Source organism: Saimiri boliviensis, chromosome 20 (genome assembly GCF_048565385.1).
Source record: "Saimiri boliviensis isolate mSaiBol1 chromosome 20, mSaiBol1.pri, whole genome shotgun sequence".
NCBI lineage: Eukaryota > Metazoa > Chordata > Mammalia > Primates > Cebidae > Saimiri > Saimiri boliviensis.
The window spans coordinates 22,142,501-22,244,586 of record NC_133468.1 but is presented as its reverse complement, the minus strand read 5'-3'; the positions used below and the strand labels follow the sequence as shown (position 1 = coordinate 22,244,586).

The 102,086-nt window shown below is 43.1% G+C and overlaps 3 protein-coding genes and 1 non-coding gene across 15 annotated transcripts; 1 reads left to right on the top strand and 3 right to left on the bottom strand.

Moving 5' to 3' along the window:
- Nucleotides 1-735: 735 nt before the first annotated feature.
- Nucleotides 736-60,475, bottom strand: LOC101047282 (C1q and TNF related 2). 10 transcript variants are annotated; one of them, XM_074390550.1, is made up of 4 exons: nucleotides 36,757-41,819; nucleotides 17,847-18,099; nucleotides 11,321-11,928; nucleotides 736-807 (listed from the first exon to the last, which is right to left on the bottom strand). In XM_074390550.1, the coding sequence occupies exons 1-4, from the start codon at nucleotides 37,132-37,134 to the stop codon at nucleotides 802-804; spliced, it is 1,245 nt and encodes a 414-aa protein (XP_074246651.1). In that variant the 5' UTR covers nucleotides 37,135-41,819; the 3' UTR covers nucleotides 736-801. The 10 variants fall into 10 exon arrangements, 9 of the variants coding, with proteins under 9 accessions (XP_074246651.1, XP_074246652.1, XP_074246654.1 ...); XM_074390551.1 differs by lacking the exons at nucleotides 736-807; nucleotides 36,757-41,819 and adding exons at nucleotides 46,385-46,501; nucleotides 59,999-60,475 and having other exon boundaries at nucleotides 9,920-11,928; XM_074390553.1 differs by lacking the exon at nucleotides 736-807 and adding an exon at nucleotides 36,357-36,454 and having other exon boundaries at nucleotides 9,920-11,928; nucleotides 36,757-36,834.
- LOC120360443 (small nucleolar RNA SNORA76) lies at nucleotides 41,702-41,835 on the bottom strand. The gene has a single exon (XR_005576940.1). It is a non-coding gene; the product is annotated as a small nucleolar RNA SNORA76 (small nucleolar RNA).
- A 570-nt stretch (nucleotides 60,476-61,045) lies between the features above and the next one.
- Nucleotides 61,046-75,314, bottom strand: SLU7 (SLU7 homolog, splicing factor). Of its 2 annotated transcripts, XM_074390706.1 has the most exons (18): nucleotides 75,224-75,311; nucleotides 74,510-74,640; nucleotides 73,567-73,806; nucleotides 72,574-72,759; nucleotides 71,778-71,931; nucleotides 71,348-71,428; nucleotides 70,898-71,062; nucleotides 70,237-70,305; nucleotides 69,578-69,625; nucleotides 69,267-69,398; nucleotides 68,918-69,015; nucleotides 68,694-68,761; nucleotides 68,421-68,560; nucleotides 67,412-67,573; nucleotides 65,348-65,452; nucleotides 65,125-65,196; nucleotides 64,772-64,888; nucleotides 61,046-63,795 (listed from the first exon to the last, which is right to left on the bottom strand). In XM_074390706.1, the coding sequence occupies exons 4-18, from the start codon at nucleotides 72,741-72,743 to the stop codon at nucleotides 63,616-63,618; spliced, it is 1,761 nt and encodes a 586-aa protein (XP_074246807.1). In that variant the 5' UTR covers nucleotides 72,744-72,759; nucleotides 73,567-73,806; nucleotides 74,510-74,640; nucleotides 75,224-75,311; the 3' UTR covers nucleotides 61,046-63,615. The 2 variants fall into 2 exon arrangements, with proteins under 2 accessions (XP_074246807.1, XP_010343630.2); XM_010345328.3 differs by lacking the exon at nucleotides 74,510-74,640 and having other exon boundaries at nucleotides 75,224-75,314.
- Nucleotides 75,315-78,536: 3,222 nt separating this feature from the next.
- On the top strand, nucleotides 78,537-86,697 carry PTTG1 (PTTG1 regulator of sister chromatid separation, securin). Of its 2 annotated transcripts, none has more exons than XM_074390338.1 (6): nucleotides 78,537-78,626; nucleotides 78,993-79,094; nucleotides 79,725-79,906; nucleotides 81,505-81,598; nucleotides 85,664-85,822; nucleotides 86,559-86,697. In XM_074390338.1, exons 2-6 carry the CDS (start codon nucleotides 79,004-79,006, stop codon nucleotides 86,636-86,638), a joined length of 606 nt encoding a protein of 201 aa, XP_074246439.1. In that variant the 5' UTR covers nucleotides 78,537-78,626; nucleotides 78,993-79,003; the 3' UTR covers nucleotides 86,639-86,697. The 2 variants fall into 2 exon arrangements, with proteins under 2 accessions (XP_074246439.1, XP_074246438.1); XM_074390337.1 differs by having other exon boundaries at nucleotides 79,722-79,906.
- The last annotated feature ends 15,389 nt before the right edge of the window (nucleotides 86,698-102,086 follow it).

Below are 102,086 nucleotides of genomic sequence, written 5' to 3'. Positions count from 1 at the left end.
GCCCATTTTCCTCAAGCTTCAATATTATTCAAAGATTTGGCTAAGAAAAACGTTTTATTTTTATGTTCATACAAATAGAGATGTTAATAAGGAGAATGTCAAAATCACATGTATTCGAAAGATTAAAACACATCAGCAAAATTCACGAGCTGAGCCATGGATCAAGAAATCAACAGATGGGAGTTATGGTAGGAGGCGCCATCTGCCAATTCAAGGTCCCGCTAATTCAGGACTAACACAAACCCTCTGTGTAGAGGGAATTATTTCTACATTTTTGAGCCAAGCACCTGGGTGGATGGAGTTGCCAGTTATTAAAATGAGGGAGTTGGGGCTGGATGAAACAGTTTCAGGTTCAAGCCCCTGACGGTTTACTTCCAACTGCAGGAGTCTCAATTTCATTATCTACGAAATAGATGTCCATTCCACATTTCCTCAATTGTATTACTGATTTTTGTTTTGCCATTTCTGCTACTGAGAATGTGTCTTAATTAATTAATTAATCGATCAATCTGAAGGAGTAGTGCTTGTCTTTTAACAGATAAATTTTAAAATTGAAAACATTTCTTTTACATGGTGTTGATTTAAAACATAACAAAGATGATAGGCCCCTGCTCGTGAGGTTGCTTTGGGGATTACATTCCTTAAAGTGTGATGTTGTTTGTAAAGCATTTAGGGAGCCATGACACGCGGGAGTCCTGCAGCGTCCACATGAGCATTTCCACAGGAAGATGAGCGCGGGAGGCTTGCCGATTGTGTGTGAAGGGTATTCCTGGTGCTGAATAAAGGTATTCCATGTTGCTGTCATGGCTAAAAAAAAAAAAAAAAAAAAAAAAAGCATTTAGGAGTGTCTGGACCCCTGGGCAGATGAGGGGAGGTGAGATGGGCTGCAGCCAAGTGAGGACATCCCAGTTCCCAGTGCTGTATGCCACTAAGATCTCCACCGTCACCTTGCCGCAGAACAAGGCGAGGAAAAGCATCTCCGCCCTGCTCTGGGGGAATTATTTCTTATCTATAATTTGTTCAGGGTTATGCGTTTTTCTCTTGAGCTCTTTCCTACCCTGCTCCCCTTTTCTTGTTACTCACTATGAAATCTACCTCAGGACCATGTCAGATTCTGGCCCACACAATCAGCATCTCTGCAGGGGGATCTTGAGTTCACATGTGTTTCCTGTTTACCTATGAGTCCTTTATTGTTCAAAATACCCGGAGGACTGGGCGAGGTGGCTCATGCCCTGTAATCCCAGCACTTTGGGAGGCTGAAGTGGGTGGATCACTTGAGGTCAGGAGTTCAAGACCAGCCTGGGCAATTTGGCAAAACCCCATCTCTACCAAAAAGACAAAAATTATCTGGGTATGGTGGCGGGCACCTGTAATCCCAGCTACTGAGGCAGGAGAATTGCTTGTACCCGGGAGGCGGAGGTTGCAGTGAGCCAAGATCACTGGACTCCAGCCTGGGTGACAGAGCGAGACTCCATCTAAGAACAACGACAACAACAAGACTTCAGGGGCCACCGCCATAAATGCCATCCATGATCTCTCTGACCAAAAACTCTAGCTAAGGTGGCCTCTTGGCTATTCCTTCAACCCACCAGGCTTGTTCTTGTTTCAGGTTCCAGTCTGAAATGCTCCCTGCTGCCCTCCACCCCTACCCTCAGATATTCTCATCTCACTCTCTAAAAGGTCTGTATTCAAACGTAACGTTTGCAGTAACAGCTTCCCTGACCACCCCCACAAAGCTGTAATCCACCCTTAACCAGCACCCCACTTTTCTCCCCTACTTTATTTTCTCTCCATGGCACTTAGACCATCTGACCCCATTTTATGTTTACTTGGTTTATTGCCAGGCTCTGTATTAAAATGTAAGTTCCACAAAGGCAGAAATCTTTCTCTTTCTTGTTCACTGCTTTATCCACAGTTCCCAGAACAGAGCCTGGCATATAAAGGTCCTCAGTGAGTGCTGTTAAACAAAACGTGTAGGAGGCCATTGGTTTAGACTGAGCTTCTGTGCTGGGCCCCACGGAATAAACCAAAATGGGGTCAGGCATGCCGAAGTTCCATGTCACTCAGCCAAAACTAAGTTGTTTATCTGACCTTCCCAGAAATCAGGGGCGACAACAGCCAGATTTCTAGATAAGCTAGTTTTAGCTTGTATAATAAGGAAGTCCCCTCTTCTTTAACCTTCACAAAGAAAGTGAGTTTGAAGCAACCCATCCGCTTTTTGCCTTCTGTTTCTGCTTTCCTCAGCCCTTTTCGGTCTGCAAAACCAACCTTCTCTGCTCTGATTATAGGAACACTCATTCCGTTTTGTAGAATATGAGGTATTGCCTGATTCCAGAATTGCAAATAAAAGCCAATTAAGATCTTTTAATTTGTCCTTTGATAGCATTTACTTAAATAACTAGTCTTTTATGTATTTAGCATTTCCCTTCTTCAAGTTGGGATTTGGGGCCAAAAGGGATGAATACTTTTTTTTTTTTGAGACGGAGTTTCGCTCTTGTTACCCAGGCTGGAGTGCAATGGCACGATCTCGGCTCACCGCATCCTCCACCTCCTAGGTTCAGGCAATTCTCCTGCCTCAGCCTCCTGAGTAGCTGGGATTACACGCACGCGCCACCATGCCCAGCTTATTTTTTGTATTTTTAGTAGAGACGGGGTTTCACCATGTTGACCAGGATGGTCTCTATCTCTTGACCTCGTGATTCACCCGCCTCGGCCTCCCAAAGTGCTGGGATTACAGGCGTGAGCCACCGTGCCTGGCTTTTTTTTCTTTTTTTTTGAGACGGAGTTCGCTCTTGTTACCCAGGCTGGAGTGCAATGGCGCGATCTCGGCTCACTGCAACCTCCGCCTCCTGGGTTCAGGCAATTCCCCTGCCTCAGCCTCCTGAGTAGCTGGGATTACAGGCACGCACCACCACACCCAGCTGATTTTTTGTATTTTTAGTAGAGACGGGGTTTCACCATGTTGACCAGGATGGTCTCGATCTCTTGACCTCGTGATCCACCCGCCTCGGCCTCCCAAAGTGCTGGGATTACAGGCTTGAGCCACCGCGCCCGGCCAGGGATGAATACTTTTTACGGTTTTTCATCTAGGTTGTTTGAGTGATCAATAGTTTGTTTCTTTTTATTGCTCAGTAATAGTCATGGTATGGATGTATCACAGTTTGTTCAACCAGCAAATGCAAAGGCCTGGAGTGGGGAATGAGCTTGTCACTCCTTCAAGTGACAGGAGACCAGGTGGCTAAAGAGAAAGAGGTGATCACACTAGGCTCTGAGCAGCAGAGCCCCAAGAAGCCAGGGAGCCATAGAGGGCAGGGGAAGAATGTTCCTTCAGGATTTTTTCACCACTCAGCTCTCAAGCTCAGGCTCATCTGATCTCCATGGGAACTCGGCTTTGGGAGGAATCCACCCCCACCCCTGTCCACCTTCCACAGTTTCTGTCTGACACGCTCAAAGGAGCGGATAAGATTCTGGCCAACAGCCAGCAGCATCCGGTCCTCGCAGTGCTGACTGTGGGTCGGCTGACTTCACTTTTTCTTCTCCTCTCACTGGTCTGCAGGCTTGGTCTGGGTCAGAGCGAAGGTGGTTGGCAGGGCACGGAGACGCAGCCTTGAGGAGTCTGCTCTCCCTGATCGGCCATTAGAGCTGACACAGTATTACCAAGGTCCCTCAGCCTCCATCTGTCAGTTCTAGAAATTCAGTCACCTTGGGGGAAAGGCTTCTGGCAGCAGGACTGGCGAATCATAAAATCAAGAAAATATCCAAGCTAGAAGGGAACTCGGAGATCACTGAGTCCAGCCAGAGAGATGGCTCTTTCCTGCAACAGCTCTCTTAAGTGTTTTACGAGCTGTAGGCCTATGGGTCTCAACCTGGCTGCACCACAGACTCAGCTGGGGATCTTCCAAAAATTCCATTGTCCAGGCTGTACTCCAGATTAATTGCATTAGAGTCATTTAGCGGGTGGGAGACAGGATTAGAAGTTATTTTTATTTTTTATTTATTTATTTTATTATTATTATTTTTGAGACGGAGTTTCGCTCTTGTTACCCAGGCTGGAGTGCAATGGCACGATCTCGGCTCACTGCAACCTCCGCCTCTTGGGTTCAGGCAATTCTCCTGCCTCAGCCTCCTGAGTAGCTGGGATTACAGGCACGCGCCACCATGCCCAGCTAATTTTTTGTATTTTTAGTAGAGACGGGGTTTCACCATGTTGACCAGGATGGTCTTGATCTCTTGACATCGTGATCCACCCGCCTTGGCCTCCCAAAGTGCTGGGATTACAGGCTTGAGCCACCGCGCCCGGCAGGATTAGAAGTTTTAACTCTCTACCCAGGTGCAATCATGGTTAGAACCAGAGCTGTGGTCCCTTGCAGCCTGGCTGTCAGGGTGTTGCAGTCATTTTGAGCTTGACCTCTGAGGTCTGATGGACTTGGATTTGAGCTCCTGCTCAGCAACTTCTCCAACTGGGTAACCACAGTCAACTTTCTGCACGTCTTGTAGCCTCTATTTCTTCATCTGTGAAAAGTGGATCACCGTAATACACCTGCGTTAAATGTTGTTCTTAAGGCCAAATGTATTAATTCATGAAAAGCACACAGTGTTTCATTCCTAGTAAGAACCCAGTAAATGTTAGCTTTCATTGTTATTACTTTTTCAAGGTCTAGCATTCTATTAGAAAGCTCTTCTGGGCCTGGTGCAGTGGCTCATACCTGTAATCCCAGCCCTGTGGGAGGCTCAGGTGGGTGGATCACGTGAAGTCAGGAGTTTGAGACCAGTCTGGCCAACATAGTGAAACTCTGTTTCTGCTATAAATACAAAAATTTGCCAGGCGTGGTGGTGGATGCCTGTAATCCCAGCTACTTGGGAGGCTGAGACAGGAGAATCGCTTGAACCTGGGAGGCAGAGGTTGCAGTAAGCTGAGATGGCACCACTGTACTCCAGCATGGGTGACAGAGCAAGACTCCATCTCAAAAACAAACAAACAAACAAACAAAAAACAATGAGAGCTCTTCTATAGGGCGAGTTGAAATGTTTCTCCTATAGCTGCAAGAAGGGTCTTCTCAAAACCTAAGTCTACTTATGTCACTTGCCCACTTAAAATCATTCTGTGGTTTCCTGTTATTTTCATGGTCGAGATAGACATCTTTAGTTTGACCTATCGGCCTTCAAGGTCTGGGCTCTGCCGCCTCATCTTCTCCCCTTGCACCCTTTACCCTCATGACCTGGGGCTTCTTTGATCCCCGCCTTGGCCATGCTCTGCCCTACCGTGGGGCCTTTGCCTGCCATGCCTCTCCTGGAAAGCCTTTTCCACCCAGCTGCCCTTGACCTTCAGACCTGCTGTTACTCTACCAGTGCTCCTCCCTGACATTCTCACCAGGACAAATCCTCACCTTGCCATTCTCATGGCATCATGCCACAGCTAACATCTTACATATATTAGTGTGGTCATTTTTGCAATGTCTGTCACCTATGTTCGACTCTAAGCTCCAGGAGAAGAGAGATCCTATCTGTTTTGCTGATTGCATGATCCCTCTGTATCTAACTCACTGCTTGGCACACAGCTGAGGTTCAATAAATAGGTGTTGCATAAACAAACTGGCACCAATTAGCTTATTGATAAAGTCCATCAGTAGCTTAAGTTCTGCCCTCTGCAGCTCTTCAAAGCAGTCAGCGCCTTCTACCCCAAGACCACCTTTCAGGGGTGGGCAGGACCTTCAGGACTCCCAGTTTTCTCCAGGCTGAACAGCCACCACTCCTTCTGCAGGTGGCACTTGCAGACCCTCTGCACCCCCGTTGGGTTCAGGTTGTAGGATGCCTAGAACCAGGCTCAACGCTAGCGAATAAGGAGATGTTCCAAGTGATTTGCCCATAGAGTTCTGCCAAGTGACCGGGAGCTGTGATGTGGTTCAGAATTACCGCCCCGTTAGCCTTCCACCTCTGAGGTCCTCGATCTCCATGTCATGAAGGTCACACATTAAATGTGTTTTATGGGATAAGTGAGCCCCAAATAGAATATGGACGTTTCACACGAGAAAGTCATTTCGGATGGCTGTTAGCATCAGCTTGAAAACCACTGGGGAGGAGATAAATGAGCGTTGGAAGTTTGCAAGGGCATCAGCAAAAATAAATGACCAGTGATGAAGTTGAACTCTTCATTCTTGTTTTTAACTCAGGGCCAATCTGAGGCAAAAATATAAAGTAGATGGAGAATGTCTAAAAACAACAACAAAAGCCACCATTTTTTGGAGCCATCTTTGGGCACTTTCTGAGATATATATATATATATATATATATATATATATATATATATTTTTTTTTTTTTTGAAACAGTCTCACTCTGTTGCCCAGGCTGGAGTGCAGTGGCAAGATCTCGGCTCACCTTAAACTCTGCCTCCCAGGTTCAAGTGATTCTCATGTATTAGCCTCTTGAGTAGCTGGGATTACAGGAACCTGCCATCACGAACCTGGCTAATCTTTTTTTTGTGTGTGTGTGTATTTTTAGTAGAGACGAGGTTTTACCATGTTACCGAGGCTGGTCTTGAACTCCTGACCTCAAGTGATCCGCCCTCCTTGGCCTCCCAAAGTACTGGGATAATAGGCATGAACCACCACGCCCAGCCTCTTTCTGAGAAATTCTTTTTGGGTCTCCGTCTCTGGAGCAGGGAGAGAGGAGTGTTGGAGAAGCCACAGAGGTGGTTGGGAGCACCCCCAGATGCTGTGGTTGAGGAGCTGGGCTTGTGAGGTGACCTTCAAACCCACACTCAGCTCCATGCTCAATGCCACCCTGGCCTGAGGACAGCCGTGGAAGTGACACCAGGACAGGGGAGGCACACACAATGTCCTCCTTTGAAGGGCAGAACTGGAGTCTTTCCTGTGTTAGTTTTCTCCTCAGCCCGGCCCAGGGCTTGGCAAAGCTGGCTGTGGGTTAGAATCAGCTGAGGCGCTTTTATAAAAGCGGATGGCAGGAGGTTCTGCTGCTGCGTGAAGTTGTGCCAAATAGATCTAACTCCCCACCTGGCTTGGGAACCCCAGGTGCCTTCTCCAGCCTTGCCTCAGTGACTACTCAGATCACCTCTGCTGAATTGAAATAGACCAGGGGACTGGACAAGAACCTGCTTTGTGGGAGGGAATCTAGAAAACAGCCTAAGAGGCCAGGGTGGATCTCCCAGCCTCCACGCGGCAGGCCTGGAGGTTTGTGTATTAGACGTTCTCCCTCTAGTGGCAAAAGTGAAGATGACAGGCAGGAGGGAAAAAAAGCTTTTCCACCTGCAAGGCCTGGCTGCCGAGGGCTCCCGGATGGACACCAGGATCCGGCTGCTCTTGCATGACTCGCCCTCCCTCACCTCACCCTGATCCCAGCCCTGTCATATCTCATCTTCACTTAACATTTTGATTTTTTTTATCATAGAGTTTTTTGGGTTAATTCTGATTTATTAAAATATTGTTTTAAAATATTATTTCTGGCCAGGGGCAGTGGCTCACGCCTATAATCCCAAAACTTTGGGAGGTCAGGCAGGCGGATCATTTGAGGTCAGGAGTTCGAGACCAGCATGGCCAACATGGTGAAAATCCGTCTCTACTAAATATACAAAAAAAAAAAAAAAAAAAAAAAAAATTAGCCGGATGTGGTAGTGGATGCCTGTAATCCCAGCCACACGGGAGGCTGAGCACAAGATTCGTTTGAACCAGGGAGGGGGAGGTTGCAGTCAATTGAGATTGTGCCACTGCACTTCAGCCTGGGTGACAGAGCAAGACTCCGTCTTAAAAAAGTTGTTTCTGCCAGGTGTGCTAGCTCGTACCTGTGATCCCAGCACTTGGGGAGGCTGAGGTGGGAGGATCACCGGAGGCCAGGAGTTAGAGAGCGGTCTTGGCAACATAGCAAGACTCCTGTTTCTACAAATAATTTAAAAATTAGTCACGTGTGGTGGCACAGGCCTGTAGTTCCAGCTTCTCAGGTGGCTGAGGTGGGAGGATTGTTTGAGCCCAGGAGGTGGAGGCTGCAGTGAGCCATGATCGTGCCACTGCAATCCAGCCTCAGTGACAGAACAAGACCCTGTTTCAAAAAAAAAAATTATATTGATTACTGAGGTTTCTGCCACCCTCTTACATTTTGTGCATGAGGTGAGTGCCTCAATTGCCCTTCCCCCACCCTCATCATAGTCCTGATGCAGAAGTCAGCCCACGAAGCCCCACTAGATATATGGAGTGGAGCCCCCATCATTTGTCAGGTGAACCCTGAGGTTCCACCCAGGGTGGGGCTGGCCTGGTAGGCCTTGTGAGTCTAGTGCTCTTTGCGCTGTCATAATGGGAGCTCTTTGCACTGCATATTTCACCAGAAGGGGAATGGCTGCCTTTCAAAGTGTATCCTGAATAAGAAAAGACCTCTGAATCAAGGGTGATTTGTGTGCATGAAGATGCACTGGGTTCTGTGGTGCTTACAAACATGGAGACCTACAGGTAGGCCCTGGTTGCTGAAGCGCATGAATCAGCCCCAGTGAGGAAGAAGGGCCGGGGCCCCATGGCATCTGGGAAGGCCACTGCCTTGGAGCCCCTTCCTCATCCAGGCCACCTTCCTGCATCGTCAGCCTGAGACCTCCAAGTGGCTCACCAAGGAGGCAGCCATCTTTCAAGTGTCAGGGGATAAAGGAGCACTCATCCTTGACATCACTAGTCACTAGAGACCCCCCTCAACGGCATCACCCACCTGCCACAAACCCACCATCTGCAGCAACCCTAGACCACATCCAAGGAAGACAAGACCCCAGCCCTGAGCCCTGGAAGGTCTCTGCCAACATCTGCCCCACCCTCTCTCTATAAAAGAGTGCCGAGTTTTCCCCCACCATTCCCGCACTCTCCCTGAAGAGTCTCTGGTATATGCCAAGGGGACATGGGTTCAATATGGGCCAAAAAGTGGCAACCACAGAGCTCTGGGGTCCAGCCCATCTTGCTGAGTTTCAGTTTATTGCCTGGGCTACAAAGGGTTAAGTCAAATGCCTTCAATGCCTATATCCTTGGGAGAAGGAAGAGGAAGTAGCTAAAGGCATTCCTAAAATTTATTTATTTTTATTTTTATTTTTATTTTTTATTTTTATTTTATTTTTTTTTACAAACCCTTGTGTCGAGGGCTGACTTTCAATAGATCGCAGCGAGGGAGCTGCTCTGCTACGTAGGAAACCCCGACCCAGAAGCAGGTCGTCTACCAACGGTTTAGCACCAGGTTCCCCACGAACGTGCGTTGCGTGACGGGCAAGGGGGCGGCCGCCTTTCCGGCCGCACCCCGTTTCCCAGGACGAGGGGCACTCCGCACCGGACCCCGGTCCCAGCGCGCGGCGGGACATGCCCCCCGCGGGGCGGAGCGGCCCGCCGGCTGGGACGGTGGGGGACCGGCTATCCAAGGCCAACCGAGGCACCGCGGTGCTGCCGTATCGTTCCGCCTGGGCGGGATTCTGACTTAGAGGCATTCAGTCATAATCCCACAGATGGTAGCTTCGCCCCATTGGCTCCTCAGCCAAGCACATACACCAAAAAAATTTATTTTTGTAAAAAAAAAAAAAAAGAAAAAAAATTGTTCACTGACCAAAGCTGACCCCTTCCCACAGGGGTGCCGCAGGGGACCCCAACCCACACATCGATCTGATTGGGCCACAAGGTCCTTCCTGAATTTTTCAGACCCACCCCAATCCCAAACCATTTATGACCCAGAGAGAGTGGAGTTATTTTAAATAAATCCCATTTTATTTCTGGAGATGACCACTCCTTCCAGGACCATCCTGTGCAATATTACCTGTCCCTCAGGATCTCACTAGATGAGTAGCCAGAGAAAGCTGCTAGGGAGCTGCAGCTCCAACTGCAAATTTTCTCCAGCAATCTTTCCTTGGGGCTCTCTGAGTAACTGCCTCTTTTTTTTTTTTTTTTCTCTTGAGACAGAGCCTTACTCTGTCATCCAGGCTGGAGTGCAGTGGCACTATCTCAGCTAACTGCAACCTCCGCCTCCCGCGTTCAAGCGGTTCTCCTGCCTCAGCCTCTCCAGTAGCTGGGATTACAGGCATGCGCCACTACACTTGGCTAATTTTTGTATTTTTTTTTTTAGTAGAGATGAGGTTTTGTCATGTTGGCCAGGCTGGTCTCGAATTTCTGACCTCAAATGATTGGCCCGCCTCAGCCTCCCCAGGTGCTAGGATTACAGGCGTGAGCCACTACGCCCGGCCAGCACCTGCCACTTTTACTGTGGCTTCTTAAGTCTTCAGATCCCTGCATACTGGAAACACCTGGGCTTGGGGTGAGATTCATTTGGGTGGAATCCATTCCTGCCATCTTAGAGCAGCAGTTCCCAGGCACATGTGCATATCCTGGTGTATCTCATTCGTTGAGAAGAGAGCCTGCAAAAGATTAACTAATAATAAAGTACTCAAATCCGAGGCCGACTTGACTCAAGCATTGAGCAGATTCAAGATGATCTGCTTATCAGGGTTACGCTCACTTTGCATTTTGCTAAGCCTTTGTAAGCAGAGTGAGCTCTGCCAAGTCTGGGAGGTTCTGTATTACCTTCCAGCCTCACGCCTCATTCCTCCCTTCTCAGTTTTGACCTTGGCCTCTCCCTCTTCCCTGTCAAGGTCTTTGCACTTACAGAACCTTTTGCTGGGAGATCTCTTTTCCAACACCTTTGCATACTCTACCTTTTTCTTTTGAATTCAGCTCAAAAACGGAACTTTGCCAGGTACTGACTTAGAGGGGTCTTAAGAGACTCTTCGGGGATGGGAGGTGAGAGGCTGGAAATAGTTTGTTCCTTGATCTACATGGAGGTTCAAAGATGTGCATGTAAGTAAAAATTATTCACTGAGCTGTCAACTTAAAATTTGGAGAGTCACTGTGTGTAAGTAAACCTAAAAAGTCAAAATCTGAAAAAAACAAAAACAAAAACAAAAAACCCACAAATGTCCACCTCTTCCCTGTCTCCTGTTATTCCTGTTACTCTCAACCATGGCATGTTCATGTCTGTGCTGGCATAATATTATCTGCTCATTTATTTGTAAATCGTGTCTCCGCTAGAATGTAAGCCCCATGAGGACAGATACTCTGTCTTGTCCACTGCTATGTCTTTCAGAGAATCACATAGTGCCTGTTATGCAGTAGATACTTTAAAAAGAAGTGAATAAGTAGATGGTTGGATGAGTAAAAAGGTTTGGATTTAATGATGGGGAATAAAAGAGGGAGAGGAGGTCAGCTTGAGGCTAGAACCGCTCACTCGACACCCCGCCCCTAGCCTACAGCTGAGAGGTCTTGCTTGTTCCCTGCCTGGAGGATGGCCCTGGTGTGTCTATACCTCATTGGGGTCATCCTGGTCAGCATAGATGAGGAAGCCTGTGAAGAGGCTGTCTGTCCAGTAAGGGTCGTAGAAGAGCCCATTCTGCTCTGAGTAGAAGATCTGTAGCCAGACTTCGTCACCCTGCTTGAGAGCCAGGATGGTGGAGCCCGAGGCCACATCGTGGTTGCCGGTGTTGGCATCAAAGGTCCGGATGCGGTACTGACCATTGTGCACCAGGCCGATGGCCAGGTGCTTGTTGGCCAGCGTGATGTCGTAGGTGAAGTAGTAGATCCCGGGCACGCTGCAGACAAACTTGCCACTGGAAGCATTGTAGTGGCCACCCTCGTTCATCAGAATCTTGTCAAACTTGATGGGCAGCCGCTCCCGAGGGTAGCTCTTGGTCACCGCCACCGAGAAAGCCGACTTGGTGTGGCCACTGCGGCAGCTGCATGGGCCTGGGAGGCCTGGCTCCCCCTTCTTGCCCTTGGGCCCCTTCTTGCCTGGCGTGCCATGCTTCCCGGGGGTACCACTGACCCCCTTGGGGCCACGAGGGCCAGCCCGCCCAATGGCCCCAGCTTTGCCCTTTGGTCCCGGCTTTCCCCGGTTACCTGTCCGGCCAGGAGGACCTGGAAGACAGAGCAACTGGTGTTATGGAGGATCATCACAGACCTAGGCAGAGGCATGCGCCTTGGTTTCCCATCCTTGGAGAAGGAGTGCTTGGGTAATGGAAAGAACAAGACAGCTTTGGAGACACATAGAAGTGGGTATAAATCCTAATGCTAGCTATGAGGAAAATGGAAATCATGATACTAACCTTCAAGGATCACTGTGTATCAGGGCAAAAAGAATCACTTGTGACATTCACACCCTTTCCTTCTCCTGTTTTCTAAGAGTCTGGTCTGTCTGCCAGATCAATCCTTCCATGGGCTGTGCTGGTAATGGGTTGAGAACTGGAAAAAGCCTCTTGACTTCAACACGCTGACCTTAGTAAAATCCCTGCCTAGTGCAAGCAAGCCCTGCCCACTAACATAAGGATTTTATTGAGGCATTGCTTATAATAGCAAAAAATAGGAACAACTAAATGCCTATCCAAAGGGAAATAATTTTTAAAAATTATGGGTCATCCATACTGTGAATTTCTATGCAGGACTTAAAAAAAAAAGGAGAGTTGGCTGGGCGCGGTGGCTCATGCCTGTAATCCCAGCACTTTGGGAGGCTGAGGGGGGTGGATCATGAGGTCGAGAGATCGAGACTATCCTGGTCAACATGGTGAAACCCCATTTCTACTAGAAATACAAAAAATTAGCTGGGCATGGTGGCGCGTGCCTGTAATCCCAGCTACTCAGGGGGCTGAGGCAGGAGAATTGCCTGAACCCAGGAGGCAGAGGTTGTGGTGAGCCGAGATCGGGCCATTGCACTCCAACCTGGGTAACAAGAGCCTCGGAAAAAAAAAAAAAAAAGGAGAGTAACGTGTGCTCTATGAAACCTTCTCTAACATACACTAAGAGGAAAGAGCAGGTGGCCAAACCTTTTATGTTAAAAGGCAGCCAGGCTGAGCATGGTGGCTCATGTCTGTAATTCCAGCATTTTGGAAAGCTGGGGCTGGAGGATCGCTTGAGGCCAGGAGTTTGAGACTAGGAAATGTTGTGTGACATTTTCTCTACAAAAAATACCAAAATTAGACAGGCATGGTGGCGTGTGGCTGTAGCCCTATCTACCTGGGAGGCTGAGGTGAGAGGATCCCTTGAGTCCATGAGTTCCAGGTTACCGTGAGCTATGATTGTGTCACTGTATTCCAGCCAGGGCAACAGAGTGAGACCTTGTCTCTAAAAAATAAGAATTAGAATACAAAAGGAATCCACAATGCTAAATATTTCTACACCCATTTAAATGTCTGGCCTATAGCAAACGTTCCCTAAATTCTGGCTGGCATTCCCTGCAGAACAATTCCCCCAGTTGGGTTTTCCTTTAGAAGACTTTTTGGTGTTTCATACTCATATTTCATGAAATATACATTTCTTTCAAAACAACATTTTTGGCTATTGACTGTATAAAATCAATTTAATTTATGTCCCCTTAACTCAATACAACAATTTTTTTTTTTTTTTTTTTGAGACGGAGTTTCGCTCTTGTTACCCAGGCTGGAGTGCAATGGCGCGATCTCGGTTCAGGCAATTCTCCTGCCTCAGCCTCCTGAGTAGCTGGGATTACAGGCACGCACCATCACGCCCAGCTAATTTTTTGTATTTTTAGTAGAGACGGGGTTTCACCGTGTTGACCAGGATGGTCTCGATCTCTTGACCTCATGATCCACCCGCCTCGGCCTCCCAAAGTGCTGGGATTACAGGCTTGAGCCACCGTGCCCGGCCTCAATACAACATTTTAAACAAAACCTATATGGATGACAATTTGAGTTCACTTGACACAAGGTTGTTACAACCATATGAACTGGGTGATCAAGGAAGAATGTTTTAGGCATTTTACATCCTAACAAGGTACTTTGTTTCTTATATGTATGTATGTAGGCATTTCACTGTGTTTTAGACTTTTGAGTTAATCTGTAATGCATCTAAATTTTTCCTATTTTACACAATTCAGAAATGGGTTTCCAAATTGCGTTTTCTTTTTTTTCTTTCTTTTTTTTTTTTTTTTTTGAGACAGAGTTTCGCTCTTGTTACCCAGGCTGGAGTGCAATGGCGCGATCTCGGCTCACTGCAACCTCCGCCTCCTGGGTTCAGGCAATTCTCCTGCCTCAGCCTCCTGAGTAGCTGGGATTACAGGCACGCATCACCATGCCCAGCCAATTTTTTGTATTTTTAGTTAGAGACGGGGTTTCACCATGTTGGCCAGGATGGTCTCAATCTCTTGACCTCGTGATCCACCTGCCTCGGCCTCCCAAAGTGCTGGGATTACAGGCTTGAGGCACCACGCCCGGCCCTCCAAATTGCATTTTCTTACAGAACACTTATTTTTAGGAACAGATTGCTTATGTTAGGCGCCTGACAATGTCTGGTATTATTAAACATACATAAAAACGCCAGGAAAGATACACACCTAACCAATTAATAGTGGTTACATCTGGAGGGTGAGGGAGGAGAAGAAGGGGTAGTAATTAAGGAGGACTTTTGTTTTATGTGCATTGTTTGAATATATTACAATGACACTGTATTTGTATATTACTCATATAATTAAAAATAAACAAAAAGAATGGGAAAAAATAAAACTAGGAAAAGTCGCAAAGCTATTCCTTGAAAAAATGAAAATAAACAAAAGGTGGGAAAAACGGCCAAGAGAAGAGGAGAGACAGAATCCTTTTTTTTTTTTTTTTTTTTTAGAGACAGAGTCTCACACTGTTGCCCAGGCTGGAGTGCACAGTGGCCCGGTCCTAGCTTACGGTAACCTCAAACTCTTGGGCTTGAGTGATCTTCCTGCCTCAGCCTCCTGAGTAGCTGAGACTACAGGTGCACCCCAGCACGCTTGGTTAATTTTAAAAGTTTTGTAGAGGCATGGATCTCCCTATGTTGCCCAGGCTAGTTTCGAACTCCTGGCCTCCCAATCCTCCTGCCTCAGCCTCCCAAAGTGCTGAAATTACAGGTGTGAGCCACCACACAGCCCCCCAAGTCATTCTGAATTGGGGTTTTTGGTGGGAGACAAATAGATAAGAAAGCTTACCAGGAAGCTCTACCATGTATTATATAATGTGCTTCCCTCTTCATTATCTTTTTTTGAGAAACTTCAGGAAAAGCTGCCTTTACTCTTGAAGACATTTCTGGAGGTGGATTTGTGTGTGTGGTGATGTGTGGGTGGTTGGATATTATCCTGAATTGGCTCCAGGGTGACCAACTTTGTCTGGGTTATATGTGCTGGGACTCTCCCAACACTACCTTCCTTGGTGTGGTGGTTTCTTTCTCTGCAGAGACTCAACACATCACAGAAGAGATGACCAAAGGCAGCCCCAATGCACGCCAGAACTTCCTGGTAAGCTTTATCTATTTGGGGAAAAGTCAACAGCAGAGACTCTGTCCCTTAGGACCCATAGGCAAATTTCAGGGAAAACTCTAGCTGGCCTGCTTGGAGCACATGTCCAGAACTGACTCTACCGTTGTGGTCAGGAAACTGGATTCTGTGACGCCAGTGCCCAGCACGCTGGATGACCTCCCCCAGTCAAAGGTATGATCGTTACTTTTTTTTTTTTTTTTTTTTTGAGACAGAGTGTCACTCTGTTGCCCAGGCTGGAGTACAGAGGTACAATCTCAGCTCACTGCAATCTCCGCCTCCTGGGTTCAAGCACTTCTTCTGCCTCAGCCGCTCAAGCCTCTGGGACTGTAGGCGTGTGCCACCATGCTCAGCTAATTTTTATAATTTTAGTAAAGACGGGGTTTCACCATATTGGCCAGGCTAGTCTGGAACTCCTGACCTCGTGATCCACCTGCCTTAGCCTCCCAAAGTGTTGGAATTACAGGCATGTGCCACTGTGCCTGGCATGATCGTTACTTTTATACTAATCTCCTGGGGAGGTGGTACTTTTGAAGGAAATAGTTTGGTGTGGTAGGAAAAGGACAGGATTTGGAGTCTGCCGTCTGCCGGTTATGGGAGCTCAACAAGTCAATTACAGGGTGACTAACATTTATTGCATGTCTGCACTGAGACTGGTGCTTCACACATTGTTTTATTTCATCTTTACAACCCTGTGAGACAGGTGCTATTATTATTCATATTTTAGAGATAAGGAAACTACGGGTGGAGAAAGCTTAAGTAGTTTGCCAAAATGAGCATCCAGGTTTGTTTCCAAAGTTCATATTCTTGTGGTGATGACATTTTGCTCTCAACTGAGTCCCTCTGACTCTCAGTATCCTCATCTGTAACATGGGGAAAATAAGAATCCCTCTGGCACAAAGTATGGATGGTCAGATGGGCAACATACTCAAAAGTGCTTTATCAATATTAAAATGCCATGCAAATAAAAATTATTAAATTTCTCTACTGCTTAAAATGTAGACTTAGGTCGGGATGCTGCTGACACTGAAAAGTGCTTGGTTGCTGGGGTGAAAGTTTGGAGACATAAGGAATGTCACGACAGAAAGGTCTGTAGAGTACACCCATTCTGTTTGCCATCTGCCTGGCATCCCTTCCTTTGGGGAGCTGCCCGTCACCATTTCATTTCATATGGTCCTAGTGGGGCTGTCAGTCACAATGACTGACTGCCCTCACCACCCACTCACACACATGCAGGGGTGGGCACATGAGCCTGTCCTGCAGATGGCAGCACCTCACCTCCTTGGTCAAGGGAGTTGGTCCAGGATACACATGCGGCCAAGAAGACTTGGCTGTTCTGAGATTTGCTCTGTGGATGAAGCCAGGAAGATGTGGGCCTGTACCCAGCAGTTGCTATTTCAGAATTTCCAGCCTTTGTGAGGATGCAACAATCACACAGAGAAGCAGAGCTCTGACAATGATATTTGAGCTCCTAGACTCAGCTATTCCTGGAGCTCTGCTCTTGGACATCTCAGTTTTGTTTTTTGAGTTTTTTTTTGAAACAGGGCCCTGCTCTGTCACCCAGGCTGGAGTGCGGCAGCGTGATCTCAGCTCACTCCAACCTCTGTCTCTCGGGTTCAAGCTATTTTCCTGCCTCAGCCTCCACAGTACTGGGTATTACAGGCACACGTCAGCACACTGGGCTAATTTTTTGTATTTTTAGTAGAGATGGAGTTTTGCCATGTTGACCAGGTTGGTCCTGAATGCCTGGCCTCAAGGGATCTACCCACCTCGGCCTCCCAAAGTGCTGGGATTATAGGTGTGAGACGCCGAGCCTGGCCTGGTGTCTCAGTTTTATGAGCTAATACATTCCATTTGGGACTATAAATTGGGTTTCTGTCACTTGCAGTCATCAAGACTTCTGAGTAATATTTTGGGAGACTTTTCCAAAGTCACTTAGCAACCCAAAGGTGCACCCGGGGCAGGAGCACAAGATTTAATACCCATTGTTCCTTTCAGAAGATACTGCTCTGAGGCCAGGCGCCGTGGCCCATGCCTGTAACCCCAGCACAATGGAAGGCCAAGGCAAAAACCAAAACGGAGACGTCCAATAGCCGAGCTCCAGGAATAGCTGAGTACAGGAGCTAAATATCGTCAGGGCTTCGCTTCTCCTGAGGTCAGGAGGTTGAGACCAGCCTGGCCGATGTGGTGAAACCCCATCTCTACTGAAAAAAAAAAAAGAAATACAAAAATTAGCCAGGTGTGGTGGGGTACACCTGTAGTCCTAGGTACTCAGGAGAATTGCTTGAACCTGGGGTTGGGGAGGAGAAAGGTTGCAGTGAGCTGAGATCACACAACTGCACTCCAACCTGGGTGACAGGTTTTTTTCTCAAGAAAAAAAAAAAAAAAAAAAATATATATATATATATATATAGCTGTTTATAAGGAAACAGTAATTTGATTTGTAATGAAGAGGATTAATACTAGTTTTATTAACCTTACAACCCCCCACCAATGCCAGATGCTGTCAGCCAGGTGGGAACAAGAGGGGCAGGTATAAGCCTCTTACCTTCCTCTCCGCTGTCCCCTCGGTCACCATCTTGGCCGTCTTGGCCATCTTTGCCAGGAAAGCCCATTCGGCCCATCATTCCTGAGGGTCCTGGGGCTCCTGGGGGGCCGGGTGGGCCCTGGGGGCCAGGCAGGCTGCAGACCAGTTGAGGGGAGCCTTTCCGGAAGTCCCTGCGAGCAAAGGCGCCAAGCAGTGGGTCAGCAGCACAGGGGAGGGCACAGGCCAAGAGCACCCAGGGGATCATGGTGGTCACCTGTGGGAGGCAAGAGAGCTGTGACAGATGAGTGTGGCCGCCAAGCTGACCTGCGGCTGGTCAGAGGGGATGCAGAGGAGGAGGCATGGAGATACACTCAATCGGATTTCTGTCTCTTGCTCTTTTCTGCATCACATACAAGCAGATGCGATGTGGACAGAGTCGTCATATCTTGAGGACATATTTGGGTGAGTGGAGTCATTACCCAGAATATACTTTGAAGGGGTCTCGGGGGTGAGGCACTCATCATGAGACCATCATCCTCCAGAGTGGCTGAAATGGATGCAGGATTATGACCCAGAGACTGACGACTGGGAGGAGCTGTGAATGGAGAGAAATGATCCATGGTTTCATCCAAACATATGGCATGAATAGAATGTTAGAGTCTTACAGGGGTAGAAATGCTTGAATTGTAGACAACTTTGCAACTAATCTGCTTCTCACGGGAGACTCAGGGTTGCACATGAGGAGAGCTGGAGGATTCAGTTACCGAGTGGAGGTCAACCATCACCTGAGCAACCCTGGCAGGCCATAGCAGCAGCTCCTCCCCCAGCGCTTCCTGTGTGCCAGGCATGTGCTAAGCACTTTCCACTCATTACCTGATCTGCACAATGCCCTTACAGAATAGATACAGGGGAGGAAATGGAGGCTCAGAGAAGTGGAACAATGTGTCTATGTCACGCTTGTCCAACCCGGGGCCTGTGGGCCACATACGCTCCAGAACAGTTTTGAATGCAGCCCAACACAAATTTTATAAACTTTCTTAAAACATCATGAGATTTTTTTTTTTTTTTTTTAGCTCATCACCCATTGCTAGTGTTAGTGTATTTTATGTGTGGCCCAAGACAATTCTTCTTCCAATGTGGCACAAGGAAGGCAAAAGACTGGATGCTCCTGGTCAATATCACGTGATTAATAGATGGCAGGGTTAAGGTTTGACCAGGCTGTCCAGATCCAGGGTCTGTGCCCTCCCGTCCCAGGCTAGACCGTGTCCTTAAGGCTGATGGTAGCAATGGCACAATCCTACTGGAGAACAGTGTGCTATGCACCCGGAGGTATCTATTTACTCCCTGCCCTCACTGTGCATACGCAGAAACTAAGACCCAGAGCAGAAATAAGCAACTTGCCCAAGACCTCTCAACAAATCAGTTCCATTGCTTTGTAATCAATAGCCTCTCTCTCGAGAATGAAACCAGGAGGGGAAACATTCCAGGCATGACTTCCTGCCATGGCCATGAACTATGAAATGGCAACTTGCTTTGTGACCTTAGTCAAATCCTTTTCCCTCTTCGGGCCTCAGTTTCCTCACCTGAACAACAGGGGCTGGACCGGAGCAGTGGTTCCTAAACTTCAGTGTGCATCACACTCACCTTCAGGGCTTGTTAACACACAGGTTGTTGGGCTTTACCCCCAGAGTTTCTGATTTATTAGTTCTGGGGTGAAGCTGGGCAATTTGCATTTTCTTTCTTCCTTTTTTTTTTTTTTTTTTTTGAGATGGAGTCTCACTCTTGTTGCCCAGGCTGGAGTGCAGTGGCGCGATCTGGACTCACTGCAACCTTCGCCCTCTGGGTTCAAGCGATTCTCCTGCCTCAGCCTCCCAAGCAGCTGGGATTACATGCCCCCCACCATGTCCAGATAATATTTTTGTATTTTTAGAGATGGGGTTTCACCATGCCCAGCAAATATTTTTGTATTTTAGAGATGGAGTTTCACCATGTTGGCCATGCCGGTCTGGAACTCGCGACTTCAGGTGATCCACCCGTCTCAGCCTCCCAGTGCTGGGATTACAGGCATAAGCCACCATGCCTGGCTGGCAATTTGTATTCTGAATAAGTTTCCCAGTGATGCTGCTGATGGTGGTCCAGAGACCTTGTTTTGGGAACCACTAGAATAGGGTCCCTTCCAGCTCTGACGCTGAGCCTTTCAGACTTCAATCTGTTCTCTTTCCAGATACAAAGCACTATTGGCTTCATAGTTCTCACTCAGTCTGTGGCTAGCCAGTCAGAGCCTTTGAGTATTAGGGGATCCTCGGCAGCTATGGTCCTGGTTGCACGGCAGGGGCATTGCTCAGGCATTGACCTCTGGAACTCGTTTTTCCTTCAGGCCTTCGGTCTCCTTTCCCTTCAGACTCTGCTTGGCGCCTGGCTCTTGGAGCCTGCCCAGGCTTCTGGGTTGCCTCTGGCTGCTCCCCTCAGAAAAAGGCTAACCATCTCTCTCCTCCTGCCCACTCCAGGATCTTTAACCCTGGAAACAGATGCTGAAGGGAAGGCCTGGACTTGCAGAGAAAGGAAAATGTTCATTGCCCATATCGCAGCAGTGTTACAATCACAGGGCCCAATATGGTCACTCCCAAAGAGCCTGCAAAAGGCCCCCGTGGAAAAGACAGCTTTAAATGTCTGCCAGGCACAGAGACGCAGAGCAATCTAGCCCCTGCTTGGTCATGAAACATATAGAAATCCTCCTCCCGTCCCTGTACCTCCCCTCCCTTCAACCTGGAAAGAGGTGAGCAGACAAGGGGAGCAGACGGCCTTGCCTGTTTCACACCTTCGCTGAGGCAGCAGGAAGAAACCTCACTTTCTCATGGAAATCGAGGTATGGGTTGCCCGGGAGTGGAGACTGCAACCAGCGGGAGGGGGAGCTCCCCTCACTGACTAAATTATAAGTCGGGAGGGCTAGGCAGAAACAAGGATGCAGTTTGATTGTATTTCTGATGTCACACTTGCTCAACTTAGGTTGCATAAATAACAGTAGAGATGGTGGGCAGATATGGCAAACATCACGGAAATGTTGCTTGAATGACAAGTGCTTTTGGAAGACTATGGCCTAGACACTCCCCAGGCCCTGTGAGTCGCCATCTCTTTCCCTTGTCTACTTGATGAGAGTCTTGGAACACTGGTTGGCCCTATTTGTGAGCTGCAGCACATCTGGGACCCCCAGAATAGAAACTGAATTTTTAAAACAAGTTTGAAATGATTTGGAAAGTTTCAGTCTACAAACATTTTGCAGTAGGGAGAGAGGGAGGAAGGAAGTGGAAGCGAGTCTTTGAAGCAGATGAGAATCCTGCAAACAGCTAGCTGAAGACAGGCAGAAAACAGAGCCAGACGAGAGAGAGGGAGAGAAAGGGAACCATCTGTCACAGTTGACAACTTCCCTCTCTCTTCTGACCTCTGTGCCCAGCCACACAGGCTCCACCAGCGGAGGGGGATTTGCTCTCTTGCCCGTAAAGGTCTTGCACCAGCTTTTCTGGACAAAGAGGGAATTCCTCTCTGTGAAAGCTGGTTCGAGGTAGTCCCCAGTGTCTGGGTGGAGGGGTGTGTGTCTGGGAGGAAGGATTTTCTGAGCTGGAGCCTGAAGGCTCCTGCAACCCCAGAGGAGTCCTGGCAGCTAGAGCCAGGAACTGTTTTGGAAATAAAGGCGGGGAGACTAGATTCTAGTTCCAAACCTAGAGGGAGGGAGGGAGAGGAGAGTCTCCTTGCCTCCACAGCACCTCCAAGAAAAACAAGGCTCCAAATAGCTCTGGTCCCAGGCTGTGCCTCGCCCCACCCTCACCTCAGTCTCTGCACCATGGTGTTGAGAAAGCCTGGGGGCAGGGTGCTTAGAGGGGCACTAAGGCCCCAAGGAACCCTGGCAGGTTAACTCTTCCCAGGCCTTTCTTTAAATTAAATGTTTTTCTTTTTGGGGATGGGGGTCTTGCTCTGTGGCCCAGGCTGGAGTGCAATGGTGCAAGAGCTCACTGTAGCCTTGAACTCCTGGGTTCAAGTGATCCTCTTGCCTCAGCCTCCTGTCCCAAGTAGCTGGACCTAGAGGAGTGTGCTACCACTCTCAGCAAGGACCTTTTAAATCCATTTAGAATCACGAACTTGGGGAGGGCCTCAGGGAACCATCTAATCCAACCTCTTCAGTTACAGGTGGGGAAACCAAGGCAGAAGCAAACTGACCTTATTACACACCTACGATGTTTCAGGCACCGTGTGAGGCCCTATAGCTGCATTACTTATTTCTTCTTCTTCTTACTTTGTTGCCCAGGCTGGAGTGCAGTGGTGTTATCTCGGCTTACTGCAACCTCCACCTCCAGGGCTCAAGTGTTCCTCCCTCCTCAGCCTCCGGAGTAGCTGGGACTACAGGAGCATGCCGCCATGCCCAGCTAATTTTTGTATTTTTTGTAGAGATGGGATCTAGCCATGTCACCCGCCAGTCTTGAATTCCTGGACTCCAATGATCCGCCCATCTTGGCGTCCCAAAGTGCTGGGATTATAGGCATGAGCCACCGCACCCAGCCCACTGCATAGTTTTATTTGAAGCTTACCTAAGCCCTATGAATGCAGTACACTTACGGTCCCATTTGTTTCAGAGGAAGAAACAGATACTCCAAGAAGTGAAGTTATTTACCCTGAGTCACACAATCAGGGATTAATAGAGATGGTGTCCAAACCCATGTCTGCATGTCTCTGAAGACGATGCTTAATCCACGCCACCTTGCTTCCTGCCCCTGCCATTCTCCCCCATTTTATAGAAGACACTGAAACTCGGAGATGCTAATTTACTGATGTTTACACAACTAGTTAGTGAGAGAAGTTATATTTGAACTTTGGTTTGGCTGACCCTAGTACCCAAATGCTTTCCATTATGTCAGCATTTCTTAGATTTTTCCTCTTAAATATCCCACATTACAGAAAAGACCTTGAAGCATATGCCAAAACCACACACAGCAATAGAGAACTCTCTTTGATGCCCTGTGTTTTATTTTACAATTTGTATGCAAACACACTACGAGACTTCGAACATGTACAAGTAGCCGGGCTCAGTGGCTGACGCCTATAATCCTAGCACTTTGGGAAGCTGAGTTGAGCAGATCACCTGAGGTCAGGAGTGACCCCTACCAAAAATATAAAGTTAGCCAGGTGTGGTGAGGCATGCCTGTAATCCCAGCTACTCGGGAGGCTGAGGCAAGAATTGCTTGAACCTGAGAGGTTGTGGTGAGCCGAGGTTGCAGTGAGCCGAGATCACGCCATTGCACCCCAGCCTGGGCAACGAGTGCAAAACTCCTCAAAAAAGAAAGAAAGAAAGAAAATGTACAAGTGATGCTTTTTCCCTCTCCGGGTGCTGGAGTAAATCAATGTTTGAGGAAAACTTCCCGTCCTTTGAGAGGCCCACACTTACATTAGACAAGGTGATGAGAGGCGTGGAGGGGACAGCCTCCTGGGCCTTGGGTTCCCACCATAAGCGCCTTTGTTGTGTTAATGGTGGGTGTTTCCAAGGCCTGAGCCAAAAGATCAGGGTGTATTTCCCAAGACCCTCCAGTAGATGCTGGCTTAAACAGCAAACATCAGAACCCCTGCCATGGCTTACAAGGCCCCAAATGACCTGGCTCCAGCCTCTGCCCCAACTTCAGCTCCTCCCTGGCTCCCTTGGTTCCTCTGGCTCAGCATCCCCGACTCCCACCCCGCCTACCTTTTCCAGGCCAAGCTCCATTCAGCCCCAAGGTGCCAACCACTCCACCAGTAACCTCACGGTTCCACCCTCTTGGTTTGCTGGCTCTCCATCTGCTGAATTTCAGTTTAAATATCACTTCCTCCAGGCATTCCCTGGCATGCCCTCTCAGTGAGCGTCCACTTCCTGCAAGCTCCCTTTTCCCAACTCTTCGTTTCTTTTCCAGCACTGGAAACCACTCACTCATATTCACGATGTTTGGTTGTCTCCCCCGTATGTCTTCACTAAAATGTAAGCTCCATGAGAACAGGGACCCCAGCTGGAACCTGGCTTCAAACTTCCTCACACACAGTGGGTGTTGAAGAAATACTTGCTTAATTAGTAAGTGTTGGAGACTCGGACTCTGCCCTCAGGAAAATTCACAGCGAATAGAAAACCAGTGGCTGAAATCCAGAAGAGACAGCACTGACACCCCTTGATACAAATCAGTTCTTTCACCCTCTCCTTTTCTTACCCAGATCAGATCAAATCCCTCCTTCCTTTTGACCCCTGGCAGTACAGGGGCTAAGTCCTTCACTCTCTGGCCCATAGGGTGGGCTGGCCTTGCAGAACGCCTTACATATAGCAGGTGCTCCATAGATAGCTGTCCAATTAACCAGAGGAGAGATATTAGTCTTTTCTCACCTTTAGAAAAACAGTCTAAGTTCTTAAGTTCTCCTTTCTAGGGGTGGGAAGCAGCTGGGACTACAGGCACCCACCACCATGCCCAGCTAATGTTTTGTATTTGTAGTAGAGACGGGGTTTCAGCATGCTGGCCAGGCTGGTCTTGAACTCCTGACCTCATGATCCGCCCATCTCTGCCTCCCAAAGTGCTGGCATTACAGGTGTGAGCCACTGCACCCGACTGAATTTGGATGAGTTCTTAAGTCTGGTTTTCATCTGCCCAGTCCCTGGGCTTCTCACCTCTCTGTTAAGTAGCTAATGATTCATCAACACATATGTTATAGAAAAGCACTAGGAGGTAAAGTGCCCCAGGTTGGCTGTACTGTCAGGAAAGTCTTCCTCCTGGCCCCCCCAGCATGGCCCCCTGGTTTATTCCCAAGGGCTCTCTGCCCAGACTGTGATGTGAGAAGGGCCAGAAGTAGGGACATGGGCTGCTCACTGATCCTTCTTCAATGTGTCTGCCAGTAGAAGCGCCAGTAATACTTGTCTGGGCCTTAAGCAAGCCTGCTAGGCCTGGGGACCGAACAATCTCCCCCTGCAGATTGGAAGATGTGGATCATGCTCAAATAAATCCGACCTGTTGGTTATCAGGTTTTGACACACTGACAGGTAGTAGTGGTATTTAACTCCATGGTTAAGAGCCACGGAACACCCAGCCACTTGCTTCCCTCAACTACAATGAAAGTAATAGTTTACCTGCCTCAGGGAGTTAGTGTGAGAAATGAGCGAAGGAATGCATTCAAAGATTCTATCTAGCCCAGCATTTGACCCTTTGGAGGAGAAAGCGGTTGGCTGAAGCTCCGCGATTGGAAAGAACTGTGCCTAAAATGCCTCCAATCCTTAACCTCCTCCGGGAAGCCCTCGGGTAGCTGCCAGTCTCCTTCAAGTCTCAGTCCTATCATCTCTGCAGAGGGGCTTGCCCTGATCATGTGATCCGAAGCATTCCACTCACCCTGCGTGTGCTCTTATACCATCCTGTTCTTTCAAGGCCTTGGCCCAATTTGTGATTATGTATTTGTTTACTTCTTGGCTTGTTAACTCTCTGGCTCCTTCCCCGGAATGGAAGGTCTAGGAAAGTATGGGGCCTGCATGTCGCTCTCTGTTGTGCTGCCAGAGCCTAGCGCAGCGCATGAATAGAGTAAGCGCTCAGCGCACAGCTGCTGAACAACCTGGAATGAACTGGCCACTCTTACTGAGACAGGAATAAGCCAGGGTGATCATAGGAGAATAAAAATTCCAGGCAGAAGTTTGACATGACTAGAGGCTACAGGCCAATAAGACTCTGAAAAATAGGGTGTGGACCAAGCTGGCGAAGACCCACTGGGCCCAACATGGTGACGGATTTGACCTAGGTTTCACCTAGGTCCTCTGTATACCCTCATCAGTGTATTCAATCACACATTCACCAGTGCCACGGCAGCTCCGAGAACACCCATATTTGGTGTAGAAATGGGTGGTACTACAGTTCTGGGAAATCCCCACCTTTTTCCAGGAATTTTCATGAATATTTCACCCCTTGGTTAAAGAAACCCATAAAGACAGAAACCTCAAACCCCTCTACCCAACTCTTTCTTGAGTATGCTCACACCTCCCTTTCCTGAGTGTGTACTTTTTTCCCTTGCACTAAATCTCCACACTTGCACAACTTTCTGACTCGTCCGTGAATTCCTTCTTGAGATGGTGTTAAGAGCCTGCATACTGGCTGGGGTGGAGGTCCCACTGGCATTTGAGGACCTCCCCAGCCCACCAGTATTATTATAATTTATAAAACAAGGGATCACAAGGGTCTTAATAAACATGTGGATGACAAAGCCTCACTTGGCTACTGAGGAAAATCCAGTGCAACGATTGGGCTTGGATTCTAAAGAGCGGGGTGCCAGTCCTAGTTTTGTAACTTACTAATCACATAACTGTGAAAAAGTCATTTAATCTTATCTGGGCCTTCATTTCCTCACCTTTAAATGGAGAAATTAACATTTGTCCAATCTGCCTTACAGGGTTATTCAGAGAATCAAATAAGATAGTGGATTTGAAAACGAAACATGATACAAGTTAGAGCTGTATTTAAAACTGTAATTGTCGGCCGGGCGCGGTGGCTCAAGCCTGTAATCCCAGCACTTTGAGAGGCCGAGACGGGTGGATCACAAGGTCAAGAGATCGAGACCATCCTGGTCAACATGGTGAAACTCCGGCTCTACTAAAAAATCCAAAAAAACTAGCTGGGCATGGTGGCACGTGCCTGTAATCCCAGCTACTCAGGAGGCTGAGGCAGGAGAATTGCCTGAACCTGGGAGGCGGAGGTTGTGGTGAGCCGAGATTGTGCCATTGCACTCCAGCCTGGGTAACAACAGCGAAACTCCGTCTCAAAAAAAAAAAAAGAAAAAAAAAAAAAACTGTAATTGTCACCAATTGCAACTGAACTAAGGGATCACAGTCCTGAACTCCCAGTGGGAGCCCCCAGAGTGTTTCAGGGAAGGCCTCATCCTAGGTGGAGGAGGACACCCAAATCTCACCCTGCAGGGCAATTCTCCCTGTGTTTGGCATTAAAAGGGACAGGCTTGCTTGCAGATGAAGCTCATGGAAAGTTCGCTTTGATGGGAGAATAGAATACTATAATAAAAAATACTCCATGCCCTCTCTGAATTCCAGGAAGTAAATTGGAAACAGTCCTCTCCAGCTTCTCTGAAAAGCTAAAGAGATCCTTTGGAGGAGAAAGCGGCTGGCTGCCGCTCCTCATGCAGCGCTCACGAAATGTCCCCTCTCTCCAGATCTCAACATCAGCGCCCATTTGGAAATTATCCAGAATCCAGAGCCTAATTACAGAGGCTTAAAAGTTGTGGGGCCCACTTGCCAGGATGCCTCAGAAAATATTTGATCTCTTTTCTCTCTTTTCTCTCTCCCCATTTCTGGCTTAGAAACAGGGATCCAAGGACACACCATGATCTAAAAAGGTCTCAGAAGACAGGGCTTTGTCTGAGTGAGAATTCCTGAAAGCACACAGGAAATCAGCCTGTGTGTTCAAGCTGAAGAATTGTATCTTCCAATATGTACACGCCCAGCCTTTACAAAACGACAAACGTGGTATATAACGTGGTGGGCACTGGAGCCCGCCCCTCTGGGCCCTGGCCTACTGCACCTCTGAGCCTCAGCTGCCTCCCCTGCACAATGAGGGCAAGAGTCAGGCTAGGGGGGTGGCTGAAGACAAAGCTATCAAGCTTTGGCACTGTCTGCAGCTGTTTTCTGCCACGTGGAGACCAAGGACTGCTGCGGGAGAGAAGAATGCAGCAGCTGTGCGAGATGTGAGATGTGAGGGGGAGAGACGGCGGCTGAGGGTGTTTACATCCCTGTATGGCATCCCCAGGGCCAGTCTCCACGTGCCCGACCACAGCGGTGGGGGAGTGGGTGTGAGCAGCATGGCCCAGTAGGAAAATGATGCAAGTCACACGTGTCAGTTTAAGTTGTCTGGTAGTCATATTAAAAAAGTAAAAAAGAAGCAGGTGAAATTAACTTCAATGCTATTTAGCCCATGATTTCCCAAATATCACCATTTCAGCAAGTAATCACCATAAAAATTATTAACGAGACATTTTACATTCTGAAGTTAGTACTAAGTCTTTGAAGCCCGGTGATGTATTTCACACTTGCAGCCTATCTCAATTCAGACTGGCGCATTTCAAGTGTTCAACAGCCGCATGGTGGCTTCTATAATAGCCCCAGCATAGCTGCGTGAGTTCAGATGCCATGAACTAGCTACAGCACCTTCACACATTATTTAATCTCTCCTCTTCCGGCTCCTCCTCTCCAGCATGAACACGATCATAATAGAACCTACCTTAGACAGTTGTTATGAGGATTTAATGTTTCCAGAATGAGGCCTGGCATATGGCAGGAGGCATAAAAACATTACCTTCTATTATTTTGTTATTTCTCGCCCTTCCAAAAATCAAACAAGATAATGGATGTTGAATGTAATGATACAAGTTTTAAGACCTTGTTTAGAATTGTAATTGCCACTAACCGCAGTTGAACTACCAAACCAGTCCTGATCTCCTACCCTGAGTCCTGCAGCATTTCAGGTAGGGACTCCTATATCTTCTCATAAATTCCCATTCTCATTTAAGTTAGCTTGAGTTATGGTTCTGTCAGGTATTACAAAAACAAAACAAAACAAAACAAAACAAAACCCTAGAGAGGCTGGGCCTTTGTTCCTGCCCTGCTGTTTCTGCTCTGAGGGAAGGATGGTGTGTCCATGACTTTGAGCCACCTGGCATGTCCATGCTCCATAATACAAAGACCAGGGAATAAGTGGGATGGTGCTTATCTCACCAAGTGACAGGGCCAAATGGGGTATCGGGTGTGCATATGTGCATATGTGCATGATACTGTGGCTTGGCACATGGATACCCAATAAATAGTATGGTTTATTTTTTTTTCTTTTTTTTAAATTATTTTTTATTTTTAGAAAGAAAAAAAGAATAATAAGAAAAAGAATAAAGAAGAGGAAGAAAGAGAAAGAGGAAGAGGGAGAGAGGATGGGGGTATTGCTTTGTTGCCCGGGCTAGAATGCAGTCTAAATATGGGTATGCCTATAATTGTCCTTAATAATGGAGACATGAAAGAAAATGAGGGAAGAGAATAACAAACAAGGAGCCAACCAACATTTCGTTTAAACTTCTCAGTTGATATGATGTGGTACTGATAAGAGTGTATATTTTGTGTAAAGTGGAGAGTTCTATAAATGTTAATTACGTTTACTTGTTCCAGATCTGAGTTCAAGTCCTGAATATCGTTGTTAATTTTCTGTCTCATTGACCTGTCTAATATTAATGTTGAAGTCTCCCACTATTATTGTGTGGGAGTCTAAGTCTCTTTATTAGTGTTGCATGTCTGGGTATTCCTGTATTGGGTGCGTATATATTTAGGATCTTTAATTCTTCTTGTTGTTGCATTGATTCTTTTATCATTATATAATGTCCTTCTTTGCTTCTTTTGATCTTTGTTGCTTTAAAGACTATTTTATCAGAGGCAAAAATTGTAACTTCTGCTTTTTATTTATTTATTTTTGCTCTCTGTTTGGTTGGTAAATCTTTCTCCATCCCTTGTTTTGAGTCTTTGTATATCCTTGAATGTGAGATGGGTCTGGATGCAGCATACCAATGGGTTTTAGTTTTTTGTCCAAATTGCCTGTCTGTCTTTGAATTGGGGAATTTAGTCAATTTAAATTTAGAATTAATAATGATATATGTGAGTTTAATACTGCCATTTAATATTAGCTGGCTATTTTGCCCTTTAGTTGATGTAAATTCTTCATTATATTGATGTTCTTTACTTTTTGGTATTTTTTAGAAAGGCTGATACTGTTTGTTCCTTTCTATGTGTAGTGGTTCTTTCAGAAGCTCTTGTAAAGCAGGCCTGGTGGTGATGAAATCTCTGAGTGCTTGCTTGTTCACAAAAAACTTTATTTTTCCTTCACTTATGAAGCTTAGTTTGGCTGGATGTGAAATTCTTGGTTGAAAGTTCTTTTCTTTAAGGACGTTGAATATTGGTCCCCACTCTCTTCTGGCTTGTAGGGTTTCTGCTGAGAGATCTGCTGTGAGTCTGATAGGCTTCCCTTTGTGGGTAACCTGACCTTTCTCTCTGGCTGCCCTTAGTATTTTCTCCTTCATTTCAACCCTGGTGAATCTGACGATTATGTGTCTTGGAGTTGCTCTTCTTGAGGAATATCTTTGTGGTGTTCTCTGTATTACCTGGAGTTGAATATTATCCTGCCTTACTAAGTTGGGAAAATTTTCCTGAATAATATCCTGAAGCGTATTTTCCAGCTTGGATTCATTCTCTTCGTCACATTCAGGTACACCTATCAAGCGTAGATTAGGTCTTTTCACATAGTCCCATATTTCTTGGAGACTTTGCTCGTTCCTTTTTATCCTTTTTTCTCTAATCTTGTCTTCTAGTTTTATTTCATTGAGTTAGTCTTTGACCTCTGATATCCTTTCTTCTGCTTGATCAATTCGGCTGTTAAAACTTGTGCATACTTCACGTAGTTCTCGTATTGTGTTTCTCGGCTCCATCAATTCACTTATTTTCCTCTCTAAATTGTGTATTCTTGTTAACATTTTGTCAAACCTTTTTTCAAAATGCTTAGTTTCTTTGGATTGGGTTAGAGCAAGTTCTTTTAATTCACAGAAATTTCTTATTATCCACATTTTGAAGCCTGCTTCTGTAATTGGAACACACTCGTTCTCCATCAAGCCTTGTTTCGTTGCTGATGAGGAACTGTGATCCCCTGCTGAGGGGGAGGCGTTCTGATCTTGGGTATTCTCAGCCTTTTTTTGGCTGTTTTCTTCCCTTCGTTGTAGATTTATCCATCTGTGGTCTTTATAATTACTGTCTTTGTAATTGGGTTTCTGAGTGAACGTCCAACTTACTGATTCTCAGCGCCGAAATCTGAGCAACCCACTGCGCCAATTAAATCAGCGGCGTTAAGATTGATGGTGCTTTTCTGACTCTGCACCAAGAACTGACGCTCCGAGGCGCCAGCAAAACTGCCTCGCCGGTCACTAGAGTCGCGCTGGCGACCTGTGGGGCTCCTCCGCTGGGAATCTCCTGGTGTGTGAGCAACAAGAATTCATGTGAAGGTGTGGCGTCCTCTCGTTCTTTGTGTTTTCACTGGGAGCTACAATCCCGAGCTGCTAGTGATTAGCCATCTTGGATCTCTCTCCCAGTATGGTTTATTATTACTGCCTTTGGGGCCAGACACTGGAGATTTGGAGGTGAAAAGATGTAGATGCTGTTCCTGTAGGGCCCCTGTGAGCCCTAGAACTACTGGGCAGATTTTAACTATCTGCTTATCCTGAGCATCCAGCTGCACACCTGTGTGACCAGGAAAGAAAACCAAGCCTCACTCTGCTTTTCCTTTGTAATAGTGCTCCAACAGCGTCTAGATGTAACAGCATCCAAGACCAGGCAGGTGGCAGGGAAAGAAATTTTGGGGTTAGACAATGATCCCTGGGAATGACATAGAAGGGACCATACTTCAAGATCTAAGAACTGAACGGAGAGAAATGAATACTGAACTTTGAAGGGGTCAGGGAGAAAAAGCTGTTTTCCTTGACTTTTCTGGGTGAATCCAAGAACTTCCATGGAGTCATTTCTGGTCAGGCCTTGATGGGCATCCAGAGTAACCCTAAATATCTGATATAGGGCCAGGCACAGTGTCTTATATCTATAATCCCAGCACTTTGGGAGGTTTAGGTTGGGGGATCACTTGAAGACAGGAGTTCGAGACCAGCCTGGGCAACAAAGTGAGATGCACCCCCGACCCCCACCCCGCCATCTCTACAAAGAAAAATAAAAATCAGATACAGGCCCTTAGAGAAGCACAGAGCTTGTCTGGTGGTTAATTCATTTTCTAGCTGTTTGATCTTGGATATGTTATTTAATCTCTCTAGGCTTCAGTTTCTTTGTCTGTAAAATGAGAAAAATAATACTGTATGGTCTTATTTTAATTCGAATATTTATTGTTTCACTTTATGTGTGAAATCTAAATAACCCCAACTTCCCAAATTAAAGGTTGTCAAGAATCTTGCAAGGTTGTGGATTGTAAATTGTAAACTCTGGCCAGGTGCGGTGGCTCACGCCTGTAATCCTAGCACTTTGGGAGGCTAAGGTGGGTGGATCACCTGAGGTCAGGAGTTCAAGACTAGCCTGGTCATCATGGTGAAACCCCATCTTTTTTTTTTTTTTAATTGTAAACTGTGTTTATGCTATAGCCACATGATAGCACTGTCCTAACAGGTACTCAGAAATATCTGCCATTCTTCAACAGGTGAGGTATTTTTTTAAAAAAATTTATTTGCATAGGTTATTGGGGAACAGGTGGTGTTTGGTTACATGAGTAAGTTCTTTAGTGGTGATTTATGAGGTTGTGGTGCACCCATCACCTGAGCAGTATACACTGCACCCCACTTGTAGTTTTTATCCCTCACCCCTTTTTCACCCTTTCCCCCGAGTCCCCAATGTCCATTGTGGCATTCTTTTTTTTTTTTTTTGTATTTTTAGTAGAGACGGGGTTTCACCATGTTGATCAGGATGGTCTCGATCCCTTGACCTCGTGATCCACCCGCCTCAGCCTCCCAAAGTGCTGGGATTACAGGCTTGAGCCACCGCGCCCGGCCATTGTGGCATTCTTATGCCTTTGTATCCTCATAGCTTAGCTCCCACTTACGAGTGAGAACATACAATGTTTCATTTTCCATTCAGCAGGTGAGCTTTTAATGACACCAGTTTTGAATTACTTGAGGTCTTTACGAATGCCTCCCTTGAGTAATTTGACTGTTCACACCTCCCTTATAGAGTAGTTGTGAATATTTAATGAAATAATGCAGCAACCGGCCCACAGTAAGCACTCAGTAACAGTAGTGTTTTTTTGATACAATAATCATCCCTGAGAACAAAGAGAGAGAGAATGCAATGGGAGAAGGTTATTATATTCATGAGAATAAATCAGCAGACCTAGGTCTGCTGTTACCTCATCTGTAAATTGGCCGTACCAGTGACCCTGTGAGGAGCTGAACATTTGCAAACTTTGGCATCAATGGCAAAGTTGAAGATGAAGGCAGTTACAATGGCTGATGCAATTCTATAGCTCGGCGTGAATGCTATAAATGCCCGTTTTTCTATGGGTGTGCCCCACTTTAAACAAGATTGGAAAATTCAGATTTAATCATTCAATGACTAGCTTGTAACTTTTTGTTAGTATTACAATGTGCAGGCTGAGTATGGTGGCTCACACCTGTAATCCCAGCACTTTGGGAGGCCAAAGCAGGTGGATAGCTTGAGCCCAGGAGTTCGAGACCAGCCTGGACAACCTGGCAAAACCTCATCTCTGCAGAAACTATGAGAATTAGCTGGATGTGGTGATGCATGCCTGTAGTTCCAGTTACTTGGGAGGCTGAGGAGGGAGAATCGCTTGAACCCAGGAGGCAGAGGCTGCAGTGAGCAGAGATAGTGCCACTGCACTCCAACTTGGGCGACAGAGCAAGATGTTGTCAAAAACAATAAAATAAAATAAAAAATGTGCAAAGACTGTCTGGGAAGGATTAAAAAGCTATGAAACATGCCCTTACCACTGAGGAAATCATAGCCCAGACAAGCAGGGATCAGTCTGGCTTATTGGCGGCCTCACGTGGATCACAGACTACTCTACTCTGTACTCCATACTTTTGGTTTTGGGTTTTTAATTTTAAATTGTTGCCAATGTTAAACTTGAGAGATTTCATGTTTAACATTGGTGTTTGCTGCTTCTCTTGAGCAGCAGAAGGCTCTGGCAGCACCGAGTCTGCATTTGGGCAGGTCACCAGCTGGCTGCCCCTTGAGACAAGATAATACGAGCTGACTTGTGTCTCCCGAGAATTCACACATTGAAGTCCTAACTCTCAGATTCTCAGAATGGGACTATTTAGAGACAGGACCATAAAAAGGGTAATCAAGGTAAAATGAGTCATATGGGTGGGCCCTAATCCAGTATGACTGGTGTCATTATAAGAAGGGGACATCAGGACACAGACACAGAGTGACAACCATGTGAAGACACAGCAGATGGCCACCTGCAAGCCACAGAGAGAGGCCTCAGAAGAAACCGACACTGTGGACACCTTGATGATGGGCTTCCAGCCTCTAGGATCATGAGAAATACATGTCTATTGCTGTAGCTCCCCAGTCTCTGTATTGTTATGGTGTCCCACGCTGACTAGGACAAAGAGCCTGAGTTGTCAGGGTCCACAGTCCTCACCGCTCCCAAATGTCATGCATCCCACTCCTGTACACATTGTTCACAGCCTCTGTCAGTATCTGGGTTTGCAACCCCTGATCCAGAGGAAAAGAGTAATGATGCTCCATGTATGTTGTGTGTTCTTATTTCAAAGTTCTGATGTTCATATCTTCTTTAATTCTCCCCACACTTCTAAGAGGCTGATACTGTCATCTTCACTTGGCAGAAGAGAAAACAGAGCTTGGAAAAGGGAAAAATGATTTTTCCTAGGTCAGAGCTGGGGTGTAACTCAGGCCTGCTGGCTCGGGGCCCAGAGCTCATGTTCCTTTACCATGGCCCCTCAGCTAACAGGGGAGTTACTAACAAGGCAGTGATGTGTATGTGCATGTGTATGCGCATGTGTATGTCTGTTATAGAAGTAAGCTATTTATAGAAATGAACAAATCCAGGGGAAGGTTATTTGCTGGAAAAAATATTTGGCACAGAATTCCTTTCAAAAGAAAAGCTAGAATGGAATATAATTAATAGAAGTTTGATTTATGCAAGAGTTCAGCTCATGGAGGCAAAGTAAGGTGGGCAGGCCTTTGACCTGGAAGGAGTGGGTGTGAAGCTGTGGGTGTGGAGAGGACTCTCTTACCCCACAAAGAACATTCAGGAGTAGAAAGCGTCAGTGATTGAGACTGCAGGAGAGACTCTCCGATCAGCAGGGTCAGGATAAGAAAAGGAATAGCGAGACAGGGGAGAAGAACAGGGAGATGTGCAGAGAAAAAAGTGACATCTTGGATGAATATTGGATAGAGACAGAGTGGCTTCAAAGGTGACTCCAGCCTTGTGAAAAGTAGTCTCAGTTCATCCATACAATGACACAGTATGACACCATTAGAAGGACAAAGTAGGCCTGTATATGCAGATATGAACATGGAGAAGATACACTATTAAGTTAAAAAAGCAAGTTGTGCCATGGAACGTAAAGTATGATTCTCTTTGAGTTTAAAAAAAAAAAATGGCCAGGTGAGGTGGCTCATGCCTGTAATCCCAGCACTTTGGCAGGCTGAGGTGGGTGGATCACAAGATCAGGAAATTGAGACCATGCTAGCTAATACGGTGAAACCCTGTCTCTACTAAAAATACAAAAAATACAAAAAATTAGCTGGGTGTGGTGGCACACACCTGTAGTCCCAGCTACTTGGGAGGTTGAGGCAGGAGAATAGCTTGCCCCTGGGAGGCGGAGGTTGCAGTGAGCCAAGATCTCACCATTGTACTCCAGCTTAGGTGACAGAGCAAAACTCTGTCTCAAAACCAAAACAAACAAAACCCAGCACAAATATAGAGTGTATATGTGTGTGTGTGTGTGTGTGTGTGTGTGTGTGTGTGTGTAGGGGTTGAAGAAATAATTTCTGAAAAGAAACAAAATCTTGTTAAAGGGATTACACCTTTCAGGAGAGAGTGTGTGGGTTTTTACTTTTCACTTTCTACCTTTTTGAACTGTACGAATTTCTTATGATGAGTATCGTTACTTTTATAACATTTAAAACAAAAGGTAACCCTAAGGTTTAAGGATTGGAAGACAGGTAAGTGTGGTATCCCTCCTGCTAGGAGGTGGAGAGAAGTCAGACATTTGGCAGGAAACAAATTCTGCAGTGAATCTGATGTGTCAGAATGAAGGGCTGTAGTGATGGTGGAAACGTGTGGAGTCTGAGGAGTGGGCAGCTGAGAACAGGAGTAGTTGATATAATTACTCCAGATGACAGAATAAAGTAGAGAATGGTGCAGAGGGAGGGCAAAAATAAGGATGTGAGAGGACAGATTTTTAACAATGCTAACAGCACCAGCCCTGGGTTGACCTACGTAGGACATTGGCTATTATTATTACTGGTTCAGCATGATGGAAACACAGGGTCTCTGAGAGATGGTCAGTCTAAGGAAGGGACCCCTGAAGGGTTCCAAGCATGGCAATTTTGTGGTCAAGGAGCAGGAAGGATCACAGTGAGGTTGTGCAAGGGACTTATGGTGTCAGAGGAGAGACCTGGGCTGGGAGACTATTAGGGGCCATTGCAATTGTTTAGCTGAAAAGTGAGGTCCTAGAAGGGGGCAGCAGCAGTGGGGTTGGAGAAATAAGAACAAAGCATATTAAGACAAGTAGTTCAGGGGAGGAAAAAGAGTGAAGAATCATGAGGCACTGGGTACAAATCTCTGCCTGACGTTCAACACCTTTTGAGCTCAGTTTGACAGTCTGTATCACATATTTAAATAAATGTGACTATTAAATGAAATAATGCATTCAGTAAATGTTAACTGTGATTGTTAGCTCAGGTACCGGACTCAAACGTACCAGACTTAAGTCCCTTTTTCATCAGTTACGAGCTGTGCAACCCTGTTGAAGTCATTAACGTCTCTGAGCCCAGTTCCTCTTTTGTAGACAGGGATAATCTGTTGTCATGAAAATGAAAGAGCGCAAGTCAAGTGCGGGCAGGACTTGGCACAAAGTAGGCGCTCAATATGGTAAACCACTGGGCACGGAGCCTGGCATACAGTCAGGACTCCAAAGATGTTAATTTGTGTTATAACACAGAAGGCAGAAGCAAGAGGCAGGAGTGCGGGAGCTGCCCAGCCCGCAATGAGGGCGCGCTGGCAGCTCTCCCGCCTTCGCACCCGCCCCGCCCTCAGCAGTGCGATCCTCCTTCTCCCGCGCGCACTTGCCGCCCCTCCCGACCGCGGTGCGGGACACTCACCCTCGCGGCTGCCCGCCACGTCCAGGGGCGTCCGGAGCAAAGAAGCTCTCGGCGGCGCTCCACGTCCCTGCTTTTCTCCGCGGCAGCAGCCAGGCCGAGCGCCGGCCCCAGGCATAGTTTTCCCATCCCGTCATGGGCGGGAGAGCCTTCCTCCCGGTCACGTGGGCTGGCCCGCAGCGCAGCACTCTTTTTAGCAGCTGTTTGGAAAAAAACTTGCAGCGCTGATGACAACTCGGGTGTGTCGCTGCATCTCTGCGTGTGTAGAACTTGTGAGTGTATAATCAGACTGATTGATTCCCACGTGTTTATAAAGGTGTGAATGTACTTGTGATGATAAATCATATATATGTGTTTAGTTATGTGTGTGCATACGTGCATTTATCAACATTTTCATCAGGGCTGTTCGGTGTATCCACACATGCACGCGCATGTCGAAGACGGCAGCTCGGTGTGTTAACTGGAGCGCTCATCAGCGGCTGGATGTACACAGCAGTGGCTAGACATCTGTATGCGGGGTGCATGTTTAAATGTGTGTATGACTGTGCAGTGGCTCATTCTCTGTGTGTGTTGATTTGTATGCATGCCTTTGTGTGGATTTTGTCTGGAGTGTGCACATATGCAATAGTGTGAGTGAGTGCCCCTGTGTCCCAGCCCTCATTTCTCCCCTCCCCAGCAAGTGAGGCTTCACTGGTCTCACTCACTCTCTGGCCCAGCCTCAAGTCATTGAGAGAGGTATGAGGGTCTCAGCTCCCAGGACAGGCAAAGCAATCTTGTTAAGAAACCAAGCAGGCACTGGAGGAAAGAGAATCCCTCCAAGGCCTGGCTTTTGCTTCTCCCTGTTCCTTCCACTGCTCTCTTCCACTAGCTACCCATATTTTACTCTATGGCCAGAGCATCTGGTTAACAGCTGGTAAATGACACAAAATTTACAGTCAGAAATTTAATACAGATATGCATTCAAATTCTAATGTTGGATCCACTGCCTTAATCAAGTCAAATAACCTCATAGATGGTGATTTATTTTCTGAAAAATTGGGAGAATAATATTACCTGCACTGTCTTTACCCCAAAGTTGGGACACTCACTCATAAAGATATTTGGTAAGCCATTGAACTATGTAGGGAATTATTACTAATATTACATAAATACTGTTTAAGAATGTAAGTTTGTAGGCTCAACAAATATTCATTCAACAAATATTTAATAAGCATCCATTATGTGTCAGTCCCCAAGCAAGGTGCTGGGGATAGAGAGGGAAACAAATAGGCTTGATGCCTACCCTCATGAAACTTAGAGCCGTCCAGCTGGGGGTGATACATGTGGTTACAAGTAAAATGAGTGTTACAGAAAAGAAAAACTTAAAAGTATAAACTGGGCGGTAAGGGGAAGGCCTGTGAAAGTGATGTTTCAGGTGAACCCTGAGAGACGACTGAGACCTGTCTCAATGTAGGCGAACTGTGAGCTCTAAATATGAATGAGTGATAACATGTGAAGCAGAGTTCAGGGTGTTGATATACATATGTCTGGAAAGGAAACTTTCATCCACTGCCCCTTGTGTCAGATGTGTCAGAAATCCGAAAGGTGAGGAAACTGCTTAGGATGCCTGGAGGCCATTCAGAATCTAAAGGGTTCAGGAAAGCCCCTCTCCTAGGGTACAGTGGGAATATCTGTGTGTTACCCATGTGCCTTCATTATGACAGAGGCTGAAATCACTGGCTTGCTCTTGTTGGTTTAAAAAAAAAACGGTTAATGAAAAGTTTAAGAAAGGAAGTGATGCTATACTTCGCAATGTGAAACATTTACTGACTGAATGAATGGGGACAAATGTTTTCTCAACTTTTGAAGATACCTGGAACCTAGGTTTCCTGAAGCCTAGTAGAGTTCCTGGGTCCTTGTCTTATGGGTCCTTGCAGTGGTGATAGCTTCATGTAGCAGGCAATCCAAAACACTTGTTAAGCAGCAGTTCCACAAGCTCCAAGAACTGTGTCAAGCTAGACTGGGGCTTAGGACTTTCTCTCCCTAGTTTCTCTTTGTCTTGAACTCAGTCTACGAACATTTGTTTGCTTGAGACAGGGTCTCGTTCTGTCGTCTGGGCTGGAGTGTAGTGGTGCAATCTCAGCTCACTGCAATCTCCGCCTCCCCGGTTCAAATGATTCTCCTGTCGCAGCCTCCCAAGTAGTTGGGACCACAGGCATGTACCACCACACCCAGCTAATTTTTGTATTTTTAGTAGAGATGGGGTTTCACTGTGTTGCCCATGCTGGTCTTGAACTCCTGGCATCAGGTCATCTACCCGCCTTGGCCTCCCAAAGTGCTGGGATTACAGGCGTTAGCCACCACACCTGGTCACAGTCTATAAATATTTATCAACTATTTTGGGTATGGGGACAAAGAGGTGAACTTCTGAATGAGAACACAAATTACACTAGGAGGCAAAATAGAGTAAGTGCCATAGGAAAGGTGCAAAGTGTGAACATGAAAGAGGAGGATTTTTCCCTTCCATCAACTCATTTCACATCCATTCATGTCTAAAGAACATGCTAGTATCCATCTAGAGAAGATGAATGACATTATGACATTGATGGCTACAGAGTGGGGCAGCTATGAGCCAGATGTGGCAGACTGGTTTGTTCCACAATTGTTCAAACTTTTCTTGGTGTGCCTTCCTACGTAAAAGAGACTAGAAAGCTAAAAATCAATTTCCCAGACTCCTTGCTGTTGGGGCTCCCATTATAATTTAGGTTTAGCTAGTCCTGTGCAACTGGGCAAGACCTGAATTCAAAAGTGTGTTCAGAAAAAAAACTCAAAAAACAAAACCTGAGCCGGGCGCGGTGGCTCACGCCTGTAATCCCAGCACTTTGGGAGGCTGAGGCAGGTGGATCACGAGGTCAAGAGATCGAGACCATCCTGGTCAACATGGTTAAACCCCGTCTCTACTAAAAATACAAAAATTAGCTGGGCATGGTGGTGCACGCCTGTAGTCCCAGCTACTAGGGAGGCTGAGGCAGGAGAATTGCTTGAGCCCAGGAGGCGGAGGTTGCGGTGAGCCGAGATCGTGCCATTGCACTCCAGCCTGGGTAACAAAAGCGAAACTCCGTCTCAAAAAAAAAAAAAAACCAAAAAAACAAAACCTGAGTTTTGTGAAGAGGAGGGGGCAGCCTGGAAGGAATCTACTTTGCTGTTGCTGACTTGGAAGGTACAATGTGACTCTGGAGTTCTGCCAGTTCCTGATTCCCATATTACACCTAAGATGTTGTGTTCCTGTAGTCAACTGGGCCAGTCACTGGCCTCCTGATTGTGGCAGAAGTAACTGTTCCCTTGGGGTGGTGGGGTTAGTATGGTGACTGGTTTTGAGACTCATTTCTGCAAGCCCAAGTCAGAACTTGTTCTGCAATGGTTCTGAGTTTGATTCTTTTTATTAAATTCATGTCTGCTTAAAATCCTAACTGACATATCATGTTATGAATTATAGGTGTTGTGAAAGTCAGGGAAGGGAGATGAGTGTGGATCAGAACAAGCAGGGAAGAAAGGACTGCCTTCTTTACTCTTTCTGTCCACCTCCTATGCTCAACCCCATTTCAATCCTTCAACCTTCAATCCTTCAATCCATCAACCTTCAGATTGATCAGTTGATTAAATATAAGCAACTACAATGCACCAGGCACTCTGCTTGACGTTGGGGTCACAGTAATGAACAAATAAGGAAGGTCTCTGCTTCCACAGGGCTTATGAGACAGATGCGAAACCAGCAACCAAGTAAATATATGATTCAAAACTGTGGTACGTTATGAAGGAAACTAAGAGGGAAACATGGGAAAAAATACTGATATGAAGTTTGTGAGATAACCTATTTTGATTGAGAAGTCTAGATGATCTCTTCAGTAGGTGATATTTAAGCTGAGCCCCAAAGGATAAAAAAGGGCTTGTCATACAAAGGTGGCCAAGGTGAGGGGAGGTGCCAGGCAGAAGGAATGGAGTATGTACAAGCTACCTTACTCTTTCTAATGCCTCCCTGTTTAACATTAGCCTAAACATAGCCTTTTTTGTTGAGGGGGCTGTCCTGTGCATTGTAGGATTAGCAGGATCTCTGGCCTCTGCCCACTAGATACTACCTACTAGTAGCAGCCCCTCTCAACCCCAGCTGGGACAACCAAAAATGTCTTCAGACATTGCCAAATGTTTCTAGAAGGGCAAAATTGTCCTCTGTTGCAAACCACTGTCTTATGGGTAGCTCTCTCTGCTTTAGTCAGGGTGCTTTTCTCACTGACTCCCAAATGCACCATCAATGTTTACATTTCTGCACCTATAATATGCTGTTTCCTCTAATTAACCTCTCTTCTTCTGCCGCTCCACAAAGCCTTACCCATATTTTTACTACAAATTCATGGCTTTTTCCATTAGGGAGGCTCTGTTTGGATGACTCTCATGTGTTTTGGTTGGTAAGGGAAGAGAGGTCCATCCTAGTGCTGTTTGCCCTCTGGCTACAGCGGCAAGGGAGTGTGAATTACATACCCTTTCCTTTTCTGCCCAGTTAGGAGCTGAATTGGTGGGCATGAGACCAGAGTGAGCCAGTCTTTCCATGTGATCTCCATAAGATTGCCTTGCTTTTCTTTTGAATGGTTGACTGCAAAGAGGTAGCCCTGGGCTGCCACTAGCTGTATTTTCCTGCCACTTGGAGAGACCCTGCTTATGGCAGGAGACAACACACAAATAGAAGCAGATTCAAGAAGAACTGAAAGGTGGAGCAAGTGCCATGACTACATTATTAAAGCCCTTTTTCAGATACTTGTGCTAAAACAGCCTCATTCTTATATTTTCTTTCTTTAAGCTACTTTGAATTGTTTCTGTCAGTTAGCATGGAATGTCCTAATCAATATCCTTCAATGCCTAGTTCAAATATTTCCTCTTTTTATTTTTTATTTATTTTATTTTATTTTATTTTATTTATTGTAGCTCGCGGTTAAAAGGGCCGCCGGCGGGGGGGCCACGCGGCCCCAGTTATGCGCAAGCATGTGCTCTGGCGCTGCAGATTGACCCCCGGCGCTACTCGGAGGCGCGGCGGGGGCTCAAAGACAGCGCGTAATATTTCCTCTTTTATCAAGTCCTCTCAGCATAGAACAGTAGGAAGGAAATGCCTTCTTTGCATTCTTAGCTGGTTTGCTGAATCCCAGCAGCCACTTCTGTGCATCTCTTCCCAGCTCTGAGTTTAGTGATGTAATGCTGGTCATGTGAAAGTAATCACAATATGGAAATCAACAAATTCTACAAATCAGAGCACTTTTCTCTTTACCCCAGCCCCCAGCCTGTTTGCCAGCACATCACTGTCTAAATCCCTTCCCAATTGTATTAGCCATTTGGGTAGTAATCATGTAGCGATTTGACACTTCTTGCGTTTTGAAAATGGTGAGATCGGGAGGACAAGTACCTTGTATTCTGCATCTGAATCTTCAGAATCTCAAAGGAGGAAAGGTCCTGAGAAATGATTTGGTCCATGATCTTCATTTTATACACGAAGACAAAGAAGTACAGAGACCTTCTGTGACTTGATGGTTGTGCCAAGAAGAAAGTCTTCTGACTTACATTCATTATTTTAATGCAGGCTTCCCCTCCCATTTTCAGCCTTTCATTTTCTCCAATTTTGGTATAAAATAACATTTTGAAACTATTGTTGAATCATTCTTAACAGCTGATGGCCAAGACCCAAGTTCTCAGATCCTTACTTTTAATAAGGGGCTGTGAGGTTCTCCAGAATGAGATAATTCCAGATGGTGCTCACCAATGTGGCAGTACCGGGGAGACAGCTGTTCATAGAGAGGACCTGCTGCCATTCCACAGACTTCTAAGCCCTCAAGCCTGGAGAACTGTACTCACTATTGTAATGTCATATGAGGGAAAAGATTAAAATCACCCAGGTTTAAAAAACCATGATGCTGAAGTGAATGTTGCCTGCTCTGTGTATTATGTCACTTAGAATGAAACAAGGTCAACCCGAACAAAAGCTTGCCGATTAACAAAAAATTAAAAATACCCAATTTATTTTTTTATGTACCCATTCTGTTTCCAGGAACTTATTGTGGAAATGTGCATATGGATATTCATTGCAACCTTGTTTAATAAAGGATTAAAAGCCATCTAAATGCCCAGTAATAGGGAGCTGATTAAATAAATCACTCTATGTACCTACAGAGGCAGAATTCTGTCTTACACGGAATTATCTCTGATATATACTGTTGAGTAAGAAAAATAAGGAGCAGAACAATGTATACAGTTCGCTACTATATATGTTAATAAAGGAAAGGAAAGGAAAACACACAAACACACACGGGACTAAAAACAATTATTTCTGGAAGGATATACAAGAAATTGTAACCCATGAAGTTGTCTCTGGAGAGGGGAACTGGCAAACAGTTACGAGAGGGAGTCTTATTATTCACTGCTTTTCTTTTGGAATGATTTGATTTTTAAAACCATGGGAATATGTTACTTATTCAGCATCCCTCCCTCCAATAAAATAGAAAATAAGTAAATGCTGTATTGTAGTTTTTGGAAATTCTTATTTTCCTCTGTGGATGAGAAGGATCTGAGGATGTGCCAGTGAGTTTGGATAATAGTAATCCTTCTACAGTAATATACTTTCTTAAAAAAATTTTAAAATAGCATTTTGTTCCATCTTTCAAAAAATTTGGGACAAGTATTTCCCACGACACACCTGAAGGAACCGAGGCACAGAGGCAAGCCATCTTCCCAAGATTACACACTGAATGAGAGTTAGAGTTGGGATAATCCAAATCTTGCACCTAGCCATAAGTTTCTTCTACTAGACTATATTTAGCTGGACAGAAGGCTTCAACAAGTAGACTAGTTTTCAAGAGAACGAAAAGAAGAACCAGAGAGTTCTCAGAGGCTCTTCTTGCTTTACGTTTTAAGAAAGTTAAAGCTCTGAGACAGAGTCCTAGTGCAGATGAAATCAGACCAAAATAGATGTCACTTACATTCAACAATAATTGACCCACAAAAGCTCCAATTGGTTTCCAGATGTATCTTGAAGGGCCTCAGCTGGAAAGACTTCATTTTGGAATCTTATGCAAAAAGCTCTTGATGAGGTTTCTGAACTCAGTGTGTGGATCAGAAATGAACTAAAGTTTGATTTGAGAAAATGCCCTGCTAAGAAGTTCTAGAGGTTTCTGCTTTGCAGAATCAGGTTCTGAGGAAAGTAACCTATGAATGAGTCCAGAAACAGGCTTTGCCACATTTTGCCGGGGTGATTTTGGGAGGGAATATAAGAAATAAAGGATCTATCTTTGCCTTTTGGCTGGGAAGAAAAGTAGAAATCCCACATTAATGAGACATGATTAAATGGCGTAAATGAGATATTGGTAGTGGCTGGAAAGGGGTATTTTATCCGTTAGCTGTTCTGAAGTAAAAGGAGACTAATTTCTCTAAATCTTGTATTTCAAAAGACTTCTTTTTTTTTTTTTTTTTTGAGACGGAGTTTCGCTCTTGTTACCCAGGCTGGAGTGCAATGGCGCGATCTCGGCTCACCGCAACCTCCGCCTCCTGGGTTCAGGCAATTCTCCTGCCTCAGCCTCTTGAGTAGCTGGGATTACAGGCACGCGCCACCATGCCCAGCTAATTTTTTGTATTTTTAGTAGAGACGGGGTTTCACCTTGTTGACCAGGTTGGTCTCGATCTCTCGACCTTGTGATCCACCGCCTCGGCCTCCCAAAGTGCTGGGATTACAGGCTTGAGCCACCGCGCCCGGCCAAACTTCTACAGATTTCCTTTAAATAACACTCAGAAGACTATGCCTCATCCACTTAATTTACATCCAGTAAGTTTATTTTATTGTAAATTAAAAGTCTTGAAGTATTCAAGAGTGTTAGTGTGCTACTACTTGTGAAGACACACACACACACACACACACACACACAAGGTACCCATGCACATACTTGTTTATTCATAACCATCTCTTTAAAGATACGTATCTAGTAACAGTAGCTGCCTCTGGGGAGAATTCTGGAGCTGGGGGATGGGACGGGAGTCACAGCTTTCACTGTACTGTTGCAATTTACCATATGCCTATATTACATATTAAAAATAAAACACTAAAAAAAGTTCAAAGAGAAAAACATAGATTTGGTGGCTATTCTGTAACCAATTAAGAAAATTTAGCATTACCAAGGATGTAACAATTTGGCGTTATATACCTATTAGCCTGAATCAAATTATACTAACCTAAATTGAATAAAGCCTTTTGACCTAATCTCTGATTAGCAGAAAACCTAGAATAATTAGTTAAATAGCATACAAGAAGACAATCAAATCAAGTAACTGGGATATTCTTCAAAATTTTAATGTCATGAAAAAATAAAAAGGTGGTTCAGAAATAAAAGATAATAAAATTAGAAATAAAAGATATCGGGGGGGACTTTGAATATGGTCTGAGTATTAGGTAATATTAAAGAATTATTATTAATTTTTCTCAGGTGTGAAGAATGGTTTTGTACTTACATAGCATAATGTCAGCCAGGAGCTGTGGCTCACGCCTGTAATCCCAGCACTTTGGGAGACCGAGGTGGGCGGGTCACCTGAGATCAGGACTTTCAGACCAGCCTGGCCAACATGGTGAAACCCTATCTCTACTAAAAATACAAAAATTAGCTGGGTGTGGTGGTGTGCACCTGCATTCCCAGCAACTCAGGAGGTCGAGGCATGAGAATCACTTGAACCCGGGAGGCAGAGGTGGCAGTGAGCTGAGATTGCGCCATTGCACTCCAGCCTGGGCAGAAAGAGTGAAACTCTGTCTCAAAAAAAAAAAAAAAAAAAAGAATAAAGTCCTTATTTTTAGGATATGCATGCTGAAGTATGTAGGGGTGAAGACACATGATGAACTCACTTTAAAATGGTTCAGAATGTATGCACGCACATACAGACACACACTACTGGTTATTAAGCTATATATAGTCTCTCAGTTCCAAACTCAGCTATGATGCCAGGGCTGGGACTTTGCAAATCACATTTCTTTGCCAGCCAGCCTTGTCAGCCTGCAAATAGGGAACGCTAGAAGATCGTGAGTCTAGAAGAATGGCAAGTAACTTGGTCTTTTCTGTTTTGTTCCTGTTACTGTCATTGTCACTAAGCAACAGTTCCTTACCCTGGCAATGACTGTTATTTCCCATAGGAGCAGCTGGTTCAAGTTTGCATCCGTCCCCGCCGCCCCCATCTCAGTCTCATTATGCTTCTTCAGACAACCAGTATCAGAGGGCAGATGCTTTCTCAGTCCCAGCTCTGTGGGGCCCTCCATTAAAGCTTCTCCATTTTAATAATCCCCAAGTATTCTCCATATCCTCCCACTGCTAGAGCTGGTAGCCGCTTTGTGCATTTACTGTAGTATTCCTTTTGCCCTTTCAGTTATCCAACATCTGGTTAACACTTCTTTACATTAAATTCTCCCTGTGAAAGCAACTGGTATAGGCCGGGCATGGTGGCTCACGCCTGTAATCCCAGCACTTTGGGAGGCCAAGGTGGGCAGATCACAAGGTCAAGAGATCGAGACCATCCTGGCCAACATGCTGAAACCCTGTCTCTATTAAAAATATAGAAATTAGCTGGGGGTGGTGGCACGTACCTGTGGTCCCAGCTACTCGGGAGGCTAAGGCAGAAGAATGGCTTGAACCCAGGAGGTGGAGGTTGCAGTGAGCCAAGATTGCGCCACTGTACTCCAGCCCGGCAACAGAGCAAGATTCTGTCTCAAAAAAAAAGAGAAAGTAACGGGTATAGTTTGTGTATCCTGACTGAATCCTGATTGATTCAAAAGTTGAGATCAGGAGTCCCAGGAAACAGACTCTCAAAGATGAAATTTTTGAAGTGTTTGGGTTTGTCTTTAGACCTGAATGAAATGTTGAGCTCTTTTTCATGAAATGGAATGCTGGTAATCCATGAGATGGAGTGGCACTGATATTCAAATTACTTATTGTAATAAAGAACCCCCTGAAGCAGGTGCCTTGGGGGCCACGTGACTGCTTGGAATGAAGATGACTATAAATATCATGAGGTGGGATGCCTGCTTCTGAGTGCATGGAGTGCTTACAGGAAGAAAATGTGACACTCAGCACTTTCAAATCTTAGCTCAAGTCTTTATCAGAGAACTAGAGAGCATCTGTGGCAGTCCTAAACGTATCTAAATGAGATTTGGATACATCTCATAGCCTACATTTCAACATGAATTTGGCAGGGGTTGGGGGTTGGGGGTGGAGGTGGGGACATTCAGTCCATAACAAAATATGGCAATAGACTGATGCCCATGGAATTTATGGGTTTTGTCTGGGTGATGTACTTCATCACCCAGAAGCATCTGGTTTGTTTGAATGATGGAATGATTTACTTAAGACTCAGTTACTTGCAACTGAGAGGAAAATAACCTAAAAGGATTATGTTCTATTTCACAGGAATCATTTTGTGCTTTGAATTGATAATCAAAGACATATAACCCTGACTTCCAAGGTCAAAATATGAGTCCAGAAATCAAGAAGTAAAAGTGGAAGTGGCTCACTTTACTATTGCACCTATTAATCCAGTCAAAGAAGGTGTGCTTCCCACTGCTGCATCTGTGAACTCTGTTATTTTGGCAGTCTTGTTTCCCAAGAGAGGAATGCTTCCACTAGGTGACCTAACAGTGGTTCCACTAAATTGTGAGTTGAGATTGCCACTGATCATTTTGGCTTGTGTTATGAGGATGAATTCCAGTGGGCCTGAAATTGGCCTCAGTTGTCTGCACAGCACCAAATCTTGGTCAAGGCATAATACATCCTGATTAATAACATTGTTTTGCAACCTTATGTATGAGGAGTTTCCGGGTAGTTTGTACCAGTTTGTCAACACTGATTACTGTAATAGTGAGATGAATGATTTATACCTAAATACTTCTGCCCCTCCCCCTGTTCTCCTTCTTCTAGGAACACAAAAACTTGGTTGTTGGAGCTGCTTGTTATGTGGCAAAAATATGTCTGTGTGAACAACAGAGTATAAGAAACTCCAGCTGAGACTCCATTTTGAGCCCTCTGGTTCTGAGGTGTTTCATGCTCATACTGTTGATGCCTGACCCAAGAGAGTGTGTCCCTACTGCCCTGTATTAGTTTCCTATTGCTGCTCTAATACTTTACCACAAAATCAGTAGCTTAAACAACATAAATTTATTATCTTACATTCCATAGGTCATAAGTCCAAAATCAGTCTTATAAACTAAGGTCAAGTTGTTGGTCAGCAGGCTTATTCCTTCCGGCAATTCAAGTGGACAACCTGTCTTTACCTTTTCCAAATTCTAGAGGCTGCCTGAATTCCTTGGCTGGTGGCCCCTTCCTCCATCTTCAAAGCTGGCAGAGTAGCATCTTCAAAACTCTGACTCCCTGACCTTTGCTTTTATCTTCACATCTCCTTCTCTGACTCTTCTGCCTCTTTATGAGAGGGACCCTTGTTACTACAATAGGCCCCTTGTATAATCCAGGATAATCTTCCTATCTCAAGATATTTCACTTAACCAAATTTGCAAAGTCCTTTTTTGCCATATAAAGTAACACACACACAGGTTTCAGGGATAAGTATGCTGACATCTCTGAAGGACCATTTTTCTGCCTAAAACAGGCCCTAACACTTAGTGCTCAAAACTGTCCTTTCAACCTCTTTGTATGAGGCAGCCTTTAGCTATGATGCATATCTGTATTTCAATGCTGATGCTATATATTATGTCCTTTTCCTGTTATAAATTATAGATCTGTCATTTTGGGTCCTATTATCTGGCAATTGAATGCTGTCCATCACCCTTAGTGCTGGGCTCATGTCAATGAACCAACAGGTAGAGAATGGAAACACTTTACTGGCTAGGGCAGTCAATTATGATTACCAAGGAGAAACTGGGTTGCTGCTACACAATGGTAGCAAGAAAGACTATGTCTGGGACACCAGTGGGTGCTCTGAGTATACCTCTTAGAGCTTCTATATCCAATAACAAATGGTAATAAAAAGTGATTCTTTTTTTTGCCTAATTGCCCTGCCTAGAACCTCCAAGTACAGTGTTAAATACAAGTGGTGGCTGGGAGCAGTGGCTCACACCTCTAATAATAGCACTCTGGGAGGCTGAGACAGGCAGAATGCTCGAGCTCAGAGTTTGAGACTAGACTGGGCAACATGGGAAAATCCCACCTCTACTAACAATACAAAAAATTAACCTACCATGGTGGCGTGTGCCTGTGGCTGCAGCTACTCAGGAGGCTGAAGGATCATTTGAGCCTGGGAGGTGAAGGCTGCAGTAAGCCATGATTGTGCCACTGGACTCCAGCCTGAGCAACAGAGTGAGACCTTGTCTCAAAAGAACAAACAAGTGGTGAGAGTAGACAGTACTGTCTTTTCCTGATCTTGTGGGAAAGGCTCTTTTTCGCCACTAAGTATATTAGCTGTGGGTTTTTTATAAAGGCTTATCAAGCTGGGGAAGAGTCCTTCTATTTCTAGTTTTTTTGTTTTGTTTTGTTTTTTTTAATTAAAGGATATCGTATTTGTCAAGTGTTTTTTTCTATGTCTGTTGAAATGATCATGTGGTTTCTTTTATTCTATTAGTTTGATGTATTGTACTGGTTGGCTTTCACATTGAACCAACCTTGCATTATTGGAATAAATCTCACTTTGTCATAATGTATAATTGTTTTTATATGTTGTTGGATTGAGTTTGAGTATTTTATTGAGATTTTTATAAGCATATTCATAAGGAATACTAGTCTGTCGTTTTCTTGTGATGTTATTTGTTTGGTTTAACATTACAGAATGTTAAATGTAAAGTGTCGCTTCCTTTTCAATTTTCATAAGGAATACTGGTGTGTAGTTTTCTTGTGATGTTACTTGTTTGGTTTGATATTACGGAATTAAGTAAGTGTTCCTCCCTTTTCAATTTTTTGGAAGAATTTGTGAAGGACTGGTGTTCTTTTAATATTTGGTAGAATTCATCAGATGACAACAAAACCATCTGGTCCTAAGACTTTCCCTAATTCCTTGGATTTTTTTGGATTACTGACTCAATCTTTTTACTTTTTTTTTGAGTTGGAGTTTCGCTCTTGTTACCCAGGCTGGAGTGCAATGGCGCGATCTCGGCTCACTGCAACCTCCGCCTCCTGGGTTCAGGCAATTCTCCTGCCTCAGCCTCCTGAGTAGCTGGGATTACAGAACGTGCCACCATGCCCAGATAATTTTTAGTGTTTTAGTAGAGACGGGGTTTCACCATGTTGACCAGGATGGTCTCCATCTCTTCACCTTGTGATCCACCCGCCTCAGCCTCCCAAAGTGCTGGGATTACAGGCTTGAGCCACCGCGCCTGGCAATCTTTTTACTTTTTATAGGTCTATTCAGAGTTTCTATTTTTTCTTGAGTCAGTTTTGGGAGGTTGTGCCTTTTGAATTTTTCCATTTCATCTAGGTTATCTAATTTGTTGGTATACAATTGTTCAAAATATTTCCTTCGATTCTGTAAGGTTGGTAGTAACGTCCCCTCTTTCATTCCTATTTTTCCCAGGTCAGTCTAACTTAAGGTTTCTGAATTATGTTAATATTTTCAAAGGACCAACTGTTAATTTCTATTATTTTCTCTATTGTCAGTTTTATTTATTTCCCTCTAATCTTTATTATTTCCTTCTTTCTACTTGCTTTGAGTTTAGTTTGCTCTTACTTTTCTAGTTTCTTTAGGTGGAAGTTTAGGTTATTGACTTTTCTTTTCCTTTTTTTTTTTGAGACAGAGTCTTACCCTGCTGCCCAGGCTGGAGTGCAATGTTGCAATCTTGGCTCACTGCAACCTCCGCCTCCTGGGTTCAAACGATTCTCGTCTCAGCCTCCTGAGTAGCTGGGATTACAGGTGCCTGCCACAACGCTCAGTTAATTTTTGTATTTTTAGTAGAGATAAGGTTTCACCATGTTGGTCATGCTGGTCTTGAACTCCTGACCTCAGGTGGTCCAACTGCCTTGGCCTCCCGAAGTGTTGGGATTATAGGCATGAGCCACTGCACCCAGGTGACTTTTCTTTTTAATGTAAGCATTTACAGCTTACATTTGCTCTTTGCTAGAACAAAGCAGTCAGAAGGTAGAATAGCTTTTGCATGCTGTGTCTCTTCGCTTCCTTCTTTTTCCCATGCTGGATGCTTCCTCCTGCTCCTCCTGCCCCTCGTGCCCTTGGACATCAGACTGCAGGTTATTTGGCCTTTAGACTCTTGGATTTACACCAGCGGATTGCCAGGGGCTCTAGGGCCTTTGGCCACAGACTTAAGGCTGCACTGTCAGCTTCCCCAGTTTTGAGGCTTTCAGATTGAATCCCTACCAGCTTCTCTCATCCCCAGCTTGCATATGGCCTATTGTGGGACTTTGCCTTGTGATCAGGTGAGCCAGTTCTTTCTAATAAAATCCCTTTTACATGTACATACATCCTATTTGTTCTGAATCTCTGAAGAACCCTAATACAGGTAGCAAAACCGACCACTGGAAGTCCAGACATATCCTATTAGTTTAGCACGTATAGCATCTTCCCCATTAATTCCAGCAAAGGTACTAGAGCTAACCAGCCAGGAGGGGGTCATATGGGCTGATAGTGAGGGGGAAATAGTTCCTCAAGAAAAATCAGGGTGTTATTATTAAAAGAAGCAAGTTAATGAATGAATGTTAAGCAGGTCAAAACAAGACGATCAGACTGTCATATCCCAATTCCTATATGCCAAGAACTACAAAGTTTATACAGTTAGTAAGTAGTGAAATAGGACTCAAATCCATTGCTGAATTATAGTAAGATTTATGGCAAATTTGTAAAACAAAAGTAAAATAACCTGAGGACTCTCTTTTTTCTTAGAAGTACAAATTACAATAGGCAATAATAACCTTATACTGCCCTTTAAATTAAGGTAGACTTTGAAAGCTTCAAATTCGATGTTTCTAAATGCCTGGCAGATATTAAAGCCATGCCCATAGTATCTAATATAATTTAGTGCTTAAAAAAATTTTAAAAAAAATCTGTATACTATAAATATCTAGAGTTTTTTTTTTTTTTTTTTTTTTTTTTTTTTTTTTAACATAGGGTCTCACTCTGCTGCCTGGGCTGGAGTGCAGTGGCATATTCACAGCTCACTGCAGCTTCCACCTCCTGGTCTCAAGTGATCCTCCTATTTCAGCCTTCTAAGTAGCTAGGACTATGGGTGTATGCCACCATACCAGGCTAATTTTTGTAGACAGGGTGTCACTTTGTTGGCCAGGCTGGTCTCAAGCTCCTGGGCTCAAGTGATCCTCCTGCCACAGTTTCCCAAAGTGCTGGAATTATAGCTGTGAGCCACTGTGATCAGCCTTTTTTTTTTTTTTTTTTTTTTTCAGTGTCTCACTCTGTCACCTAGGCTAGAGTACTGTGGGACAATCATGGCCAATTTCAGCCTCAATCTTTTGGACTCAAGCAATCCCCTGCCTCAGTCTCTCCAGTAGCTGGACTATAGACATGTGCTACAATGCTAAGCTACTTTTATTTTTTGTAGAGACAGGGTCTTGGTATGTTGCTCAGGCTGGTTTTGAACTCCGGGCCTCAACAGTCTTCTTCCCTCAGTGTCCCAAAGTGCTGGGATTACAGGTGTGAGCCACTGTACCTGGCCTCAGAGCCTATTTTTAAAAATTGAGGCTGGGCTTGATAGCTCATACCTATAATCCCAGCACTTTGGGAATGGATCGCCTGAGGTCAGGAGTTCAAGACCAGCCTGGGCAACATGATGAAACCCTGTCTCTACTAAAAATACAAAAATTTGCCAGATGCAGTGGTGGGCGCCTGTAATCCCAGCTACTCAGAAGGCTGAGGCAGGACAATCTCTTGAACCCAGGAGTGGAGATTGCAGTGAGTTAAGATCACACCACTGCTCTCCAGCCTGGGCGACAGAGTGAGATTCTGTCCCAAAAAATAAAATAAAAAAAAAATAGAGATATAATTCAAGTATCATCAAGTTCACTATTTAAAAGTATAAGTTTATTTGGTTTTGATTCCCATTTGTTCATGCCCAAAAATGCTGACCTATTAGTCACTAACTTTAAGCAGCTTTTGGTTACTTAGACAAACAGTGAGGATGCCCAAAATCCACATGCTTGTCAGCATTACAGAAAAAGTCACTTATATTTTCTCTCTCACCTGTGTTGCTCAGTGATTTCTTGTAGTCTGGAGGTTACTGGCTCCACCAGAGTTCTGTCTGCCAGTTTTGGGTCCACAGAGGCTCAGGTGGGGCATTTTAAATATGAGCCACTCGTATCTTTTCTAGGGATGTTTCAAATCGGGTATTTGGCAAAATCTGTAATGAGAGTAAAGTGGCTTTCATTCAAAGCCACACAGAGAGTGACATCTGCTGGCCATGAAGATTATGTCTTTATTCTATTTATATTCCTTTTCAAAATTTATCAATGACCTTAAAATAAAATATAAGAAAAGTCATTATCTGAGATAGAGTCTCAAAAAAAAAAAAAAAAAAAAAAAAGATGGCGTCTCCCTCTGTCACCCAGGCTGGGGTGCAGTGGCACGATCTTGGCTCACTACAACCTCTGCCTCCTGGGTTCAAGCGATTCTCCTGCCTCAGCCTCCTGAGTAGCTGGGATTACAGGTGTGCGTGCGCGCCACCACGCCCGGCTTATTTTTGTATTTTTAGTAAGGATGGGGTTTCTCCGTGTTAGCCAGGCTGGTCTCAGATGCCTGACCTCATGATCTGCCCACCTTGGCCTCTCAAAGTGCTGGGATTACAGGCATGAGCCACCTTACCTGGCCTACATAGATTTCTATGTAGGAAATCTAGTTACGAAAGCTGGTTACAAATGAGGATCCTTGACCTTATCACAGACCTGCTAATCAGAATCTCTATGGTAAGGCTCAGGAATCTCCTTTTCAGCAGTCTTGATAACTTAGAGTTCTGAAGTAATTTAAAGATGACAAACAGTGACTAATATATTAGGCTATTTATTAATATTCATAACATAGGAACTATAGGAATGGACATTGTGAGACTAACTCCGAAGAGTATATTTAAAAAAACTCTTATATAAGCCAGATCATTCCCTTTCCCATTATATTTCATAATTCTCTTCTGATTTCATTAGCTTCTTCATAACAAAGATGCGTGAACTCAATCTGTCATTTTGCCTTTTTGACTTCTGGGAAGTCTTCTCTTTTCTCTTGGTTCAATTCCTGGCCTATTGTACCATTTAACTGGATATTCTAGTGCTTAGGTATCTTTTTTACATATCTCATAAACAGGTTAAACAGAAATTCAGAATTAGAAAAATCTCATGATAGCAACTAGGCAGTAGTACTTAATCTTTTCTGCTGTTTGTGTTTTTATTCTCAAAACACACTTTCACATGCCTCATTCAAGGTTAAAGTCATTAAATTTTTTCAAACATAGAATTCAGTATATCATAAATATGAATGGAAACAGAATTACAGCTTAATTTTATGATACGAAGATTAAAATTACACATTAAAAAAGTGTATCAGCTTACAGTGACTTCTGCTGCAGCTGCTGCTTTTGTTCGATGATGTCTGAAAAACGAGGAACTTTTTTTGAAATAGCCACACGGATATCATCACTCAGATTAAGGCAGCTTCTGGACTTCGTTCTGAAATGTAAAAGTGATGAAAATCCCAACTCACAAAGGTATGTAGTTGCAAACGGCATAAGGATTTCTAGAGCTGTCTTTGCCAGGTTGGGAAACACTGTGAATTGAGCACACCAGAAATCCTCAAGCTTCATTGTCTCAAATTCCATTAGGATTTGGCCACTAGCTCGTAATTCAGCAAGATCATTTTTCATTAAATAACTATCATCAACAAAATCAATATTAAAAAGAAATGGATCCAGTATCCATTTACTTGCTTCATCAAGGTCTCCAATGGAAAAATAGCCATGAAAGAAGTTGCTCAATTGTTGCAGATGCAGTGTTATTTCGGCTGCAATGAATATTCCTTCATTATCTGAAACAATTATTTCTTCAAGAAAAGGAAAATTGGTAAAATTTCTTTTCTCAATTCGTTTTTGCCAAAATGGAAACTTTCTAACAAAAGCAGATAACTTCTCTCTAGCTGATACTGTGTTCATCCCAGTCCTTTGCATAGAGGCACTGAGTTCATTTAAGTGTTTGAATAAATCTGCAAGGTATGCTAGGTGAATTTTAAACTCTTTATTTTCAAAGCCATCAACCAAATTACTGCTTTTGTGGTGAAGAAACTGATTTATTTCTTCATACATTTCGAAAATATGAGTAAGTATCTGGCCTCGGGAAAGCCACCTCATTTCAGTATGGAAAAGGAGGATACTATATTCTATGCCAATTTCTTCAAAGAAAGCCTGAAACAGGCGATGATTTGGAGCTCTCCCTTTGATGAAATTTATTACCCTCACCACAGTAAACAGAGCATCCCTCAGTTTTGTAGGCAATGTCTTTATGACAAGTGCATGAGGGTTCAATAAACAATGTGTGATCACAATATGAGGTAACTCTTTTTTCACATAGGCAACAAACTCAGAATTTTCTCCTAGCATAGAGGAGGCACCATCAGTACAAACAGAGCCACATACATCAAGTGCTATCTTATGCTTCAGAAAGAAGTCTCTGAAGAGATTGAACACGTCTATTCCTTTCATGGATAGCTGCAATGGTTCACAGAAGAGAAATTCTTCTATGATCTCTCTTTCTTTTATATATCGCACAAATGCCATTAGCTGACTGCAGTCCTCCATGTCAGTTGTCTCAGCAAGCTGAATGCCCACTTTAAGAGGACTGGCTTTGATATCTTCTAGAACTTGCTGTAAGATATCTTGGCTCATTTCATCAATTCTAGAATGAATCACATCATCTGATAAGGGTACCTGCTGAAGCTTCTTTTGTGCATCTGGTCCCAAAACTATTTGTGCTATTTCCAATGCACAAGGTTTCACTAACTTTTCGGCTATTGTATGAGGATTCTTCTCCTTGGCACATAAATATGCAAATTGATATGATGCTTGTAATAAAGTATCCTCATGAGATGCAACTCCAAATGCTTTCAAGGTTTCACTCTGATCAGACGGTGTGGGCATATGCTTCAAGCTATTGACATCATGCCCAGCTATACCGCCATGCTGTCTGTTAAAATGGTCTGACAGTTTTGATGGTCTGAGATCAGCATTTGAAAATACTGAGTTACACAACACACACTGTGGGCGCTGAGTTCCATCAACTTCTGTTGTACAGGTGAACCAGTAGCGAACATAGTCATCATCCCATTTGCGTTTCTTCGACATGGCACACAAAAATTCTCAGGTAGTATTCCAGAGATGCCACAGAATTTTGCTTTGGGAGTAAAATACAACCCACACATTAAAAACTACTGGATAACTGAATTAAAATAAAGCCACATCACATGCTATTTTGTCATCACATGCTATTTTGTACATGCCAAGATATAGCCTGCAGCATGCCAATTCGAAGTAAGCCAAGACAGGATATCGTTCAACTTAAAGCTTGCAACTCATAGCTAAAGGCTTGGAATAAATGATTTGCTAGTAAGTTATATGCGGGAAATTTGAGCTTAGACAAGTTATTTATTGGTGAATTACAGGTATAGCCTAACTTGTTTTCAATAACATATGCTATAAACAAATCTAGCGCATTTTGTATCCCTGGAAAGGGCATCTCACTACCACTACCTCCTTCCATTCAGCTCCAAATATGTATGCATACCCTCAGTTAAGAATCACTGAATAGGCTAGGAGCAGTGGCTCACGCCTATAATCACAGCACTTTGGGAGGCAGAGGGGGGCGGACTGCCTGAGCTCAGGAGTTCGAGACCAGCCCGGGCAACATGGTGAAACCCTGTCTCTCCTAAAAATACAAAAAATTAGCTGGGCATGGTGGCATACACCTGTAATCCCAACTACTGAGCCAAGATTGTGCCACTGCTCTCCAGCCTACACAACAGAGTAAGTCTCTGTCAAAAAAGAAAAAAAGAAAACAACTTACTTGCTTAGGAGAAACACAACTATTTTTGCTACTAAGATTTCAGAAAAATCCCTCTTATATGAGAACATCCTTAAGTACAATAAGGAATTTCATAATGCTTTTCCATCTAAATACCTCTCAGTAAAAGCAGTTAAGAAAGAACACATACGAACACACATTAAAAATAAGCAGCATTCCTAAGGTTTTGTTTAACCCAACGATAGGATATAGAAGGTCCTATCTGAATAGAGATTCTGATTCTCTAGTTATGGAGTGGGGGCGTAGAATCTGTATTCTAAATTAAGTATTTTAGATAATTCTTATAAATAGTAACTAGAACAGTGATCTGTGGTGACAAGAGATACCATATCATCACAATCACTGGGAACCCCTTTAAAAGTATACATGTCTCTGCACTACCTTAGAACTAATAAATCATCTTCTCCAGAAGCAGAACAAAACAATATGAAATGATGTTATCCAGGCGATCCTGAAACACCTCCTGGTTAAGTAGTTAGATTTAGGGGAATAAAAACATCCTTCCAACCAATCCCTAGCTAACAAATATTCTAGGTTCCCAAGTGAATAGTCCAAATGTTTTAATAGATACTTAATTTTTCTACATTTTCTGAGTTGATGACAGCCTCTTATGAAAGTTAATACCTAAAAATGAAAGCCATGTCTTTTCTCTTTCTCTTTAGAAATGAGTAAAGGCATAATCCACAGGTAGGCTCAAATATACCTTAGAAAACATTCTATGTCCAAGATAAATAAGTGATCCCAAAATTTCCAAAGTTCTGGGCCAGAGAATGTGGCTGAAATAAAGTAATAGATACACATTTAAATCTGAATGCCTACTTTGGCCATTAAAAGAAAAATCACAAGTAAGCCAAAAGTACCTACTTAAAGCATTAGCTTTCGAGTGGATTTACCAAGATGAACTAGTTGTAAAATGTACTCCAATAAAACTATTAAGCTGACCTGTTACATGGTTGTTATGAGCCTGTTAAATTGGAGGTTGTCTGTCAACCAAAAAAAGGCAACCTGAAGTTTAAAGAGCTGATCTTAAGCCTTCTTTTGTCAAGTAATGAGACTACATGGCTACTTTTGCTTAGAACCACTTCTAATTAATAAAATTACAACATTACCATAAAATGCTTATTTTTCTGTATTCTATTAATGCATACTTATCATGTATATTTGGGGAGGCAGAGGGAATAAAGGAAAATGTTTTTAGTCACATTAGAAATCATTACAAGAGGCAGGCGTGGTGGCTCATGCCTGTGATCCAAGCACTTTGGTGGCCAAGGCGGGTGGATCACCTGAGGTCGGGAATTCAAGACCAGCCTGACCAACATGGTAAAACCCCATCTTTAAAAAAAAAAAAAAAAAAAAAAAGAAAAAAAAGAAATCATTACAAGAGGGACCCTGAGTGGTGGGGAGGCACTCTGGGAGGACGAGGTAGGCGGATCATTTGAGGTCAGGAGATACAGACCAGAATGGCCAACATAGTGAAACCCCATCTCTACTAAAAATACAAAAATTTGCCGGGCGTGGTGGCTCACGCCTGTAATCCAAGCACTTTGGAGGCCAAAGCAGGCGGATCACCTGAGGTTGGGAGTTCAAGACCAGCCTGACCAACATGGTGAAACCCCATCTTAAAAAAAAAACAAAAAAACAAAAATTAGCTGCATGTAGTGGCGCACAACTGTAATCCCAGCTACTCGGGAGGCTGAGGCAGAATTGCTTGAACCCAGGAGGCGGAGGCTGCAGTGGGCTGAGATCACGCCACTGCACTCCAGCCTCGGTGAGAGAGCCAGACTCCGTCTCAAAAAAAGGCCAGGCACCGTGGCTCAAACCCATAATCCCAGCACTTTGGGAGGCCGAGGCAGGTGGATCACCTTAGGTCAGGAGTGCCAGACCTGCCTGGCCAACTCGACGAAACCTTGTCTTTACTAAAAATACAAAAATTAGCTGGACATGGTGGCGGGCTCCTGTAATCCCAGCTACTCGGGAGGCTGAGGCAGGAGAATCACTTGAAGCTGGCAGGCGGAGATTGCAGTGAGCCGAGATGACGCCACGGCACTCTCTAGCCTGGGTGATAGAGTGAGACGGTCTCAAAAACATAATAAATAGAACAAAGCAAAACAAAAAAACCTGGAAATCATTACAAAATCTGTTAAGAGTCCATTCCTATCCACCTTGACTATGTATCTCAAATATATTTTAATTTAAAATTTATCTGTTATGTACAAAAGAAGTTTTAGGAAAATCAATTTATAGTATTCTTCTCCAGCCCCCTCAAAATGGGAGAATAGATGGCAAGAATTTTCAAGAGCCTCAAAGATGAATTTACTGCCCAAGAGGCTTGTGTTTTTAGAACCTTACAATCTGCGCTTTTGTGGTATTTAGGAATTACAATATCCTAAAAAATGTAAACATTAAAAAAGCATCATCATCATAAGGTATTATTGTTAAACACGCCTGATAACGGTATAGTGGTTGTGTTTTTAAAATACCTTATTTGTTAGATACAGACAATTATTTACAAATGAAATGATAAGATGTCTGGGATTTCTTTTTAAATACACTACTTCAGCATACACTCACAAACATGCACAAAGCGGGATGGAAATAAAAGAAGTAACTGGCCTTAAGTTGGTAACTCTTGAAGCTGGATGATGGGTTACACATCATTACACTGATCTATTTTTATGTATGTCGGAAACTTCCAATAATAAAAAAATAAAAAGCATTATTTTTAAATAGGCATCATTCATTTTTAAGAATGATTCTTTTGAGAGATTATCTTCAGATGCTTAGATCTGCTATAACAAAGTAAAATACTTTTGCAAGTTTATGAAGGGTAGATATGAAAAAGTATCACAACTGAGAAAAATCAGTTAAAAGTGAACACTCAAAGCAGTTACGGAATGCTAATATATATAGAAAACGGCAAAGTGCAGTTGTAAACCTAAAACTCCAAATAGAATTCAACTTCTATCTAGCCGCTGCGATAGATGCAAGACCACGGCAGGCGCAGGTGTTCCAGGAGGCAGAGCATTGAACCATTACGTTTTACAGTGAAAATCGACAGCCAGGAGAAAGCGGGCAGGAACCTGGTGGCTGGGCAGACGCTCCAGGGGCAAACGCCTGGGATCGTGGCTTTGTCGCTTACAAGCTGGGCTCTTTCCAAGCCTCAGTTTCTCCAGAGGGGTAGCAGTACCTACCTTCCAGGGTTGTTGGGACGTTTAATTATAAGAATGCATGCAAACAACACGCAGCTCTGAACTGATAGGGCCTGGTGGTGGTACTGTTAAGGACGCAGATTTTTAGAGCCTCCGGGGTGAGCTAAGAACGCCAGCGGCGAGGAAAGAAAAGACTCAGCGCGGTCTCCGCCCGCCGGTCTCCGAGCCTAAGGCTCAGGCCCAAGGGATGCTCGGGCTTCTTTGGGGCGCCCGCTTCAGGCTCCAGTTCCGCTCTCCGCTCAGTCTAGGGCCCGGCCTGTCGCCGTCGGAACCAGTCTGGGCGGGCGATGGTTCCGCAGGTCCCACCCTCGAACAGGAATCTGCGGTGCGTTTGGAGAGAGAAGCATCCGTAGCAAACTCCTAATCAGCCAGGCCCGGGTTCCATCCGGGTTCTCCAGGCTGCTTCCCGCCCGCAACCTGGGCGAGGCGTCTCCCGCACGCAGGCGCAGGAGCAACTGGCTGTGGGACAGGCTGGCGGGCTTGAGTATTGAGCGTGCGCGCTGGCCCTCCCCAATTTTTTTTTTCTTTTTTTTCTTTTTTTTTAAGATTGCATACGTGGGACTGGAAATTGTTTGTTGTGTCTGCCAGAAAGGATGAACCGTAGAATTTCAGGAATGGAAGGAACTGTAAAGTCCACATAGTTCTTTTTAACATGCAGGGCACTCAAACTTTGTGCCTGGCTTTGAGCTTGGAGATACAACTTGATAATTACCACATTCCATGTGGAATAAATAAGAAAAAAAGAGAAGGACGCTCATTGTAATCTCAGATTAAACATTTCGGCAGTGGAGGATGAGCTTCCATAGCTCGTGTACTGTTGCCCATGCAGGGTGATCCCCTCACTTCCCATAAATGGGAACATGGCGATGAATTTCCTAGTCGTCATCATCCATCTCAGAGGAAAGATTTTTATTTAAAATTCTTTCAACAACATCATTTCAAAGAAATAAACCCATTATTAGAGGTCTGAGAGAAAAATCCCAAGTAGAAACTAGGAAACATTGTTGAAATAAATTAACCAGAATATAGTCCTTTACTGTTTGGGGATATTTATTTCCAGAATTCTTATAAACTTAACGAGTTTATTCATTTTTGTACAATCTTGTTAAAAGCATTCCATAAGGCTGGTGTGTGTGAGGAGTGGTGGTGTGTCAAAAAATGTGGGCCAGATACATCATTTTCAGGTGTTGAGTGTGAGCCTGGTAAGTACTGAAGGGCTAGCTTAAGTTTTTTGTGGATGGAAGAAACTGCAAATGACCAGCCTTGTTTAAGAAACTAGGGCCTTAAATACTAGAGAAAGGGGTAGGCTTCAGATTCAGAGACAGCTAGCTTCATGTCCTGGCTCCAACACTTAACAACTGTTAGGATTTGTGCAGATTACTTGGGAGTTAATTCCATGTGCTTATTGTAAAATTGATATATCATCCATTACCCCATGAATTTCTTTAGAGGAAGGAGATAACATTATGACAATTACAGTACATAGTTCCCGTACTCAAAGGCAGCTGTTATTGAGATCAATCTGAGTAATGTCCTAGGCATTACTTTTTTCTTTTGAGACAGGGTCTTGTTCTGTCACCCAGGCTGGAGTACGGTGGCGTGATCTCTGCTCACTGCAACCTCCATCTCCCGGGTTCAATCAATTCTCATGCCTCAGCCTCCTGAGTAGCTGGGATTATAGGCATGTGCCACCATGCCTAGATAATTTTTGTATTTTTAGTAGAGACAAGGTTTTGCCATGTTGGCCAGGCTGGCTAGGCATTACCAATAAAACAGAAGATATGATTCTGGATATTAGAGAATTCTTCCTAAATCAAAGTAAACTAGGCCTAACAGAAGAGGGAAAGAGGTCCAGAAAGGTTGATGACAGGATGCTGAAATTTTCTTAAACTCACAGAAGCAAATCCAGGTTCCCTCCCTGTCCCATACAACTTTTCTGTCAAGTATTAGAAATAATGCTACAAACCACTCACAGTTAAGTATTGTCATTTATATATCTTTAACAAAAGATAAAATACAAAACAGATACAACAATGTCAGCCTTTATGTGGAACCACCCTGTTTAGGTAGGAATATGAACATTTTTTGCATTCTTAAAGTAAGAATTAAGTCTACTTGCACTGTTGTTTAATTTCACACCAATCTAAAGCTAGAAACCATGTATATCCAAAGTGCTTGGCAATTTGATTCAGTTACTCTCACACTACCATTTCTGAGATTCTGACTTAATGCAGTATCCTACAGGTGGTTTTTGGTAGTTGAGAAAAGCCAGTGAGCTGTTAAAAGTTGATATATTTGCCAGGCGTTGTGGCTTACGCCTGTAATCCCAGCACTTTGGGAGGCCGAGGCAGGTGGATCATGAGGTCAGGAGATCGAGACCATCCTGGCCAACATGATGAAACCCCGTCTCTACTAAAAAATACAAAAATTAGCTGGGTGTGGTGGCACATGCCTGTAATCCCAGCGACTTGGAAGGCTGAGGCAGGAGAATCGCTTGAACCCGGGATGCAGAGATTGCAGTGAGCCAAGATGGTGCCACTGTACTCCAGCCTGGCAACAGTGAGACTCTGTCTCAAAAAGAAACAAAAAGTTGATATACTCATGTCAGAGGTTTTGTTAGGCTGCTTTCACTGATTCCACTGTGTCAGTATTATCTTCACAATGTTCTGAGAAGAGGCTTCAGGATCATAGCAAACTATTACTAATATCCCTACAAGCTATTCTTATAATTCTTTGAAGAAACCAACTTTAGGTTTTTTTTTTTTTTTTGCAAATTTTACAAAGTAACAGCTCCTGGCTATAAATATTAGGATATTCTACAATTAAAAAAATCTAATATTCATGATTGGTAAATAAAGGCAATCATAAGGAAAACAAATAGTATTGTAAACCATATCCTCTATGATAAAGGAAAGAATTTCTACATCTAAAGGCTTATGTCCAGAATGGTAAAAGACTTATTACTGATCAGTCAGTATCGACCCAATGATGAGAAAATAGTTGTTTTCCATTCAATTAGTCTACTCAGAGGCCAAGGAGAGAGAATCACTTGAGCCCAAGACTGCATGCAGTGTTTTACGATCATGTCTGTGAAAAGTCACTGCTCTCTAGCCTGGGAAACATAGAAAGATCCTACTTCTAAAAACAAAAAAGAACATAGAGTTGCTAGTAATTATTTTTAAAAAATGAATCCCCTTTTTTCTCAAAACCAAGGTATGCTAATACTAAATATAGGTCCACAAAAATTGAAGCAATACAGTTTGAAGCTTAATACATGTAGAGAAGGAGACATTCTTGATAGGTAGAGAGCCAAGGCCTCTTTCTACATGACTCACATAAAACTAGAAATAAAATCTTAATCGAATTTTGAATTTTATTCCCAAAAGCAGACTTCATGTGCCTCTTCTTTTTATTCTTCTTTTTGTTCCTTCAGTATGGAAAGGAGTGAACTTACTGTGAGACATCTGAAAGATTTATTAAAGCCAGGCAGCAAGAAGAGTAGACAAGGATTTTTCTATCTACAATCATCAGCAAGAAGCTGAATCTTCTTGCTGAATGTTATCAGCTGCATCTGTCTTGGATGGTCTTCTGACTAGTTCCTACTGTCCAAGGAAAGAGGCCATGGGATCATCTGGTCTCTGACGTTTCATTCTATAGGCCTCCATTTCCTCTTCAGTAGGTTCCCGAGTTTCATATATGCTATTGTAGGGCCGCTTCCTCTCATCAATCTGCATGGTCTCCTTGACATGAAGAAGGCGGGCCTCCTCTGCATTCAGTGCCTACGGCGAGAGGAATGAAATGCGTATCACAGCTCTACATCAGATCTCTTTTCTCCACGAGTGGCCGAGTACCAAAAGACTCCACTGAATATGAACTGCTCTATCAAAAACCCAGATTGCCTGAAAGAGCTTTGGAGTCAGCCCTTCCACTGTTAAGCTACAACTGATCACTATTTGGTTCATATGATATTTTTATAGAGCACAACACATTCTATAACATTTTTAATTAACGTTGAAGACATTTTATTTAATAACAAAAATTAAATGAGGTTCACTTTACTGATACAAGCTCACAAATGATACTTCTGGTGGAGACTACAATTGTGACTTTTCTCAAAGACTTGCTGAAACTTACATATTATGGAGCTAGAAGAGAATTCTTTGTGGTCAACATGACAATAACTCTAAAAATGCTTTATAAAGCATATTTCTTCTGTCCATTAGTCATAATATTAAGTACTCCAAGAAGAAGGTAATACCTACACCCCACAATATCTCCATTAATATGACTTGGGCAAATCACTCAGACTCTAGGCTTGTATCATCATTTTAAAAATGCATTTGGAGACAGAGCTAGACCATAGGCCATTATAAATAAAGGCCTTCACAAATAATACTGGCCAGGAGTGATGGCTCACACCTGCAATCCCAGCACTTTGGGAGGATGAGGTCGGTGGTTCACCTGAGCTCAGAAGTTTGAGACCAGTCTAGGCAACATGGTGAAATCCTGTCTCTATAAAAAAATATAGAAATTAGCCAGGCACAGTGGCATGTTCCTGTAGTCGTAGCTACTCAGGACACTGAGGCAGGAGAATTGCATGAGCCCAGGAGGTGGAGGTTACAGTGAGCTGAGATTGCGCCTTTGCACTCCAGCCTGGGTGACGGGGCAAGACCCTATCTCAAAAAAATAAAAACAACCCAAAAAACAAAGAATACTGTTACTTGTCAGTTTTACTATTTAGGCTTCGCAAATTACCTTTTTCAATTTTTCATGCTTCTTTTCTTCATCATCACTATCTGAACTGCTCTTTCGATGCTTCTTCTTTTTCTTTTTCTTCTTCTTCTTTTCTTCTTTTAGTTTTTCTTGATGCAGCTGAAAGGGAGGATTGAAATGAAGTGTTATTAATGTGAAAACAAAGCTTGGGTGGACTATGGGAGGCTGAGGCACGAGAATCACTTGAATCCAGGAGTGGAGGTTGCAGTGGGCTCAGATGGTGCCACTGCAATAGAGCTTGGGCGACAGAATGAGATTCTGTCTCAAAAGAAAAGAAAAAAGCTGTGGTGCAAGTTTTAAAGCCACGACTCCAGGACAAATGATTATCAACTTACCTCCATGAGGGTTTGAGGTTTTTTCACAGATTCTTCCCCAGTTACATCATTTATAATACATTCCTCAGAATTCTGTGGGGAAAAAAACATGTAATTTGAGTTGAGTAATAGTTACTCATCATCTAAGAAAAAATTAAGATTTGAAACATGAGACAGTATGTTTTAGTTTGACTTATGAGCTTTGGTTGTTTTATACCTTTAAGAACCAAAGACTATGACTTACAGCAATCTCCTTTCCAGCTTCTCCGGTACAATAGGAATACTTGAAAAAAGAGTGACAGCACTTGTATCCCCATCGGCCTTCTTTCCAGTACGATCCCCAGATATGCTGCAGAGAGAGAAATTACTTAAAAAGGAAGCTGAAATTAGAAACTTCTGCATACTGTTGATAGGAGTATAAAATAATATAGCACTTTTAAGGTAATTTGGGAGAAAAATTCTGGGGATTCAAAGCTGGCTAACAGGGAGAAGGTAGTCTGATCTGAAGTGTGAGAAGCAGGCGCTATAGTTACAAAGCTCTTAAATTCTATTCCCAAAAGCCTATAAAAAAATTTAGGATATCTGATTTCTCTTGAAAAATTAAGGACTGGGAAATTCTGGGCCTACATAGTCACTTGGCGATAATCAGCTATTGCTGAACAGTGGATGCCCCTATTAGATAAGGCTTGTGAGGCCGGGTGCAGTGGCTCACACCTGTAATCCCAGCACTTTGGGAAGCCAAGGCAGGAGGATCATGAGGTCAGGTTCAAAACTAGCCTGATGAACATGGCGAACCCTGTCTCTACTAAAGATACAATAATTAGCTGGGTGTAGTGGTGTGTGCCTGTAATCCCAGCTACTTGGGAGGCTGACACAGGAGAATCGCTTTAGGCAGGGAGAAGGAGGTTGCAGTGAGCCGAGATTGTGCCAGTGTACTCCAGCCCAGGTCACAGAAGGAGACTCTGTCTTTTAAAAAAAAAAAAAAAAAAAAAAAAAAAAAAGATAGGGCTGTGTTCTCCAGTACGTACAATTTGCCTGGCTCACTTCACTCATATATGATTACTGGCCTGGCTCCTACAGGGAGTTAGGTTTTTGACCCTCAATTAAGAGAGACAATTGTAGGCCGGGCGCGGTGGCTCAAGCTTGTAATCCCAGCACTTTGGGAGGCCGAGGCGGGTGGATCACGAGGTCAAGAGATCGAGACCATCCTGGTCAACACGGTGAAACCCCGTCTCTACTAAATATACAAAACATTAGCTGGGCCTGGTGGCGCGTGCCTGTAATCCCAGCTACTCAGGAGGCTGAGGCAGGAGAATTGCCTGAACCCAGGAGGCGGAGGTTGCGGTGAGCCGAGATCGCGCCATTGCACTCCAGCCTGGGTAACAAGAGCGAAACTCTGTCTCAAAAAAAAAAAAAAAAAAAAGAGAGACAATTGTAGTTTGGTTACTTTAAGAGAACAGCAAAGGACAATATATGCTTTATGATGCTTGTGATGCAATGTGAATATATATTACTTATTAAATATTCTTGTCAAAATATTTAACTTACATCCAATCAAGCTGTTAGACCTGAATTTCTATTTATAAAACATACAGGGGATAGAGAAACAAGTTACATAACACTACTAGGAACCAGTCAATACAGAATATGAGACAATTCACAAACGAATTGGCCTAATCTGTTAAATGGTCACTGTCAGGAAAATGAAGAGATAAACTCTAGAAAAGAGATACAATAATAACCAAATAATGATCAAAATAAATTTGAAATGGATTCTGACTAAAACAAAAAATAGGTGTTAAAGGCATTTTTCTGTATACTTTGGAAAATGTGATTAATGATTGGATATTAGATATTATAGAATTAATGTTAATTTTCTGAAGTGTAATAATGTTAATGTGGTTATATAGAAGAAAAATCCTCATTTTTAAGGAGGTATGTGATACAGCATTTATGGATAAAATGTCATATATAATTTCCAAATATTTCAGTCGAATAAATGTATAAACTATGTGTGTATATATTTATGTGCATTTTACATATGCATGTAAAACTGTGCATATGTACACATACAACTAGACAAAGCACATAAGGCAATATGTTACACATTTTGGATTTCAGTTAATGAGTATATAGATGAACATAGTATTCCTTCAAAATTTTTCTATTTTTGAAAAAACTCCATGAAGCAGAGTTAAAATTTTTTTTTAAGCATAGAGCATAGAAATGGTTAGTTAATAAAGTTGTAAAGGAAAAATGCAATACAGAGCAAAACAAGAACACAAAATTGTTCCAGTTTAGCACATACTGTGTGATTGTGGATCTTCACATCCTCCTCATACTTAGAACAGGCAACAGCCCGCTCCTGTCCTTTGATGACTGTCCCATGTCTTGAGTACTCCACATAGTCTTCAGTCTGGGCTAAAAGCAATTCAGCTGGAGGGGCATCCAGGTGTTCTTGGCCACCATACTAAAAGGACAATGGACATTATTCAATACATTTTACAACCTGATTTGCATTTAAATTTCCAGGAGAATTTCTATTTCTAATCAGAAAGAAAGGGAACACTCTCTACTGGGTTTTGTTGTAGAAAGCACAGTAGGAAAAAAAAAGCCACCAATCTTTTCAGAGGCAAACCGATATCTCAGTTGCTATGCATCTGTTGAGTACAGTAAGTTACAAGATGGCCATAAATTCCCCTTATCCTTGTATGCATGCCCTTTTGCCACATGGCTTTGCTGTTCTTCCCATGAAGAGACAAAGTCTTTATCTATCCCTTGAATCTGGGCTTGGCCACATTACTTGCTTTGACCAGTGGGAAGTAGGCAAATGTGACCCAAGCAAAGGCACTTATGTACTACAGCACACTTTTTGCTGCCACTCTCTAGAACTCTGAGAATGCCATTTAAAAAAGCTGTGCTACCCTACTAGAGGATGAAAGACTACATTGGGTGGCGATAAGCTGTCCCAGAAGAGGTCCCCTTAGGACAATTAGCCTGTTAATTGCTAAACACCAGAGTGAGGCCACCTTAGTTCATCATTGAACCTCAGCTGAGCAAGCCCAGAACAGGAGACCCGGCCGACTGTGAGAAATAACAAATGTTTATTTTAAGCTACTAAGATTTGAGGTAGTTTGTTTTGCCACAAAAGTTGATACAAAAATTGTATATCCTCTAAGACAAAGGAAGAAAAGGACTCTTCTTCATGGATTAAGAGGGATTCTCTTTGCGTTATTTTCCAAATGTAAAACTACTGCTTACTGAAGAGTAACTTCTCTGTAACAGAAGTTCTTCTTCAGCATTTTGGTCAAAATTACCTTTTCCAGGATGCTTTCTTTCTGCTGTTCTTTGAAATCTTCTTTTTTGACTTTGAAGGACTTATACAATAGCTCTAGCTTTGTAGGATCTGCCTGTAGATGCACTTCAGATCCCTTGTCATAGGCTTCCCAGGCAAACACTAGAGTAATTCAAAATATTTTCATGAATTGCCAGCTACCTTATTGTATGCTTCTTGAAAACAAGCTTTAAAAAACATTCCCAAACATCTTATGAGCTAATATAAAATGCCTTGACATAGAGCAAATACTCACACTGTGTCTGAGCCATTGAAATGGTATCTCCTGTGTACCTAACAAAGTTATCTCCAGCATAACTCACTCTGTAAATACAAGTAAAAAAATGTTTCAGAGATTGATTTAAGGAAAATTAATTTGTAAAACTGAATCTGAATTAAAATGACCACCATCTATGGTCAGGTCAGAAAACAATTAACTTTCCCTCATCTTGAAATCTCTACATTTAACTTGATACTTACTCATCTGGATTCTTTCCTGCATTGGCATAAGGATTCTCTCTCATTGCTCTAGTTTTTGGATCATAGTAGGCAGAATTTGGATCTAAATTCCTCAAATACTAAAAAAAAAAAAAAAAAATTAAAGAATAAATTAATGTTTACTCACAGGAATTTCAGCAGACTAGCTGGAGAGTTGAACATAATCATTTAAATGTGTGTATACATTTCTGAGATACAGGTGAAGAGAAAAACAGAACGAAACCGTATTTTAGAATGACTCTGACTATATTATCCATATGCTACCCGGAGTAGGTAAAATTTAGGCTGAGAAGACAAATATTTTTCAAATATGTATGTTAACAAGACTTACTTTTGCAATATCTTCTCGAATCCTGAGATTCCGGACAGTGATTCGCCTCTTGGAGTCAAAATTCTGTCCAGGCATGTCAATATCATCTGCATATTTATCTTCATCCTCATCTTCACTATTATGGTCTTTTTCCTAAAAAGAGGGAGAGGGGAAAATAAAGTAAGAAGAAAGCAGCATGTAGTTTCCTTTTTCCCCCCTTTAACCAAACCCTTATTTACTTGTGTTCTTTAAAAGCTGTTAGTATTATTTATTATTAGTCATCAGAAATTTTAAAACGTAACATATACTCAGAGACAGCAAATATGTATTACCGTCTGAGAATTTGGTTCCTCTTCTCCCCACTGGTGTTTTGGAGAATTCTGTATCATGAAAGAATAAAAAGAATTCATTATTTCATTCTTCTTAATCCAATTAACACTTAAAAAATATAGTTGACAATAAAACTTAATTCTAACTAAACAAATTCTCACATTTCTCAGTTGTAATGAGCACACAAATTCTGAATACGTGTGCCATTGTGAATAATTTTATTAGACTGTCTATAAAGCCAGCAACTTTCAAGAGAATTTTAATTGATATAAGATTACAACCAGAGAATGGTAAAAGGAAGATTAAGATGACCAAAGTACCCAATAAATATAAATTCTAAATGTGTTAGTCTTCAGACATATCAGATTTATTAAACCTTCCTAGTTTCCTAGTAAGTCCAAAAAGAAAATGTTACTGGGTTCATGTATGTCTGTGTGTTTGTGTCTAAATAGAAATAGTGGCAGTACTGTTCCCAAATTGACTGCATCAATTTATATTACAATAAACTGTATATAAAGTATCAGTTTTACTTTTTCCCCCAATAGCATTTCTCTCTTTCTAACTGAAGATCTATAAAATGAATTCTTGTTTCAATTTCCATTTCTTTGTTTAAGAGTTTTAACTTTTAAAAATTGATTTTATTGATCATTCCATTACTTACAGCCTGTTCCACTAATTTTCCTGAGGCTAATTCCTCTTGGAGTTTCTGGGCTTTCAATGTTCGTTTTGCCTTTAAAAGAAAGAAAGAAAAAGGAAACATTAAAATTTTACTTATAACATTCAAATTGTCACTTACATCTCTAATTTTTTTTAAAAAGCAGTGTAACTATGGCTTCAAAGAAGTACGGGTGAATAGGTGAAATCATAACAGTAAAAACTGAAGTTGGGTTAAAATAAAATTTTCTGAAACAAATTATCCATTTCCTTTCTACTGCTCCCAAATGCTATGTGAGGCAACTATAATATAGGTTCAAGGACAAGCTATAGCCTGGGGGCCATACATTTCTAACCTCAAAAAACCAAAAGCTTTGGACACTAATCTGTCCTCATGCTTCCAATATCTGTTGCTACCTAAGTCAGGGAGTAAAGGACAATGTAAGAATCAAAGAAGAAGAAACTGCTGGGCAATATGGCTAGCACACTATTTCCTCTATTTAACATTACAATTACAAAGGTAGCCTATACAGTAGTACTACTACTATTATGAAAAATGCTACCATTTTTAAAGGGCTTCAAGATTTGAAACACAGAGCTGCTAAATTAGATAGACAGCAAAAGGATGATTCTTTAAAAACAGCAGGAAAGCAAGGAATTTTGCTCACCAGATCAACTTTGGCATACTCTTCAACAATTTTCATGTGTTCTTCTGGATTGTAGCCATTCCACCGATCCCTCTTCCCATCATAGTCAAACATCAGTTGAGGCTGGACATGTTCATCTGGAGCTATATTAGTACCTGTAAATTTGGCTCCAACTCGCCTAGGTCTCTAAAAAGAGAGTAAGATTTCATCTTTTCCTAAGTGTTTATGGCCCAAAGGGAAACTTTATACAGCTTTTACAGAGCAGGTATGAATATATCATGGGACTTTATGATCTACTCAATAATCAGTCTTACAGTAAAAAATTTTGTTGGTATTGAACCAATTCCACTCAAATTAATTTTTAACTAGTACCTAAATATAGGTGACCGCAGAAAAATTGAAGTAAGCTCTCTGACAAAGAAAAAAGAAAGACTCTGACAATGGTTTTCAAAATTCTCCAGGTGACCTTACCTCAAAGCAGTCTTTCTTTTTGTGTGTCATAGCCCCACAATTTTCACACGCTCCTTTGCGGTACTTAGTAATTATGGAATTCTATAAATATATATAAAGAAAAACAAAGACAATGTCTTAACCAAGTAAGTTAGAAATAACTTCGGCTCTCATTACTATTTTGTCTAGTGAAATGAAATGATTTCTTTGTTAAAAGGAAAATGAGTTAAGAGTTTCCACACATTCGTAAATATGAAAGTTTAACGACTTCAGGAGTATAAAATTTATATAAGAAGTACAAAGATAAAAGTAGTAATGCACTGTGAATTTCAATATCAGATAAAAGGTTATATTATCTGTTTCTACTTTAATTAGCATTGCATTTAAAGTTCCTGCATTAAGTTCTTAAACTCTCCATATCCATGAAGATATACACAGGTTGCCTACATACCTCTTTTACACCCCTCTTGTACCATTCTCCAGATAAGCTGAATTGCTTTTGTTTCTCTGGTTGTGGTCTCTGGTGTTTTAAAGTAGGTCTTTTTGAAGGATCAATATACCATGGCACTGAAGAAATATACTGAGGAATATGGGGGTTGATGTCTCTGTAATAAAATTAAAAAATATATTTAAGAATAAAGTTGGAAAATAATCAGTATTATGGTTACAAAGGTAGTTTATACAAAATCTAAGAATAGAAATATTGTAGTGGTGGGGAAGAGCATATGGTTGCTATCTCTATACTATAATAAAGAATAATTAAAAATAAAGAAATAATTTTATAGTGAAAATATTTCCAACTTAGAAACTAAGAATAGTGATATAACTGAAGGGGAAGAAGAGAGGAAAGAAAATAGAGATGTGTGTTAGTAATCTAAATCTTCTGTCACAAGAAGCTTTGGTTCAAATAATGTCTACAGTTAATTAAGATAACTGGGTGGGTATTATCTAGAGATGTGAAGGTAACAACCAGAAAAACTCAAACTAGAAAGATTTAACAGCAGTCACTTCTGTAGAGCAGGTCAGGGGTGGGAAGGGTGAAAACGGACTGTTGCTATTCATTATAAGCCCTTCAACATAATTTCATTATTAAACCATATGCATGAGTTTGATAAATAATAAAAACAAAAATGACATACATGATGAAGGTAGGTTCCTCTCAAACAAAAGGATGGAAAATTAATAAACTAAGTGGACATGAATTTAAATTTTGAATGAACAGATCATACAAAAAATTAAGTACATACTTTCCTTCTTCATCAACTTCGGCGGGAGCATTACCCAGTTTTCGCTGTTCTTCTAGCTCCTTCTTCTTTCTCCAGTCCTCTCTGGTCATCTTCTTTGGTTCTTCCAAACTCATTTCTTTGGACCCCACTAGGGGTGCAGCATTAACTGCATCTACAGCTGTGGCTGACATGGCTACCTGGCCTTCTCTAAGAAAAGAAGTCAAATTTACAGTAAAAAGTATGCCTTCATGAGTTCGCTCAAACTACTAAAAATACATCCTAATAATACAGACTGTTTCATATGTAAGGAAGGGTCTCTTTCCCCTCCTCAAGGTCTCTATATACTGTTAGCACTGTTTCTCCAACAGCTCCAATTTACAGATGGAGAGAAACATACATGTGTATTTAAAATGTCACAGGACTCTTTTTCTCATATATATCCTGAATCCTTTGGTCTCAAACTTTTCTAACACAGTAACTCCGAATGAGAGAAAAGAGCGTCCTATCTTTGTACCCCTTTAAGAAAGAACATCTCAAGTGTCATCTATATTCGCTGTCTCCATTTCCTCATCTTCTACTTTCATCCTCACTCAAACTTAGCCCCCAACTCCCTAACATTCTAAAGAAAAGAGTTACATTAAGTCATCAAGGACCATTGTGCTAAATCTAATGGACATTTTTCAGTTCTGTTCCTTCCCTTTTTACATATTATTTCTTGACTTCCCTGACACTACATTCTCTTGGTTTCTCTTTTCTTTTCTTTTTTTTTTTTTTTGGAGACAGAGTCTCACTCTGTCACCCAGGCTGGAGTACATGGCGTGATCTCGGCTCACTGCAACCTCCACCTCCCAGGTTCAAGCAATTCTCCTGCCTCAGGCTCCTGAGTAGCTGGGATTACAGGTGCCCACGATCACATCTGGCTAATTTTTTTTTTTTCCATATTTTTTGTAGTGACGGAGTTTCACCATGTTGGCCAGGCTGGTCTCAACTCCCGATCTCAGGCAATCCGCCTACCTTGGCCTCCCAAAGTGGTGGGATTACAGGCGTGACCCAACGTGCCAGGCCCTCTTGGTCTCTTGGTTTTTCTTGTACCTCTCTTGTCATCAAATTTTGCCCAGTTATTTAATGTTTGATTCCTCAAGGCACAGTCGGCAACTTTTAAACCACTCTAAACTCCCACTAATGGACAAGATCATTCACTTCTAAGGCTTCGATGGTCACAGTACATCACTGCTGGCTCTCCAACCAATTTTTCTATAAAATAAAAAATAATAAAGGAACAATTTACTTTTCTATTCAAGACTTTTCATCTGAGCTTCATATATATATAACCAATTGCTTACTTGACATCTCCACTTAGAGGTCAGAGACGTTTAAACTCAGTACATCTTAATTCAATCTCATGACCTGACCTTCCTTTTGAAATCTAATCTCCTTCTACTGTTCTCCCTATCTTTTTTTTTTTTTTTTTTTTTTTTTTTTTTTTTGAGACGGAGTTTCGCTCTTGTTACCCAGGCTGGAGTGCAATGGCGCGATCTCGGCTCACCGCAACCTCCGCCTCCTGGGCTCAGGCAATTCTCCTGCCTCAGCCTCCTAAGTAGCTGGGATTACAGGCACACGCCACCATGCCCAGGTAATTTTTTGCACCTTTAGTAGAGACGGGGTTTCACCATGTTGACCAGGATGGTCTCGATCTCTCGACCTCGTGATCCACCCGCCTCGGCCTCCCAAAGTGCTGGGATTACAGGCTTGAGCCACCGCGCCCGGCCTGTTCTCCCTATCTTAAGGAAAGACAACACCATCCATCCCTTTACATTAAGTGCTTCGGCTTATCCCTACATCTATTTAATCACTAAGAGCCGCTATTTTCACTTTTTGAATATCATTCAAATGCATCTAGTTCTTTCCATTCTTACTGCTGCCACCCTAGTGTAAGTTATTACTTTTTCCTACTTACTGGTCTCCTCTGATCAATTCTCCACATTGCAGACAGTGTTAATTTTTCGAAACACAAATCTGATCATATCATGTCTGTTATGGTTTGGCTCTGTGTCTCCAAACTGGCTTCTGGGTCTGAAATACTAAGATCTAAGATGAATAAAGTATTTCAGTCACTAAGTTGTACTCATTAGTTTCTGTCGCTGTGGAGTGGCTTATTTTCTCCAACTAATAACAGTAACAGCTCCCACTTACTGTGGGCTTACCGTAAGACACTATTTAACGCTTTATTTACATAGATGTTTTCATTTTACCCTCATGATAATTTACTGAAGTCAGATCATCCCGACTTAACAGAAAACACTGAAGCTCAAGGAAATTTTTCTGGCGAGGAAATAGTCTGTAAATTTGGGTACTGGAAGTAGCTTTTCTCGCTGGCAGTCCGGGGACCGCTCTAGGTCTCCGAGGCGTACTTAAAAGCACCGCCACAAAAGCGACACTCATAGTTATCCCGACTGTTCCCCTGAAGATGCAGGCCTGGTCCGGCCGGGCACGAGTGCCACGAATGCGTCTCAGGACAGCGGCTTCCTTCTCGGTCCCCGGGCCTCGCTCCCTCCACACCCGGGGGCTCATCACCCCCGTGAGGACAGATCCAGTAATTAAAGGCCTTCGATCCATTTTCTCTGGTTCCTCAACTGCCCTTCGCCCGCAAGTTCTACGAACATTTTCTTACCCAGTCCCGCAGAAGCCGACCCCAACTCCATCCAACAGAAGCTCCGGTAATCTAATGTTTACTTCCGGCTTTCCGCCTTCTTCCGGCAGCCACTGAGACAACTTCCGGATGAACGGCACATGCGCAGTAATTTCCTGGAGTGGGCGGGGGGCCTCGGGTGCTCAAGCACCATTCTCGCGTGTGCGTGTCGCGCTTTTTACCCGGGTTGTGGAGAGATTCAAGTTAGGCAGTTTGTTTTTGGCTTCTGTTTAGGAACTTTCGTTTCTTTTAGAATCGGAGAATTTTAGGACTTTTTTTTTTTTTTAATATCCAGAACAGACAACAGCTTAAGCCTCACTAGGGGACTATGAAATGAATGGGGAAGTTGGTGACGTATCAGCTACCAAAAAAAAAAAAAAAAAAAAACCCAGTTAAAATTGGTACTAATTAGTAGCCAGGCTGTGTAACATGCTGGGGGTTTGGTGAACATAGTGCCTTTCCTCAAATTTACATCAGAGTGCGAAACACACCAAAACAGCTATTCAGATAATTTAGCAGTTGTAAAACGTTGCTATGAAAGGAATATCAGGTGTTGTGAGAACATAAGGCATGTTATCATTAGAAAAAAAACGACGATTTCCATTTTGGAGAAACATTAGTATCTATGCTATCCCATCCCTCCTTTAAAAGTATGCATGTGAAATAAAATACTGGAAAATTAATGTTGGTGGTAGAATTTCTTGTGATTGTGTGTGTGTGTGTGTGTGTGTGTGCTATCTATTCTGGTTGTTCTCTGCCTCTTCCCCCATAACGTGTGTCCTTTTTGAATGTAAAAGTTAAAATAGTTACCATCCCTGCCTCAATAAAATAGCTCAACATAATACAATCTGTTTTTTCTGTACTAAGAATTTGCAGGCCAGGCGCGGTGGCTCACGCCTGTAATCCCAGCACTAGAGGCCGAGGTGGATGGATCACCTGAGGTCCAGAGTTCAAGACCAGCCTGGTCAACATAGTGAAACCCTGTCTCTACTAAAAATACAAAAATTAACTGGGCGAGTTGGTGCACGCCTGTAGTCCCAGCTACTTGGGAGGCTGAGACATGAGAATGGCTTGAATCCGGGAGGTGGAGATTGCAGTGAGCTGAGATCACTCCATAGTAAGTACTCTAGCCTGGGCGACAAAGCAAGATTCCAACTTAAAAAAAAAAAAAATTTGCAATACTGGAATTTAGGAACATAAATGTTAATTTTGTGGCCGGGAGCAGTGGCTCACGCCTGTAATCCCAGCACTTTGGAAGGCCGAGGTGGGCGGATTACGAGATCAGGAGATCGAGACCATCGTGGCCAGCAGGGTGAAACTCCTTATCTATTAAACATACAAAAATTAGCTGTATGTGGTGGTGTGCGCCTGTAATCCCAGCTACTGGGAGGCCAAGGCAGGAGAATCACTTGAACCTGGGAGGCGGAGATTGCACTCTAGCCCAGCACAGAGCAAGACTCTGCTTAATTTTGCTTTTACAAGGCAGTAGGTGAAGAAATAGAGTCAGAGACTAGCATAACATGCTGGAGCTTTGGTGAACATAGTGTCTGTCCTCAAATTTACACCAGAGTGTGAAAGACACCAAAACAACTATTCAGATAATTTAGCAGTTGTAAAAAGTTGTTATGAAAGGAATACCAGGTGCTGTGAGAACATAAGGCAGTAGAGTCAATGAATCACGCAGGCTTTGCTTTTTTCCACTTAAAAATATTCCTGAAATTTGCTTAGGAGTGTTAAGGCCTAATTAGCCAGAACCACCAGGAGAGCACATCTTGAAGAGGAATCAGAATGCTCAGGATAAGAGAGTTCAACCTTTTCTAAGACTTGAGGTCCCTCTGGAGGGTTCTAAGGAACATCTAGGAAAGCGGGGATTGGTTCTGGATGGATTGCTGTTTGTAAAGCAGGATTAGGAGAAACTGATTAGGGACTAAGTGCTGTTATGAGTGAGGGTGGGTTAGCAACTGAGTATCTCCAGTAATAGAAATAGCAAAGCTGGTCTGGGGGCATCATTAGTAAGAAAATAGTGGTTATTCAAAGAGAGGGTGGTTATAGTTTACAGCTGCTGCATGACCTTGGGAGAAAATGCTTTCTGCTGGTGAAAATAGAAGACACCCTAAGGAGATAAACCTTGCACTCCAAAACCTTTGTAGATAGAGAATCTCCACTTGGAAGCTATAGGTGTTGTACAGATTTAGTCGCAAAAACTTACACTTTGAGTGCTGATAATATAATATGATGATGTAAAATTTAGGAGATACAGGAAGAAATAAGGGATAGGGATAAAGAAAAGAGGACAGTGAAGGTACAATAAAGGTATGCATATTTTTCTGTCTTTCCTCTTTTCTTCACTTAGGCTCTTTTCATCTTGATACCTAGTATAATGTCCAGCATTTAATAGGTATTGAATAAATATTTGTGAATGAATGAATGAATCATTCAATCAATTTTGGTCCTGAAATGCCAGGGAAGAAGAGGTGATGAACTGGCATATATTGAGAACCATGTCTATGTCAGGTATAGTGTTAAACCTTTTGTGAAACAGTAATATGGAATCAACTCCTCTCTCTCAGCTGATCTGCAGGTTTAAATGTATATATGGTGACCTTTGGGAAGCAGAGTTTGAATGACACAGGTCAGCCTTGATCTTTTGAATCTGAACCTTTATCTAGTAGTTGTTCAATATATTCCAATTTACTATAGAAACAGGAAAAGGTCATTAACTTTTTCAAGCAAAATTTATTTTCATATCTGGGAAACTGGAATTCCTTTTTTATATCTTTATTATCTCTCTGATGTTCTCTTGCTCCCTGGCCAAGCCCTTCCAGGCAGCTTTGGAATATATTCCTGAGATGTTAGAGGTTTAAAATAAATCACTATTAAATGATAGGATTTTAAGGGAAGACTAAATTATGTATTCATTAGAATCATCATTTTGTTCCTAAGGCAGATTTGTGATGGTATGATAGAAACAGCATCTTAGCCTGAAGTATAGAGGATAGTCCTAAGATTAGGGAATCATCAGTCTGTTCTGAATCATAAGCATAACAGAATGACTCAAACGCTGCTGTTTGATCTCTCTGTACTTACGTTTCTTTTTAATTTTAAATTCTTCTCTGCTAGTATTCTTTAGGCACAACACTGGTTGTGCCCCCACCGAAAACGTGCAGCAAAGTTTGCAGAAAAGAGCTTTTGGGGAGGAGCCCTGGCTGCTTAGATCCCCCCATTGGTTCTGCTTGGTGACCACGCCCCCTGCCCCGCCTCCTGGGCGGAAGAGCCAATTGGGCCGCGAGTTGTGGTTTAAACCGGGAGTGCGCGGCGTCCGTTCACTGCGAGCTCAGAGGAAGGTGGCTGTTGAGAGTGGCGTGTGTGAACGGGAGGGTCTCAGGTTGGTAGGGCGAACCGGGTCGGGCGGCGAAGGAGGTGGGCTGGGGCTGGGGGACTGCCCGGGGCGCAGATGGCTCCGAGCCCCTAGGAGCGCGGTCTCGGATTGAGAACTGGACCCGCGGCAGTTCCCCTCTGATGAGTGCCAGCTCCAAACCGCCTGCTTCCTCAGGACCTAAGAACCTCTGACTCAGGCTGGAAGATTTAAGAGCCGGATGAAGTGCTTGTTGGCTGAAGCCCGTCATTGTATTGTCCCTCTGTTTAGCTCTCGTTTTTGTGTGAACATCCCTAGGATAGAAAGTTTGGACTGTTGCTGTACCTTAGCTTCTCGCACCTTCCCCAGTATCTAATATGTGTTTCTCATTTTTAGGATAATCCAGAATGGCTACTCTGATCTATGTTGATAAGGAAAATGGAGAAACAGGCACCCGTGTGGCTGCTAAGGATGGGCTGAAGCTGGGGTCTAGACCTTGTAAGTATACAAGGCTGCAGTCAGATACACTCATATTGTGAACATGGCCTATGGCCTGGAGCTGGACGAGACAATTTCGTGTACTTTGTGGGCAATCAGAGTCAAGTTTGTTATTGGTCCTTTTTCATTTTCTATATCTTTTTTTTTTTTTTTTTTTTTTTTTTTTTTTTTTTTTTTTGAGACGGAGTTTTGCTCTTGTTACCCAGGCTGGAGTGCAATGGCGCGATCTCGGCTCACCGCAACCTCCGCCTCCTGGGTTCAGGCAATTCTTATGCCTCAGCCTCCTGAGTAGCTGGGATTACAGGCACGCGACACCATGCCCAGCTAATGTTTTGTATTTTTAGTAGAGACGGGGTTTCACTATGTTGACCAGGATGGTCTCGATTTCTTGACCTCGTGATCCACCCGCCTCGGCCTCCCAAAGTGCTGGGATTACAGGCTTGAGCCACCGCTCCCGGCCCATTTTCTATATCTTAATGAGATGATTTAAGAGTACTGAATGTCAGCTATTAGGTGTATCACAGTCATGCCACTACCAAGAATGGGGGTTGGGTTTATATACACAGTATTCAAGTTGCACAGGTATTTTGCTGCTGGAATATTCTTACAGTAAGACTTTTTCTGCAGCAGTCAAAGCCTTAAATAGGAGATCTCAAGTTTCAACACCACGTTTTGGCAAAACGTTTGATGCTCCACCGGCCTTACCTAAAGCTACTAGAAAGGCTTTGGGAACTGTTAACAGAGCTACAGAAAAGTCAGTAAAGACCAACGGACCCCTCAATCAAAAACAGCCAAGCTTTTCTGCCAAAAAGGTGAGTGTTGGCTATAAAAACACTGTTTAAACACTTAAGCACTTTTGACTCTTAAAATGACCATTGGCGTCATCCTGCCTAGCTTTTTTCCCTCTGAGTAGAAGGGAAGCAGAGGTTAGCAAACACAGTAGTGGAGGAAACTCATTGTCCTTGTGGCTTCTCGGCACTTTGTGATAGGAAATCTCACGTGCAGCGAATGAGTATTTTTGCCTCACCTGTTTTTTTTTTTTTTTTTGTCTTTTGAGACGGAGTTTCGCTCTTGTTACCCAGGCTGGAGTGCAATGGCTCGATCTCGGCTCACCGCAACCTCCGCCTCCTAGGTTCAGGCAATTATCCTGCCTCAGCCTCCTGAGTAGCTGGGATTACAGGCACGTGCCACCATGTCCAGCTCATTTTTTGCATTTTTAGTAGAGACGGGGTTTCACCATGTTGACCAGGATGGTCTCGATCTCTTGACCTCGTGATCCACCCGCCTCGGCCTCCCAAAGTGTTGGGATTACAGGCTAGAGCCACGGCGCTTGGCCGCCTCACCTGTTTTTAACTAGTGTCCTGAAACAGATTGGTTGTTGTTATCTACTTAGAGACACATGCTGAGACAGGAGGGTAGTTGAGGAGGTGCTGTTGCTGCTGTAATATCACAGGTGCTGCCATTCTCCTCCTAGCTTTCCAGAGCAAGCAGCAGCTTGTTAGGTGACAGTTTGCTAGCATGTTGATTTTTTCGAGTGTGGGTCACAAGCTACAGGCCTGTGTATCCCAGACCCAGAGGACTTTGCTGTGAAAGATGAAGTTAGCATGTGGATTGACGCTGTATTTGAAACACTTTTTCTTTTCCAGCACAAGCGACACAGAAAAAAGTTTTTAAAAAAATATTTGCACTAGGAAACAACTAGTGAATTACATGTGCAAATTAGGACGTCTTCTTTAAAAGTGAATTAAAAATATTAAATACAGGAATTGCAAAGATACTGGAAAAGCAGTAAGACACAGTACCGAAGTGTGAGAACCCCACAGGGAGTTCTAGGCATGCATATGTGAGGTGAGATAAATCAGGAACATACAGGCTTCCATTTCGGCACGCTTCTGTAGTAGATGGTAGTAGACCTGTCAACTCCAGACTAGGGGATTGTCCATGGTGTTTTTATAAAGTCTTGACAGTGTCTTGCTGCCTCTTACTCAGTGTGTGTATTTGAGGAACACAAACTTGTTTTTAATATTAACCAAGCAAATAATTAAGGTAACACGGAAAAAATCATACTCCCATAAGCCAAAAATGGTTTTGATGATTAGCTACTGTGCTGGGTGATTCATGCCTATTTTCTCTTCTGTTAGGTTGAATAATTGTGTTGATTAGCTCTGAATTAACTGCATTCTTGACAACTTATGCTGACAGGTGCTGATACTTAAATTTCAGATTTAACTTTTAAGTCATGCTGCTCGAATTACATTTGAATCCTATTATTTGAAGTATATTTAGGTGTAATTAGGAAAACTAAGGATTATGGCTTCTTAGAAGGCAGCATGAAATTGACAGATTTAAAAACTAATCAGCTGATAATACTTCAACTCTCACTAACTCATATTTTCTTTGGTTGTTCTAGATGACTGGGAAGACTGTTAAAGCAAAAAGCTCTGTTCCTGCCTCAGATGATGCCTATCCAGAAATAGAAAAATTTTTTCCCTTCAATCCTCTAGGTAGTATCTTTTGCAATTGTGAAAACTTGCTTTTGGCCTTTAGTTTCTTAGTATTCAGATCAGCTGTAACTTGATATGAATATAATATATGACCAAAAACTATAATGAGACTGTCTGAATCTGGGTTGCTTTGGACAAATGTACCTGTTGATGGAATTATTTGCAAGGTATCATCTTAGGTCATGAGGGGAATAGGAACGAAGATGTAGAAGACATTGTTCCTGTCTGTCAAAGCTTATTACCTAGAGGAAGTAAGATGTATTCATTAACATTGAGTGAGTTACTGTGTGGACAGTCTTTCTCACAAGTTTTTTAGAAAGCGAGCTATATGTCAAGTTGAACAATGCCTGAGAATACTTCGGTAGGATTATTTCTTTGGTTAGAAAATTCTTCATAAAACAGTGAAGACGTGTTTTTCAGATTTCTTCAACCCATTACATGTATCTAAAGTATTTTCTGTTTTGGAAACAGCTTTTCAAGCTTTAATTTACTCAACCATTTGAGGAGAAGCTACCGTGTGCCAGGCACCATTAGATGCTGGACGCAGTGTTTAACAAGATGGGCTCTGCCTATGGGAGCCCATAATTTGAAGGGAAAGTCAAATGCTGGACAAGTCAGCTTACTGTGATTGTGAGCCAGGAAAAAGAGCATTGTAGGTCAAAGTGGTGCGAAGATCCTGAGACAGGAAAAGGGACTGAGGTGGTTCTAGGAAAAATACAGGCAGAGTGAAGGAGGATACAGGTGAGGTGTAGGGGCAGATCAGGCAGGGCCTTACAGATTTCTGAGCTGGATCTTGTACCCTTTTCTTTAGCCAAAGAGGTCATTTAGTTATTATTTTACTAATATGCATTCAGATTGTTCTGGCTTTTAGAAACTAAAAACATTTCTACAATTAGTATTCTTTTTTTTTTTTTTTTTTTTTTTTTTTGAGATGGAGTTTCGCTCTTGTTACCCAGGCTGGAGTGCAATGGCGCGATCTCGGCTCACCGCAACCTCCGCCTCCTGGGTTCAGGCAATTCTCCTGCCTCAGCCTCCTGAGTAGCTGGGATTACAGGCATGCGCCACCATGCCCAGCTAATTTTTTGTATTTTTAGTAGAGACGGGGTTTCACCATGTTGACCAGGTTGGTCTCGATCTCTCGACCTCGTGATCCACCCGCCTCGGCCTCCCAAAGTGCTGGGATTACAGGCTTGAGCCACCGCGCCCGGCTACAATTAGTATTCTTGAAATGATCTTGTCACAAGTTTGAGAGTACATCAGGAGGGAAACTGAGGATTGCTGAGTTCAAGGACATGTGTAATTAAGTTTTAAAATGATAAAATGTGGTGCATCCATACTAATAATTACCATTCAGCCATTAAGGATCTTGAAATAGATTTATGCATATTGATCAATAATGAAGACCACAATATCCTGTTTGAGAAATGAGATATTGATAAGTGGCCCTTCAAAATAGTGTAAATTGTTTAATCCACCTACAGTGAATGAAGATGCCTGCTTCTTCCATGTTCACGAAATATCAGTGTTTTAAAACTCTAATCTTGATCAGAAATATTTCATTATTTTAAATTTACTGTGCGTGTGATGAGCATATTTGATTATTGGCCTCTTATAGTTTTGCTTTTTTTTTGTTAACTTCCTGTTTGTGTTTTTCTCTGATTAAAGAGCTCTTTGTAGATAAAGTTAGCTCCCCTTATATATAATGCAGACTTCTTTCCTCTGGAGTTTTTTGCCTGTTTATGGTTTCCTTTACAATTCAGTGGTTTTAAGTTAAATAGTCACATATCATTCAATTCCTTTTTGACGTCTGGTTATAACCAGGCTTCAAAAAGAACAGACTAATTTTTTTTTTTTTTTTGAGATGGGAGTCTCGCTCTGTTGCCCAGCCTGGTGTGCAATAGCGCAATCTCAGCTCACTGCAACCTTCACCTCCTGGGTTCAAGCAATTCTCTGCCTCAGCTTCCCTAGTAGCTGGGATTAGAGGCACCCACCACCACGCCTGGCTAATTTTTGTATTTTTAGTATAGATGGGGTTTCACCATGTTAGCTAGGCTGGTCTCAAACTTCTGACCTCAAGTGACACCCCCCCCAACCCCGTGGCCTCCCAGAGTGCTGGGATTACAGGTGTGGGCCACTGTGCCGGCCCAGAGCAAACTAATTCTTGAGTACTTAGGCTTTAGAGAACTTTCACAACTAAGGACAAAGATAAGGAGAACTATGATTTTCTAATCTTTTGAGAAAACGCTTAATCTCCTTGAAAAGAAAATTCCATATTAAATTAACTTTTGTTACTGTACAGAAAAATTGCTTGCTTTAAATAGTTGCTAAGATGCAGTGACTCACGCCTGTAATCTCCAGCACTTTGGGAGGCCAGGGGATGAGGGGTGATGGTGCGGGGTGTCACTTGAGGTCAGGAGTTTGAGACCAGCCTAGCCAACATGGTGAAACCCCATCTCTACAAAAAATACAAAAATTAGCTAGGTGCGGTCGCAGGTGCCTGTAATCCCAGCTTCTCGGGAGCTAAGGCAGGAGAATTGCTTGAACCTGGGAGGTGGAAGTTGCAGTGAGCCAAGATCATGCCACTGCACTCCAGCCTGGGTGACAGAGCAAGACTCCATCTTGAAAAAGAAAAAGTTGCTAAGAAGTAAGGTACTTGGATTTTAGGAAGGAATGTTACCTAACCTAGTGGTTCTCAATTTGTTTTTGGTTTTATACTCTTAGAAATTATTGAAGACCACTTTTGCTTGTATGACCTGCTCTTTTCTATATTAGAAATTAAAACTGAGAAACTTAAGATATTTATTCACTAATCACATTACATTAATGAAAACTTTTTAATATGAAATATTTTTTGTTTTGGAAAAGTTCTGAGAAGAATGGCATGGTTTATATTTTTGAAAATTTGCTTTATCTGTCTATTTTGCACTTGGAATGTATCTCTTATTCTCATATCTGCCTTGCATTGATCATTCAGAAATACTGATTCACTGAGATATGTAGATAACCCATGTTGAAGTGCTTTATTATACAATATTAAAAGCATTAATATCAAACTGATCTCATCAGGAAAGTCCAAGGCACCTGTCAAGCTAATGACTGCAGATAAGTTTTCCAAAACTCCTTTTTTTGGCCTGACATAGTGGCTCACACCTGTAATCCCAGCACTTTGGGAGGTAGGGTGGGCAGATCACCTGAGGTCACGAGTTCAAGACCAGCCTGGCCAACGTGGTGAAACCCTGTCTCTATTAAAAAAACCAAAAATTAGCTGGACCTGTAATCTCAGCTACTTGGGAGGCTGAGGCAGGACAATCACTTGAACCCAGGAGCTGGAGATTGCAGTTAAGGAGATCGTGTCACTGTACTGCAGTATGGGTGAAAGAATGAGATTCCATCTCAAAAAAAAATTCCTTTGTTTTTGGCAAAATTTTGACATCTTATATTCTGTCATTGGTAACAAAGACTCTCAGTTTTCCTTGAGATGATAGACTTCTTTCATTCCTTTGAGAAAATGTGTGACAAGTATCCAGGTCTGAGTGACCCTGGGATTTCTTGCAGTTCAAGTAAAAACAGTATTCCAGGAAAAAGTTCTCTAGTTTTAGCTTGCAACTCAGATGATTGCACAAATCGTTTCGCTTTGAGATAATCATATTTTGGTGTACAGTGGAAGTGGTTTATGGCATACTTCTCATTTTATCACACAGAACATTTAAAAGACATTTTCTCAAGGATGGAGAACTAATAAAATTAATACTTACTGCATGTGGTGAAGTGACATTAAGTGAAACTGGCGTTTTTAAACTACAAGTGAAGAGAGATGGAGAACATGGAGACTGCTAATATGCTTTATTGTCACTACCTTGATTTGTGTTGAGGTACCAGCAGCTTTATCCACCATTGCCTTTGGGCCATCATTACAAATGTCAGCCCTGTGGGAAAAGGTGTGAATGTTGTCATGAAACTAGTTTTGACCTCATGGACCACCTGAAAGGGGTCTCAGACCACCAGGGGTCTACAGCGCATGCTAAGAACTGCTGCCCCGACAAAAACACTTTCTCTCTGTCACAGACTTTGAGAGTTTTGACCTGCCTGAAGAACACCAGATTGCACGCCTACCCTTGAGTGGAGTGCCTCTTATGATCCTTGACGAGGAGAGAGAGCTTGAAAAGCTGTTTCAGCTGGGCCCTCCTTCACCTGTGAAGATGCCCTCTCCACCATGGGAATCCAGTAAGTGAGCAAGTGCCCTTCTAGAAGGGCTGCAAACAATTTGTTTCATAACACTTTCATTACCTTGGGAACAGAGTTGTGCGGGAAGTTAGCCTGTGAGTAATTTCTGTCCTTCAAATGACAAGGATAACATTCAGAAAAATAAACTATTCTCAATTGGTATGACTTTTTAGTCCCAAATGCCCCAGTGCAATTGTTATTCTGGAAACTGGATAGTTTTAGCCACAGCAAATAGATGAATTCATTTGTATCTTCTTAGGCTGTAAGTTGAAGCATATATAATAAACTTGTTTGGACTGATGATTCCATGTTCTATCTAAAGCTAGTGTAAGATCAAAACACCTGTGCTGCAGCACAGACTGACAATAATTTCTTACTACAGAAGGTTTCAGGTATTAGTTTGAACTGTTAGTCAAAGCCATCATTATGTTTTCATCATATATTTCATTATTTGTTCTGTTGTGGGATAATTCGTGCTAATAAGTTGCATTAGTGACATTGTTAGCTCTTTCTTTGGTCTCTAAGAACAATAGAGATTCAGATACTTCTAAAACTTCCTAATGAAAGTCAATTCTGGGGCCACAGACACATTCCAAAAAGTACATATCAAGAGGGGGTTGCAGGTGATTCATTAGGCAAAGGGAATAACATGAGTTTTTGATTGACAGCTAATGTCTGTTGATATGAACAATGACTCAAGGATTTGCAGAAATTTAATAAGATTCCTGTTTTCTAGATCTGTTGCAGTCTCCTTCAAGCATTCTGTCGACCCTGGATGTTGAATTGCCACCTGTTTGCTGTGACATAGATATTTAAATTTCTTAGTGCTTTAGAGTTTGTATTTGTATTAATAAAGCATTCTTTAACAGATTCTTCCTAGTATTGTGATTGCTCTTCCATGGAGGTTACTTATACCAATATGATAGCTAGCTGAGGTGTTTAACCCAAGAGTCTATGATGTGACAAGAGATTTGTCTGATTTCTAAAAACTTAAATCCCTTTGGTTTGTTTTAACAGCTTATTTTAGAAGCTACCACTGTTTTCTCTGAAAAGTATCCTTCTCAATGTGTACTTATATTGAGTTTTGTGGCCATTAATGAGTGACAGTTATTAGATCTCTTAATTAGAAGAGCTACTTCCAACTCATTAAGTATGTGTTGCTAGGCATTCTTTATTGCTGGTTCTACTTAGTTTCTAATGACTTTAATACTCAGTATTGAAAGGCTCTAAATCTTCTAAGAACTCAACCTCCTTGCGATCTTCAATTAGGTTCTTTAAAGATCACTGCAGGTAATTTACTGATAATAAGTTCCAGACTCCACCTATAGGAAACTGTATTTAGTTGTTTACCTTGTGTTGGATATTAGTATTTGAGAAACATTATGTTTAATATTTGACACAATTTTTCAGATAAGACAATGAGGTTCAGAGGTTTATCGATTTGCCAAAGGTGTGACGAGCTAGAAAATGATAGAGCTGGCATTTTGATCTAAATTCTGAGGTTGGAATCAAAATAGAGATTGCAAATGGTTGTTCATAGGTTTTCTTTCTGAGGGTGGGGGTAGATGATATTTTAAAAGCCTTCATCATTTCCACTATTTACAATCCCACTATTTCACCAATCTGGCTTTGGAGATTCTGTTGAAGAGAGATGTGTCCATAGTAGATCCTGTTTCTATTCAATTCCTCCTGGGGCTGGAGAGGTGGGTTGCTGGTGGCTGCCTTTTAGGTGGAGTGTAGGCTTTCATCTCACAGACCCTGCCTTAGATGGCCTTAGTGAGAACTGAAGTGAACCTTTTACTTTTTGTGTCTCTTCTCAGACCTAGCCTGCTTAACTCACTTGACTTGCTTGGGCCTTGTATGGACCTGAATTTGACCCTTGCTTGGTGCTAAGTTATATAGGAAGTCTTTCCTTCGATATATCAGTAGCTTCTATCGTCAAGTTAGAATGTGAACCCTTTGCCATTATTATTGGAGGAAGCTGAAAGATACTAGGCATGAAATACTAAGAACACCTACAACCACTTATCCTGACTTAAACTTTTTATCTTCTAAATATAACTTAATCAGTGTGACTTTCTGGAATTAGTAGAAAGGCAGACTTCTAGGAGAATATAATACCATAAGACAACTAGGGCACTTGGCTTTAGGGGACAGTATTAGGTTTAGCATCCTCAGGTAAAACAGGGCTGCTAAGAAAAGCGAAGTATAGGTTGGACACAGTGGCTCATGCCAGTAATCCCAGCACTTTGAGAGTTTGAGGTGGGAGGACTGCTTCATCCCAGGAGCTCAAGATCACCCTGGGCCATGTAGTGACACCCTTGTCTCTAAGAAATTAAAAATAATGAGCTGGGTATGGTGACATATGCCTGTAGTCCTAGCTGCAGGAGGTTGAGGCAAGAGGATCGCTTGAGCCCAGGAGTTCAAAGTTACAACTTGAACAGCCATAATCATGCCACTGTACTCCAGCCTGGGTGGTAGAGTAAAACTGTCTCAAAAAAAAAAAAGTGGTAATGAATGGCTTCATACTCTGCAACACAAACTGAAGCTTTGGAAAATTGTCTTTTGTGGTACGGGGAACCAACGGCTGGGAGCAAGGGGACTAGTCAGTCCCTTACCAATTAATTGCTGTCCTCTGGGTTAGAACTGAGCGTGCAGGGATCTGATCTTTTCATCTGCTGTTAATCAGATTGCAGTGTGCATAATGTGTGTTGAGACTGAGAACTTTAAGCAGATGTTCCTCCAAGATAATTTGCATCTTGTTGGGGTTGCTGCTCTTTTGTTAAATTCTGACCCTTTTGAAATAAGACTTTATTTGTACCTTTGTAACTAAGCTTTCTACCTTTCTCTGCACCACCTCTGAGCCTGCCTCTCAGGATTCTGTACCTTAGAGTAGGAGCCAACAGTCAGGAATGCTGTTATCTTGCTACCATTTCTTCTTTGTTATCACAAGTTGTATTTTCCTACTTCTTTGCATGCCAGCCATGGATTTTACTTTTTTTCATGCTGGGTGTTTTTACATTTCTATTAATATTGTTAACCTTTGTTCTGGAGTATGGGTAAGTTACCTAGACGCAATTTGATTCATTTGAGACTTGCCTTTAAGGTTATTAGGCAACACCAGAGCAGCGTTTCGCCCAGGGTTAATTTCTCCCTACTACTGAAGTCAGACTCTTAGGACTCTGCTTGCTGTTCCCTGAATTATGAGGTTTTTCCAGTGTAGCTATTCCTGGCCCTGTGTGAGCTCCAGGAATTCTTCCCTCTGATTCTTCCAGCTAGTTTTCTCATATGCATACGGATCAGTGCTCTTCTGTATGTTACTGGGAGACCTTCTGCAAATTTCCAGGGTTCTCTCTGTGCAACTCTCTACTCTTCAGTGCTCTGCTCTGCAAACTTGGTCTGTCTTGACCTGACTCTCTGTTGTCTTTTCAACTCGGGAAATTCACTGGGCTCTGCCTGCCTACCTTTCTTCCCTACTCTGAGGCCTGGAAACTCAAAGTAGTCAGTGAGGACAGTTATCAGGCTTACCTCATTTATTTTTTATTTTTTGTTACGTCATTTATTTCACATTCCTCAGGCATCGCTGTCCTTTGTCGCCTGATGTCCACTCTTTGGGAAGCCCTTGTTTCATATATTTTGTCTTGTTTTTTAGCTTTAGGCAGGAGAGTAAATCTGGTCCCTGTTACTCCATCCTGGTTGGAATTGAAAGTTTCTTCCAGGCATTATTTTTTAAATTGAGGTAATATTCACATAAAATTCACTATTTAAAAATGTACAATTTAGTGGGTTTAAATACATGCAGTGTATGCAACTAAAACCACTGTCTAATTTTAGAACACTTTCATCACCCCGAAGTATAAACCCATGCCCATCAAGCACTCATTCCCCATTTCATTTACTTTGTAATGTTGTCCCTGTGCCACCAGGAAGAAGTCTGAGTTGTTCACTGTGGCTCCCATGGCCTTGTGGTGGCTCTTTGGGGGTGTCATTTTTTCTCATGATTTGTGTGGCCAACACTTGTCCATCTTTAGTACTCCAATGAGATGCTTTTCTTACCAGAAGCCTTTTCTGATACACCAAGATCAGGCTCTGTGTCTCCTAATTTGCTCTATTAGCCCCAGACCTTAGCTTTTTCCTTACACTGATCACGCTGTATCTAGCCCTTTCCTCAGTTACACTGGGAGCTGGATGAGACGGGTCCTGTGCATGGTTATATTCTCTGCCCAGCATGTGGCAGGTGCTTAGGGACTTGCTGAAATGAGTAAAGATGTTATCAGTCCCTGGGGATCCAGGTTCCTAGAGACCCAATGGCTGTACCGTACCCACTGTTAGCATCACACAGCATGAGGGCCAGAGAGCCTGCCTTCAAGGTTTCCAGAGAGAGAGTGGTAGGGGCAGGTACAAGTCTAGGAGGTCAGCTTCTCCCACCCTAGACAGCTCCTGGTCACCTGTTGATCGGTACCCCGCCAAACCGAAGCATAGCCTGTTTACCACGTGAACTGGTTTTCTTTCTTAACCACCACCAATTGTATTTTGTTGACCTCTCTTCCAGTCTGGGTGTTGGGTGATGCTGAGCAGCATTCAGACAAATTTCATAGGTTTCTAATAATTTCGATTAAGCTTCACTTATTTTAAAATTTGAGGTTCAAGCTCATTTCAGGCACTTCTCCCTCTCTCCCAGCACAGGTGAGGGCTGAGCAAAAGCCCATGTGTATGCTCTGCTCGCCACATACGTCTCCTCTCCCCTTCTGGCATTAGGACCCTTGTGGGGGCTTAGTCCAGCCCCAAGCCTGGGAGGACAGCTGGAGGGAGAAGAGAGTCTGCTTGTGTAGCAGGCCACCTGTTGTTTATGGGGAGTGTGCTGGCTTTGTTCTGGCTATTGCACTCTGCACGATGCTGGTGGCCTCTGCTCATAGAGAGGTCCTTGTGTAGAGAATCACCCTGTCCTCCAGAGGACCCTCTCCCTCCTGAGAATGGCAGTTCTTCCCACACCTTTCTCAAGTGGGTCCTCCTATTGCTTGGTCCAGGCGCTGTTCGTGGCCTCTGACCTTCCATTGTTAACCACTGGGGTCTTTTCCGTCCCCTTTGAAGGCTGCAGAACTGGGATGGGGTAAAGGTTTCCTTGCAGGCCTGGGTACTCCAGCAGGTGTCCCACCATGAGAAATCTCTGGACCAGGAGCAGGTACCAATCTTCAAGTCCAAGTCAGTCTCCACATGCCAGTGATCCTCCCCGTCTCCCCATAGTGCAGTGAGAAGACTGAAAAGGACACACACATACTTGCAGAACACTCTCTCAAGAGCTCTCGCTCTCGCCACCCTTGGTTCTGTTGGTGGCACCAGCGTGGACTTACCTGTTTCTCCTGCATCTCAGCAGGTGTGCATCTGGGGGTGAGAGGCCATTCTCCCCCTCCCGAAGATTCCTATCTTTATATGTTCATTTAAAGGTTCTCATAGCTGCAGGAAGGATAGGAACGACTCTCCCACTATGGACACAGCTTTTCTCTGCAGACACCCCAAAAGCAGACCACCTCATCTATCAGGCCTCTTTCTGCTCTTGATGGTTAATGCTCCTAGGGCTGACATCTCTTGGCAAGCCCAGAGCTAACTTTAGAATACGTTACACTCTGGCTTGGGGGACCTTAGTTGCATGTGCTCAAGCAGTAGGAACAAACAAACAGCAGATCCGTCTCTCCAGCCAGAGTAAACTTGGATGAGGGTCTTATTTATCCTTGGAGTCTCCAAGTCCAATGTCTTGTCTGGAGTAGACGAATGATCAGTTTGTGAAATCGAATCACGGCAGGAAGAAGGAGTGCAAAGTGGCCCCTTTATCTCTTTGTGCATAGGCTCCTGGGAGGATTTGTGCTTACACTCCCTTCTGAAGAAGCCTCTTTTTCCTACAAGAGGAGTCTGGGACGGATGAGCCATTTTTCTTTTCAGAGCACATAGTGGAACAGACCTGAGGCCCCACCTTCCTCTGCTGCCTGAGGAGTGGGAGTGGGTTTCCATGGCAATAGCACGCACCAGCACTCACCTCCGCTTTGCAGCCCTGCTGCAGCAGTGAGAGCTGCCTGCCTTTGGTATGCTGCTCAGAGCCCAAACCAGGCTGGCTCCTGGCTTCCTGCACTCTAGCAGGAAGGGACACCAGAAGGGACAGCACTATAGGGACACGAGCCCAGAGGTGTAAGTCAGGGGCAGGGCACATAACTATGAACCATCTTCATCTTGCTGGAAAGATGAAAAGCTAGCTGAAATTGATCTTCTGTATTATTAGTTTGAAAACCGCATGTAACTAGAGTTGTAAAACACAACATATTTCAGTCTTGTAGTTAGAGGCAGAGGGTGGTATGTGAGATGCTGAAGGGAAGAGAGGGAAGGGCAGGCATAGATTCATACCTTGAAAAAGAGACAGAGAAAGAAGGGGGAATTAAGAAAGCAGCCACAAAACCACACGGTGCTTGGTGCCTATCGGATACTGAGACATTCAATGTCCAGCCAGAGTGACACACAAAGACTCCCAGAACGCTTTCTCAAGAGCCCTCTCTCTCGCCACTCTTGGTTCTGTTGGTGGCACCAGCATGGGCTTACGTGTTTCTCCTGCAACTCAGCAGGAGTGCATCTGGGGGTGAGAGGCCATTCTCCCCTTCTTGAAGATTCCTATCTTTATATGTTCATGTCTGCAGGACGAAGAGGAACACCTCTCCACCATGGACACAGCTTTTCTCTGCAGACACCCCAAAAGCAGACCACCTCATCTATCAGGCCTCTTTCTGCTCCAGATAGGGCTGTTGAGTTTTATGGGAGGGATATGTTCCTGAAGACCTTGCATAATTGCCAGAAATATATGTCATTTAAGACTAATCCTGACATGGATGTTGCATTTGTGTGCCAGGACTGCCACATCAGAATACCGCAGACTGAGGGAGCTGAAACAATGGACGTTTATTTTCTTAAATTCAGGAGACTGGAAGTCCATGACCGCGGTGTGGCACGGTTGGTTCCTTCTGAGGGCTCTCTTTTTCTCTTCTAGATGCGTTCCTGGCTTCCCACTGTGTCCTCTCAGGGCCTTTCCCCTGTGTTACCTGTGTCCTAATCCCCTCTTCTCCTAAGGACACACATCAGATTGGATTAGGGCCCACCCTAATGACGCTGTTTTAACTTGATTAGCTTTTTACTGGCCCTGTCTCCAAATACAGCCACATTCCAAGGTCCTGGGGGTGAGGACTTCAATATATGAGTTTCGAGGTAGGGGGAGGGACACAATTTATAATAGATATCATGTGTTTCTGTTAAAGAAGCAAAATTACATGGCAAAAGTATACATTTTAATTTTAAACCTGATAAAAGTGAAATTAGATGATTCTTGATACATTCTAAAACATTGATAGGTTTAAGATTTTATGTAGAGGTGAGATTTAGCGTTTTTTAAAATTGTTTCAGATTTGCATAATCTAATTTTCCTCATGCAAAAAGAAAAATCAATTGGCCGCTATGAGCCATACACTCTTCCAGGTACCAAGGATACTGCACTAACAAAACACAAAAATCTCTGCCCTCCTCATGAAACTTGAATTGTAGCCAGAAGAAAGAGACTATGTACAAAATAGTCAGTTACATGGTATGCTAGAAAGTGATAGGTGTAGTGGAAAAAAAGAAAGCGGGAAGGGAGTATGGCCTATGGGTGAATGGGTAGGTGGAGGAATTGCAATGTTAGAGAAGTTTTGGAGGGCCTCATTGAGAAGATACCTTTTAACAAAGATTTAAAGAAAGTGAGAGAGACACCCAGAGGACATTCAGGGCTGTATCTATCAAGGAAAAGGGCGAACACCTGCAAACGTGCTTACATAGAATGGATTTAGTATGTTTGAGGAACCGCAGAAAGGTCAGCAGGGCTGGAGGGTAGTGAGTGACAGGAGACAGGGCAGAAGACACATCATGGAGGAACTTAGGGGCTGTGAAAATGAGTTTGGATTTTTAGTGTATGTCCCTGAAAGACCAAAAGAAGGGGGCAGAGTAATGTTGAGCTGGGAATATCGAGAGTGGTGCTTGAAGATCAGTTATCAGTTACAGAGAGTTTGAAGTTTTTCGTAGTGACAATGTCTAGGAGTTGACCATGGATTGGGTGGTTGAGGTAGATGGAAGACAAGCTCACTGGAGAATTATCAAGGAATTCTGAGGACAGCATCTTGGAAGAAATAGACAGAATAAAGGAGCAGTAGTAAAGAGAATGGCAGTGAGCTATGGACAAAATCTTGAAGGAGAGATGGGAATGACCCAGGTGTTTGCAATGAGATAGGCAGTGGATGGAACTGTTTGATGATAGAAGATTCCAGGCTGAGTTTTAGGGCAGCGGGAGGGAGTGTGGTCTGGAGGCAACATCGAGGATCCAAGAGGACACTGTCCCATCCCCCTACTGTCCCAGTGGGGAGTAGGGTAGAACAGGGGGGTCCCCTCTTCACTGAGGCTAATGGGAAGGCCACATGAGGACTGGTGACCAGGGAGGGATGGCAGCCAGGGAAGACCCCCTCTAGATGTGAAATATGATGTCTTTTAGGATACTGCTATTCATGACTCATTTACGTATTTTAATAAAACACAATAGGGAGTATCACTTCTTGACACTGGGCTTCTTAGTCTAGGTGAAATTGAGAATTGAGAATTTATATATATATATATATATATATATATATATATATAAATAAAATTGCACTTTAGGTTCTGGGGTACATGTGCAAAACATGCAGGCTTGTTGCATAGGTACACACATGGCAATGTGGTTTGCTGCCTCCATCCCCCTGCCACCTATATCTGCCATTTCTCCCCCGTTATCCCTCCCCAACCTTCCTACCTGCTGCTGTCCCTTCCCTATTCCTCCACAGCAGACCCCAGTGTGTGATGCTCCCCTCTCTGTGTCCATGTGTTCTCATTGTTCAACACCTGCCTATAAGGGAGATCATGCAGTCTTTGTTTTTCTGTTCTTGTGTCAGTTTGCTGAGAATGATGGTTTCCAGATCCATCCATGTCCCTACAAAGAACACAAACTCATCATTTTTTATGGCTGCATAGTATTCCATGGTTTATATATGCCACATTTTCTCTCTCCAGTCTTTCATTCATGGGCATTTGGGTTGGTTACAGGTCTTTGCTATTGTAAACAGTGATGCAGTGAACATATGTGTGCATATGTCTTTGTAAAAGAATGATTTATAATCCTTTGGATATATACCCAGTAATGGGACTGCTGGGTCAAATGGAATTTCTATTTCTAGGTCCTTGGGGAATCGCCACACTGTCTTCCACAATGGTTGAACTAATTTGCACTCCCACCAACACTGTAAAAGGGTTCCTATTTCTCCACATCCTCTCCAGCATCTGTTGTCTCCAGATTTTTTAATGATTGCCATTCTAACTGGTGTGAGATGGTATCTCAAGGTGGTTTTGATTTGCATTTCTCTAATGACCAGTGATGATGAGCATTTTTTCATATGTTTCTTGGCCTTATAAATGTCTTCTTTTGAAAAGTGTCTGTTCATATCCTTCACCCACTTTTGAATGGGGTTGTTTGTTTTGTTTTTGTGAATCTTTTAGTTCTTTGTAGATTCTGGATACTAGCCCTTTGTCAGATGGGTAGATTGCAAAATTTTTTTCCCATTCTGTTGGTTGCTGGTTCACTCTAATGATTGTTTTCTTTGCTGTACAGAAGCTCTGGAGTTTAATTAGATCTCATTTGTCTATTTTGGCTTTTGTTGCCAATGCTTTTGGTGTTTTAATCATGAAGTCCTTGCCTATGCCTATGTCCTGAATGGTTTTGCCTAGCTTTTCTTCTAGGGTTTTTATGGTGTTAGGCCTTATGTTTAAGTCTTTAATCCATCTGGAGTTAATTTTAGTGTATGGTGTCAGAAAGGGGTCCAGTTTCTGCTTTCTGCACATGGCTAGCCAGTTTTCCCGATGCCATTTATTAAACAGGGAATCCTTTCTCCATTGCTTGTTTTTGTCAGGTTTGTCAAAGATCAGATGGTTGTAGATGTATGGCATTGCCTCTGAGGCCTCTATTCTGTTCCATTTGTCTATATCTCTGTTTTGGTACCAGTACCATGCTGTTTTGATTACTGCAGCCTTGTAGTATAGTTTGAAATCAGGTAGCATGATGTCTCCAGCTTTGTTCTTTTTGCTTAGAATTGTCTTGGCTATGTGGGCTCTCTTTTGGTTCCATATGAAGTTTAAGGTGTTTTTTTTTTTTTCCAGTTCTTTGAAGAGGGTCTTGATGAGGATAGTGTTGAATCTATAAATTACTTTGGGCAGTATGGCCATTTTCACGATCTTGATTCTTCCTAACCATGAGCATGGAATGTTTTCCATCTGTTTGTGTCCTCTCTTATTTTGTTGAGCAGTGGTTTGTAGTTCTTCTTGAGGAGTTCCTTTACATCCTTTGTTAGTTGTATTTCTAGGTATTTTATTCCCTTTGTAGCAATTATGAATGTCAGTTTGTTCTTGATTTGGCTCCCTTTAAGTCTGCTATTGGTGTATAGGAATGCTTGTGATTTCTGCACACTGATTTTGTATCCTGAGATTTTGCTGAAATTGCTTATCAGTTTCAGGAGATTTTGGGCTGAGACGATAGGTTCTTCAAAATATATAGTCATGTCGTCTGCAGATAGAGATGATTTGACTTCCTTCTTTCCTAGTTGAATACCGTTTATTTCTTTTTCGTGCCTGATTGCTCTGGCTAGAACTTCCAACACTATATTGAATAGGAGTGCTGAGAGAGGGTATCTTTGTCTAGTGCCAGATTTCAAAGGGAATGCTTCCAGTTTTTGCCCATTCAGAATGATATTTTTGTGAGTTTGTTGTAAATAGCTTTGATTATTTTGAGATACATTCCATTGATACCTAGTTTATTGAGAGTTTTTAGCATAAAGAGCTGTTTAATTTTGTCAAAGGCCTTCTCTGCATCTATTGAGATAATCACGTGTTTTTAATCTTCAGTTCTGTTTATGTGGTGAATTACGTTTATAGAATTGTGTATGTTGAACCAGTTTTGCATCCCTGGGATGAAGCCTATTTGATCGTGATGCATAAGCTTTTTGATGTGCTGTTGCAATTGGTTTGCCAGTATTTTGTTGAAGATTTTTGCATCTATGTTCATCATGGATATTGGTCTGAAGTTTTCTTTTTTTGTTGAGTCTGTTCTGGGTTTTGGTATCAGGATGATGTTGGTCTTATAAAATGATTTGGGAAGGAGTCCCTCTTTTTGGATTGTTTGGAAGAGTTTCAGAAGGAGTGGTACCAGCTCCTGTTTGAATGTCTGGTAGAATTCGGCTGTGAACTCATCTGGACATGGGCTTTTTTTGGTGCGTAGGCTATTAATTGCTGCCTCAACTTCAGCCCTTGTTATTGGTCTATTCAGGATTTTGACTTCTTCCTGGTTTAGGCTTGGAAGGTGCAAGTGTCCAGGAATTTATCCATTTCTTCCAGTTTTACTGGTTTGTTTGCATAGAGTTCTCTGTAGTAATCTCTGATGGTAGTTTGTATTTTTGTGGTGTCAGTGGTGATATCCCCTTTATTATTTTTTATTGCATCAATTTGATTCTTCTTTCTTTTCTTTTTTTTATTAATCTGGCTAGTTGTCTATTTTGTTGATCTTTTCAAAAAAACTGCCTCCTGGATTTATTGATTTTTTGAAGAGTTTTTTGTGTCTCTATCTCCTTCAGTTCTGCTCTGATCTCAGTTATTTCTTGTCTTCTGTTAGCTTTTGAGTTTTTTTGATCTTGCTCCTCTAGCTCTTTCAATTTTGACAATATGTGTAGGAGTCTAAGTCTCTTTGTAGGTCATTAAGAGCTTGCTTCATGTATCTGGTTGCTCCTGTGTTGGCTGCATATATATTTAGAATCGTTAGCTCTTCTTGTTGCATTAATTCTTTTACCATTATGTAATGCCCTTCTTTGTCTCTTTTGATCTTTGTTGGTTTATCAGAGACTAGGATTGCAACTCCTGCTTTTATCAGAGACTAGGATTGCAACTCCCGCTTTTTTTTGCTCTCCGTTTGCTTGGTAAGTCTTCCTCCATCCTTTTATTTTGAGCCTATGTATGTCCTCCTTGCATGTGAGATGGGTTTCCTGGATACAGCACACCGATAGTTTTTGCCTTTTTATCCAATTTGCCAGTTTGTATCTTTTGATGGGCATTTTTAGCCCATTTACATTTAAGGTTAATATTGTTATGTGTGAATTTGATCCTGCCATTTTGATGCTAGCTGGTTGTTTTGCCTGTTAGTTGACACAGTTTCTTCATTGTGTCAATGCTTTTTACCATTTGGTATATTTTTGGAGTGGCTGGTACTGGTTATTCCTTTCTATGTTTAGTACTTCTTTCAGGAGCTCTTGTAAGGCAGGCCTGGTGGTGATGAAATCTCTCAGCAATTGCTTGTTCATAAATAATTTTATTTCTCCTTTTCATATGTAGCTTAGTTTGGCTGGACATGAAATTCTAGGTTGAAAGTTCTTTTCTTTAAGGATGTTGAATATTGGCCCCCACGCTCTTCTGGCTTGTAGGGTTTCTGCTGAGAGATCCATGGTGAGTCTGATGGGCTTCCCTTTGTGGGTAACCCGACCTTTCTCTCTGGCTGCCCTTAGCATTTTTTCCTTCATTTCCACCCCGGTGAATCTGATGATTATGTGCCTTGGGTTGCTCTTCTTGAGGAATATCTTTGTGTTCTCTGTGTTTCCGGGACTTGAATGTTGGCCTGCCTTGCTAGGTTGGGGAAGTTCTCCTGGATAATATCCTGAAGAGTGTTTTTTAGCTTGGATTCATTCTCTCTGTCAGACTCAGGTACACCTATCAAATGTAGATTAGGTCTTTTCATATAATCCCATATTTCTTGGAGGCTTTCTTCATTTCTTTTCACTCATTTTTCTCTAATCTTGCCTTCTCATTTTATTTCATTGAGTTGATCTTCAGTCTCTGATATCCTTTCTTCTGCTTGGTCGATTCAGCTATTGAGACTTGTGTATGCTCTGCAAAGTTCTCGTGTTGTTTTTCAGCTTTATCAAGTCATTTATATTCTCTAAGCTGTTTATTCTTGTTAGCATTTTGTCAAACCTTTTTTCAGTGTTCTTAGTTTCTTTGCATTGGGTTAGATCATGTTCTTTTAGCTCAGAGAAGTTTGTTTTTACCCACCTTCTGAAGCCTGTTTCTGCCAATTCATCAGACTCATTCTCCATCCAGCTTTGTCCCTTTGCTGGTGATGAGTTGTGATCCCTCGAAGGAGAGGCATTCTGGTTTTGGGTGTTTTCATCCTTTTTGTGCTGATTTCTTCCCATCTTTGTGGATTTATCTACCTGCGGTCTTTGTAGTTGTTGACTTTCAGATGGGGTCTCTGAGTGGACGTCCGTTTTGTTGATGATGAAGTTATTTCTTTCTGATTTTTAGTTTTCCTTCTAACAGTCAGGCCCCTCACTGTAGGACTGTCGGAGGTCCACTCCAGATCCTGCTTGCCTGGGGATCACGTGCAGTGGCTATAGAACAGTAAGGGTTGCTGCCAGTTTCTTTTTCTGTTATCTTCATCCCTGAAGGATACCTGCCACATGTCAGCCTGAGCTCTCCTTTTGATGTGATTCTTTGGATATATGGGGGTCAGTGAGCTGCTTGAGGAGATGGTCTGTCCTTTATAGGATTTCAAGTGCTGAGCTGTGAGCTCTATTATTCTGTTCAGAGCTGCTGGGCAGGTACATTTTTGTCTGCTGCAGTGGAACTCATAACTGTCTTTTTTCCCAGGTGCTCTGTCCTGGGAAGGTGGGGCTTTATTTATAAGTTCCTGATGTGCTGCTGCCTTTTTTCAGAGCTTCCCTGTCCAGCGAGGAGGTAGCCTAGTCACATTCTGCCAGCAGAAGCATTGCTGAGCTGCCATGGGCTCTGCCCAGCTGCTGTGTGAACTTCCTTGTGGTTTTGTTTATAGAGGTATAGTTTGAAATGCCTCAGTGATGGTGAACTGCCTCTGTAATGGCGGACTCCCTTGATAATGGTAGACTGTCTCAGTAATGGCAGACTGCTTTGGTAGTGGTGGACTGCCTCGATAATGGCAGATGCCCTTCCCCCACCAGAGCTGGACTGTCCCAGGTCCAGCTGCACTTGCTGTGAAACTCAATCCAGAGCATTTCAGATTGCTAGTCTTTGTGGGGGTGGGATCCGCTGAGCCAGATCACCTGGCTCCCTTTTCCAGTCCCCTTTTTTTCAGTTGAATGGGTGGCTCTGTCTCCCAGGTCTTTCAGGTGCCAGTTGAAACAGCTGCCCAGATTTGTGTGAGTTTTTGTGCAGAGACCCGCTGCACTGGCTGAAATAGCCATGCTGGAAACTCATGGTGCTTTTCAGCTTGGGAATCTCTTGGTCTGTGGGCAGTAATAACTTGTTTTCAAATGCAGCGTTCGCTCACCCTCTGCATTGTTCTGGCTGGGAACTGTGCTCCAGAGCTGTTCCTATTTGGTCATCTTGGGTCCCTGTTGCATCTTCTTTTAAAGGCTTTGTTCTTCAGGTGGAGTATTCTTTTCACTCTTCTGCTAATATTGTCCACATTCAAGTCTAAACAGCAGATGCATTGGCTTTAGATTAGAAGATTTTCAGAATTTATGCTGTATAAGCAAGACATTCTTTTATTTTTAATACACGTGGGTATTTCCTCATATATTATTTCAGGAAAATATGCATCACCTCCTCTTCTTTTTAGTTTCTGGAGCTGGGAGCCTGACTTCCCTCTCTTTGCTTAACGCTGCAGCTGTGCAGGCCCTGATCATCTGCCCTGAGGCCCTGGCACCATGCTGCCCCCCTCATACCAGGTTAAGTCCTACTGCCTGGGAGAATTTTTAAGAAGTTATTTTCTCTAGAAATGGAATAATAGGAACATATAGTGATATAGTTTGGCTGTGTCCCCACCAGAATCCTATCTTGAATTGTAGTTCCCATAATCCCCACATGTTGTAGGAGGAGCCTGGTGGGAGACAATTGAATCATGGGGGTGGTTACCTCCATCCTGTTCTAGTGACAGTGAGTGAGTTCTCACAAGATCTGATGGTTTTTTAAGGGGCTTTTTCCTACCTTCGCTCTGCATGTCTTGCTCCCACCACTTGAAGAAGGATGTGTTTGCTTCCCCTTCCTTCATGATTGTGAGTGTCCGGAGGTCTCCCCAGCCCTGAGGAACTGTGAGCCAATTAAACCTCTTTCCTTTCCTCTTTCCTTTAAAACCTCTTTCCTCTCCTTTACTCAGTCTTGGGTATTTCTTCATAGCAGCGTGAGAACAGACTAATACAAATAGATTATGTTCTTTGGTCGTTACATAGTGGCATCTAGGATTATAGCAGAGCCCCTCTTTATTGCTTGAAGGATTCTGTTTTGGGGCCCATCATTACCCTGAAGGCTGGCTGCATCTGGAACACAGGAAGAAAGAGTTGCCTTCAAGGACATGCAATTGCCAGGAAAAGAGCAAGAATGTAAAACATAAGGAGGTTGAAATGAGTTTGTGAAGTCACTAAGAACAATGTAGCACAGGTGGAATGAACTCCCTGGAAATGTGACTCTCAGGAGGGAAGAGCTCTTTGTTCACTTGCCCTATGGACAGCGTATTGTACACACATACATGTGCTTCTCAAAGGGTGCCTGGACATACCAGGGTCCCCCAAGACCTTTTAGGGGTATGCGGCATCAAATTCACTTCGACAATAGTGCCAGGATGTTATTTGCCTTTTAATTTTAATTCTTTCACAAGTATATAGTGGAGTTTTCCAGAGGCTATTCCATATGTAGTATTATAGCAAATGAATAAGCAGATATGAGAAATCAGCTGTCTTAAGCCAGATAGTAGAGATTCTCAGGAATATAAAACAATGTCATGTTAATCTTCTAAATGTGGGGTTTTTTGTTTTTGTTTTTTTGGTTTAGGAAAATACTTAGTTTTTATAAAAAATATGTGAATTAAGGCTGGGCGTGGTGGCTCAAGCCTGTAGTCCCAGCACTTTGGGAGGCCAAGGCGGGTGGATCACGAGGTCAAGAGATCGAGACCATCCTGGTCAACATGGTGAAACCTCGTCTCTACTAAAAATACAAAACATTAGCTGGGCATGGTGGCGCGTGCCTGTAGTCCCAGCTACTCAGGAGGCTGAGGCAGGAGAATTGCCTGAACCCAGGAGGCGGAGGTTGTGGTGAGCCAAGATCGCGCTATTGCACTCCAGTCTGGGTAACAAGAGCGAAAACTCCGTCTCAAAAAAAAAAAAAAAAAAGT

What these genes read in the sequence shown, in the direction of transcription:
- LOC101047282 (XM_074390547.1), bottom strand. Translation starts at nt 56,071, where the DNA reads ATGTCGAAGAAACGCAAATGGGATGATGACTATGTTCGCTACTGGTTC. An exon ending in CAGCTGCAGCAGAAGTCACT is followed by an intron (nt 46,502 to 54,290) that starts GTAAGCTGATAC and finishes TTTTTGAGACAG; the next exon opens with AATCTTGCTCTGTTGCCGGG. An exon ending in CCGAGTAGCTGGGACCACAG is followed by an intron (nt 41,977 to 46,384) that starts GTACGTGCCACC and finishes TCACATGACCAG; the next exon opens with CATTACATCACTAAACTCAG.
- SLU7 (XM_010345328.3), bottom strand. Translation starts at nt 72,743, where the DNA reads ATGTCAGCCACAGCTGTAGATGCAGTTAATGCTGCACCCCTAGTGGGG. An exon ending in ACAAGAGGGGTGTAAAAGAG is followed by an intron (nt 71,429 to 71,777) that starts GTATGTAGGCAA and finishes ATATATTTATAG; the next exon opens with AATTCCATAATTACTAAGTA. An exon ending in AGTATGCCAAAGTTGATCTG is followed by an intron (nt 70,306 to 70,897) that starts GTGAGCAAAATT and finishes TTTCTTTTAAAG; the next exon opens with GCAAAACGAACATTGAAAGC.
- PTTG1 (XM_074390337.1), top strand. Translation starts at nt 79,004, where the DNA reads ATGGCTACTCTGATCTATGTTGATAAGGAAAATGGAGAAACAGGCACC. An exon ending in GAAGCTGGGGTCTAGACCTT is followed by an intron (nt 79,095 to 79,721) that starts GTAAGTATACAA and finishes CTTTTTCTGCAG; the next exon opens with CAGTCAAAGCCTTAAATAGG. An exon ending in TTTTCCCTTCAATCCTCTAG is followed by an intron (nt 81,599 to 85,663) that starts GTAGTATCTTTT and finishes TCTCTGTCACAG; the next exon opens with ACTTTGAGAGTTTTGACCTG.